This window comes from Xiphophorus hellerii, chromosome 16, assembly GCF_003331165.1.
Source record: "Xiphophorus hellerii strain 12219 chromosome 16, Xiphophorus_hellerii-4.1, whole genome shotgun sequence".
Lineage (NCBI taxonomy): Eukaryota > Metazoa > Chordata > Actinopteri > Cyprinodontiformes > Poeciliidae > Xiphophorus > Xiphophorus hellerii.
Window position 1 is genome coordinate 18,283,223 of NC_045687.1, and position 141,362 is coordinate 18,424,584.

General features: G+C 40.3%; 1 protein-coding gene across 1 annotated transcript; it reads right to left on the minus strand.

Annotated features, from left to right (window-relative positions):
• Nucleotides 1-15,780: 15,780 nt before the first annotated feature.
• On the minus strand, nucleotides 15,781-115,435 carry LOC116735615 (protein shisa-8). The gene is made up of 5 exons (XM_032587609.1): nucleotides 108,099-115,435; nucleotides 105,902-106,538; nucleotides 68,984-69,099; nucleotides 27,649-27,765; nucleotides 15,781-20,517 (listed from the first exon to the last, which is right to left on the minus strand). The coding sequence occupies exons 2-5, from the start codon at nucleotides 106,465-106,467 to the stop codon at nucleotides 20,012-20,014; spliced, it is 1,305 nt and encodes a 434-aa protein (XP_032443500.1). The 5' UTR covers nucleotides 106,468-106,538; nucleotides 108,099-115,435; the 3' UTR covers nucleotides 15,781-20,011.
• Between the last annotated feature and the right edge of the window lie 25,927 nt (nucleotides 115,436-141,362).

The following is a 141,362-nucleotide window of genomic DNA, read 5'->3' on the forward strand; positions in this document are numbered from 1 at the left end:
ATGTTAATTGATCTGTGGAAAGAACTTAAATAGTAGTGTAAAGTTTATGCTTTGCAAATGCATTTTCTGTATTGCTCTGCTTAAGCTTGAAAAACTTTGTGTGTTTTCATTTTACTGAAGTATCTGTACTTCACCTTAAGTATTATTAGATCGTACAGCATAGAGATCATTTGATCATATAAGTACACAGTCAATCAGTCAGTCACTTTGCTCTTTATGTTGGAGCTGTTTGATTAAATCACTGCAGGGAGCAGGTAAGTTATTGTGAATAAGCAACATAAAAGCATTAGATGAGTCAGATAAATGGTGGTAATTGAGCGTAAAAATTGCTGCTCCAGCTACGAAGAGAGATTTTAATGGTGGTATATTAATTCAAAGTGACTCTGAGCAAGCAGAGATGAAGAGTGGCAGAGTTTAATCATGATTAATATGAGTTTGCGCAATAATGATTTGCGCTGTGCCGTAAAATACATAATACTGGCTAACTTTGTCACAGAAAAGTGAAACTTTTAAAAAATAAAACACAAATAAAATAGTCAATTGGTTCTAACACCCCTAATTTAATACTGTAGAAATAATGATTACAGAAAACTATTATCCCCAATGCTAATAGGGGGCTTATATTTTATATAACACCCATAACAGACTGATTTGGACACCCAACTCTATCAGTTTTGGGTGTCTACTAATACTGACAGACGTATTGATTACAGAGTATTGGTTACAGGAGAAGCCAAAAGGTCAACAATAAATACGGAGGAGCTGCTGACATCCAGAGCTTAGATGGTGGAGTCTGTTGACAGGAGGACTACTGTTAATCCCCATTTCTACGACCGAAAACAACTCAAAAATATATTATTACTGGTGCCAAAGATGACGTATCGGACACATATCTATACAGCCTCCACATAATGTAAGTGGTAAAGACAACTACAAAACAAAAAGTTGTGGTTCAACAAAACATTAGTTTTACAAGATGTTAAAAAGTGTTTCCCGCTCAGGTTTTTTTTTTTTTTTTAACACAAACATTATCTGCAAAAGTAGAGATGTTTTTAAAAGGAAATCCCCATTTTAAAAATGCTCAACACAAAATATGTCACATAAAAAAACCCAGCAAACAGTAAATTAAGCTTGCACACACCTAATGATCTGGAACTTTGATCATTTTCAGTGTTTTTAGTTTTAGCTTCGACTTATTTATTGAATTGTTTACGCGTTAGCGAACGTGACTACTTACAGCTAGCTAGCTTGTTCCAGCCTCATATCGTTGCGCCTCCAGGCAACCGGATGCTGACAAAACGGTCAGCATCCGGTTGCTGACCGTTGAACAAATGCCATTCCACCTGTTGCATGTTGCTCGATGGTTCAGGGACTTTCATTAAGCTTCGAGTTATTTAGTTTTTGGGGGGGAAGACGTTGGTGTTTCAGAAAGTTTTTTCGCTGGGTTTGATCGGTTCGTTCTTTCTGTGTTCAAAGTGGCGCGAGCTGAACTCCGTGTAACCAGGTAACTGGCGGGTACGGAAGCCGCAGGAGCCAAAACACTACAGAAGCTACTGTATATCTTTACCTTGTCGCAGATAGCAGCTAATCTGTGAAATTCCGTCCAGTCCAGACCATAAACCAGTTGACCAACTGCTTCTTTGTTTTTATGACGTTCAGCCATGTTTGCCTCCCTTTTTTACAACTTGAATATCGCTGCATGCGTGATGGCGGGGTGACGTATTTATGCCATGAAATTAGCATATAAAGATAACATTTATTTTCTCCAAGCAAGTTTTTTTTTCTTTTCTCTTTTACCGGTATTATAGTGATACCGGTGCCGCCCATATGAGCGAGTAAGGGTGAAATTTTCTGTCTTAATCCAATTTGAATATGTGGTAAGACATTAAAATGTATGTTGAAATATGCTCTCCATCCAACTTTATTGAACTAGAGCCACTTTACAGAGAAAAACAATTAAACACAGCAGGTTCTAGATATATAAAGAGATAGTAAAAACATAAATCAAAAGACTTTCAGATATAATTGCAGTAAAAGTTATGAACTTACGGGGGCAGAATAAAACTGCAAACCACACTTTGTAGATTTTTAATCGTAAATGATCAAGGGCTGCGAATAGTTTTCAAAGACATTGTTTGAGTCTAACAACATCACAACAGTCAAGAACTGGCGCTCAATGACAAAAAAATTACATCGTGACCTAAATTTAATTTGACTGAATTTGTTCAAACCATTATGATTCATTACATTGAATAAATAACGGCCTTTGTCAGTGGATGCTTGTTGAAATATCTGTGGAAAATAATTGGCTGTATAGGAGCAACGGGAAACAAAGCATAGCAGAGAAAGACATAAAAATAAAAAATAATTAATGGCGTATATGTGGAGAGCCTCTACCGAGCTCTAGCATGTAAACAGCAGACTCCCAGTAGGTCACCTCAGACTGAATGTGAAGAAAACACACTCAGGGAAGCTCAAAGGAAATACAGTTAAAAGGTAACGTATGAGAGAAGGGGGGGAAAAAAATGCTTCAGACACTCAAGGATTGTGATTTATCTTCAGCCGACAGAGAGAATGGCCTGCTTCGGTTCACAATGAACGGTTCACTGCCTCAGTGAGACATTGGAAATCAAGCATGTTACGTTCAAAGAGTTGATTTAAAAGAGCACAAAACAGAAGCACATAAATCCACTCTACGTTTGATTCTCAGCTGATTTTAGTATGTTGCTTCCACACACAGAATCATTATGAATACACCTTATCCCCATAATGCTTCTTATGTCTAATTCATTTTATGCTGGATGACCGGACAATCCATCTATCAGCATTTATGTGCAGTGGCCGCCTACCTCCCCTTCTTCTATCCATTCCCTTTTTAAGAGGATGCATTGATTAACTCACGTCAACATTTAATTAAGTAGTAATCAGTTTAGATTTTTTTTTTTTGCTCGTACTGAAACTTAGCTGACATTTGAAAAAAAAAAAAAAAAGGAAATCTGTATTTTTTTATGGCATAAAGTACAGGTGCAAATGCAAAGAAAGCTGAGTTACACAAACTTCTGATAAACGAGGTTGACGGAGGACGCCGGGCCAATGATAGATGAGTGGCATTGATGTTTTCTAATTTCCTTTTGTTGTATTGCCTGGGACTACTGAGGCAGGGTCCACCCACTGAAGAGGCAACCAGCAGAAAACTAGTGGCGCCAGGCAGTAGATTTCCTGCCAGATAAGAGCGGAAGCGATGGAGAATGAGATTTAGATGGATAGATGGAGCATGGGAGTGTTCCTCCTCGGGAGGCTTCCGCTTTAATTGCGTTTATGAAGCAGTGGACGCTGCAGATTGATTGAGGACATCCATCTCGAAGTGCTGTGATCTCCATGGGACACCGCCTTCGTTCTCCTTCTCAATCTTTCACCTGATCTCGCTCCTCTACCTTTATTCCTCGTCTATCCATCTCACTTACCATGTCGGATTTCTCCAGACTCTTGCCTTCGTTCTGCCTATTTCTCTTCATTCTAAAGATCCCTCTATCTCCCTCTGCCTCTTTCCAACTTCCTCCCCTCCAAAAACAAAAGAAAAAGAAAGAAAATTAGCAAAATCTAACTAAGTCCAACGCAGTGCTGGAGATTGGTTTACTTTGGCTGGAGGGGGAGAGTCAGTGTGTTATATTGGTTCAGACAGCAGCACCAGTTGAGTCTGATCAGAGCGACTAAATCAAATTGCTGAACTTCCTGTTAGACATGACATCAGAGGTGGAGATAGAAGACAGCTCTAGTCGGATGGCGCAGAGTCAGATAAGACGGCATTTTCTGGGAGAAGTTTAAACTCCAGCATCCAAACTCCGACTCACTAGTTTTAAAGTTATAGTCACACAAAATGAAGCACCAGCTTCTCAAATAATCCCACTTGTTCAGGCACGTTTCACACTGCATTTAGGCCAGGTTTGAACAGGAGGTTTCAGCGCCTCCAACAGCAGTTTCGGCCTCAGTTCTCTTGGAGGATTCGGCCTAAAGAAGTCAGAAATTGCTTTAAAATTGTTAACTTGAAGTCTTTTTTTTATGTCGACTTTTAAAGAATTATTATACTAATATTATATTCTCTTTCCTTCTCTTCCTCTTTGCTCTCCTCCCTCATTATCATAAACACACGACACTTTCAAAGCATCTATTTGAAAGTACGATTAATCAATTTTGCATTTGAACTGCAGCCTGAACATTCCTGGGTCTTCTTTTGACGCAGATTGTTGTGTATGTCCAACCTGGAGGTGTGCGCGCATCCACAACCGATTCCAAGCTCAGTGCACCCACATTTAACCACCGCTGTATGCCAATCGAGGTCCATAAGCACGGCCTGTTTTAGTTTGTTTGTTTATTTGCTGAAATATCTGGGCGCGGTGCCACCTGACGCGCTGTTGGCTGGCATTTGGACGGCAGCGCCTTTATTCGATTTTTGTATTTTGACAGTTGCACATCGGCGAGAAGAAAAACATGCTGTCGTGACACTGCAAGAAATGATTAGTTTTCTAGCATTTCATTAATCTATTATCGTTTTTGATTCGCCAGCTGCTACATGTTAATTGTGCAACAGATTTACAGTTATACGCACCTCCGCCCACACACACCTAAACCTATTTTGCCAGCTTGTTACCCTCTAGACTGCGTGCTGACAGCTGGTTGCAGACATGACCAGATTGATGGAGCTGTTGATGGCCAGGCCTGCAGAGCTGCAGATGGATCTACGTGTGGGGGTGCGCTTGTGTGTGTGTGTGTGTGTGTAGGCGTGGATGGGCAGTGTGGAAAGAGCTGTTTTGATTGCAGAGCAAGAGGAAGAGAGATATTCGAATTACTTTTATCAGTTCCCGTTTGAGCTGCTTATTTCTACGCTAGGTCCTGCTATAACTCGCATAATAGGCATCTCAGGAAGATAATTCAGGAAAGAAAAAAATCACACCTGGTCAAACAAAACCATGAAATCCAAAATCCAAATAAAGTAGTTAAAATAAGCTGAAATTGTGCAGTTTCTGCATAAAGATAATACAAAGTTTATTGGAGAGCTGTGTGGGTTTTTATCTGAACAGCTCGTGAAGGAAATGGAGAAAAACCTGCTTTGCTGTGATTTTAGACCATTTTATTACCACTGAGAGAAAAAATATCTCGATAATAGAGAGTGAGAAAAGATTTATGCTCATAGGAAAGTAACTGCTTCGTCACTTTGTGCCAGTTAACAGAATGGATAGTTTGGCACATGTTTATGTCTACTTGTACATGACAGGATAAATGGGAGTAGTTTCACTATAAAAAATACATTCAATAAAAAAGTATTTCAATATTTTTCAGTTGGAGAAGAATCTGAACTTAGACACCAACATAAGGCCACGTAGTTTGTTGTTTCAACCACAAACGTCAAAGTATTTTATGGAAGTTTGTGTGATAAACCACCTTTCTTTGGAAATGGGACTAAACCTCCTTTTCGGTATATGCTGATCATAAATGCATGTCAAACTTTTTAGATTTTCATTTTTATTTCCAAAATGCTTTTTTCTTCATCTTCAGTCATGTTGTGTCGATTTATGAAATAACGTCCAGAATCGCAGTGAATATGTTATAAAGTGATAACATGAAGGTAGGTTAAAGTTACGGTGTTTCAGATCCTCATGTCTGGAAATAAATCCACTCATATTTGGCGAGCCGTTTGCCTGCTGAACCATCCGACTCAGCACTTTCCCTGCTCTCCACAGCTTCCTGCTGCGAGCTCCCCAGTGGACCGCTGCATTAGCTGGCTCTACCTCCGCCACGCTCTCTCAGTTCACGCTTTGTGCCTGGCCGTCTTCTGCAGCACCAGACTTCCTGCCATCCTCCCACCCCCCCTTTTTTTTCCTTTAACACATCCTCTTATTTCCTCTTCCCACATCTAATGTTGTATTCTAATTGGTCTGCAGCTTGAAATGTCATCTCCCTTTTCTGTCAGACGTCTATTGTCCCCCCCTCATTGTTCTCTGGGTATTATCTGGCACAGCTTCATTCTTCTTTTGACAGTATTTCTTCAGAGAGGGAGTGTTTCCAGCCCTTTTCCCTCCTTCTCTCGCCTCCTCTGCTTCTGTTTTTGCCTTTTGGTGGTGTTTTCTTTTTGCTTTTTTCACTTCCGCTTCACACAGTCTGTGATTATCTTCTGCAATGAGTGGCAGCTGTCGTCTTATCAGGCTTTGTCAGGTGTTGGTTGAAATCCCTTTTCTGGGTGGGAGGCATAAAGGTGGGCTGGTAAAATGCAAGCGCTCCATCCACATTGTGATGGGAGGAGTGATGGATGGATTGAGGACATTTCACCGGACACACCGTCTGGAACAGAATTAGCCTCAGATCCGCCTTCTGCTCAGTGTATCTTTATAGGGCCATCTATGTAAGTACCTATCGACAGAGGGGAAATAAATAAATAGGGGTAATCTACTCTTTCTAGTCAGCAGGCACTTTGTGACTGCATTAACTAATAGCTTTTTCAGAAAACAAGATGGAAGCGCAGTTTTGTTCCTGACTCTATTTGGATTCCAAACTACAAAAAAAGATGGGTTTACAGAACTGCGATAATAGGTGAGCTAAATTTCAATAGACAACTAACACATTGATTTATGTCCAAAGAATTTGTTTATATTTTCACAGCATTTAAAGGAATGCTATGTCAGAACTGGAAATCGAAACTCACAAGCAACAAAATGGACCTTAAAGGTTGGAACAGTTTGAGAGCTGTTTAAGGGGGACAACCTCGCAAATTTCTAGAAGTAACTTCAAAATGTACTTTTTTTTTTTGTTTACTTATTTTGCTGTGAAGTTTCAAATGGCTATTTTATAATTTGCTATCTGCCAAGTTCTGCATACTTACAATAAGGCAACATAGCTAGGAGAAAAACCAGAGATGTCATTGAAAGAAATATTTTTTTCCCCCATGAAAACGTGTCTAATCTCAAACAAATTCACAATTTGTTTTTGGCAATTTGGCAGTTAAGTTTGACTTCATTACCACTTAAAAATCATATCTAATTCACCATCTATTCAAGTATTTCATGTTTTCCATGCAATAGTTTCACATGAAGTAAATCGTGGCAAATTGACTGTAACATGTGATTGTTTAACCTGTACAGCAACTCAACTGCAGATCTGTCATCTGAACTCACTTTGAAGGATAAGATAAATAAATTTATGATACGCAGCAAAACCACTGAAGCAAAGGGGGCCACAATTCAAATCACTCATCATTTTTCAAAATATGAAAAAAGTGAATAAGAACGCATGCAAGGAAAATTGGCTGTTTTATTTTTGTTTTATATCATAAATTTGTTTTCAGTGCTCATCAACAGCTGAGTTGCTGTTCTGCTACCACTACTACTTTATTTAAAACAACAGCAGCTGTGACAAAGTGCTGTACAGATCATCAATAAACATTCAAATTGCACAGTTACAAAGTCGGCCTTCTATCACCTGAAGAACATTTCCAGGATTAAAGGACTAATGTCTCAGCCAGATCTAGAGAAACTCATCCATGCGTTTATCTTCAGTCGTATTGATTATTGCAACAGCGTCTTCACAGGTCTGTCCAACAAATCAATCAAACAGCTGCAGCTGATCCAGAATGCTGCTGCTGGCGTTCTCACTAAAACCAGGAAGATAGAGCACATAACACCAGTTTTAAAGTCCCTACACTGGCTCCCTGTAGCTCAAAGAATAGACTTTAAAATACTGTTGTTAGTTTATAAATCACTGAACGGCTTAGCACCACAATACATTAAAGATCTGCTGTTGTTGTATCAACCTTCCAGACCTCTCAGGTCTTCCGGTTCTGGTCTGCTCTGCATCCCCAGAACCAGAACCAAACGAGGAGAAGCAGCTTTCAGCATCTATGCACCACAAATTCGAAACAAACTTCCAGAAAACTGTAAAACAGCTGAAACACTGACTTCTTTTAAATCTCAACTAAAAACCCCCCTGTTTAGGATTGTATTTGAAATGTAATCAATTACACATTTATTGATGGAACTTGACTTAATGTCATGTTTTGATTGTTGATTCTATGTTGCATTGTGTTTCTGTGTTTGATATGATGTAAAGCACTTTGAAATGCCTTGCTGCTGAAATGTGCTATACAAATAAAATTTGATTTGATTGATGTAAACCAATCAGAGGCTAGAGTCTGTCTGACAAGCCACAGACAAGCCAAGAAAAATGAAATGATTAAACATTTAAAAATAACTTCAATATATGAAAAATGTAATGTTCTATTAGACACTGACACAAAAACTGACACAATATATTAGATTGTGTCAGTTTTGGTTCACTGTTGAGGTCTGGAAATCTTTTTCTCCAGATGTTTAATCCCCCAACGTGCCTGTCTCGTCTTTTTTCTTCTTTCCGGTGTTTGATGCGCAGTGTGGGCTTTGCTGTGCGAGGGAATGAATCTGATGAAAGGACAAAGCATCAATACGAGCTATAAGGTCATGCACTTTGCCAAAACAATATACTGACAGACAATGCAATACTCTGTAGAGCAGATGGGGACTGTGGAGATCATAAATCTGCTCATATTATTCAGAAGATGTCTTATGTGATGAATGATTAATCCCTAACCTTTAAAACAAGATATAGCAAATTTGGATTTTTTTAGGGCTGAAATATTCCTCGAATGATTCGAGTACCTCGATTATTAAAATTCCTCGAGAAAAATTTACCTGCCTCTAAGCTTTGTTAATTTATGTTTTATTATTTAGCGCACCGTCTTCCAGACGGGACACTACTTGCGTTGCACGGAGCTCCGACTTCCGCCTCCGAGTTGTTGACGAAAGCCAAGTGGCCGATGTGTTGGGGAGGAACAGCGATGGAGTGATGGAGAGAGAATTATTGTGGACATGGTTTGTGGCATTTGGCTTTTTGCTCTCCGTGATGGATTTGGTCCAAACCCTGGAGACACACAGATTAACTGTGACATCTGTGGCAGCTGGAGATGATGCCCACAGACCTGCCAGGACACACAGAAAAGCCCAGTACAGTTCATCTTTGGAGAGCTGTATATGGCCTATAGGGGATTTGTGTCTACATCATGAGGTGAAACGTATCGTACATGTCGCCATATTGTGCAGAGAGCACACCACTAGTCCATTTCATCATAACCTTAATCTCCCGACTGGTTTCACGCCTGGGACCTGTTACATGATAACCAGTGCAATCAGATAAACTATAAAGTTTAGAAAGAAAATCACCTGCTTTGACACTGAAGGAAAATATACACGCAGCTAAGCTCTAGCAGCTTAGCTGGATAGTTCAGGCAGTCCTCCGGTCTCTGGTAAAAGAAGATGATCAAACTTGACTACCTCAAAGGCGTAAAATTTCCTGCCAGAGGTCTTCCTTGCATGATTGACGGAGGACATCATTACATTGTGGGAAGTCCTGTAACCCAAACATTACAGGACTTCCCACAATGCACCTCTCTTTGTCAAAGGATGGATCTTCCTTATGACTTTCATTAATGACAGTCACTCATGCTCGTAATGTGTTAATCTAAAAAATAAAAAAATGTAAAAAAGAAATGGTCCTCAGCGAGATTAGTTTTCATTAAGCCATGTAATGGAGACATTTTTATTTGACTTCAGCATTCAATTAAAGAAGAGACTCGTTCGAATTCTGATGTCTGAGAAGAGTCCTGATAACTGCCAATTAACTTTTTCCACAGGCCAAGAATATTTATGTTTACTGGTGGAGATGCTCCAATCTGATCATGAAAGAAATTAAATCTGAATTGAAATATCTGCTGATACCGATATGTTCAGATCTAAAGCTTCTACTCAATCACTACACTGCACAATATGTATAAACCATGTTGGCACTCGGGTATACCGCTAAAATGTGTGCCTTTATCTTCCACTGTTTAAATTAACAAGGTTAGAAGTTATTTAATAGATCTCAGAATGATCCTATATTCATGTCCTTGCCAGCTTTAGAGCTACTAAATCTGAATATAGACTGCTGAGGGAAAAGGCGGGGGACACAGCTTCAGCTGTTAACTCTATGGCTTTACTAGGCTGTGAAATGGTGGTAAAATAGGCTAAAAAAAACTACCCCCTCCAGCGATGATAGTGCAATTTAAAAAGCCTACGTCTGCATTGCTCTTCTGCAAAACCTCAGAGTTCTTGCCTCACTCATTAATGCAACAGTCAGACACAACTTCTTCCACTTTAGAGGTTTGTGCAAAACATACCAGATGGTTGTATTGTATCTTCTCCTTTTCAATACTAAAATTCTCACTAAAGAAGTTGGTACGAACAAATAGCATTCACTCTGCAGCCAGAAGACTGTCGACATATCCATCTGTTGATATTTCTAAAAGTTTTCTATAGGATATATGGGATTACTAAATAGTATTTTTTTTATTTACGTGTACAACACATTGATGCTTGTAAACCTAAACCTTTAGAGTAAAATCAGTCAAAGAGAGGAACATGAGTCAAGAGCCTCAGACTCTTATCTAATCCCAGAACATAGCCGACATCAGGACCACTGATGAGCGTTTAGGCACCGCTGAATGGTTGCCCTGAGAGACTCAAGGATTTCTCAAACATGCACGAAAGAATCAAAGCAACACTCCAGGTATATTTCGATGAGGCAATAACATTGTAAGATGATGTAAAGTTAAAAAAAGTGTGATTTTACATAATAACCCCCCTTTAAAACAGTATCCACTTGGTTTATTTTTCACACAAGCCAAAAGTTTCATGGTTCAAAATAAGCAGCCGCAGCACTCCACGCAAGTACGATCGATACGGTGTTTCTTGTACGATTTATTCAAACATGACACATGGGCAAATATAACATGAGTACCTACAAACACCTCAGTAAGTCAGTTGAAAATTTTATTTATACAGCATTTTTGTATGCATGAAAATTTTTGTTCATATATCCCCTCATTTCTAAAAACAAACAAAACAAAAAACAAAACGTCCAGAGAATATTTTGAGTTACAGAGAGTGATGCCCGTCTGGTTTTAAATCTATAAAAAGCCCTTATATAAGCTGAGTAGTCAACAACTTTCACAGCAGACAAATGGTACGGCATTCATATATATATACACAAGTAGTACATAGCAGTCCAAAGCAGCCTATTGCCGCCCAGTACAAATGATCATGAAACAAAGCATGACTTTTTTTTTTTTCTTCAATTTTCCAGAGGTGCAAAATCTGTACAAGAAATAATTCAGTCTTCCCTTTTTTTCAGCTAACGTGTTGGCAAAGCACTTAGATACAATGCAATATCTTTAACAATAAATACACAAGTGCATGTTTATACCAAACAATGTAACTCACAAAGATCACGAGCTTCGTACCGTATACATGACATAGAATGAAATTCAAAAGATCATCTGTGACCTTTGGAGTTATATTGTGTGACGTAAGACGGGTGGGGTGCCTAGATCTAGAAGGGTGTGCAGCCATGAGTCTAAAATCTGGAAGCGCTTCGTCAATTCTATATAGGTCAAATTAACGTGTTAATGCTTCGAACAGGAGCTCAGTCCTGGAAAAAACACCGTACGAAAACTGACAGAGGACAAGGAAACAACTGAACCGTACACAATAGTCTACATATTGCTAAGGATCATGGATACCCAAGTATGTCTACCAGGTTGCATTCACATAACCTTCGGTAGGATACTTGCATTGTGTATTTTTTGGAGAGGAACGTTCAGAAACAACAGTCAGTTTGCTCGCGGGTGAGCGAGCGGCGCCATAGTCTGTCATTCATCAGGAGAGATTGAGTAAACTCACTCTAAGCTGACGATCCAAAACAGTCTTCAGCATTCCCACTGTTTTGGATGTTAAAGCATCAGTTAGGTGTACTCAGTTTCCCCTGATTCAAGGCTTTTGGTCCTGTTTCATTCCACAAAACTGTGGTCTTTGTATGTAGATGTGAGTCCTTTGTCTGTACGTGCATGTGTGCTTGTGCGCGAATGTTGTACATTGTTCACATCAGAGGCAAAACTGTGGCTCAGCAGAGGCTTTTTCCAGTCCAATTAACTTAGCTTCACCAGCTGTTTTTTAATTTAGTCTTTGCCTGAAGGTAGTCAAAGATGTCCAGCCTGAATTGAAGACACACACACACACACGCACGCACGCGCACAAAATAATTATAAAAAAAAATCAAATCAAATCCAGAGCTTTTGAACCACAGGGAAATCAACACTAAAATGTGTCCGTTTCTGTCCAGTATGTCAGAATGATTGTTTCTTGGGATTCTGGCACCTTGGAAGCAACATTTCCCAAAGTGCAGGAAGAAGTTAAAGTCAGCCGGCGCTCGCACGGTCGGCTAATCCGTGCGACAAACGCGCACCAGGAAAAATGTAGAAAAGTTGTCTTTGACTTTGCTGGTAGCTTGTCCTCAGGCTCTGTTTGTCCTGAAGGACTTGTTTCTCTCCTCAAACTGCGAATCCTGGAGCCGGTGTCGCACATCCAGCGCCGTTTGTTTGTTCTAAGATTGCAGCGCTTGAGGTCTGTCAGAGTATGAAGAGAATAACAAGGGGGTCCAGATCCCGCTGTGAACATTTGCAGATCAGAGTACATACCCGCTATTCTTTGCAGCTGCGGCGGCAGAATCCTTTTTATAAAGCTGACTGCTCGACTGCATCAAAGAGATGAATGCTTCAGGACTCTGCAGACAAATCTGGATCAAAAAAACAACCAATGCCGTATCTGCTGTGTCCATGCAAGCCTCATCATCGTTTTCACTCCGGTCTCTGTCCTCTCAGGTCCTCTGTAGAGTCTCCTCTTCTGCTCAGTGCTCCCCTCTGTTTAAGCTCCACACACTCGTTGGCATAAGCCCCTAAACTCTAAGAAGGAATCTAAATGGGCAAAAAGTTGAGGAGAGGGTGAAGTGTGGTGATTGCTTGTTATTGCTTTACCGATTTGTATTGCTTGTTTACTTGCTGTCCTTATGCATTTTTTTTTTTGTTTGTTTTGCAACTTCTAATGCCAAGGTTTTCAGACTTTGCTACAAATGCTGTGGGTGATACTTGGGTACCCTTTCTTTGGGAAATTTTGATTATTACCATTTCCATGCTGATTAAAACAATAAATAAACAGCTAAAATGATTTAATTTAAACAGAAAACACAACAAAGAGAAGGATAGTGAGAATATTTTAAAGACTGAACATGTAAAATCAGTGCAAATTCTGAGGGAAGGCAACAATCCATGTCTATGCATTTGGCAGACGGTTTTATCCAAAGCAACTTACAAACAATGGCAATCCAGTTAATATCAAAGCTACCAATAAGCTACTTAGAAGGAAGACTGCTTGTTAAATTCTGTCACAGAGAGGTGCAGAAAGAGGGTAGGGCAGGAAATGCTCTCTAAAGTCCCGAGTCTTCAGAAGTTTTTTGAACATAACCGCTGTTTTGCTTGCGTTTCGCGGATCAGACCACTATCATGAAACAACATGAAAAAATTCTGGATCGTCTTGAGCACGGTGCAGGTACCGCTAGCTGACAATCCCATGACGACCAGAGTGACGACACACAATGCTGTTGGGGTTGTAGAAAGCAAAACAACACTGTGGCTGTACTTTTGGCCTACTCTATGAAGGATGTCAGAGAAGTCCATGTGATATTTTAGGTTGGTCTATCTCTGTCACTTGTTTCGAATGCCAGTAAAAAAAATTAGAAAAGAGAAACTGTCCCTTTTTGTATTTTCAGAAAAAAAAATGTAAGGTTTTTTTGTTCAGCTTAGAATCATCTAGTATATTATCTATGGCACAGGTGTCAAACTCAAGGCCCGGGGGCCAAATCTGGCCCACCGTAGCTTTTTATGTGTCCCTCTGGACTCCAAATTACATCAATAAGCCCTTCCAGTTTTTCACAAATATGCAAAATTCACGCAAAATCAAAAAATCTCTAAAATTTTTTCTGATTTTACTGCAAATTTTCTAAAAAAAATGGTCAAAAACATTGAGTTTAAGTGACTGCTGCCTCAGCCTGACTTGATTTTATAGTCCGTAATTGATAGAATAAAAAGTTTACATTTTACATTGTACATTAGCGCGAATATCTTAAAAATTCCTTACACACATTTCTAGATTGGCGCCACAAAATCTGTAATTTTGATTGCAAAAAGTACACTAAAACAATCTCAAAATCTAGGGGAAACAGCTCTTTACTGATTTTATCAAAAATATTCCAGCACAACCGGCCCTTTAAGAACATTCAGATTTTTGATATGGCCCAAAATGAAAATGAGTTTGACGCCCCTGATCTAGGGGTAAGAATTTAAACTAGCGATGATGCAGTCCAGAGTATTTAAAAATGGTGAAGCATCCCCCTTTAGTTTAGCACAAATGTGATGTTACAAAAAGGATGCTAATGTTAGCATCACGGGTAGCTAACTAGTAGCCAGTCCAGAGCTTACAAATCATTCGTATCTCATCTGTTATTCATACACAGACTTGAATCCTTCAACCAAGCATACAGTAAATAAGATTAGTATATTTTCCTCTTGTTCTTAAACTCAAAATGTCAATTTCTGTTGCTGTTTTATGACGTCCGTCAGCATGGCAACGCTTCAGAACCTTAATACTGAGATGGTGCTCGTCATTAAAGGTTTGAGAGCCACTCCTCTAATGCATTAGCAGTGATTTGTGACAGCTCGGTCGGGGTTTTAAAGGCCAGAAAGCTTTTTCACATGAAGTGACCCACTAAAAGTGTTTGCACCTCCTGGGACTAAAAGTCAAAAGGAAAGAGGGATGCCACGGAGGAGAACCGGCACATTAAATGCGCCGCAGAGCCGGAGCGAGCACAAGCACAGATGCGTTTGATGCATATTCACACCCTGCATATCCCATTGGTGCTTTTGTATTCATGATCCCCCCATTCTTAGCTGATCCCTTATTACAAAGGCGTGCCAGCGGGCGCCGAGCGGCACTCCAGCAACTTGCCTAACAGGTTTTTCACATCTTGGAGAGGTAAAGTGGAGAAGTCACTGCAGCAGTCGGAGCGTGCGTTATATTGCTAATTAATTCTCACTTGTTAAAAGTTTTACTTCATTGCTTTCCCCCCCCCTTTTTTTCATCTGGATGTGTTCATTTGCATCTCAATTAAATTTTAAATGCAAACCGGCTCATTTGTCTGAGCGAAATTTCACCCAAGACAAATGTAAAGCTCACACTTTCATTTCAGTGGAATTTCCATATGTCCAGATGCAGAAAAACATGTGGCAAATTCATGTTGCAGTCTGCATTTGTGCAAGCTTAATCGTGCTTGTGTCTGACTGCTCAGCGGGGAGTGAATCTGGAGCCCGCTATGCTTTCCATGACACTGTCGTCTATCATGGCCGACTCCCAACACACAGGCACTCGCACACGAGGAGGACCCTGGGAGATTCTCATGGTTCGTAGCGGCTCAAAGCGGTGGGCACCAAACACCAGAGAAGCTCTTGGTACCCATCGCTCAGCCTTTCATGGATATGGATGCACAGAGGGAGGTTCTGGCGGCAGAAGAAAGTCTGCAGGGGGGGGGGGGGTGGCGTGGGAGAGAGAGGCAGACAGAATGACAAAAAGAGAGAAGAGAGGGAAAGATTAAAAAGAAAAGAGCTAAATAGTGTGTGACTATGGTAAGTGGTGCAGTTTGATGCCCGATGTGCTGAAGCATGTGCCAGACTTATCCACTGCGGCATATCTGCTGTCCTTATGATAACAACTGAAGGTGAATTCAATCAGTAACTGGGACTTAAGCTTTAAAAAAAAAAAAAAAAAAGGCTTTTTCTTTTTAGGAATATTGGTTTGAGGAGGAGTCATTGCTGGACAAGTTCTCTAAAAGATTCAAAAGGTACTTGTGTAGTTAGTCAGGCAGAAGGACATTCTTCAATATTTTTTTAAGCAGTGTTGAGTGAACGTACTTGTGAATAGCCAGTAACTACCTAAGAGCAATAAAAGCAATTCTAAGTAGCTAGGGTTTTTGGAAGGCGCACATAACATCGAGAACACTGTGTTTGAACATCATTAGACGAGTCCGGTTTTCACCTGTAGATAGTTTTTAATCAAAGGCGACATCCTGAATTAATCCTCCAAATCCTAAAAGGAGCGCCGACAGTCCAACCAAATTTGCAGCACCGTAATTCCGCCACACGCAATCTGAAAAATTCCAACGGTTTCTGAACGGGGAGACGTTGCGCTTTCCAGCCGACATCGGTAATTTCGCCCCCGCCGTAGCAGGAAGTGAAATTAATCTGAGGGGCGGCAATCTTTTAATAGACGGTAAATTGCGAAAATAAGTTGCTAGATATGGAAAGTTCTAGTTGTTATGGATAAATGGGCAAATATATATTTACTCACAGGACATTTAAAGAACTGCGTACAATTAAAATAAGCAAAAATATCCAGGCGGAGATTTTAAATTTAGGACATAAAAGGCTAAGGAGGTCCAAAAAGTACAAGAGGTTTGATGGAGCATTGAATTCAAGTCTAATTCTGCCAGTTTGGGTTTGTTCATGGAAATTAATTGCATGTCTGATGGTGGCAGTGTATATTGTCCCTCAGGAACATACACTGTAGAAATTTTAGATCTCATAATCATTGTGTTAGATTAATATGTATCCATAAGGCCAAATGTCACCAGAGATGTTCCCTAATATTAAACTGATGCTCTGGGAAAGTCTCTACTTAGAATGACTGCCAAATATTTGAGGTTTGCATTTGTACTAACGCATTTGCTCTTGAATGGGCAAAAGCGTTGAAATTTCATTCGCTGGCAGTCAGACGACCTTTAAATATGAAGAAAACATACAATGAGACGAGACGTCAGTGTTCTCAACAGAATGTGGCAACATACTGAATTCTGCATCCTTGATCCCAATAAACATGCGCTATCTGGAATGCTTACATCAAAGATATGGCAAGACTTTATGTTCCAAAAGTCTGCTTACTTGGCAAGATAGGAAACAACGGTGTGACACCAGCTTTAGTTTTGTCTGACAAAAACACCCGACTCCAGTTAAAGTCCCAAGAGAGTTTAGCTAACTTTAAAATGAGCAGTTAGCTTGTAGATGCCGCATCCAATGATGAACTGAATATGTATTTAGCTTTTTTTTCTTCTCAAACTGTCTTTGTGGCATGTTTGTACCTTTTGGAGCTTAAAAAATAGTAACGCATTCATTAGAGATGCTTTAATCACATACATGTTTGAAGAGATTTTTAGGGGCACTGTCGATTTTCTTCTTAACATATTTTTTCTTCGCTGAATAAATGTAGCCAGATTAAAGGGTTTTATACACTTTTCCACCTGAAATCATGCTGCTACAATAAAACATAAGATTTATTTTTTTTTTACCAGAGGCGCCGAGAAATGTGAGGGGCTCTGTATTTAAAATGGTTTCATTACAACCGACTGCAATGCTTGATAAGTCAAACGGAGAACAAGGTGAACAAGCATTGATTGGATAATTGATAGTACTAGATAGTCTTACTATCAAATCGTCTAACCAAAGAAGGGTCTCCTTGCTTTCTATTGCCTCTGCAGCATCCCCTGTTCTCATTCAGAGAGCTGCTGTTGTAAATCACTATACCCTGCGCACTGAAAAGCGGCCCTAGGGGATTTCTGGGGCCATCAAATGTTACACAGTAGGCCTGTGATCAAGAATCAGCATGCGACGTGTTGAGAATGCGAATGTGCTGCGTGCTCAACAAAAACGAAATGAAGGTTTTGGACTTACGAAGGATTTCAACCCAACAGAACATCGAGGCAAGTCATGCTCGACGTTGCATTCCTTAAATCCTGCTAGTAGGACGACTAGGGCACCAACACGAAAACAAAAGATTTTAGGTCACATTAGAAAACTGCAAATCCAAACATCTAAATTGCTGGTCGGGCATTAGAACAGGAGAGGAAAAAAAGTTCTCATTTTGTTTTTCCTCCATTTGGATGAAAGCATAGCCTCAGACCAAGTAAGCTCTCTTGATGTGTAAGCTGTGTGCATCCGAGGCATGAATTACATTAGTGATTTGTTTAAGTGCTAGCAGTCACTCACGTGTAGTGCTGAGACACTTCATTAAGAGGGAGTGAAGCAAACTGCAGCGCAAGCAGCAGCACTAAACACTGGCATCAAACGGCTCCATCCAGGAGAAGGTGTTCTTGTTCTCTAGTGCTTTCTCTCCTTTACACCCAGAAACACTCCATGTTGTTAAGAATCAGTAAGGAAGCCAGTATGCATGCAGAGCCTTGCAAAAAGTACTCGCACCGCTTGAGCTTTTTTACATTTTGTAATGCTCCAATCAGAAATCTTGATGTGTTCTTTCTGGAGCGGTGACTCTACCCCTCTGTATTTCTAGAAACTGAAATGTTTGACCGTTTGTTTGCTAAATAGCTCCAGCTGAGTCAAATTGGACAGAGAGCAACTTTAAAAATCAGTTTGGTGGTAAAGTCTGAATTGGATTTAGATCTTTATTTATTCTAACACACAAATGTCTTGGTTTATATCACCATTGTGTCTCTGGCTGTATAGTAAGAGTGTTAAAGCTGGAAGGTGAACTTTGAATCCCAGTCTTTTGCAGCATCTAACAGATTCTAAAGTCATTTAGGCGATCTGTTTCGCCTAAATAAATTTCAAATTTAAAGCTTTCTTTAAAGAATAACTTTCTATCTACAACTCCTCCTACAAATAGAGGCTGAATTTAGTATTCCTGTTTACATATTCTCTGGGTAACTCTGTATATCCCTCAGAATTACCCTGGACCTCTTTGTTCACTTCTCTCGATTAATGTTCTCCCTACTTAGTCTTTTAGTTTAGGTCGACAGCCGCATCCACCTACGCTAAAAACTTGGGATATTGTCCTCCTTGGTCTTAAATAGGCCTTTTCTTCTCTAGCAATTGTTGACACAATAACGTTTGTGCTTCTGACTGTAAGGGGTACAGATACTTTTTACAGGGCACTTTATATGTATGGAGCTGAAAATAGCAAGGGGAATCTTAGAGAATGTACTCAACCCAAATAGAAACACCAGATATGCAGTTGACGGATTCTCTGGTGCGTTTGTGAAGCTACTCTTCACAATGATCTGGCTGGACAAATTGGACTTTTCTGTCCCATTTTAAAGCATCAGTCGCTTCTTTTGCAGCTATAAACATCATCAAGCTCTAGCTTCCAATGAGACAGCTCACTGATTCATTTCACAAGTCTAGTAGAATTAGAGTTTTGAGAGAAAATTGTGTTTCTCTTTGTCTCCAGGGGAATAGATGCGGAGTCTGCAGGCTTTCTGACATTGCCAGAAACTCTCGGTAAAATTTGACGAGTGTGTGCACGTTTCGCATGTGTGGGTCTGCACGCGGTTTGGATCCCTTCTCATCGCGTTTGCCTCTGGATTGAGATGAATGCCTCCTCCATCCCCCCCATCATCCCCTGCCCTCCTCTCTGGTATGAATTGCAAGGCTGATATCTCTCTCTTAAAAAACACTGGGGGGCAATGAGAGCTGACAACCCAATGATATTGTTTCAGCTGATGAGAAGCCAAACTTTCAGGGGAAAAAAAAAAGAGAGAAAAACATCTCCCTGCTGGCTTCTCTCATAGCCTCGGAGTCTGGACTTTGGGTTTAAGGGTAAGAAAAGTCTCTGAGTGGAATCTGAACACTTGGACGTGGTGGAGAGGGGCTACAGAGTGGAGCAGAATGTGGCAAAGTTGCAAGAGGGAGACAATACAGAGAGGTGTGTCAACACACCAAGAGGCCACTCAATTATTTAGAAAAGCTGCCAGGCTCAAAAGGGTCACAGCTGACACCTGCTGCTACGTCACCTTCACGGCTCATCCGTTGGGGTTTCAATCCGGTGGTCTCAAAAACATACAAATGCCGCACACACGCTGTTATCTTTGTTCCAGTTAAAAATGTTGAGGAAAATGCAGTTCATAAAAATCCCAGATGTGATATTTGCTTGCTACACAACACGGTAGCTGTGGATATAAAGGATATCAGAGCGCTTCCCCTCGACGCCGTTTCTTTGTTCGCTCACACCGTCACCTCCGTCTTGCTGTTGGTGGCCAGTCCCTTGTGCTTGGGGTGCATGTGCGGCGAGTGGCCGTAGCCCAGCGGCTGCGAGAAGAGCTCGGGCAACGTCTCGATGCTGAACTGCCTCTTGTTGGAGTAGGCCTGGCGCCGACTGTTCTGCTGGTGCAGCGTCTGGTGGTGCTGCTGCTGGATGGGGTGGTGCTGCTGCTGCTGCTGCGCACTGATGCCCATGTGGGTTGCCGTCGGGTGCGGGACGTGGCTCTTGCTCGGGTCCCACGCTTTGAAGGCCGAGCTGGAGGTGAGCGGGTGCGTGTTGGTTTTGGAGATCTTGGGCTTGGGCATCTGGGAGGCGTTGATGGTGATGGCAAGAGGTGCGTGGACGTCGGGAGGCGGCAGGAAGGGCTTGTCCTTGGGGTGGAAGTTGATTGGCTGGAAGGTTGGAGGAGATTGGCGGTGGGTGTAATCTACCATTGGGTAGCTCTTGTAGTAGTCTCTTATACCTGTGTCTGCATGACGGAAAAATAGGGAAAAGAACAAAACAAAGACTTTGGTTACATTTAGTATGATTACTGATGCAGAATAATAAACGGATGAAAGTACAGAGACCCTTCTCTAGAGGGTCATCAACTAATCAATTGGTGATCCATTTTGTATCCACAAAGAACCCTTCATTAACCACGTTCTTAAGCCATTGTGTATTAGTTCAGAAAACAGATAAATGACTTGATAAATTGGTCAAGTCAATCGATTCATCCACCCATTGTCTATATTCATTTGTCTGCTCAGAGTCACGGAGGGGGCTGGTGCCTATTTCCAGCGGTCATTGGCAAAGAGTTGAGGTGTAACCTCAACAGTTTGCCATTATATCAATGGACAAATTGTCAAATCTTAGATATAGCTTGATTTATGACCATCTTAATACTTTACGTTACACCATATTTCTATCCTTTCATCTCAACCCCAATTTGGCCACTTAATTTTTTTGAAACATTACGGATTGTGACGCCATGATCAAACCAGAACTACTCTAAGCAACTGCTGAGAGGTATTATTTATTTGAGTCTTATAACCTCATTTCCTTAGAACAGATTAGTAGAATATAGATCACTTCAAATCATGTGGGCACAAAACATCGCCCTGGTGGTGACCAGATCATGTATGGGTAGAATGAAATGTCCTGTTGCAGATCGCTCTACTTTCTTCCTGAAAAAGACAAACGAGTGACAGTGTTTCCTGTAACTTCTGACTATAATAGATTTAAGTATTGAAACAGCACAGATGTTGTCGTAATTAAGTCAAGAATCAGAATTTTATCAAGCACACACCTCGTAGTCGCACTGAAAGTAGTCACAAATAAAAACATAATCTCAATAAGCAAATTCTCAATCAAAATTTGAGACTCATTTTTCTTTGTGGCAGTTGAAGCAGGATATACATATATATATATATATATATATATATATATATATATATATATATATATATATATATATAAAATCGTTGTAAACTAGGGAAGCCCTGATGAAAATAAAACTAAGTTACAATAAAGTTTCTACAAGAAAACTGAGCAGATTGCAAATAAGCTGCCAAAGGCTGGATGAGATCGGTCCTGCAGATTGGTGCACGGCTTCGTGTTTAGCTGGTGAAAAATGAATGATTTCACGTTTAATCTGTGTGAGCAGAGCTGCGAACTGCTGTGGTTCCTGTTGAAGGTGAACTGGCAGCGCGCTGCTGTTAGAAAATCTGGGACAGCACAACGATAATGAATTAAACAGACCTTCCCTTCAAACAACAACTGCTGTTGCTGTCCACTTAAGTGTTTCCACACATGTTGTCACCGGGCAGAGCCGACGGCACGATTCACTGTGACAGGATTACTCAACGTCCTCTTCAGTTCAGAGAATCTCCCATCTGGTCAACCTTTCTCCTGAATCTGTTTTGTTTTCGACGTCGTGTTTCACATATTTTCTGCTCTTCTTTAGCACCAGCTAGGGCTCTCTTTCCAGTGGTAGCCTAAAACAATGCCCCAGGGTTCAGTCTGAGCCACTGCATTATACATGCATTAGCTGGAGCCGCAGAAGGAATTTCAGAGGTTTACAACACGCTCTGCTTTGGACTAATTGCAATGCAGTACATTATGCTAAAGGAGCTATTCTAAGAGTGCCTCATCTGTAAAATGCTAATTAATAACACTGTGGTAACGTCATGCAGAGTAACTTCACTTTATGTTCAAATCATTTTCTGTATGCAGAATGTGATTATTACTCAGCAGATGTTTGTTTACAATGTCTGTTCTGCATACGTTCCCTGTTAATATATATTTTTAGAAGCCTATTATAAATTGTCAAAGTTTCCAAAACGTTTTTAAAAAGCTTGCTACAGTCGATTCACTCGTTCATTCACAAAGAAGTTTTAAAAAAACCAAAGGTAACCAAAGTGCTGCACAGGTCAAGAAGAAATGGAAAGTTGAAAAATAAACAATAAAAATCACTAATCAAAGATAAAAAAATTTTTGGAAAATTTCCCCCACCATTCTCAACAACACTGTGTTTAATGATTTCTGGTTCCTTTGGAAACCAAAGTTTCTCAGGACCCGAGGCAGAGAGAGAGAGAGAGAGAGAGAGAGAAAAAAAAACAATACTTCCTGCAGCAACTCAAGAGGCTTCAAACTGCAACCTGTTATTCAGTTGTTGGTGCTTTGGGTCAGCCACAAACAGGGCAGCACTACTAAAACAATCGCTTGTTTCCTTACAGAAGCTTGATCAATAACACACGTCGGCGTGTCTCAAACGTGTCTGCACATCTATAAAGTCAGGATGTTGATAAATAAAAACAAACATGTTGATCCCACAACTATGGCCTCTATACTCTACGTTGGTATTTGGATTCTTCATTCTACTTTCTCACTTCCTCTGCAACCAGTTATCCTGCATTTTCTGGCTGCCAGCACACCTGCTCTCGTCTTACTTCTTTAATTAACATAGGTATATTAAATTTGCTTGTGCCAAGGTCCCGTGGTTTTCTTCTGGCAAAGCTTCGTTGTCACATAACTTCCTGGTATGATTCCTAATCCCCCTATTTGCGGATATGCTTTAAATTTAGCTCTCAGCGCCTTCAGAGCTAAATTTAATTGTAATCTGGTTAATCAAAACTTATCAATAAGAACTGTAATGCGCCTGAGTGGTAAGTCACAGTTGAGAGAGTTTCGATTTTAAACAGACATCTTTATCGCCAAGACCTGAAAAGCATAATCACGCTTCTCATGAATACTTATGGGAAGGAGTCCACTGAGCTTTATGCTGCTGCCGAGTTTTCTCTCTGGCTGAAAGGTTCAGTGAGCTGTTCCACATTCAACCGTTAAGAGCTGATGGACCACTTTTGGAAGAAAAGTTTTTCTTTTGTTTCTTTTTGAAAGAGTTGCAGCTCTGCCACTGATGCGTTAACTTCTCAAGGACTTTTTCGAAGTAGCATTAAAGTGAGATTTGGCCAAGGCGCGATCAACCAAACAGCAGGCCAAAATCTCCTTATGTCTTTTATTCTCACAAATGCCTGACACCAAATTTATTTTGAGAGGCCTTCTGATTTACATCCAGATTATCGTCAACAGAGCTCTGCCTAAAATTAAATCTGGGTCGACATATCTTGAAGCCTGCTTTCTCTCAACTCTGATTAGGATTAATCTGCGTTGCCGCCGGCCAACCGTGTTATATTAAAAAAGATTTCAAAAGAGCTGAGTCCACAGGACCTGCTGTTTCACCTGGCAAACGGTCAGCTGTCCCATCCAGACTGTTTTGTGCCCTAGCCATGACTTTGTGTGCACAGTGAGGATCTCTGGACCCAGTGGCTTGTTTATTACCCAGTGAGGGAGCCGATAAGCAGGTGTGAAAAGATGAATGGGGAGAATTTGCTGCTTCTTATCGCTGTAATTTGCTGACAGTTTTTTGTTGGAGGAAAGAAACTGCAGCAACGGAAAATGCGGAGAAAATGCTGGTCAGTTTGGCTGTTTAAAAGATATTGAGCAAATTCCTTTATTTTCTATTGTGTTGAAAAACTGTTAAAAAAAAAAGAAGTTGTTTTAGGAATAAACAGTACAAAAAGCATATTTAAAGTTGATTTGTATCGACCAAAAGAAATATAAGTAAGCATATATATCTGGTTGGTCCTTAAGGCAGTTTTGGGTTTAAAATAATTTTCTTTAACAGAAGTAATATTTACGTTTCGGGGTCATGCCGCATGAATCTGATAAAGAATATGAATTAGGATGAATGAAAGGAGGCCAACAAAACCGTTTTCATTGATTATTGAGAAAGGTGCAAATTGTTGACCTGTAACTTCTAAATAAAATGTGTATATAATCATAAATTATGTTTTCTTTTCAAAGTTAATAAACTCAGTTATCTTAAAAAAAACCACCAACCTAATTTCAGAAACAAACTTCTTGACTGAATGTAAAAAAGATTGCTGGGGAACGAACACAATTAAATCTGGGATAAAACGGTGAATGTTTCAAGCTTTGCAACAGGAAGCTATGTCTGAGACTCTTATTTTGAAGTATTCAAGGAAGTAGTTCTTGGGAGTTTGTTATTAAGACAGAGATGGACTAATAAAGATTTCCTTTTGGTTAGGTTGACAAAAGTCCTGTCAGCTACTGTTCATAGCTAGTTAGCATTGTTAGCGTCACCTGCTAACAATGCTAATGTTGACAACTGTTTTATAACTCTCATTTGCACTGAAAAAAAAAGATCTATACTGGTTTTAAAACACACTTTTTGATTTGTGAAAACTTTATTTGTTAAAACAAAAACAGTTTAAAGTATAGTTTTCCTAAACATTTAGCTAAAATCTGGTTTAACATAAAACTTCTTTGGTAAAAATTATTCCATTTATTTCACACTTGAATTATTTGTGATGGAAATGTTTTTGTGGACAAGTAAAAATTAAATTAAAAAAGAAGACAAAGTCACCAAGTTGGCACTAACGTGAATATTTAGCTAAACTAATTTCTCCTGATGGATTTGCACCTTTTGTCAAAATTCAAAAGGCGTTCATCCATCCAGTTTGTGTTTTACAGGTTTCATATTTAAAACCTGACTAAAATCCTAATGAACTTTTGCTTTAAAAAAAAATAGAGTACACAAAGTATAATGAACTGTAGCTGTGACATGCAAGATAATCTCCACTGGAAAACATGACAAGAAAATGTAATGGATAGAAAATTATCCTAAATCCAACTCTAGACTCCTGCTTAATGAGAAGTACGAAATTATGAATGGTGTTAAAATGAATTAAAAATGCATAGACTTTTCATTTTGCTAAGCTTTAACATCACCTACTGCCATGGGTATGTTTCATTCTTCAAATATGTCTGTATTCTTGATAAGATGAATATTAAAACAAAATAAAAAATATACAAAGTAATGCATAAGGCTTATGAAACAATAAAAAAAACCCACTGTCTTGTCTGTCCTTATATTTGTAACATTGTTCTGCTAAGAGCAGGTAGCAAACAGAGGAGCATGCAAGTCCTCAAACTGAGACTGAGCTCAGTACTTAGAAATTGAGAGAGCGAGAACGGAGCATATTGCACCTCGGTGTGTGAGGGATTTGTTACTTTGAAGTGTTTTTGGGTGAAATGTGTTGGTTCTCTGCTGCAGCTGCAATCAGCCTTTGTTTTTCACTCACAGAGCAGAATAATGAGATGGGAACGTCTGTTTTCTCCTCAGCCGCCGCTCACAGTAGTCTTTCTTCCCCTTCCCTCCTTCCTACTTGCTGCTTTAATTGCACTTCTGTGTTATTCTTACTTCTGTTAATAAACAGAGTTATTAGTTTGCCCTTCCGAGCCGTGTTGTCCCCGACTTGCTGGGTTCTGCAGCTCATGTATTTCTCTCCTGCTCTTATGGGTGCTCTCATGTTGAGCAGCACACATACATGTGTCAGGCTGTCCTTCCCCATCTTTGTCGCAACGCCCTCCTCTGTCTGCAGTGATCAGATGAAGAGTGCTTTTTCTATCTGCACACATGAAATGCATGAAAAAGGTTTCATGTATCGAGTCGGTGTGAGCGGAGGTGTTTATGTTGATGCTGGGCAGAGTTGAGGTCTGATCCGGTGATCATAAAAAAAATGTAACTTTTACTGCAAAAGCATAATCTGGGTGAAGCTGAAGACGTGAAATTTTGGAAACTGATTTTACTTTTAAATGTTCCTATTTAGATTTTTAAAAAAACAGGTATTTTAACGTTGTGCTCTGTGTAGACAAATTAGGAGGCAAATTGTATTTTTGAGGATCAGTTTTATGTTTAATTTTACAACAACAGATCTCTCAGTCAAGCTAGGGGATAAATAAACCTAAATCTTAAATATTAAATAAAATACACATACATTTTAGTAGAATATGTACAGTTGAAACCAGAAGTTTACATACACCCAATAAAAATACACACCTCGCTGTGGGCAGGAAGGATACAACGAATCTGAAGAAGCCTCTAACTGGAGAGTCTTTGTTGTTGCATAACAGCCTCAAACACTAAATAAACCTTATATACGTCGATACGCACAGTCCCGAGTAAAAGCTAACGTCTACTCATCTCTGCTCTTTGGAGTGTAGCCAATTGGCAACAAGGAAAACGAATGTCGCTCCCGGATTGGCTGCTTTGCAAATGTCAGCCAATAGCGTCTCAAGTAGCATTGCGCCTGCGTAGTTCAGCCTCAACCAGCTAAAATAAAACAGCTAATAGGCAAATTTATAGCTACGTTCACCAGAAAAAGCTGAAAATAGGTGAATCCCTGAATACTGAAGAGCCAACAGGCGGGGCCAACTGTGATATTAGTCGTTTGATGATTGATGTCACCAATATATATTTTACCAGTAGTTTGTATCCTAAATGTCCTCGAGCTGTTGAAGACATTTTTGCTTGATTGTTGACTGTTACTTGCACTTGTTGACCAGCAGGTGGCAGTGTTTGGAGCGATGGACAAGCTTAAATTCAATTGAACAGCTCTCCACTGTTGTTCTGTAGCAAAGAGCTAGAGCAGCGTTTCCCAATTCCGGTACTCAGGCCTCCCTGCCCTGCATGTTTTAGGTGTTTCCTTTCTGCTACACACCTGGATTGAATATATGGGTGATCAACAGGTTTCTGCAGCACTTGATGGTCATGCAATCATTTGAATCAGCTGCTCTGGAATAGAGGCACATCTAAAACATGCAGAGCAGGGAGGCCTGAGGACCGGAATTGGGAAACGCTGAGCTAGAGCAAACTCCAGCAGGTGGAATTATTGTGTATTTAAAACCAGGCAGGTAATAAAACCAGGATGTTGGAATATTTTTTCTTGTGAACAGGTGAATTCAGTCACAATATTCACATCATGACTGCAATAATCCTTTGCAATATGAAATTCAGGCATCAGACTGAGCATTCAGAAATGAATGATGACCCACGATGACACCCGTTACTATAAAAGGAGGCTTTCTCCGATTTTCACTCCGTCCCACCTTTTCTGCATTCCTTGTTCTGTCTTACATCAGTAGCTGCATTCGTTAGCATCCACAAATGTATCCAAATGGTGCAGATGGAAAGATTTGCCGCTTTCAGTGCAGTCGGAGCGGATGCTTGTCGGTGTTTCTGTGTAGGTCAACTCACCTACGGCCTTGAGTGAGGTGTACTTATTGAAGCCAATTCCCAGGTTGTTGTGAGGGTGAGACAAGGCCATGGCCGGTCCCAGCGGGGATAGAGCTGCATTGTTCAAGTGGTTGTGATCTAAAAGAGAGACAGACAGACAGAGAGAGAGAAAATAGAGTGAGTCATTTTCTCACAAGGAAGCAAGAGCTTTGAGAAAAATAAAGAAAGAAGCTGGTACATCATGACCTCAAAGCACTGCTGAGGATTTTTTTTATTTTAAAAAAAAAGGAAAAATCAAGTTTGCACCAAACTTAATGCAAAGAAAAAACATAGAGTGCAGGTATAACATTTTTTTTTATTGTCCTCAGTTACATCAATTTGTCAACTAAGTGAAAGTAAATTCAGGTTGATGAAAATTGATGTGAAAGGTGATTAAAACAGGGAAAGAGTGAGACTGCAAACAAGAATTGGTGAAAAGAAAAGATACCCCTTGACAGGCGAGATTCTGAATGTATAGAAAATGAATAAAACAAATTCATTTGAACCTGAATATGATTTGTTTTATAATCCAGGTAATGAATTATTCTATATTTGGTTGCCTTAATAGTAGGGCTGTAACGATTCCTTGAATGATTTGAGTACCTCGATTATTAAAATTCCTTGAGGAAAATTTATCTGCCTCGAAGCTTCGATAAACTGTGTGTTATTATTTAGCGCACCGCGTTGCAGTCGGATCATCATTTGTGTTGGGCAGCGCTCTTACTTCTGCCTACGAGTTGTTGCTCAGCGCTAGCAGCATAACGGCAAAGAGAGACAGAGATCTGATTACTCCATTAATCGTAAAAATAATTGAGAGTACGAAAATATTCTTTTACAACAGCTCTACTTAATAGCATATATATAGGATACAGAGAGGATCGTCACAGCTGACCGTCCAGGACTGGTACAGGTCTTGGGTCAGGAAAAGAGCAACTAAGATCTCTGCAGACCCCACACATCCTGGACACAAACTGTTTTGACATGCATGCTAGTATTTGCTATTTACTAATGTTTGCAAAAACCAACCACCGCAGTGACACTTTTTTCTTTTTTGACCAAGTGTTTCTCTAATGAACACAAGTTAAAATCCTAATTCATTGGATTAAACTGAAACCCTAAACCAGTAGTGTTAAGTAGACCAAAGCCCAGATTGGTACATGTTTAACCGAGGACTGAGTAACCAAAAAAAAAAGGGTTTGAGTTTGCTTTTAAGCCAACAGATTCAAAAAGCTGGCAGATGTTGATCAGAAGAAGACAACCAAGTCTTTAACTTTAACCTTAAATTGGCTCCAGGCTTCTCTCTCATATCATCTCCACAACAATTACACGTAAATAAATCAGGTTATTTATTTACGGCAGGTTATGGCGTTGCAGACTCAGACTCTGGCGCACAAACAAGTGCTCCAAACCGAAACGCATCGGTGGAGAATCAGGCGAGTTGGGAAATGGGACGGAGAGGCAGGGAGAAAGCCAGAGAGCGAGGAATGTGACACCAGTGCTGACTGATTGAATTAGAAATAGATCTTCACTTCCCCGTGTAATTGGTATGCAGCAGCGACACGCTGTGTGTGGCGCGGCGTGCAGGGGAGGCCCGGCTGCGTGCGTTCCCGTGAGTCCGAGATGGCTTTTGTCTTCGGTGACAAGCACCTGCTCTCCTTACTCGGACAGAAATGTGAAGTCGAGCAACTTTCTCTGAGCTAAGGTAGTGTTGGTGGCGTTTTATGCTATTCTGTGGCGATTACGTAACATTTAAGTAGTAGTTTCAGCTCCTTGGGCCGTCCCGCACCACGTCTTCATACTAGAGAGGCAATAGTGGAAACAATTAAGTGGACGCAGAGAAAGAAATAGACAGAGGGAGTGAAAAACAGAGAAAACTAAAAGCACAGATAGACAGAGAGAGAGAAAGAAAAAAAAAAAAAACAGCAGTGAATTGATGGAAAGGTCCTTGGCCGGTCTCCAGTTTGACCAGAGGGCTGTTCCAGGCCACCAGAGAGAGGGAGTTTGTTTATTACAGCATAGATGTTGTAATGCGCAGACCAGCCTTATCTTTCTCCGCTAAATGGGATTTTCAGACTCTCATTCTGCAGGGCAATACAAAACAAATAAGTATTTAGCAGAACAGCGAATATGACATTTGTATGATACATCTTTTATTTCTTTTTAATTTAGAACGATGACTAGTTTTATAATGACTGATTAAAAAAATAGACTTGGGGAAGCTACGGGTATCAAGATATAAAGACCTACTGCAAAGGTAAAATTTTAAAACTAAAACTTTTACCTCCTACCATTTCTCTGGTTTACAGTCAGTTTAGAGAGATTTCTGCAGAAAGTCCCAGTGACCAGAGTGTTAAAGTAAAACAGGTTGACTCTATCTGGTTCTTTTTGTCACTCTGACATTTTTTATTCTCACTACCTCAAAAAAAGAAGAAAGAAAGTCAGTTTTGGGGGTGTTTTCAAAGTCACTTGTTAAAAACACAGTTTGACAAACTCCAAGCTGGTTGGAACCTTTTTAAATACAACCAACTAGATCATGTTATGTTGTTGTTTTAAATCTTTTTATGTGTTTAGTACCTCAACATGATCATAGTATGAAATCTCACTCTGGTCCATGTCTACAGAGATTAAGTTAGTTTATATCTTCAATTTTTTTATTTTTTTATTTTTACAAAAATCAAAATCTTGTGTTAACACTTGATTTAAATCCAAATTCAAAGTTTATTTTGTCCAGTGACTCAGATTAGGTCATTTCAGATCATATTTGGCAACAACAGCTGTAAAACGAGCAAACTATATGTATATATAAAACATATGAAATGTCATCACAGCATTTTTATATGTTCCTTTTCAATGGGACACAAAACTATTTTACGCATGAGCTCAAACACAGCTGCAACCAGAAGGTCAGAGGACGTATGAGGACGATGCAGTTTGCATCGTTTCATGTGGATTCTGCTCCAGACTTGATGACAGCCCTGGAGTTTGACACCATTATCATTCAGAGATATTTACTAATGTTCCTGCTTTTTACATAATTTATTTCAGTTAGTTTGTCTCTACAAGCTGGATATATTGCCACAGATTCATGATTGGATTTAGACTTTAATTAGGCCATTGCAACACAAATAATTCTTTTATCTACGCCTTTGTAATGCTAACCAGATGTCCTGCTTGAAGGTGAACCATTGCCCCAATCTCAAGGTTATTGTTTCCCAGGATTTCTTCCCATCAACTTCCATTTAGCTACTGAAGAAAAGCTTCTCCACACCATGAGGCTCATGGTTACATAACTGTATTTTCAGCGGTGCAGCTCCTCCAGAGTAACCATCAGCCTCTCGGTTGCTTCTTCGCCCGGCCTGTCAGTTTCGGTGAATGCCTTTGCAGGTTTTGCCATCGTAATTTTTCTCTTACTTCTGATCTATCGCATGATGTAACATCAAAATTAGTCAAAGCGTGTGGCTGCCATGTGATAAATGTGAAATGTGTTAAAAAATATTTGCCTCATTTTGCCTTTAAATAGGTTTTAATTTCTGTTTTGTGCTTTTTGCTAAGAGACTTTGACTGGGACTCCTTACAGAACATATCGCCGTCTTTTTACCTATTTACTCCAACTCTCCGGTAAATAGCGGAGGGCGACAGCCAGCAAAAATGGTGTTTTGTCCATTTCATACAGTATGACCTGCTGGTTCGGGAAGCTGTCCAAGGCGACCGATTCCCAAAAAGGGAACACATCCTCGCCTGTATTCCTGCGAGTCTGAATAAATTCTCTCTGATTGTCCTACATTTCGCCTGCATGCGCGTTCGGCGGTGTGCGCGTTGTTTCTTCGACGCGCCGTTGTGCAGAAGCCTCAGAGGGGAGGCACTCGTAAGGATTTACATTTATGTTTATTAAAGAGGCGCGTGCCGGAGAAGCGGGTGTGAAGCGTTGGTTGAGAGTGATGAAATGTTTGTGGACGTTGATTTCTGAGCGCATCATCCGAGGCTTTGCCGAGTGTGTGTGTCCACGGCTCCTGTGTGAACAGCGGCACAGGAACTTTTATTTTCCATGTGCGCGCTTTCCTGCCAGGATGCATTTGTTTTGGTTGGTGTGTGTGTACCTTGTTTGTGTGGGGGTGTGTTTGTGTGTGAGAGACGGTGTGTGGGTGCAGGCAGTCTGCAGAGCACCGCTGGGTGATGGCCTAATTCGGCAGGGCTCAACATCAAAGAGGCTGACTGCTGTAAGGGCTTCAGCCGGCCTTACTCTGACATGACTGCAGTCACACACTCACACACGCACCCCCCCCCCCCCACACACACACAAGTACACGCTGATAAAACGAGGAAGAAAGGAAAATAGATGCAAAGAGGTAGGAGTCACAGAGAAGGAAAAAAAATAGTGCGGTGTTGTTTAATGCATTGAGTATTCTGTGAAATCCTGAAAACAAAGGATGGAGTTCCCTTATAACTCTGTTTACTTTCTTTCTTTTGTTTCCTTTTTTACAAACTTGGATTATTTTGTCTCTTTACATGTAACAGCTTGATTTATAAACTGCACTCTGCTCGAAAGTAATTAAAGTTGTTTGCCGTGTACGTCGTATTTTTAGTCGAATCCAAGAACGAGAAGGTGCCAGATCAATTGTCGAGATGAACTTTTGGTGAACAAATCAAGCGTAATAGTTATGATTCACGACAATGTGGAAGCAAAGAGAAGAAGAAAAAATCTTTCTCAGAAAGACAAACCTCCATCTTTAGCGAACCAAACGTCTTCTGTTTCTCATGGGAAGCATTACGGGATCTGAACAGATAGTTTCTGAAACGAATAATAACTAAATCTCTATGAAATAATAATTACAACTCAAAATATTTATTTATATTTAATTATAATATCCCAAGTAATAAGACCTGAAAACCTGAGTGAAGTTCAAATTCAAATCAGACAAAATGTTTGTGCAGCAAAAATGTTCAATTTAAAGTTATTAAGAAATGTTTCCAGAGGTCATGAAAGGTCGACCCACAGCCCACCTGCTTCTTCAAACCAGACAAGATTGGTGTCAATCAACTCGACTACGTTTGAGCAGCAAACATTTTTGTTTGCGCCGCTTTGGCTTTGAAGATATTAATGAAAGTTTAAAGGTCAAAAGGTCAACCAGCCCCCACACTTTTACAAAATCAAAATGACCTTTGAAATTTTATTAAGATCTTCAAAGCCAAAGCAGCACAAACAAAAAAAAGAAATTGCTGCACAAACATAGTAAAGTTGATTGACACTAATTTTGTCTGATGTGAAGAAGGTGAGGGGGGGGGGTCTGGTTGACCTTTCATGACCTCTGGAAACATTTCTTAATATCTTTAAAATGATAGCAGCACAAACAAAACGTTTTGCTGCACAAACATTTGACACCAATTTTGTCTGATTTGAAGAAGGTGGGGGGGGTTAACTTCACTCATGTAGTAATAAGTCATTAACTATTAAAATCCAAAACTCAAGAGTGTAAGCTGTTAACTTTACGAGAAGTTAGAAGTGAAACTGCCTTAAAAATCATTATGATTAATAAAGTTTGAGTAAGGGGATGTGTTGGTTTGCTATTTCTGTTGCATCCTGGTGTTTTACACTGCAGACACCTGTAGGGTTGGACAATTTTAGATCAAGAAAGACTGTCATTCAATGACCATTTGGGAAACCTGACGCACTGTGATGTCATTCGTATGGCACGTTATCTTCGTCGCTTGTTAACACACTGACCTGTGTAGTTTTTTTTACCTTCTCACATACAATGTTGAGTAAAGTCAGTTCTCAGTTCGGAGTAATATGTTGAGATTTTTCAGTCAAATTCACTTTGGTTCTGGTTGCAGGCAGTGATCAGGCCTCAGTGTGGTGAAGGAAATGGATCTATAAAGTCACAAAAAAACATTAATTATGGGTGGCATAATTAATGTTTGCCCCCTTCTTCATGGGGCGAGGTTTTTTCCTTTAATAAATAAAATTGTGTACTGCATCTTGTGAACGATTGTACTTGTTGACCTTTGCAATTCTCTCCGAGGAATCCGGTTTTAGCCATCTTGGTTTTCATTTTATCCTAGTAATTGTTGATTTGCTATTAGTTGAGGTTTTTATCTCAAATGTGCATCAAATGAAGTTTGTAAGGAGAAAAAAAATGTATTTTATATGTGCCTTTTTCAGAGTGTTGCCAGAAAATCTTTCATAAATGCATAAATTGACTAATCTGAGCCTGTTTTCTATTGATAAAATGACCAGAAATAGAAACGTTGGTTCACAAAAACATTGTCCAAATCTTTCTTTGATTATTTATTGCATAAGGCAGCTTCTTCAGTGTGGGCGGCATGACTGAAACATATGGACCTGTTCCATTTTTTTTAATGTCTTTATGCATATTTCAAAGCACTACAAGTTTGAAGTTTGCCTAAAGAAAACGTCCTCCTTTTCCAAATCAAGCACAGACCCACAAAGAATGAGCAGATTTCTACATCGCCTCTTTTTATCTTTTCCTGCTCACCTATTTATTCCTGAAACTCATCTTATAATTCTCTTTGTGAATGAAAAAGGGGCCATCTGTTGCTGACTCGTGAAGCGAATTGTGTGTGAGGGCGTGTGTAGTATTTTTCTCAAACTACGACGTCTTTGAAGCACATGTTGGCGCTCCAGTGTTCCAACACTTCATTAAAAAACCCAAAGAAATCATTTTGGCAACTGACCTTAAAGGTTGGCCTGATTCAAACAGTGAGAAAAAAAAAAAAAGGTGTGTGTATCTTTTTGTTTGGTGTTTGACAACTTATGGATTGAACCGTAGCTGTTATTACTCATAACACAAACATTTTATATAACTTTATTCCCTCGGGGACGAGAATATGAATTTGTGTTCTAATTATTGAATTCTCCTTTGAAACATCGACTCCCGACCACTTTCTCCTTACAAATTCAAGCATTTACATGCCAATTGGTTATCTCTGTGTTTACCAAATTACACGAGAATTGGACAATTTGTTCTGGGTGCTTAACTTGGTCTGTAATTGTTTTTGTCAGCCGGTATAATTCGAAGCTCCGGTTATTTACATGCTCTAATGAATCGGCCTTACTGGTGCTAAATGGCATGTCAGAGCGTGGAGTTTTACACCGCAATCTCTTTTTCAGTACCGTCTCCATTCTTCTCCTCCTCCTCCTCCTCTCTCACTCACTCCATTTGCTGAGTAAATGAAGGCTAAGCCCCCAAATAGGCCATTATTTTCTGTCTCTATCCCACACATTTCAAACAGAGTCCTGCTAGTCAGCATTTCCGCACAATGCAGTAAACCGCCGTGCAGTCCCACTCGCGCATGCTCTCAGTCAGATAGCAGTAAAAACTGGGCAATGGTTTTTTCTTCCACTGGATAGATAGCTGAGAAGCTCACACTGAGCTCCAAATGAAGGAGAAACGGAATAATAAACGGCAGAATCATAGAGATGAAGGGAGGGATGTAAAACAGAGCGACACTAAAAGGGGGAGATTTTGCAACTCCTGTGCTCATACCAAAAAAAAAAAAAAAAGTTAGCAGAATGAAAGATATAGCACCTCTTAGGTTTATTATTAGAATAGCAGATGGCACTTGTTAAGTTTGCTGCTGCACTCCGTTTACTTCCTAGTAATTATTTGGTTTACTCTGCATTAAAAAGAGTTGCCTTTTTCTTTTACATAATGGTTACGTAAAGAAAACCCGACCAGATGAAAAACGGCAAGATTCTCCACAGGGGATAGCAGGGTTTGGATCATTATCTGCTACAGGAGCTAGCTTAGATTTCATGTGAATTACTCCTTTCTCAGAGTGCAAATTTTTTAGAAGTTTTAACTACAATGAGGAAGTTTTAACTAAGTTTAGTCCAAAGATAACAAGTTAGGATTCTTATTTGAATTTTTTATGAGCTTTTTTCTCCTCTAGAGTTGCTAAATGTTGCTAACTGATGTCTCATGCTAGTTAGCATTTCCACTGCACCACCACTTTAGCTTGCAGTGAATTCATCCCACCTGTTTACTCTTGATTCTCTTCTGTGGCTTTTGTTACAGTAACAGAGGTTTCAGGGCAGCAGGTCAAAGTTCACAGGAAGAACTAAATACAGACAATATTGGAAAAAAAATCTGTTAGCGCACATGTGTCAAACTCAAGGCCCGGGGGCCAAATCCAGCCCACCATAGCCTTTTATGTGGCCCTCTAAACCCTAAAGGGAGACATAAATGGAACCGTCAAGATAACAGTGTGCTTAAATATTATTTCATCAATCAATTCAAAGCAGTTTTAATCTGTTTAACTCCTAAATTGCATCAATTGGTCCCGCCAGTTTCTTGTAAATTATTGAGAAAATTCACAATAATTACACAAAATCAACAAATCGCTGATTATTACTACCACAGATATTTTTTTATTGCAAAAAATCACAAAAACAATCACGAAATCCTGAAAAGGTGTTCAATATTTTATTTATATTTTAACAGGTTTATCAACACATTCTGGGGCAACCGGCCCTTTAAGAACATTCATTACCTTGATTTGGCCCAAAAAGAAGATGAGTTTGGCAGCCCGGAGGACGAGAGAGACCAGAGACTGTGGCAAGGTTACAATACGAGGACAACATGAGGACAGAGGTATGGTGAAATGGTCTTGATTTAAGCATTAGAATGGCCCAGTCAAAGTCTGGACCTAAATCCAACTGAGAGTGTGTGGTGAAACTTGAAAACTAACATGTTACACACACACAGAGCAAACAATTTACTCTCAAGGAAGGCATTCTCAAACCATCACTGCATAAAAAAAATAAAACAAACGTTTTTCCTAAAACTCTTCAGTGCACATTCAGTGGAACCAGATGTTAGCATTCAGCTAACAGTTTGCAGCTTTAGATCTCATTTGTGCCCAGCACTAATTAGATAAAGAGTAACAAACCAGGCAAGCTGTGAGAATTTTACACATGGTTTCCATTTGTTTATATATTATGATTGAATAAATGCAGTTTTTTTTCCGTTTTCTATTTAGCTCTTGTTAATCCGGAGCTGTTTGGAGACCAGCCTTCATCATCAGGGTTTTGTGGGACAAATCTGACACGATGAAAGTGCTTAAAAACGGCCATATTGCACTGGATTTTAATGGATCTTTAGACTTGGCACTGTTTTTTTAAAACAGAAATGAAGTCACACTCCAGATAAATAATAACTTTGTGCCTGCTAAGTTTTGACATATTTTTAAAAGGCTTCCTCACTGTTCCATTTAAATGACCTACAATAATTTGTAGCTATTTAGATAATGGATGGAGAAAGCATAAGTAACCCAATTAAAACCGTGTAACACCTGCAGGAGTGTTACTATTATTCACTGTCACCTTTTAAATCTCAGCAAATTCCCACCAGACAAGCTTCTCATTTTCTTTAAACGATTCAGAGGAACCTGCCTGGCGCCAAGTGATTGTGCTGGTCTGTGTGAGTACATATACAGGTATACTCTTTCCTTCTAAACTTGGAGAACCAGTGAGTTACTAAACTCATCCGAGAGCCGAACATGCCCTTTCATCACAGCGGCTGAGCCAAGCAGCTCCCGGGCCTTCTTCTATTTGCATTTACTAATCTGCGAGCATCGGCTCGGCGCCCGCTACAGGAGCAGCCCACTACCAGTTACATCACATCTGGTATCTAATCTGAGAAGGTGAAACTCTTCACCATTTCTCTAAGTATTCTCCTTCACCTGAGTCATATCTAGCATCAGTCCTCTAGACAACCTAAAGTTTCTACATTGGCTTAAATATGAGCACAGGGGCTTCAAAAAGTATAAACTTACATGCTAACATGCATCAGAGATACTTTGTTAGTGGCAGCAAAAGACTTGGGACTGGGGTGGACATAGACCTAAATTCAACTGAAAATCTGTGGCTGATATTTTCATTGGTTCTTTATCTAGTTTGACAGAGTTTGAGCAATTTAGCAAGAATCAAACATTTCTGCCGACTGATTTACCCCCAGGGCAATTACACGTGTTGACTCACGGTCCAAATATTTAAATGATACACAGCAGGCGAATGCGACCCAAATCCGATTGTTTTTGCCCAGATTTGACACATTTCAAGGTAGTCTAAATGGCCCAATCCTGATTTTTTCAGCCCCCCCAAAAATCAGATTTGAGCCACTTCCATATGTGGAACTAAATCAGAAACGCATCCAATAGTTTTCCAAAGCGTCTGCAGCGTCTGAACAATGTCGCCAACCCAACCTTTACACCAGTGCCGTGAGGCGTGTCATAATTCTGCATTAGTTGTGCTTTCTTTATTGTCTTGTTATGATTTTGTCACATTCTTATCAGCTCCCAAGTTTCTGAATAAACATTAAAAATGATCCAAAGATGACGGCGTCCATTATTACTTCTGTAAACAGTACGCTGATGTGCATTCAGGTTGCTTTGAGGTCATAAACTGTCCACACAAAAGTCTGACTGCAGTCGCATCATTTAGCAGCATGAATGACCACACATACGCACACACACAAAAATGGATTTCAACAAAAAAAAAATGAATTGAGCATCAAGACCTGCAGTGTGATCGTAGCCCATAAAAACAGTCGTCCTGTTGCTCTTTTTTTATCACAAAGCATGATCTTTGCAAATGAGATCTCAGGCCTGTTTCATGTTTTGTTGCTCCAATTAAAAAGAGTAGGGAAAAAAAGTCTCTGTCAGCACAGCAACACTATCTCAGACTGATTTAAGCATCTTGGAAGGATCAACAAAAGTGGCTAATTTAATTATCTGCAGGCTGATTAAAGAGAGGGAAGCTTCATCTGTGGTTCATTAGTAGTTTATTAGTTTGCAGGAATGATAAATTCTTAATGAGCAGAGATCCATCATTTTAGAGAGATGAATCTTTTACCTGCACTTTTTCAAATTTCTTTAATAATGAAAGGAAGTCTGCGAAGGTTTGCGAAGCCAATCAACTTTTGAGTATTACTCGTAGGCGAAGGTTAAAAAGGGGGAATACACGCGTGGACAAGGACAGAGAAAAACACACACGCGTGCTTTGCCAGGTTGTGTGACGGAGGAGCGTCATGCATTAACTTAATTATTTATGTATGCATGCAGAGTAAAGGAAAGGGCAGGGGCTACGCATATTAGCCCCTCTGTGAAATATTATAGGAAAGACCTTTGATGCAATGCAATAAAGAAGGAGCGAGGGGAGCGGAAGAGAAGAAACGGAGGAGAAGAAAGCTTGGATGACTCAAAGGGAGGAAAAGGAAGGGAAGAGATGTGATGACCTAGTAAGTTTTAAGCCTGATGCAAAAGATTTTGGGAGAGAGAAGTTTGGAGTCTGAAGCTTGATATAAAAGCAATACAAAGCAGTCAAGTATTTGCTTAGTGTGTGGGCGTGTGTGTGTGTGTGTGTGTGTGTGTGTGGTATACATACTCAAGGACATTATTACACAAGCGTAATCCTCTGGTTGGTCTAATTTGATGTGCGATGTATAACGACAGCAGTAGTTCTACGTGTGGGGTTATGTTTACACTGAGCTGAGTTATCTATTTGTAATACTTCCCTCTAAATGGAAAAACAAAGCATTGCTAAATACATAAGCGCACAGATACACTCATCACACAAATGGATGCTTCTTTTATAATGAGCATGAGTCGCTGAGGGGAAAGAAAAATACACGCCAACCTGTCCGGGAACTAATAACCAGACATTTCTTTGTTGGTTTTAGACATATCTAAAAACCCACACGCATACTACACACACACACACACACGCATATACACAGTGTGATACCTGATGATACATTACTAACAGATAACGACTGCAACCGACCTCTTAAATGGACCCTGTCTCTACAGAAGAGTGTGAACGATACATCCAGGTCATTTAACAACATGGTTCTAATTTTGAGACGATACAAGGTTTAGGCAGCATTTTGTGGGAAAATAAACTAAATAGAATTGTGTTTTAAATAATTTAATCAGCGTAGAATATTCTAACCTGCCTACTGGATGTTTTCCGTACAGCATATTGAATTTTTTTCTAAAGAATAAGCAGTTTTGGAAGCTGAAACCAAAACTTTTGCAAAGTAGCAAAACCAAGAGCACTACTAGTTTTCCTTGATGCTGATTGGCTGTTCCCATCTGAGTAGAGACATGGGAGACTTTGGATGTTAGCTTCTTTGGTAGTGATAGTGCGTAGAAATGTACTTTACGGTATAATTTATGTTTGTTAGGCTTGCGTGTTTGTTTTGGTTGTATTGTAGACGGCTTCCTCCTTTTGGGCTGTCTCTGGTGCACTTTGCATTCACATATGCATTCAAACTGCACCAGAGTTCAGTTCAACTAGTCAATTTTAATGTTTGTAAGGCACACCACATCTGAGGAAGAAGGTCTGTGAAATTCTGTCACAGCTATTTCTCTAATCAAAATCAAGAGACGAAAAATGTCTGGATCCATTTTCCTGCGCTTCATCCGTGGTGATCCTCAAAATTCCAACCTGCTAAGCAAATAAAAATCCACATTCAAGAGGACGGCCACAGCAGGTTAAACACAATCCAGCAACTGGAACAGACACTGCAGCCGCATAGTTGCACTCACACCGAACGAAACTGAGAACAAGATTAAAGCTGTGCTCTTAAAATATTACACCAGCTTCGTTTTTAAGGCATTTACATGTGAGACTGAAAAAAGGCACTGAATCGGTGAAACTATCGTAAGACGGGATCATTCATAGCTGGTCCCAAATCCAGGAGCCGACTGGATGAGGTGGGAGCAGGATTACAGGAACAATGTCATTAGGAGTTGCTCTGTAGGAGAACATTAGCATTCAACACAGTTACATAAACCTAATATTATATAAGGGCTGCTAGCAAATGCATGAGCATCAAGTACTTGTGCTGCTCCTCCTTACATAGTGTTGGTGCTTTTTGCAGCAGGGCTGTCACTTCATTTCATTGGTTACATGTCATACAACGCTGCTGCACTAACGTCTCGGGGTGTGTGTGTGTGTGGGTGTGTGGGCGTGTGTGTTTGGGCTCTTTTACATACATCACCGCTTATACTAGGGCGTCCAAGGCCATTGCTTAAGTTTTCTTAGTGCAGAAGTGCGGCCTTGTGTCTGTGCCTGTGTGGGAATGACCTCATCCGTATTCTCCAGGCGACGGCAAAGGAATCACTCAGCTTGCTGACTTCATGTAGCATCATAAAACCTCTGCAGCCAGCATTGTCCTTCACTAAATGGCTCCCATTACAACACTTGGCAAGGGGCAACTGATCAAGAATATTAACTGTGAGGCTGTGGTTGAGGGGAGGGCGCGGTTTGGGGGCTGCAGCCTCTTGGGAATGTCGGCGCCATGAGGGGTAAAAACAGGGCATGACGTGTTCCTTGTTTCTAACCGCTAAATCACAAGAAGAGATTTTTATTTTTTTAAAAATCTAAAATCTTCCACAGACGAGGCTTTTAGATCAGGCACGTACTGTATGCTAAACATGAATCATTAGAAGCCTAGAGTATTTCATAATACTGCGGCTATTGTAGAAAATGAAAACAGCTGTAGTGATTTGCAAGTCGAACCAAAAACAACGTTTGAAATGTTTAGATGGTTAATAAAGTTCTTGAATTAACTCAACTCTTGATCTCTTTTAGACAGTCAGTGAGTCAAAAGAGCCTTGTTTTGTTTTGTTTTGTTTTATGTGACCAATTTGTGAAACTCACAGCCTTTTGTCACATGCAAAGCTGAATCATAAACTCAGTATTTTGCTGGTCTAAAGAATTTTAGTTTTTCAACAATGTAGGCTTTCTTCATGCTTAAAGATATTCAGTCAAAGAGAGACTGCATTGGTGATGCTGATCCCAGTGTGTTTATGTCAGCTGTCCTGGTTGATGAAAGTATATAAACTACAAACTTTTTTTTTTTTTTACAAGTTTATCCCACACGCAACAAGCATGATTAACAATGAAAGATGTTACAAGCCAAATTATTGACAAGTACTATCAAAACAGAGAGTATGCATGCTAGCATAAGCCTAGCACTTTGGTTAACTTTTCATCCAATGGCTTATCCAAGATTGTGTTGCTGGGACAACAGGTCCAGGTGGAAACCAGCAGCGTCTTCCGACTCATTTTGGGGGTCTGTGGGTTCTGGGTCCGACCCAGTGGGTTGTGCCCAAAAAACCTCAAAATGGAGGCACACATGAGATCTGATCAGATGCCAGAACCATGTCAACCAACTCCTTTCGATGCTTTGAGCTCCCAGCGGTTGAGGGAGTTCCTCACCGTATCTCTAAGGTAGAGTCTAGACACTCTCTGGAGGAAGCTGCTTTCAGTAACTTGTGTCAATTTAGTCGTGATCCCTGGCTCATGACCGTAGGTGAGAGTCGGGACATAAATGGTCTGGTAAATCGAGAACTTGACTTTTTAGCTCAACTATTTCTTCACCCCAAGAGACCAGAGCAGAGTCCAGATTACTGTAAGCGAGGCCTCAATCCGTTCCACCTTTCCTTCAACAGGGACAGAAAATCTGCAGAGAGTTGATGGAGAGATGGAAGAAAACTTGCTAGAAGTGATAAGAACATTAATCTTCTAGAATGGCCCAGTTAAAGTCCAAACAGCTAGCATGACCGAGCTTGAGTTATTTTTGTAAAAATATCAGTTTCAAGTAGGGTTGCACCGATTTATCAGCCAGTCGATTTATCGGTGCCGATTTTGTGATCAACCAATTTTTACATGTGAAGTCAATCTTATCCACCGATGTTATCAACCTGAGCAAAGGTCTAAAAATCAACCACTGCGCTTTTCTTTTCTCCCGTGAGAGAGATTTGACCGACAAACCGGCCGACCAGGTCATGTCCGCACATTTACAGTTAACAACAGCCACCCCATTACTGCCAATTCAGCAACTTTCTTGATATATTGAGCAACATTTCAGACAAAAAACTGGTATCGGCCAAATTCGGAATCAGTAAGTTAGGCTTTTTAAAAGATCGGTAATCTAGTTTCTAGATGTGTAAATCTTGAAAACCATGCATAATTTTTTTCACTCACACTCCCTTGGGTCCATCAGGTTGTATCCTAATAAACAAACATTGGCGTCTGTAGTCGCAACTTGACGATAGAAGGGCCACCCATACTTGTGCCCTGTACACTCACTCTCACAGCCTTTGACATTCATGCAGCTGCTGCTCCCAACCCTGTCTTCCTTCATCTCCTTAGTTTGACTCCTCTCTGTGCTTCATAAAGCATGGATCTCTTGTTGCTGTGCCCACCCACCATGTCTAACAGTGATTGATGCTACGCCACACACACCATCCAACAGACCGTGTGCAACTCCGCGACTCCAGGTGGATGAGAGCGCGCTGACCTTCAAATGCCCCCGTATAGTCCCAACCTGCACCACCACCTCCCACCCTTCTCCGTGCTTGAATGTTTCGACCAACATCCGATTAGCACGGGCCAGCACTTCTAAGGCCACCTGGGGAAGTGGGTGAGGGGCGACGACGGCGCATGCCCGCTGTTAATTGGCTGCTAAGGTGCTCTGCAGAAGGATAGGATGAGGGGGGAACAAAGTGTAGATTGATGTGGAGGTGGGCGGGGATTATATAAAGTAGTAAACAACACATGAAACAGAGCGACTTTGTCGGGTGCGATGGAGAGATGAAGAGATGGCGAGGAGCTCTGCACTGAGGAGGAAGCAGATGGCTTGGTAGGGGGAAAAAAATGGCTGACACGAGCGTGACAAAGGAACAGAAAACGACATCACTGCATCCAGCTGCTGTCTTCTCTTGCAGAGAAACAATCTGTTCTCTCTTTTTTATGTCTTTAAGTGGTTTCTTATTCTCATTTAATCCTCCTCCCGTCAGTTCAAAAAGCTGGACAGCACACTCTGTCGTACCTCTCCAAACGCTTTTGAGATGCCGCTAATTATTTTTCACTCCACACTGTCTTGTTATTTACTAATCTGCTCATGTTGCTCATCAGTTTCTCATCTCATCTCCTCTCCCTCCTCCTCCTCTTTCTCATCCTCCAGCAATATTTTTGTCTCGACCCCCTTCTTTGCTCCCCCAAGGCAGTGATTTGTGGATCTGTCATGCTCCTGCAGCTGGATCCCCTGTCTGTCTCCCTTAGAGAGGGAGGGGAGGAAGACAGAGATAGGCAAGGAGAGCAGGCATGAGAGCACGTAAAGGTCTGGCTCTGAATAATTACACATCCCCTCCGTCCATGCACTGTCATCTTTTAGGTAGTGTGAAATGTAGGGTGCCATACTAAAAATATTACCGACCACTGACACGGTTTGCTCTTATTTTATTTCCTTTTTTTTTGTATGACTTCCCCGTTTATTAAAATCTCCAAGTGCTTCTATGTTTGAAAGGACTGCTGTCATATTTTAGGATGTCGCTGTGCAAATATATCCGTCAGTGCATTGAGTAGAGGTAGGCGGATTGATCCAAAAACACTGATGATATCGATACCAAGTCAGTATCGGATCGATGCCAGCGATTCATACCTCAGTTTCAAGTTACCTCTTGAAATTTTTTTTTATTTTTGTATTCTTTTACAGTTTCTCTTCCTCAAAAAATTTTGATTTGCTCTCAAATGATTTTTTTTTTGTTGTTCAGGAAAAATGCACAGATATCATTATAATATGTTACTAAAATATTTTACAGACATCTATAAACTTTGTCCAAATTCTGTAATAGATTTGAACAGGATAATTCAAAGAAAACAAAAACATGCAAAAGTCAGAAGTTTGCTAATATATCAAACTTATATAAAAAGTATTGTATCAGTATCAGTATCGGTGATGTGGACCGTGTGTTTTCATGGTACTGAATCTGTACCTAAACATGCAGCACTGCACACCGATAGCATTGAGGGTTTGATGTCTTGCAAAGTGTTTATAATGCTAGAAATGTTCAGATTTTGTCATGTTACAATTAGAATGTATTTTATTGGAAGAATTGTGCTTAAATGTGAAGTAGAAGGAAAATAAAACATTTTTTGAAGGGTTTTTTTTCCCACAAAAATAAATCTCAACTTTGATTGAAAAGTGGCAAAAAGAATAAATTGCTAACAGGAAGCCGTAATCTGGTTTGCTGCGTCTCCACAAGCTATAGGAACGCAGAACGAAGAAGGTTCTCTGGTCAGATGGTGGGACTTGAAACGTGGTGGTGGCAGTATTATGCTGCGGGCATGCTGTATTTCAGGTAAGCCGATCGGATAGCAAGATGGATGGAGCTACATGAAGCTGGTGGAAGAAAATCTGTTGAAGAACAACCTTAAACTTACAGCTAAACAAAATGGAGCCACAGTTCTACAATAACTGTGGTGCAATAAACAAATGTGGTTCAGTCTCTTTGGTGCTCAAAAAAAAAAAAACTGTTCAAGGTAAACAAACAATCTGACCGGAGTATGCCAAGCCAAAAAAAAACAAAACACAAAAGAAAAAGACCAAACATTTCTTCCAACACATTGATCTTTGCTACATGCTGCACCTCTTCTATTTACCTCTGAACCTCTGGATCTGGAAATGATCCAAATCCCAGTTTAACCATGTTCAACTTACAGCAACTAGTTTTATCAAGGACCAGGCTGATTCCCCTTAGCAACAAGAGAGAACAATTTCACTGCATATTGGGTTTTCAAACAACACAAGAGGACGAATACTACTCTATATGTCTGTAAAAATAAACTTATTTATTTACTGTGCCTTAAAACTGAACTATGTAGCTTTTATGAAAATTCTGTTATTTTTTTTTTCATATTTGTTCAAACTGTCGCTATGTTGTGACAACATGAGATAGATAATCTGTGTAAAAACCAAGATGCTACACTCCCTCATTGAGATGCTATTGCTATCCGTAGAAATGCACCGCTCCCGGTCAGAAACAACCAATCAGACAGGAAGAAGGTCTTATAGCTCTATTGCATGGCTTCATGAACACTCTGATATAGAGCATTTTAAACTTTAACATTTTAAAGTTTATTGGTTTCTACCTGAAAACTGAGGGTGAGACATAGAGTTAAATCAAAACAGAAATGCTTCTCAGGACCCAAATCAAGAGTTTAAGAAGGTCCTCCAAGTCCTGAGACTTAAATCTCGTAGAAAACTTGTAGATAAAATATAAATGTGTGGTTTATCTGCTTCACATTCATTCACTTAAAGACATTTTGTGACTGCGGTAGAGGCTGGGCAATCCTCCAGCTCAGTGCCAAGGTGAAATATTTAATTAATGAGCAAAACCGTTAAAATTACAAACGAATGAACGGTCTCCGCCGACAATCATCGTTGAGACTGTTTAAGGCTTTCTTTGCTTTTCACCATCAAGATCTGCATACGTTTTGTTCAGCTGCTCTCAGTACAATGACTCCTCGGCGTTAAAGACAGTTTCTCAGCAAGGTTAAGTGATTGGAGTGTAAAAAAAAAAAATCAATGGCTATCTAGTCCTTTTATGTGAACACCATTAAGTTTCTTTATTTTCTCTTTTTTTGCTGAGACAAAGGAGCATCATTCACTACTTCCTAAATAGCTAGGTGTCCAACACAGCAGGGTCAAGCCTGAACAAACCAAGGTCATGTTTTTGATATTTTCAGCGTGTGATTCAGATGCTGATGGAGCGGGTGAAGCGAACCGCCTCAGGGTCTGCTATAAAACACACTCACACACTCTGAGCTGGGCTTAAACAAACACTAGCTGTTTCTAAAGATCAACATAGCGCAATAAATAAATAAAAAAAAGATTTGTCTTCCTGTTTGTCTTAGTTTAAGCTTTGGTAATTCACACACCAGTGTGTGCTCAAACAGAGTTAGTTTAGGTTATTAGTAAAAGCTGCGTCACGCTTTAGCTCCGATAGTGAGCGCTGGACCGGCTCCAACACGCCGTCTCACCGCCGTCACACAAGACAGATGAGCAGCGAAAGGTGAACCTGCTCTGGAGCTGCGAGACGGGAACTCTGACGCCGAAACGATTCGCGCAGTCGTTCAACTCAGTTACAAAGAAATCCCCAAAGCAAACGCTGCGAACTGATGATTTATTCAGCTCACACGACCCGAACGCTGTTGAGCCTTCACGGACATTCGCTGGTGCAGTCCAGCATGTTGCTCAGATTCAGATTGACTTTGTTTTGGTAAATTAGAAATATCACAAAAAGACAAAACAAAGCGCTACTTTACAGACCAATAATTTACACACACAAAAAAGAATAAGCTGAAGCCAAAGCCAATTCCTATTTATAGACTCAGCAGCCTACAGTACTGAAATATATTATGTTTATATACATAATTACACAAACACACATCTATATTTAAATATGCATGTAAATACATACAAACTACATAACTGTATAAACTTTTATAATTTTACATTTTAAAGCTCTTTCAAAGCTCGCCAAAAAAAGCCACAAACCTCCGAAACCTTTTACTCTCTCTTGACTTAAATATTTTCTGAATTCCAGACGGAGGAGTGTTGTTAAAATGCTCTATGAGTTATTTCTAGGATTTTTAAATATATACAATATCTTTAGATTTTAAAGTATTACTTTGAATACATAGTAGTTGGTTTAAGTTTAATAGAGGAAGACAAAAGAGAGTAGAAAATGAGAAAAAGACCAAGATGTCATAAACTTGGTTCATAAGCAGTCATATGGAACCCTATCGCAAAAACTATAAAACAATATTATTACCGCGTTCTACAATATTCCACATGTCCCTGAGTCCATCTTCAGGATTTGATTGTTTTTCTGCATGACAAAAACTAATAGAGCCCCAAAAGTAAGATGTGGTCAGCTGCCCCCTTGAGCAATTAAACTGAGAAAAATGAAATTCTGGGTCAGGATGAAACACACCGCAGCCCCACACGGCGTGCGTAAAAAAGTCTCATATTCTGATCTGGAAGCAGGTGATGCCAACTCCCCATTGACTGCCTGTGCATAAACGCCATAGAAAACCTTTTCAAAGTACAACTGAAAGATAAGTTATATATATATCTATACAGTATATACTGTATAGATATATATATATATATATATAGTACAGACCAAAAGTTTGGACACGACTGTGTGTCCAAACTTTTGGTCTGTATTCAGTACAGACCAAAAGTTTGGACACACCTTCTAATTCAATGGGTTTTCTTTATTTTCATGACTATTTATAAGGCAAGAAATCCCACTTATTAACCTGACAGGGCACACCTATGAAGTGAAAACCATTTCAGGTGACTACCTCTTGAAGCTCATCAAGAAAATGCAGAGTGTGTGCAAAGCAGTAATCACAGCAAAAGGTTGCTACTTTGAAGAAACTAGAATATAAGGGGTATTTTCAGTTGTTTTACACTTTTTTGTTTAGTGCATATTTCCACATGTGTTATTCATAGTTTGATGCCTTCAGTGTGAATCTACAATGTCAATAGTCATGAAAATAAAGGAAACTCATTGAATTAAAAGGTGTGTCCAAACCTTTGGTCTGTACTGTATATATATAGATATATATACTGTATATATACTTTTGTCAGATGCTCATGAGTCCCCCTTTGTACTGCCACCCTGGGAAACTGCCCACATGGATCAAAGACAGAGAACACCAGCTGTTATACACATATGTGGGATTATTCGACCAACTGTGGGATTATTTGAAAGACCACTTCATTATAGGTGCAGCAAAATATGGGCTTATGTGAGATTTTCACAGTACTACACACCAGTTTCACATTAATGCGGTATAAAATGTTTACAAACATCTAATCACATTTACTTTACCAGCAAAACCAATAAAACCTATTGATTACATTTCTAGATTATGTCTAGTTATTAAAATGATTTTATCTCTCACAAAGCAACACTTGCTAAATGTAGCATTTTATACCTGACCTACATAGTCGCACATAAGCAGATGTACAAACTGGTTAATTAGTCAGGCTGTCTGCTTCGGTAGCCACCTGCTGAAGGCTGATGCGTCGCGTTTGGCCTTGCGAGAGGAAATATCTCCCAGCAGCCAACTTTACTTCTGATCAATGTGAAAAAAGAAAAGACGTTTTGCAGCCTTCTCCCAGATTACTTTTAGACTGACAGACTCCGCTCAGCAACAAGCAGGGGAGGGGCAACGAAGCGTGACAAGATGCTCCGTGTAGCCAGAGTTTTAGACAATTCATTAAAATGATAGTTAACGGGTTTAAAAGCGTGGCACGACGGCGCCTGTTCATGGTAGAGATGATTTCAGACTCGTTTTACTAACACAATCTAAATCTGAGTTTAAACCCAAAATTTGGACCTTTGACCTCTTCTGCTTTTTAGTAACCTTATGCTGCTTCTCCATAGGTTTGCTGATTCAGCAGATAAAGGTATTATGGCGTTCTAATTATGCTACAGTTTCACGCATGCAATATATATACATGGTGCCATTCCTTGAGCGCTGCCACTGTGCGTCTTCTGCACCGACAAACACAAGCTGCTTAATATAGCACACACGCGTAGTTAAGTACGTCAGCGCTTTTACCATGGTTGACATTTCTCTTAGTCTGCAGCCGGCCGGCACATGCAAGCTGTCCAGTGACATTTGACACACTGACAAAACAAAACGCAGCACACACCAGGCGAGGACGGGGAGCTTCCTATTGGGGCGCGGGGACAAGTGCAGACGTCCTAATCCTCGTTGGATCCCTCTCCTCGCCTCTTCACTCTTTCTGTGGAGTCTCTTTCTCTCCTCTGAATCCTGTCTTGTTTCTCACCTCATCGCCGCCCTATTGCCTCCATCTGTCACACACATATGCCTTGTGCACTCACAGACACTCATTTGAAATATTTTGGCTCGTCCCCCCCTGCTCCAATTTTCCTCTCGTGTTTCCCCCACCACACCTCCACCTGTCCGACGACGCTTTGAGTCGGCGAGTGACTGAGAACGACAGCCTGCAACTGGACATTTTTGGTTAAGTGGAGAGCGTTTGCCCCTCCTCTTCCTCAGTTTTCTCCCTCGGGCATCGGCTCATGCACGGAGGCCAACGCTGGCCTGTGTTTGATCCCCCACCATGATGCTTTGTGACGGTTGCGTCAACGCTCAGTCTGATCTCAGAGGAGATCTCTCCACGCAACGAGCCGGGATGCAGGTCCATTCCCCCGTCTGATTGGCTCATTCTCTTCCTGTATATTATTATGCTTTTTCTCTCTCTCTCTTTTTGTGACCTCTGACACCTTGTAGCAACATTTTAACCCCTTTTGAAGGGTTTTTTTGGCTCCAGTGGCCTTTATTTGAAAGTGCTAAGACAGGAAAGTAGGTAACGAGATGGGCCAAAGGAATCAAACCTGTGACCGCCGCATCAAGGACCAAAGTCTCTTACGTAGCTTGTGCTTAACCCCTGCGCCACCACAGCGTCCTCATTTGTTTGCACTTTTAACGTGGCTTTTTTTTTATCTTTATAATTTATGGAACTCGCGTTACACATGATTAGAAATGCATTAATTGTGATTTTGCTATAAGAAGCTAGTATTTAATTTCTGATCTCAGTGTTATCCAAATTAAGTCAAATTTAGTTGCGTAGCACATTTCAGCAGCAAGGCAGCTCAAAGTGCTTTACACCGTGAAAACATCATGTTCACCAGTTAAAAAAGAGCCAATAAATATTACATTTTGTCAATTGTTGAATTATGTTCTCCTTGCTGCTAATCAAAGGTAATTCTAAAAAGGTGGTGTGTTTTTTTTAAGCCTTAATTTAAAAGAACTCTGTGTTTCAGCATCTTTGCAGTTTTCTGTAAGTTTGTTCCAGATTTATGGTGCATACAAGCTGAATGTTGCTTCTCCATGTTTGGTTTCAGACCAGAACCAGAACCTTTCATGTTGGCAGGTGTACAATAGCATGAATAATAATAATAATGTCATAATAATAATAAAATTGATTCCCGCATCTACAGCAAGCCGGGCTTCGACTGCAGACTTTCTCCCACCACACACACAGTGATTAGCGATTCACTTTCAGGTCTACTAGACAGTTAAATTATACATATTCTTTGTCCCTGAATAGGTGTCCAAATGCAACCCGAGGGATTTTGAGCTTTTTAAGAGAGTTTTTAGAGATGCGAGGCCTTCCAGAAAAGACGCAAACTCCTTCTTGAAATGTCAAATCTTCATAAATTCACAGAGATTAGGTAAAAACCGAGCTCTACCTAATCTGGCTGAATGGACGGCGTGGTTAATGCCTGAACGTGTGTCTGTGACACTGACAGGAAGCAGCGGGGTGGGAATATCTGCACTCCTGCAGGTGGTGGATGAGAAATATCTGTCACGGCAGCCTGGCGACGCTTCATGGCTTCACTTTGTCACACGTGTGTCACCTTGTCTGGCTCGCGCAGATATACACGTGTGCTGTGAAGCTCCGTTTCTGCTGGTTTCACTGACTGATGGAACGGCCGCCGCACGGCCGACACGGCCGAACCCGGAGAGTCGATCCTGCTGGACGGAGACGAACGGCGCGGCGTACAGTCCTGTCCTGCTAAAACGCTCGCCGTGAAGAAAACATCCCCACGGCACGATACAGCCGACAACTTGTTCCACCACGGGGAACACCTCCTCATGCATCCCAACTGATTCTTCTACCTGTGCTGTTGACGTCTGCACATCCTTCAGAGTTGCCATGGCAATCTTGGCTGCTTCCCTGACTAATGCTGTTCTTGCCCAGCCTTGTTTTTGTAGGTTTAGGTCTTAAGTTAGAGGTAGCTAATTAAATAAAATGTAAAACATTGCAAGGAGTGTGGATGTTAGTAGGGATGCCCCATAACATCGGCCAATATTAGTAAATTTTGAACGTATGGTATCGGCCGACAAATACAAATGGGACATTATAAACAACTGATACTTAAATCCACCCTGTTGCCGTTTGCTTCTGAACATCACTGGTCATGTGACAGTGATCCAGCGCAGGGTTGTGGGGAGCTAAGGCAGAGAAGCGGTGGTGAAGTTAGCACTGTGGTCATTTTTTCAAGGTAGTGAAATATTTATAATATACATAATATCAGTAAATATTGGTAATAGGCCAAAAAAGCAACATTAGTATCAGATATCGATAGACAGCAGTTCTTTTGGCCATTGTTCGTTTATTAATACGATGGCTCATATGTCCAATTTTTGTGAAAAACTCATTTTTGATTAATAAAAAAGAGGGTAAAAGGAGTTAGTCTGAAGTCCTTCCTGTGTTCAGCTCCTCCGTTTCCACGCCGCCAGCTGCGGGTTTGTTTTCCCGCTGTATTATTTTTGTAGGAAGGCTGAATAATCAAAATGAGTCAGTGTTCGTGTTCGATTCCAGATGTTTTTTGTTGTTGTTACTGTGGGAATCTGTCCTGTAGCATTATTAGCCGAGGCCTCACGCAGACTCATTCAGACAGCCATCATACTACTGTTACCTCCCCGCAGGTAAACAATGAATCACAAAGCAGTTCCCTGAGACTTTTCACATGGTGCGGATCGGATCCGACAGAACCGCCGCTGCCTCTTTGTGCCCCGTCTCCCCAGCTGGACCAGCGATACCGAAACGAATCGCACAATTAGTCACTTGTTGGGTTTGACTGCGGGTCGGCTTTCTCCCTGGCCGTCCGTCAGTCCCCACATGTCCGTCTCTCGGCCGTCATGCGGTTGTGTGTGTCTGCGCGCTCCCGGGAAGCAGCCTGCTGGTCGGTGCTCTCTGAACCCCCCTCGGCCGTCACACAGCGCATCGGTTGTCATAACAGACCTGACTCCCCCCCTCTGAGGATCACGCATGGCTGAGTGTGATTAGGTTAAACACGCTCTCTAACTTTGACTTGATGTGCCGTGGCACCGTGCGAGCGTGGGTGTGGGTGTGTGTGTGTGTGTGTGTGTGTGTTGCACCTAAAGGAGAGGCTATGAGTCATTCAAGTGAGTTGTCATTTTTACGTGCACGATGAAGACTTTTTTTGTTCTCTGGAAGGTGTGTGCTCGTGCTCTCTCCTCTTCCTCATTTCTCTATGTGTGTGTGTGTGTGGGGGTGTGTGTGTGTGTGTGTGTCCCAGACCTCCCCTGCTGCTTTCTAAGAGCTCCGGCTTTTTGTTGTGAGGAGGATTTTAATCAGATGCATTACAGCATTGTTTTTCTTTGCGTGGACACACACACACCCCTTCACACAGAGCGGGCTCAGCCACTGTGTCTTTAGTGATAACCGCGTCAATTTAAGCTCTCTGTGGGAGCAACTTTCAGAGACATTACTTTGTTTTTTTTTCAATCAAAGCTTATTCTCCCCTATTACGTGTTATTTGCATAGTCCTGCTAACATGAATCAGTCAAATTAAAACATATCTCAATCTTAATACTCCACGGACCTTGTTTTTTGTTTTTTTTTTTTCCTTCCTTGAAAGGCTCTGCAGCTATGAAACCGAGTCAAATTATGTGACGGTACTCAAATTGTTTCACAAATAAAAACCAGAAAACTTCATGTTTGCATTTAGCTGTCGAGTCAATACTTTGCAGAGTCCTGTACTTCCAGCTTTACTTGCACAAACTAAACATTTTCTGCTCAGTCTCCTCTGTGGACAGTGGCTGTGAGAATCTCATCTCAGTTGGGTTTCATTTGACAGACGAAGACAGCTTGACTTAAATCTAGGTTTTTGATGAACCTCCATCACTAGTCACAACCCTTACTTGTTTCCCTTTATTTTATGTTCGGTCTTTATTAATGCATTGGCATTTTGCGTGATGTAGATATGACTCTTCTAAGCTACGATGCTCACGACACTTAATTTTTTTTTTTTACATTTCTAGAACAATTTGCAGACAGAGATCACTGTGGATTCTCATCATCAGTCAGATGGTCTGTAAAAACCCCTCAACGAGGGCACTTGTTGAAGTCATTCAAAGATTTTAATGTCTTACTAAGTTATTTTCTGTCTATCTAACTGTTCCCATGCTGGCATTTAGCCCCAGTGCTACCTTTGACCTATTGCATTAATCAGGAAACAGTCGATTCCTCCCTGAAAGGGGTCACACTTGATTATAACAGAATAGCTGAAATCCAGCCGGATCCCTGTTAGTCGATCTATAACAGTAACACCATCACCAGGCCTGCAGCAGTCGAGCTCTGTTATTATTTAATGTACAACCACAAGCTGCGCCTATCAGAGCTCCAGCAGTGGCTCAAACAGGTTGACACATAATAAAATCCACATTTTCTCCTTGATGTGGCTCACTCCTCGTAGCTTTTCATAAAATAAGTTCTCTTTTTGTGAAAAGAGAACCTTCTGTATCTGATGTGCCACTTGTTCCCGTATTGAAACAGTTAGGAAGGCTGATCTTGCATGTTTCAGATGCAAAAGGAAATTATTTTGCACATTAACGTTTAGAATCGGTCAGCCCTCATGCCTCAGCTCACCCACTGAAATACATTTTAAAGTCAAATGCGTAAAAATGTGTCAATCTATAACAGCTGACCCCTCCGGATGCCTGCAGGCGGAAGGTGACAGACATAACAAAAGCCTCCACTTAACATCTCTTGACATTTTAATGCACAACAAACAGTTATCTGGCCAGTGAGGAGCAGACCGACGCTTACTCCCATTTGTCTCCATTGTGCTGGAGTTTATGAATCATCTGCTCTCACAGTACAGAGCGTGAATGATGCTGCTGCTGCAGCTTTTTGTGCACGTTTGTGTAGCTGGGGAGTCACGACTGCTTGGCTGGTGAAGCCACAAAGTGGGCTCCGGTGTCCTTCAAATGACTGGGAGAAAACCTGCCGTACGGCGCCGGATCGATGGACAAACCCGCACACACTCCGACACGCCCTTACGAAAAATAGATATATAAAATCTTACTTGAGCATAACTGAAGCCAGACTAATCATCAGTGTACTTCAGGTTTGTTCAGGATTATTTAACTTGATGTGTCCTATTTTGGCACAACTAATTTTGTGCTTAATGTATTTTAAAAGTAATTGTAGAAAATCACAATTTAAAGTGTACTAAATGCAGTACTAGCTTTTTTGAACAACTAAAGGTATACTTTGCATACTTTAAGTATAATGCTTTTCATGTAATATGGATTAGTATATCTTAAGTACCATGTTTGTGATCAAATTACATTTAAAATATATTTAGAATGTCGTGTAACAAAGTACTTACAAATATTATTGAAATGTATTTATGTTGAGATTTATTAAGGTTTACTAAAATATACACAGAACCTATTCAAAATATTACCCAAAGTACAACTTCAGAAAAGTACTGTTTGTATATATTTGTACTATATTTTCAAAATGTACATTCAAAATACACATTTATACAAATACTGTACATGCAAAGACTATTTTTTAAAAGGATTATCCAAAGTATCATTTTGGTAAGTTATTAATATAATTTTTACAAGTATATCCACTTGATGACATATTTAAAATGTATTTCAGAAGAATACAGGCTATTTTTTTTTAAAAAAATACTTATATTTATAATTTTTTCACCAGGGCGAACAAGTGTCTTTGCTCTTCATGTGTAAATATGGACGTGCCTGGACATGCTCTGAGGTCCTCTATGTGTTACATAGATGTCCTCTGGCGGGCCCCCGAGTGAATTAGCTTCACTTTATAAACAGCAGAGGACAGAGATTTGCGCACTTCACAGCACCTACAAAATTGTATCGACAGCGATACAATGCCCCAGAGTGCCACAGAGCTGCCGTCCTTCTGACTCTGTTGCTGTAGCGCCACCAGAGAGCCGCCAGGATGCGAGTGCTTTATATGCATGAGTTGCCGGCAGGATGGTTGAAAAGGTTCTCAAACCACCACTTGTGCAATTTCAAGGCGTTTTTTTTTGCATCCGATGAGCCGACATTCACACCCTGATTGGTTGGAGATGGATTTCTCTCTTGCTTTCCCCCCCCAGTTATGATATAGCTTCATGCCACATTAAAAATGGCAACAAGTATAGATGACGGGGAGGGTGTTCGCAAAACGTCCATCCTCGAGTTTGTCAACCATTTCTAACTTTGGCTAAGTGTGACTTTCAACAGTTTTAGATTTCTTCTTTGCCTTCTCCTGTTGTGCAACTGGAACAGAATCGTACCAAAGAGTCAATTATCAAACTGAGGTGAGCATAATCTTCGAGGCTTAAAGCACGTCTGAATATGACAATAAAAGAGGCAAAGTGTTCTGTGCTGAAATAGGCTAAAACGCCAGTCAGAAAGGAAGAAGTCATTTCTACAATAACAGCGTAAAAAGTCAGAGCATAGTTTGGAAATCCAATTAGAAACAAAGATCTTAAGTTTTGGACACATGTCCTGTGGGCTGATTAAATTAAAAGTGAATCTAAATTACGACAAAAACGTGGAAAACTTGCAACCCTGACAACATGAGCCTGACTGTGTAACATGGAGGTGGCAGCGTCAAGCCCGGAGGGTGTTTTGCTGAATGAGGAACTGATAAAAAAAAAAAAAATCAAGTCAAAGAGCATTTTGTGGAAACACTGAAGTAACATCTTCAGCCAGAAGTTAAAGAATGGATGCCAATCGGTGTTCAAAGTGGATAAGACCTTTCAATACTCTTCTTAATTCTGTTTGGCCTTCTGATACTTCATGGAGAAAACTTTAAGAAGCTTCAACACACCATTATCCAAAACGAGTTCTGAAGAAATGTTAGTTTTTATTTAAAAATAGCCCAGCCACTGCCTATCTAAGATCCACCGAGCAGGAAGTGTGTCACAGGAATGGTGCGCAGCACATCAACCATATGCAGACTTTCACCGTTTCTTAAATCTGATTGGACCATTTTCGTTTTGTTTTGGCAAGGACAAGAATTTGAGAAAAGCTGTGTTTGCTCCTTGTGTTTAGACGTCAGCAGATATTTGGATTTCATCTTAGCGAGTTTAAAGAGTTATTGATTATTTGAAATATGTTAAACATGAGCAGGAAATCTCTCCTGAGATCATTTGATGTGAAAGAGTCTGTATAAAGGGAAACCTCAGGCAATCCCAACAATGACATCCGTCTGCCAACGTGTTGTTTACATTTTGATATGAACAAACATTTCCAGTCAAACAATCCCAGCTTTGCTGTCCAACTCAGTTTTTTTTGTTCTTCGCTCTCATTTTAATTATATCGGATGTCCGTTGTTGCTGTAATCTACCACGGTCCTGACTTATCAGTGAGATTATTTTGGATGTTTTCCCTCGGTGACTCGGTTGACTTTCAGAAGATCAGAGCAAGAGAACAGAGTGCTGAAATTAAAGCATCAGAGTTTTGGTTCGTTGAATGAACTTACGATCGACATCGACATTTCCGCAACTACAGACGTTTTTGTCTTTAAAGAAAAAAAACAGTGAGGAAACTGAACAGAAACATGAGCCAAGATCAGAGAAGAATTGCAGCTAATGAGAGAAAACAGAGGAGGACGGAGCTAAGATGAGGATTACTGATCGATCAGTGAAGTTTCTGGAGAACTGAATGACCAGCCAGATTTATACTGAGCATGTTGCCCAGCAGTAGAAGAGAGTTTTCTAATCCACTTGATGTTTGGTATGGGAAACACAATATCTGATACAAAGCTCTGAAATAAAAAAATAACGTTGTAGGATATTCATGAACTCAAAAGCCAGTGTTGCCATAATAAGCAACGCTGGCCTCAGGTCAGTAAGGCTTCAAATAATTATCTACTAAATGCTAGAGTAAAGAAAGAGAGAGAGCCTGAGCTGTTTTTCTATCACTTCTAAAAAGCTAAGCAGTGATATGAAAAAACCTGCATCAGATGTTTGATTTACCTCAAATTCAAGCTTAGGAGCTGCTGATGCGTTTTCCAACTTACTGTATTTTATCTGCGTCTCACAGCTCAGTGCACTTCAGTGTGAGAAAAAGAAACAACACACCGAAGCGTTATATTACACATAAATAAAACAAATACTGACTGAGGCTCTTAAAAAGAAAAAAGTGTCTTTGTAGATTTTTAATTTACAGAAACTGAACATCCTCTCAAAGTGATTTTTTTTTTCTTTCTAGCATTATTTTTGAAGCAGAGGGAAAACAAAACATGGTTTCCTAACTTTTTTTTGTGTGTAATATTTGAATGGGCCCACACTTAAAATAACTTCTGGAACACGTTTTCTATTGCTTTAATATAAACTGTATGTATAAGCAGTATAAGCCTGCTGCTGAGTGTAGGGAGACCATTTTGTATTCTTTTCTTTGTTCGGAGCTGTTTTTAATGCTGCCTCAGTATTTAGATGATTTCCCAAATTCCTCTTCGCATCCCTCCCCTCTTCCTGCCTGGGATGTGGGCAGTTGCCCAGGGCGACATGAGTCTATATGAAATACAACTTATCTGCCGGGTTGTGTTTTGAAGGTTTTTTTTAATCATTTTCATGCATGTGGAGTGAGAGTGACGTTGTCACTCTGGAGTTTTGAGCGGGCGTCCCTCACTTGTTGCCGTACGTTAGGTTATGTGTTTTTGGCAAGACCTGACATCGTTTAATGTGTTATAATTGGTTGGTGGGGTGGCAGAAGAGCTACTCGCCAAGGGATCCGTTCGTGCGAACACCGACTCGACTTTGTTTTTATTGTGATATTAATAAAGACACCCACATTAATATATCCCTAGCCATCTATTTCCTGTTTCTACTCCGTCTGTCTCTGGCGCGTGACTGACGAGCTCAGTATGGATATAATTGGCACTGGCCCCATGTGGCACTGTGATAACAATCCACGGAAATCAGGGATGCAGAGATGTAAACAAATGGTCTCTCTGACACAGATACTTGTACACACCCACACACACGCACACAACCCCACACACACACACACACACCCACGCTCACACACACACACACACACACACACGTGCACGCTGTCTTCCAGCTTTTAGCACGTCCTTTCCCTTTACACTCGTTCTGCAGGCTCCCATGGCGCTCGTTCTCTTGTTTGGATTCTGCCGCTGTTCATCCTTTCTGCACCTTTCCCTTTGCCCCCGTTTATTTCTAACCCTTTCCCCTCTGCTCCCTTTTGCTTCCACTTATGCTTTCTCGCAGATTTAGCCGCACAAAACCCCGCCCCACAAACGCAAATCCTTCCGTTTGTTCAGAAGAAGACCTCCAGTAGGAGAGGAAGCAGATACTCAGTGGAAAAGTCGTCCTCCCTTTTCGCTCAGATCGGTCGCTTCTTTGAGGGTTAACCGTTTGGGACAACTGACGCGTTACAGAGCTGGAGATGCATTAATGTAATGAGAATGTTTTATGAATAGAATACAGCCTGAACACAATGCACTGATTCATTTATGTTTGTTGCTTCACCCCGTTTAGCTCGCCATTTTTACTAGCATGCTGGGGTTTGCATATTCAGACGGGGATTAAAATATGCGCACATATCTAAAGCAAATAATGAATCTGGTGCATGAAATCTAACGTCCATGTCACCGTTAAAACTGTTTTGTTTTATGCATATGGAAAAGACACATTCTGAGTAACAATCACTTTCACCTCTTTAGCCTCAAGCATCACAATGGAGCATCTTAGCAGACTGAAAATATTTTCAAATATAAGCAGATCTTATGGTCAGATGTGCTCAATAGGAGGTCACAAGAAATGATTAATTTAACAAAATGAAAGGAAATTTCATTCAATTTAAACATTTGTGTGTTTCTTTTTTTTTTCATTTACTGGAGCAAAGTAAGTTCTGTGTGTCAAATCCTGGCCTGGGGTCTTTCTGCATGGAGTTTGCATGTTCTCCCTGTGCATGAGTGGGTTCTCGCCTTCAGTGAAGTTATTTGGTGTCTCTAAATTTTTTTTTAGGTGCGAGTGTGTGTGTGCATGACTGTGTGTCCTGATTGTCTCTGTGTGTCCCTGTGGTGGACTGGTAGCCTGTCCAGGCTTGTCCAATGACCGCTGGCGGTAGGCATCAGCCCCGCCACGACCCTGCAAGGTGCAGACGATGGATGGAGCTGCCTGTGATCTCAAGGTCACACAGAGCCAGTGTTCACCGACATCGTTGTAAATCGGGACACATCAATGGTATCCATTACAATAACGAAAACAAAAAGCATAGGTGCGCATCGGTTTAAATCAAAGTTATTGGATCCAGTTTTCAGGAGAAATTAAATATTCTTTTACCGATGTGTAGATGACCAACGCCTTGTTCTGCATCTTTCAGTGGGACTTGGTGGACCTCCCTGTTCTCCGTCTTTATTCCCAGTTTTATTCCTGTTCTCCGTCCTGCCATCTGTTTTTTTTAAAATTCCTGTACAGTTTACACATGTGGTCATTTCTGTTGTCTCTCCAGTTAACTTTTATTCATTTCCAAACAACCTCCTCTACTGTGGAAAGAGAAACCTACATGGATAGTCAGGAATGTGCATAAGCATAAGAGTAAGCCATTGGAAGAAAGCAATCTACTCACTTAAGTATCATTCAAACAATGGGCTCAACAACTCCAGGCGTTTTAATATGTTGCTATAAATGCAGTGTGTGTGTGTGTGTGTATAGTAAGGTAGCTGTCCTCAGGGCAGCGCTCCACACTGTAGGAGTGGAGAAAACGCAGCTGACCAGCTGTCCCCTAGCTGCATGTCGTCTCTTCTCTTTGGATCAGTCCTGTCTTCCTCTGTGTCTCTTGCAGCGATGTAACAATGCTTCCAGACATGAGATGAGAGTTTAGCAATATTTTGTGGGAAAACAAAAAAGGCTTAGTTCTCTTTTTAATTATTATTCACAATTAAGACTTTTCACCAATCTCAATCTTTGTTTAAACAATCTGTAATCAGTTTAGAATAATCCAACCCGAGGCTAACTAGTCATCACGAGTTGTTACCAAAATCATGATGACAGTCAGTGAGTCGGTGCTGGAAGTCTAAAATCCTACAATCTAGCACATATGCTGCCAGATTAAACATCAAAAATACAAAAGTAGAAGCACTAAAACGAAAAAATGATCACGAATTTCAACAATAGGATGTAAAAGGTAAAGGTAATTTTATTTATATAGCACATTGTCAGCAACAAGGCAATACAAAGTGCTTTAAAAGGAAATACAAACAAAATAACAAACCAAAGGAAAGAGCAAAAGAAGAAAAAAAGCTAATAATGCTGATCTAAAGTAAATAAACTAGATCCTCCTATTCAGGGTTGGTAGATAAGTATAAGTAAATATCTAATTTCTTTTCTGGGTTGGGAGAATAGGAGTCTAAAAAGTAGTTGCTAAGGTATTTTTTCTGGATTTTATCACATCAGCCGAAGACAAAAACAGGATCAAATAGTAAATATGCCTGGAAGATTTGTTGGTGCTAAATCACTTGATCTAACAGAAACCATTTTTAAGGAAAGTCAAATCTAAAAGGCAGCTATGATGCACAATCTGCCCTTAAACAGCCCAAATGTGCTGCTTTCATAAATGACGGATTGGATTATTCTAATGGAGTCCCTCTTGCAACCAATAACTCTATCCCCCTAGCCAATCGGGGATCAATAATCTTTTGACATGACATTTTCAACCTGACTCTACCCACTTGAAACCCCAGAAAAGTAGGTTTTAGAAAAAGGGCCTGACAGTACGTAACTGTTACTAGTGAAAAACGGTTATAAAAACCGCAAAAGCCAAACTGAGCCACTCTGAGTTGGTGTTGGGAGCAAACGGCCATTTGATCACCAAACACTGTCACACAAGCAACCAGGCAAACTTGTTTTTGGTGAGAAATGTGGTATTAGAATATCACATCTTGTGCCACAAGGTGTCACAATCTTTCCTTCTTTTACATTTTGATTTAGGTCTTTCTCTTCCAGATTTCACAAAAGTTGCTCGATTTCAGATTCGGGCCGAGTTCTGCGAGAACAGAATAACGTAAATCTGTTCTGAGAGAAGAAACCCCTCCAAAAGTCTCGCTGTAGGTTTTCCTTTCTCCAGGAAAACCTACAGCGACCTCTGCACCACTCCCTGTTTTTCTCAGGCTCGTTCATTAAAAGTTCCTGCCTTCTCCCGTCTTTGTTCAGCCGCTTAGAAACCACAAAGATTTTGTTAACCCTCGATTAAAATCTGTTTATGAGAAATCAGAGCGAGCGGAATATGTTGGATAAGGATTATTTTTCTTAATACAGGTCCCGTTTAAACATACGTTCCATCGAGAGAGAGAAAAAAAGACAGTTTGCAATATCTGTGGTCTGATTTGGAAAACAAATCTCATCCCACTTTGGTTTTAAGTGACTTCCACAAAGACAGCTGAGCCCCAAAATACCCGCTGCTCCTATTGCAGTGTCAGAGAATTAGATAAATCAGAGAAAAATGTGTGATTTGAAGCAGCGCTTACCTCGGCAATATAACGCTTTAGAGTTGTTTCACACAAAAATATGTTGTTGTTAAAGTATTTTACAGCAATTTACCTCAGCAAGAGCAGAAAAAAGAAAAAAAAAACATATCATCTGTGGAAATACGGTCTCTATGAACACATGCAGATTTGGTTTGGTGATGTTATGAAGAAAAGGAAGTTTGCACGTTTGGACTTGTCTGGATATTAGCATAACTGCGTTTGCTCACATATTTTAATGCGCATTTCGGCAAAACGATCAGTTTTTGAAAGGATTGCGCTCGTTTCAGAGCTATAATCGTTCTTAGTCTCGAGTACCAGCTGATTACAATTGCGGATTTGCTGCGTGGAGTGAAATATGTATGCAATTTAGAGAAAAAAAATTAATAAACTCTATATAGTTATGAGAATAGCTGCCAAGTTGTGAAGAACATGGCAAAAAAACAACAAAAAAACACTGCCAATGCGTCAGCGCTCGGCTTATTCGGACAAATTTAAATGCTAATTTGTTACTTGTTCTCGCTCTTCGATTTTCCTGAGCGTGATTTCTATCTGTTCCTCAATCTTCTCCTCAGGTTCTTTGTCCTCGATCCACACAAAGACTTTTCCATTTCACCAAACTAATCGTCGGATCAGACCTCGCCAACCCCCCCTCGTCCTCCCGGCCAGTCTGACTCATTTCTGTCTCTTAGTCCACCTTTTCTGCGCCACTGAAATGCACCTGCATTAAAAATGAAACTTATTGTCATCAGAGGAATGTGTGCAGGCTACATAAGGAGGAATATTTTTAGGGAGGAAATGCAAGAAGACAAAAAAAAACCTAACAACTTGTTCGTTTATTGCATCAACTCCTATATCAAATATACAAACTGATATTGTAAGGATAACACTGTGAATACATTAGAACTTAGATTTCAGATTTGGGTTTTTGTTCGATCTGATTTGCTTTGTCCATTATTCAGCTAAATCCCAGTTGGAGTAGATGCTTCTGTGAACAGAAGAGCTCAACCGGACTTTGACTGAGCCATTCTGACACATGCCCTGATCTAGAATATGTATGTTTAGCGTTCCCATTCTGTTGGAAGGTGATTTTTCTGCCCCTGATTTAAGTCTTCTACCACGTACAGCGCACTAGATTTTATTCAGTGATATTAGAGCAAAGGGGACTGAAAGCAAGCACACGCCACACTTCTCAGATCAAATCAAGGCACCATTTTGCATAGGAGAAGTGAAATGCAACAAAAAACTAAAGTTTGTGGTTGTAAGGTTACCAAATGTGAAGAAGCGTGCATCTTTTAAATCTTCAAAAGTATGTATTCAGAAAAAATATACAACATGACTGAGTTTGCCGTCTAGGCCCTTCGGTCTCATCACTCCGTGTTGCTCAACACGTCATGCAGTGATGAGTGCGTCTTTCAGGATGTTGGGAAATGTTGGGTTTCGGCTTACAAAGACCACCGTTACGGTTAAAACGGGGTTTTCCTTTCCACTGTCGCCACATGCATCTTGAGGATAAGCGATTGCTTCAACGCCAACCCAACAGATGAAACTGTTAAACTGACTAGATATATCTTGATATGAACTAGATCTGTTTGTCTTGAGAGTTTTTTTTCAGAAATTGCTGCCGCATAAATAAACCGAACTGAATCGGAAGCTCTGCTCTCGTCGAGTGACTGAACTTGCCTCGTTCTTAGCAAAGAAGAAGTAAAACAAGAAGCATCTAAAATAAATCTTGATTCTGGCCATTCAGTTCATGTAAGGCACAATTTTCAGACATTCTTCACACTTTTGTATCTCCCTTTTTCCGTCTAGCGGTATCACACAGAATCTTAAGCATGGACGGACTAATAAGTGGATTTTCCGCTGATGATCTTTTCCATGTGTAATCCATCTTACATAAAATGCTCAGTTTTGCTTTATTTCTTTTCTTTTTTTACAACTTTTGTTAAATTGCTTCTGGCAGTAGACTGTGCTTTCTTAACCTGTGGTATTAAAATCAAACAATGTGTAATTTATTCAGAAGCATTCTTTTTTTTTATCACTATAATTTAAGTCTAACTTGTAAACATGGATCCCCACGCCCCAAAGCTTCCTCGACTCTCTCTCAATAAGTGACCTAAGTGGCCTGGCAGATTAAATGTGTTTAATTAAGAGGTGATTATATGACGGCTGACACAGCAGGATGAGGACATCTTCATCTGATCCTAGCGGTTGTCACACGTGGATAAACAGTCCCCTCCATATGTCTGCCCTGTTTATCCTTAATTTCACAGCTTCTCTTCATTATTTAGTATTCTTATTGTTCATTAGAATATGCTCAAATGACCTGCAGGTGTCCTCCAAACACACTCAGGCACCATAAAAGTGGCTTAAAATCCAAATTAAACATAAGTGCATCCATTAGAAAATCATTAAAAAAGTAAATTTATCGCAATATTTCAACTTGAAGTGAAAAACTCATATAGAACATTTTATGCATTTTAAGGATTTCTGTTTATTTAGCTGATTATGGCTAACAGTTAATAATACGTTCAGTTCTTCAGAAGATTACATTACAGCAACAAAAATGTTTTTCAATACGGAAAGTCAATTTATGCACATGAACAGCAAAGAATATGCACTACATACTCGGTCGGCGCTCCTTTTCCATGAATAGCAGCGTTAAAGCAGCTTTCCGAAGCAACATCACGGCCTGTCGGGTCAGACTGTAACCACATGTTCTGGTTCAGCTTCACAAAGACGCTGAACCAGGACTCAACGAATAGCATAAAAAAACAACATAAAATCTAAAAGAACAAAGAGCAGATCAGTAAAGAGACGGATGGGAATGTACGGGAAAACGTTTAAAGCAATACTAATTAACGGAGTATGGCAAGCTCTGTTGAGCAAAACTCAAACACCCAAGCAACATGCAAGTGCTGACCTGGGTAACTGAACTGCAGACTCTTCTGTGCCGCCAAAATAAAGAAATATTTCACTGTTTCAAAAATTCTAAATTTAAAACGCTTAGACCGGGCAAACCTGTACTCTGTTTTTTCTCTGCACAGAAAAGAGAAGCTTTAAAACGCACTATGGGATTTATGAGACGTTGATTTATATTTTGTTTCTGCAGAGGAAAAATGGAAAAACAATTGAGCATTTTGAACAAAGCTTGACAGATTCAAACGAGAAAGCTCAATCAAACCTGGACACAAATATTCTTCCTGACCAACAAGTCAAGAGCATCTTAAAGTCAATCACTTTTTAATTACGGTACTCATGCAACTCTTACAGAGCACAAAAGAAAATATTATGATTCTGTAGCCCAAAAATAGTTTTGCAAATTTCTGAATATATTTTTGTGCAGCCGACTCCGTTTAGTAGCGAGGCTGTAACGGTCGGCAATGTGTCTCAGTCGTCCTGTTTTGACTGCTTGCACGCATTATCTCGAGCTGCAGAGGGTTTGGCTCTCAGGGCAACTTGTGCTTAAATTCCAAGAATGCAGAACATAAAAGAACAAAACCGATGTTCTTTAATGTGCGACAGGAGAGGTAAGAAGAGCCAAAAGGAAGAATTCAAGAGAAAGAAAGAAACAGAGGAAAGGAAAAGGCACAACAGAAGAACGAGCGGTGTTAATGAGCAGAGAGAGAGAGGTGAAAATGAGGCCAAATTCTTGTTTTAATCATGTGTGGGAGGATGAAAGTGGAAGTCTTTCCTTTTTTATTTGGTCTTATCTTTGCTCCCTCCCCTCCTCAGCGAAGATAAACATTGTATGCGCAAACGCATGAGTTTGCTAAGATGGGAAATAAAGGCTTGGATCATTTACATCTGAACCTGAGCAGAGCGAATAAAACATCACTTTCAGTACCGTGTGTTTGTGTCTTAAAGCGACAAAAAAAAAAGAAAAGAAAAAAGGCAGCAGGTTTTTTAGCATCCACCAGCTTGTCTGCTGGCTCAGATGGAAAAACTCTCAAGTGTGGAGGCATTTATGTATCTATCACATATTGATACAAGCCAAACTTATGAAGTGCACAACTGTGAGACAGCGGGGTGTTTGTCCTCTGAACACGCCATCGGGTTTGTTACATATGAGCCGTCGGAAAATAAAGCCCACTAATTTAAGCCTCAATTCGCAGAAGAATCAGGGGGTTATATTGGGCGTGTGTGTGTGTGTGCGTGCGGGGGTGTGTGTGTGTGTGTGTGTGTCTGGTGGTCAAAGCATCAACAGGAAGATGGAGACAGATGGGTCACACAGTTATCCCTCTGTGGGTCTGGAGCCGGAGCCGCTAATTACATCTTAATTAAATATGACCTGTGTGTCCGCCGCTCTTCCTCAGCCGCAGAAGACGCATCTCTCTGTGTGTGTGTGTTTTTGTTTGTTTGTTTGTTTGTGTGTGAGTGGACAAGGGGTCAGGAAGAAGTGATGATTGAGTGCAACGTGAGTCGGTGTCAAGGGGAGCGTTTCCTAGAATTGTAAACACTTTCGTGCATTCATGGGGTCAGTGGTGATCAATCATGTAAATAAAGGGCGTCAGAGGGAATAAGTGTCTGTCCTGTCAGCGAGTTTCCCCGTTGCGACTCTGAGATTATTTAAAGAGCATGCAGTGTCATGCGGCGCCGCCAGACGCCAACAAATTATCAGATTAGTTACTTTTTTAAAATTATTGCAGATCTTCTGCTGTCCACGAAGTTGTTCCTACGCTATATGTCCTCCATCAGGTTGAATCATGAACCTTTACCAGCTCAGAAAGCCATTTTGTAAGAAATACACCGAAGCCATGAGTTGTGAAGATGGGAAAAAAATAGATCATTGTTCTTTCTCTCTCACACAAACCACCTCGTGAAGGTATTTTTCTTGAAATCTTTCCCATTACGTCACATTGGAACCACGCATTTCTGTGTTTTTGATATCTTAGGTACCAGACCAACACAAAGTAGTGCAAAACTATGGAACAGAAGGAAAATGAAATGCAGTTTTAATTTCATTTCAATTCAGCTTTTCTTACTCTTTGTTAGAGAACATGAGTGAATGCAACTGTTGAAAAAAGCCAGTAGTTTGGCACAAAACTGCTGTGTGAAAATGTGCTTTATTTGTTATCAAGGTCCAGTCAAAACCCATTTGAGAATCTAACTGCTGCTCAGACAAAGTCCAAATGAAACTGAAGTTGAACTATGCTGCTAAAATTCTGAGCTAAATTTACACTGCTATGTGCTGGTTTGTTGCTGAAAATCCTGATAAAAGTCCCCAAATTTTGTGGTTCCAAGGTGACAAAATGTTTTCAAATCACTTGGGCAAATGAGAGGCACAACCAGGCCTTAAGAAAAACACAGTCTGACTTAATATTGTAGCTGCAGAGCTAATTTTGTAGCTTCAGATGTCAAAAAGATATTATTGTTGTCTTTGTTTCAGATTTTGTGATTCCTTTTGAGAAGGATTTAAACTTTTGATTATCATTGCAACCTCACTCATAATTATGTGTATTAAAGTAAAAAGATTCACAACAATTTAATGATGCCATTTTGATTATGTGCAACTGCCACAAGCGGCATATTTGTGTATCTATATATTCCACACAAAGGCGCTCCTCTATGGCCAAATTTTTCTGCCATATTTTGAGAGCACACATTTTCAGTCTGAGTTGAATTTCAAGTCTTTTGGTCTCAAAACCTTTAATACTTTTGCTTACGTTTTTATTTTGAAAGCAGAACTTCATGTCTTTCTTCTCAAAACTTGCAATGATTGTACTCAAAACTTCTCCTCGCGCTCAGACACAGTCTCTGCTCAGACGCTTAGCTCTCCTACCAAACGTTTTCTGCTTGCTTCTGGAACAAAAATTGCACTATCGCCTGGCAACCTCTTATCCAATAGAATGAAAGTGTTGTACTGGGTGCATTAATTTCCTTTTAGAGGGTGTGCCTGTGTGGCTACTATCGATTGTAGCAACCTGCGCCACCCACTGGATATAGGACGAAACAACAGCCTCAGTTTTCTGCTCCATATGTTACACTAACCATCCGCCAGCAGTGTGCTACTGATCGCTAACAGCTACTGATCGCTAACAGCTACTGATCTTTGGCAGGAGTTTGTTCACTCAACCAACTCCCTACATCCAGTGGGTGGCGCAGGTTGCTACAATCGATAGTAACCACACAGGCACACCCACTAGAAAGAAACAAACGCACCCAGTACAACACTTTCATTCTATTGGCTGAGAGGTTGCCAGGCGACGGTGCCAAAAGGCGGTTCCAAAAGCAAGCAGAGAATGTTTCGTAAGCGAGCAGAGAGTTCTGCAAGAGCGCGAGGAGAGAGGTTTGAGTAAACATTACAGGTTTTGAGAACAAAAGACATATAATCCTGCTTTCAGACTGAAAATGTGTGCTCTCGAATTATGGCAGAAAAATTCCCCCATAGTCCACTAGATGTACCACAGCAGTGTGGGCTTTCATCTCCATGACAACCATGTCACAAAGTCACGCGGACAGTACCGCTGCAACACATTTTTTAGAGAGACGCTTGCTATTTGTTACTTCCTCATCTAAAGGAGGCCTGATTGGAATTTTTTTTTTTAAATGACACATTCAAAATTTGCTGTGAAAGGAAAAGTAGACGGTGAAAATTGACAATTCAAAGACTAATGGACGGAGCAATGGCATTCATTCTCCCTCCAACCAGCCCGAGATCGATGTGCCTAATCTGCCGGGAGGCCGTAGCCATGATGGAGGTTTCCAATTTGAAATGGCATAAAGAGACTCAGCAAAGGCATTTCGAAGAAACATTTCCTCAACGACACAACAGAGAGTGGCATAAAATGTAAAATAGTTCTTCGTTCCTGAGGTGTTGATGTATTTGTTGAACTGAAAAGGACTTTTTGTGTTATTAGAGCGCCTGCTTATATTTAATGACAGGGTTGAGTTATTTTCATTGCAACTCTTTTATGGTATGTAGCATGACAGACTCTGATAGAAGGACTTTGATTCATTTAAAATTTAAGGTTTGTGAAACAGATTTAACACAGACCAGCGCTCTTGGTATGAGTTTCCAATTCAGACTGATGCATATGGATGCTGTTTAATTGCCTTTATCACTTCAGTTATTGTCCATAAATACAAAAAACCCCCCCTACCATTGTTGGTGCGCATGGTTCTGGCCGTGATGCCGTTCGTCCCGATGGGATGATGAATTCCAGCTCCATCCACAGCTCCTGCCTCCCCCGGCTGCTTCAGAAGCTCCGTCAGAGTCCTGAAAGAAGGAAGAAAAACATTTCAGATAAATTGTCTTGGGAACGTCTTTGGATTCTTTCCCATTTGAGTGAATTTACACCAAAACAAACAAAAACAAAAACAAAGCACCACAGGAAGAGAAAAGGAAGTAAGTGCTGAAATGAACTAGGATTGCTTCAACAACAGAACGGGTTGCGATAGGACATGGCAAATTTATGAAAAAAAGGGGAAAAGAGGGAAAAACAGCAACGTTTTGATGTTGACACATTATGAAACGGTACGTTTCAAAAGGATTATTCACATTAATAAAAGAGAGAGAAACTGCTCGGAACGGAGGATGAAAAAGACTAGTCTTTGGTTGCTTGCCAGCAGGGAGTGCCAATCATTTACAGAAAATAAATATATATGTAGGACAACGTCTCCTCTTATCATCTTTTCGGGTGTTTTTTTTTTTTTTGAAGCCTTTGAACAAGTTCTGATGGCATCGCAAAACTGGAGCGCAGGCAGGAAGAGGCCTGCCGATTTAACTCTTTGGGAGCAAAGAAGAACAACAAATCGAAGTCGACAGAAGTCGCCGGGTTGACTTCGCTCTAACTGGGCAGAATAAATGTTACTTTAGAATCCAATGAACTTTTTACAATTCCTGCATATGGATTCTCAAAAAATGTTGAAGACATGATGAATATACCAGAAAATAATCTGTCTTGCCTTACAGTGATTTAATTTTTATCATATATATTTACTTCTATGCTCGTTTTTGTGTATATCTCTTGGACTAAAAGCAAACAACGGAGCAGAGCAAAGAGATTGGTAATTTTTCCTCACGGCTAAATAAAAAAAACAACAAACAAACACAGCTTTATTCAGTTGTTTTTTTGTTAAAAAACAAACAAAACGAAAGAAAAAATAAGAAACCGCCGTCAATCTGTCGACAAGGAAATTATAGCGACATGCCCAGGAAAACAGCTGTGACCCGAGCGCTGCCATCAAGAGGAGCCATGAATATTTCCTCGCCGTTAATCTCACAGTTGAAATCGTCAGCAGGCTTTCTAACATGCATTAGAGCAATTCTCTTTTGATTAGCATGCTGTGAAATAGTGGTGTGTGCGCTTATTGGAGCGGTGAGGATAAAGACATTAGCACAGCGCTGTGTTGGAATCCAACCCTGCGGACGGTAAGAAGCGGCATTACGAGAAAGTGTGGCGTGTGTTGCAGCTGAAACTACATATTTACATAAACTGCATAAAAGAGAAAAAAATTCTCTCTCTCTGTTTCACATGTCAGACTAAAGTTTTCCAAGTTTAGGTCAGTTAAAAATATTCAGTTTTGCTAAATGCCAGGATAAGGACCAAAATATTTACTGAGCCACTAATACACATGTGTCAAACTCAAGGCCCGGGGGCCAAATTCAGCCCACCATTGCTTTCTATGTGGCCCTCTAAATTTATTTATATTTTAACAGTTTAACGGATTTAATCATCACATTCTGGCGCAACCGGCCCTTTAAGAACATTCATGACCTTGACTTGGCCCAAAAGGAAGATTTAACCACTGCTCTAATACGTTAATCCACAACACAACATTATTAACTTTTGAACATGTTTTTGTGGTCTGACAAACTTAAAAAAGGAAGCTGTGAAGTACGAGGGTGGCAGTGTCATGATGTGTCGCAGGAGTGACTGGTATATTTCATAAAACAGATGGTTTTATGGAAGGAGATCATTGAAAAACATTAAAGCAACATCTCAACATCTCTGCCAGAGAGTTCAACTTTGGTTCTTCTAAATGGAAAATGACACAAGCAAAAAAGGAAAGAAAACAAAGTCAGTATTTTGTAGAGGTCATTATATAGCTGTGATCTGAATTCCATAAATGTCTTGTTGGCCGAGGTAAAAGGTTTGTGTGAGCAAGACTGCTTAAAAACCTGAATTAGTTAAACCGGTTGTGTGAGGAAGAATGGACCAAAATTTCAGTAAACTATTGTCTACTGAATGCAAACCAAAAATGTTTGACCCAAGGCATAAATCTTAAAAATGCTCCAGCTAATTATTACATCTTTTAAGTTATGTACTTGCAATTCAAATGCTAGTAGGCATGAGTGGGCAAAGAGTTTGTGTTTATAGTGGTATTGACAGATTTGTGATTTTAATACCTCCCCTTGTTTGAAAGAGTCAAACAAGTTTCAGACCTACCCAACAAAAAGAATAAATTCACGGAGGTCTGTCAAGTCTAAATAAAATCCTCCATCTTCCTTCCCAGATTCCTCTCGTCGATTGTCTTCACTCTCGCTGCTGTATTTTTCTCGCGGCTCTCTGCAGGCATTTTTCAGTCCAAAACAAAAAAAAAAGAAAGAAACTGACGTCAGTCAGAGTGATGTTTTGTTTTTGTTTTTTTTGTGCAGCATTAGAAAGGTTGGAATAGACGTGCTCCTGAAACGGATTACGGTAACGCAAGGAAACACGAGGAGATTAAAAGAATGCCCTGACTAAACCTGGGAACTGATGTAGGTCTGGATACGACTTCACTTTTGGTCTTTCTGGATGTTTGGGAGAGACAAGCACGTGTTGTTTGCTAGGGGCGGCAACTTAGAGATCATAGAGAAGATTATCCAAAAACTAACAAAATAAAACCCGCAAAAATAAAAATATGGAAATTAAAAAATCTCCACACAGAAACAGAGAAGTAAATGGAGTGGGAATCAACACTGCAAGATTCCCACCTCTCATGTTGGAAGTCGTTTTGTGCTCAATATCAAATATTCTGTCACCTCTGATATATTTGTTATTGTGTAACTATAAATATGCATTAGGTAAAATGTATATTTAAAGACAAAAGATTCAAAGGTGACCTATTATTCTTTCTTGGACAGGTTAGGATAGGTTTATGGCCTACACAAAACATGTTAGTTAGATTTTGTTGCAGGAAATCATTCTCAGATGATGACATTTTAGTCTGGTGTTCTGCCTATTTTGAGCTCTTGTCACTTTAAATCCAAAGTTGCAAAGTTGCTGCTGGCCATGCCCCCTAACTGAATGTTTACACTCGCACATGAAAATGACTGCAGACAGAAATGGATTTCTGCAACCGTACATCTTTGAAAAGCAGAAGTGGAGCCTGCTGCACAACTGACAAGAATGCAGCAAGTGGTTTCTGAATGGTAAGTCTTTTCCAGCAGCCATTGTACAGCACATACAGTGATAAAACCAGCGGAACAAATATGCTCCAACTCTGCTTGGGTTGCCAGGTAACGGCACAGTGCCCGTCAATTGGGAGGTTTTTAAAACGGCTCGTTTTCCAGACACCAAAAACCAGACTTAATGCCATCGGAGTGTTTTTGGGTTTATTTTTTAGTAGTTTGGTTGTTTTTAGAAGCAGATGACCCCAAATGGAAGCATAAACACACACAAAGTGTACATTTAGCCCAACAGTTCCCCTCCTAGAACCATTTTTACTCTCTGGCTCCTCTACAGTTTTGTGACGGTACATACATTTTGTCCACACTGCAAGCAAGAGTTAACATATTTTGCAGGTAGTCATTGACTGACATTGTGAAAGTGCTATTTTGACTCTGCAAACATTCCCTGTGGTACTGTTTGTCCAAAGTGTCCCCACTGGAGTACTGCCAGCACCGACTCAAATCCATATTTTATAGCCGAAAAACAAACATAACAGGTTTGGAAAATCTAATTTAAAAGGTATTTCTTTTCCCTCCCTTGACATTCTGCTCACAGTTTAAGAGCCATTAAAGCAGCCCTGAGCTGCTCCAGTCGAGGTGCACAACCACCGGCGGGACTCAGCTTTTCGCTGGGAATAAAAATGGGAACACTGCTGGAAAACACAGAACTCAGCAGAACGTCTCTCGCGCGAATTAACATTTGGGAGAACATTTATTAGAAATCAAAGCTCCACTGGGGAAGACAAGCAAAGCTGAGTAACAAGAACAGATCTGAAAAAAATATACATATATAAGATACATTAGGTAACTTTGGCAGCAGGTGAAATCAGCAAGAGAAAATTGCTACTACAAGGATTTTCCAATTGTAGAGGAATTAGGGTATTGACGCGCCGTACAGTAGGAATGCCCCTCAAATATCTATATAAACTGCCGCAGTTTATGCCACATGTACCATGCCATACATTGTTCTCCTTCTCAGTTAATGCTAACTTACTTGCTAATGCTTGCAAGTTGACTTCATTAGCTAATGGCAATTTAAATGCTAATGTATATTGGATAAAATTAACATTAGGGGAAAGCAATTATTTTAAAAAATCAAAGTACTAAATGGAGGAACTGCAACACGGCCTTCTAAGGACAACATAGAGCAACAATTTCCTTAAGCCAGGGGTACCCAAAGTCAGTCCTCGAGGGCCGACATCCTGCATGTTTTAGTCTCTCCATGGTTTAACGCACCTGGATCAAATGATGGTTCGTTAGAAGGCCTAAGACGAACATTGACAAGCTGAAAAGGCTGTTGGTACAACCAGGGAGAGAACTAAAACATGCAGGATGCCGACCCTCGTGGACCGACTTTGGGCACCCCTGCCTTAAGCTAATATGTTAATATTTGTATATTAGCTGACCATACTGTGAATACCCATACAATGCATCCACACAACCCAGATAATGTCTGCAAAACAATTTCCTATTTCCAGACTTTGACCAGTCCATTTTCTCATTTATTAGCATAAAGTAATATGCTAATATTAACATGCTAGCTGCCATTAGCTAGTAGTAGCGTGTACGTTAATAGCAAAATGTCTGTTGGGTAATGAGAATCAGGGAAAACAAGCAGGCTAAGTTACTACCCTTTCAAAATCCATGACGCATATAAAAACTCTACATAAAATACAGAGAAATAAATAAAAAGCCCCAACAACTTTAGAAATATGAATGCTGCAATTTCAGGCAAAACACAAATGCTACAACTTTTACTATGCAACGCCTGAAAAAGCTGGTTGCTACAAGAAATACTCATGATATTTTCACTTTTATCTTTCATCCAATTTCTCCTTTTTTTTCCAACCAGTCCTGTTTTTAAATAACTACAGCACCTTGTGCCTTCAACTCCAACTTTCTAGTCTTTGTCCTCCATGTTTAAAAGTACCGTATTATTCAGCAAATGTTGTTCTCTATCCTTTGCATCTCCTTGAAATCATCTTCTACGCTTTTCTTATCCGTTTCAATCTCTGCAACTTTGCAAGTCTGACTCATTGCCACGCTCTCGTTATCTCCTCCGTTTTTGATCTTATCGTCACGAAGCCTTTATCTTTGTTGGTTTCCTAAATCTGTGTCACACTCGTGTTGATTTTCTCTTGTTACGTTGGGTGAAAGCGCAGGTTTTATAACTTACGTTAAATCTATACAGAGGTTTTTTTTCTCTCTCAAACATTAACGTCTCTGAGAACCTCGTCACTGTTTCTGGTCTGCAAGTCCTTCGGCCCACTTTCGATTTCTTCTCCATCTTTCTGCTTTTTCCTCTCCCTCATTGAGGATGCTCTGAAATACACGACTCTAACCTGAGAAATTAGCAGCCTTCAATGTGATGAAGTGGATTCTGAGGAGATCAGAGCCCTATACACCTGCCTTAAGAGTTCAGACAGTACAATCATATCTGCCGTATCTGCAGGTATTTCTTCGGGGATTTATTTATTTATTTTCATTTCAAAAAGTTTCTACCTTCTGCTTCCATAGACAATCACACTTTTTTATACCTTTACACAATTGTTGCGTTGAGTTGTATGAGAACTAATGTATAACTGAAATGCAGAAAAGTGATGCAAAGCAAAAGCAGATATTAAGAAGAGAACTTGCCCAGCCTCTGTGGTGAGGAGAATCTGGCTATGAATTGCTAAAATGCAGCATTTCAAATAACAAAAACGTGCAGCACAGCTATCAATATGTCCATATGACACACTCGCACACTTTTCTTTTTCTGAATCTAGGTTTTTTTTAATTTTGCCCCACAAAATGTTTGGTTAGCCTTTGCACCTTGTAACAAAGATACATTTGTGAATAAAATGGATTTGGGACGAGTCTGTTTAAAATAAACACATGAATGAACAACAGATTTTTGCTCTTCTAGTGCGTTTTCTGTAAGCAGTGATCCTCGATTACAGAATGTATAATACGTACCTGGTGGTTTAGACTTCTTTCAAAGATGCAGGTAGACAGTAAACAGTACCAAATAAAAGTGTGCACATGAGCTAGTGCTCTGAAATATAAAACATTTAGGGCTTTGCTGTTCAAACAACTAAACTAAACAAAAAATGTTTTATTTTTGTCTTTTATTTTTCATATCTTAACATTTTTCCAACCTTTCTCAAGGCAGAGCAAAAAGCGACAGTGGCTGATGGGTGGGAAATAATCTGTACTTATGTCTTCCATCTTTTTTTTGACAGATGTACAATGACTTTATCACTGATGATCATCGCTAATTCCAAATGACTCTACTCTCTACTTTGACTAATCCCAAAGTGGTTAAAATCATATTGTATGTTTGATTTTTTTTTCTTCTTCCATTTAATGCAGCAAACACATTTACAACATAAACTCAGGTCCAAAGTTAGGCTCATAGTTTTACATTTGTACTGCAAGCCTCAGCGTAACTCTATTCCTGATTTCATTTGCTGATTAAATTGCCAAGTGCCTTAACAGATTTCGCTACGTGGTTTGACAAAAGGGAATCCATCCCGCTGCAGTAACTTTCAATCATACATTACTACAGTCTTCTGTATTTAGAAAGAAAAATGAGATTTTCTCAACTTTTAATTAAACCTAAAACCTTAAAAAAAAAGAAAAAGAAATAAAAACTCCCCTGGGACAAGATGACATTATTAAACCATCATATGACAAAATTTCCCAGTGAAATTTGCTATTTGCATCATAATAACAAAATATGTTATACTAACAGATGTTAATGAGATTTCCCCGACTAATATGTTTAATCAAATTGCAAATAAATAAATAAATAAATAAAGAGAGTTGTTGTGTATTTAATAAGAGACATAAAAAGGCTTGTGGAGCCCACCGACTGTGAACAAGCGGTGAAGCAGATTAATATCTGTGGAAATTGCTTCAGACAGAGGCAATCGTTTAGCAGCAAGAAATCTTTTCAGTCAAGCACAATTAGTGATCATTCAGTCGTTTACAGGAGGGGGACGGATTAGCTGCTGAAGTACATTAATATTCACGCTGCATAAAACTTCTCTGAGGTGAAACATGTTCGGCTAGACGGTGAAGGTGTTTGGCTGGAGGTTCTTTGTCTGGGGTTTTTCCACCAGCAGCAACAGTGAAGACAGATGAGATAACTTATTTTAGACGGGGATCAATCCTCGAATCTCCCACGGCAACTGATCGGGTGCTGCCTAAACGCTTGCTAGTACAATGTGCTGCCTATTCACCCAAAGCTCATGAAGAACCTCGTCTTCCACCACGCAGCTCCCTGTAGACTAGCGGCAGCAGCAATTAGTAAACACCTAGCAGAACCGGGAGTGTGCGACAAACTACTTCTCAGTCCATCACACGGAGAAGCATGGTGAAGAGCTGAAGAGCGAGTGTCAGAAAACGTAGGAGGTTCTTAAAGAGACCGAGGTCAATTTCAAGTCATCAGACGAGACAACATCGTCTGATGACTCTTTTCAAAAGAATTTGTGAAAAACTGTTTTTTGTTGAAATGTCAGTTGCAGACATTTCTCTGCTCACTTGATCTGCCTGGAAAGTGGATGTACAATTAACTCGGATATTTTGCAGTAACCCTAATTCTTTGGACAAAGTTACACAACCCTTGCTTCGGGAAAACGTCGTTCTTCCTGAGTGAAGAAGCTAACAGGGCTACAAAGTCCAACTCGCAGATTCTTAGTCTTGGTTGCATAATTGAATTCGCTCCATTGCTTCCAATTGTCAGAGAGCTTCTGATGCTAAAAAATAAAAACAAGATGTTCTGGATTGTTCTACAGAGACCCACTCATACACACAAACAGATCCCGGGTCTGTCTTGCAGCAGCTTGTAGCTGAATCACTCCTCACTGTCACAGCAGGTTAGTTTACACTACAAGGCCCCCCGCGGACGATTCCAGGGGCCCATGAAGCCTTGCAAGGCGATGAAACCCCGCTGTCTGAGCTGCTGATGCTGGATAATTGCATCGCGACACTACATTGCCACCTACAGCTGTTCTCGCCAAATCAGCCTCCACAAAACCTAAAGGCATATATGGACGGGCATTCACACACACACACACAGATCCATTGCCGTGCCTGGAGGGAGATAAGCAACGCCACAATGGGGTGACTCACCCGATAATTCTCTCGGGTGGGATTTACATAGTAGGTGTGTGTGTGGGTGTGTGTGTGTGGGTCCCAGCGGTTTTACAAATGAAACCCCCTGCGGGGCTCGGAAAGTGGAATCTGAAGAGAGAGCTTGTAACTTCCTCACCATGTGGCAGCAGCTTTCCCTCCGTTTCTATTGATCAAATATTAATTAGACCACAAAAAACAGAAAGCATCACCATGATCAGAATGTATGTATATATCCACTTTTTTCTTTCTCTTGAATTTTACATAACGTGCTTTTTCTTTAAATGCTTTATGTGAAATATGATTACAGTCTATAGGATTTCCATACCCCTTTTATGTTGGCTGCTGTGAGCTGCATTTTCTGTCCTCAAAAGCTGCTTGTTATGTAAATTAAGTTAAAGTTCATTGTTATTTCAAAGCTGCTGCAACTTAGGCAGCAGTTCAAACTTTAATGCAAAAAAGAAAAAGCTTGGGCACTTATCGGAGAAGGCAGAAACAGGGTTTGCTCGGCGTGTGTGCGTGTGTGTGTGTGTGTGTGCGTTTTCCATCCCTGCTTCATGTAGTCATTGAGTTTTATCTAAAGTCTACACTTGACGTGTCTTTTTGTTAAACAGGATTGCTAAAAATGTTTAAAAAATTTTTTAAAAGTGCAAAAATAGTTTTTTTTTACATTTTTGTTGTCAAATCAAATAATCTCAAAAAATGGTTAATTAAAAACAAGACAATTAATACAAGCTTCACACAAATGACGAGCATAAGTAAACATCTACTTGACACTACACACACACATTGCACACAGACAGAGAAAACACACAATGCTAAACGGGTGGTGTGATAAAACAAGTGATCTGGTAAGGCAGTCCCTGACTCACAATCGTCTCTGGCGTCTTGATAGTGCGTGCGCACAGACACACCCACCGCTAACGCTGCCAGATAGTGCACCCATGCAGGCTTGGTGGAGGGCCTGAAACCGTCTCCCACCCTGCTATTCCCCTATTAGAGCTGACAGCTGCCAAATAATGTCCCTTGGCATCGCTGAGTGCCTGCAATGCCAAGTCCTGTTTGTGCTCGTTGCAATCTCTCATCAGCTCATACGAGTGTGTGGGTGTGTAGATGTGTACAACCTCGCATTGCACTCATTCCAATGTTCATCGCAAGAATGGACGAAAAATTTCTCTTATTAGTAATTGTTGCGAGATTTTTTTTAACTATAATTTGTTAAAAATCGAGTAAGTTAAACTAAAGTTATACGCAGCCTGTTGGAGGGGAGATGAATAAACCATGCACTGCAAAAACACAAAATCTTACCAAGTATTTTTTATATAGTTTCTAGTACAAATATCTACCTTCACTTGAAACAAGGTGAAACTAGTTTACAAGTAACTTTTCAGTAAAATATATGAGCTTTTTTTTAAAAGTAAATATAGTCCCTTAATATTGATTTAAAGAAAAATGTACTGGTTCCATTGGCTGGTTATTTCACTTGTAATATGGACAAAATGTCTTGTTGTATGTAAAATGATCTGCCAATGGAACCAGTACATTTTCATCAATATTAAGGAACTATTCACTAACGTTGTAGTTTTTTGTCCCATATGTCTTTGCGTTGTCAAGTGATGGACTGGTGACCTATCTAGGATGCACCACGAATCACCCAATGACAATCAGGTATAGACAATAGATGTACTTCTCTCTTTCTTTCTGGAATATTGTCCATTATCAACCAATACAGGTTAACAACAAAAAGGCTGAGGGCATGCGTGTCAAACTGAAGGCTCACGGGCCAATTCAAACTGGCCAAAGCTATTTATGTGGACTATGGAGGCCCACATAAACACAACTTCAAGTTAACAGCTGTGTGCTTAAATATTATTTTTATTTTATCAGTCAAATTAAATCAAAAGTAATGCCAAAAGTAATGGTGTCTCTATATGGCTGTGAGATCTTTTGTGTATCCATCTCCTTACTGATACCTTTGTACAAAGAGATCCTTTTCATCCGAGCCCCACTACAATATAAGCCTTTTTGAATGCTGAGATGTTGAAAGTAAATCAAAAGGTGCTTCAACAAAGGGTATACAACCAGATTGCTCGGGCCCTTCGGTTTTTCCTCTAATGAGTTTGTTTCACACTTACATTGAACACAGTATACATCGTATTTATTTGGACAGAAATATCTAAAATTATTTCATTTTGTCTTTTATATCACTTATATCACTGGCATCTCATTTTTTCCACCAATGTACGTTGAAAGGACATAATGCAAAATTTACTTCTTTTTTTTAACTTTATATGATGTTCTGATGTGATTACTTTAATATCAAAGAACCAGATATGATCAAATTTCCAGTTGATTTATATATTCCGCATTTTTATGATAACTGAAGGTGACAGTTACCTGATTATGCTATAAAATGGCACCATGTCCCTGGAAAACACATAATACTCCCCTTTAAATACGTAAATCAGTGATCAATAAATATTTCCAAGATAGTTCCAACATTTTCACATTTTCGTCTTTCTTTTAACAGCACATTTTATCTTTACGTATTGCCTTCGTTTAAAAATAAGTTGGGCTTTTGAGATGTTTCATTGAAAGTAAAAATTTTAAGGGCAACTCCGGATGTGCTGAGTAATTTGGTTTCATATTCAAAGCATGGGCGTGGATGAAATACAGAAGACCTAAAAAAAAAAGATATTTGCAGCCTTCATCCTGGAAGCTGCATGAACCAGTCGCTGGCAGGATCTCAGTGCTGTAGTGCTGCAAAAGATGATGTCACAGAAAATACCATATGTCACAGTCTGAGTCACTGCTTGCTCTCATTATTTTGGGTTATATTTTCCATTTTCTTTTTTTGGGTTTTCTTCTTTTCTTTTCTTTTTTTTTTTATACACACACAGATGCAGATTCACACTCCTCAAGGGATTTGTTCTTAAACATTCACCGACGTGACGCACACATAACCCACGCATGAATACACTGACGCGCGCAGGCGTGTGTGTTCGCACACACTCGTCAGCGGGACATCAGTCGTCGTGGCGCGATGCTTTTGACAAAGCTTCTTCGGGAGCTCGGCATGCAGAGGTCTCGGCTTTCATCCATCATGACGTTGGATTTAGACGCGGCGATATGGATCGGCTCTGTCAGATTTCTGATACCGCTGAAATAACTTGGACCACTCATGGGAGTTTGTGGCACGTATTTAATACAGCCTCCTGTCAAACTGAACACAACGCAGTTATTTGTGGGGTTATGGGATTATTAATGTTTTTTTCTGTTTGGGTCCATAATGTTTGGGTTGTAATATTTGAGAAGGCCTGCATGTGTCAAAAACTTCCCCCTTAAAGCTGGCTGAAGATTTTCTCTACTGCTCTTTGAGTTATGACATAAATTAAAGCTGCAGTATGTCACTTGTATAAAAAAATGCTTTGTATTGTTAAAACTGTCAACATGATGTGACAGCATAATATGAGACAAATAATCTGTGAAAAGCTCAATCTCCACCACCTCCTCCCTCGAGCTACTATTGCTGTCTGAAGAAATGCACCGCTATGGACCAAAAATAACCAATCAGAGCCAGGAGGCGGGGCTTAGTGCTGTCAGTCAATCTCATGTACTCACTCCTCAATGTGCTAATGGTGGATTAACAACTTATGGTTACAGGAAAACCGTTTATCCTCCGTCATAGGTGGCTATGCTAACCAACGTTAGCATTCACAACTTGACAGCATTAAGACCCGCCTCCTGACTCTGATTGGTTGTTTCTAGTTAGCACTGGGAGAAGATTATCTGTCTCATACCATACTGTCAGCACAGTGACAGTTTCAACAAACATGTTAAAACTATATATGTATTTTATAAAAGTTACACACTGCAGCTTTAGTGCTACTTTTATACAGTATTCTGCATTACTGCTGTTTTCATTTCACTCTGGCGGCTCCACGTCGCCACCATTCATCACTTCAACATAAAACAAAGAACCCCACGGTGCCTTTTTGTACATGCATCCCCTTGACACCACTGCGGCATCTCCACTTCTCGAGCACTGTAAATATGTCACGCTGTGGGCAGCTCTGATGAATTGGAAGCGCCGCAGCTCGCCCCAATGTGTGCACAGTGACAGGCTGGAACAGATGTTGTGTAGTGGGGTATGCTTTTGTGCAGTTGGTGACCTTGCATCTCCACCTCTGGCGCTGACACATGGCAGCGACAATGCCAGTTTGCTCAGGGTGATGAGACACACAGCCTGGCGAGCACAGCTTGGATGGGTAGGCGAATCTGAGCGTGGCTTGTTCCTGATGCTAGATGGGCGAGCGCTGGGACGTGGCCGGTGATTTGTCCGTGATGGGAAGCGCCACGCGCCTTTTAAGGCGATGCGGGTGGTCGGTTGGCGACATGAAAAACCCGTTCACATGGAAATAGCTTCATTAGAAAGCAGATTAACGCGTTTGACGCCTGAACGCGGTGTGCAGATGCTTAGTTTCGCTTCGTAGGATGCATATTTTCTATGGTTCAATAATCATATGAGGCTAAGTTTATTGTTAAAGGGATTTTGGTAACACTTTATTTGAAGGGGTGTGCGTAAGATTGACGTGACGCTGTCATAAACATGACTTAAGGCGTCTTCATAAATGTTTGACTGTTACCATGAAGAGTTATTTAATAAATAATGACACTTTTAATTAATAAAAGGGCATTAAAAAGTGTCAAAATTGCATTACTTGGTATATAAAGACACTTTCAATGCAAAGTTGCATTAAAACCTGCATTAAAAGTCCATTAAAAGTGTAAATTATGCATTGAAAATGCCATTATTTACTGAATGACACTTCATGACAACAGTAATAAACATTCATGAGGACTCCTTCATTTTCATGGCAGTGTCATGTCTGCCTCATCCTCAACCCTTCAAATAAAATATTACCAGTATTCTACAGCTGCAGTGGTAGTGATAGTTTGCTATTACATCCTAATTTTAAACCCGTTCTCAGTATTTGGTTTGTCTGGGCTACTGTAGGAACATCCATCACTTGCAGAGGGAGCGAAGGCCATAGTGGATAAATCTGTATCTCAAGCTGTCATTGGGTGAAAGGTCACAGCCAGTTCGACAGTCCATCACGGGGAAACATAGAGGCACAAACAACAACTCACACACACCTAATAGCTAACTAAACCTGGATCAACAGGTTTGAGAAATGGACCACAACTTTAGAGACTGAGGGACTGAGTCTCTAACCAGGTGGTCATCAGAACAGGAGCACCACAGGGCACTGTACTCTCATCATTCCTTTTCACTTTGTACACTTCCCTTTCCCTGTTCTGTTTCCATCAAGGGAGAAGAAATGGAGGTGGTCGAGGGATAGAAATACCTCGGTGTTCACCTGGACTACAGGTGAGCATATCTTCTAGAAGTAGGTTGTTGAGAGTGTGATCTTTTCTGCTACCATCTGTTTAGATCAGAGCCTGAACTGAAGGTCATAAAGAAGGTTGAAGCTACTGAGGAACATCTTATTGTGCAAAGAAGGATTCTTGATAAAAACCTTTTAGAAAATTACAAACTTCACAAGACTGTTATGCAACAAATGTCTTCAGTCAGAGGACTCCTTATAAGTGCAGTATTACTGACCTCTACAGGAGATCCATCCTGCCCACAGCCATCAGCATCTCCAACAACCCTCTGAAGAAACTTGGATAGTTTGAATTACTACAACAATCTGATTTTGTTTTGGGTTTATAAAGTATTTTCAGTTGAATTTGATTTGGATTATTTTGAGAAATGTAAAATCCATCTGCGCCTCTCAATTCCCTTTCGATTGAATTCATACATAAGTTTAATGTAGAGAAAAAGTTACTGTTCCCCTACCTTTGGTACATTATGCATTAGCGTTCCATCTGAGGACTGACGCTGTGGGATTTTTAGACAAGCTCATCACAGTGAAAACCTCATGCTGGCCTTTGTCAGTTTGTATTTTTCATTTCGTCTTTCATTTAATACAGAATTGACCGTAACTATTAAAAGTGTTTGGCTCACTCGCCGTAACAAAACAACTCAGAGCTTTATTTGACACAGCCTAATTAATTTGATGCAATACCAAAGTACAGACAGCAGTCAGCCAGTCAACCTGCGTTCAACATGCGTTCACAAATTCCTCCTTCACTCTGCATTCAGCTCAAACTTTTACAGTCTGCATAAACATCACAGCTTCTCACGGCATGTCATTTATCACAGGAGTTACACACAAAACCAGGCGCCCACACACACACACACCCCCCAATACACACCACCACAGTACAGTCAATGCAAGGACACTCTGACAACGTGCTGTAATACGCTAATGGATACAAAACTCTCACTGCCAGTTCTTGTTCCTCATTTGTCATAAAGTTAGAAACACAATTACACATGCACAGGCATTTGAGTACAGTAAAAGTAATCTCGGCTTGGCTATTTTTTACGTTTTTTTAAAGGAAGTGCGTGAGAAGCAGCTGGATGGGTCAAGGTTGTCAATATATCCCGAATCCGATCAACTTTCACCTGCCTTTCATCGTGCTCGTGTCCCAAGTTTTTGTCGTCTTCACATATTGTTTTAGGGGAAAAGTTTTTTTTTTTAGTCTTCCATTATCACTCCTTTTGTTAAAATGACCTCAAGAAGAACCTCAAGTAAGTTTCCTTCAATTTTCTGGTGAATCCTTTAAATTGTGGTACTTCAATCACCCAAGACACCAAGCAAGGGTTAAAACTGGTCCTTAAAGGAATTACCTGAGGGTGCACACACATTAACCAGTACTTTGATAAAGCACCTTTTGATTTAATTTCATCATGTGGTCTTCTTTGATAGGACTCTGTTATTATCCCATGTCTTAACTTTGTAATCTCTCAGGTTCTGAGGATCTCGTCTCAAGCTCTCAGGTGATTCCAGAGATTTCCTGTCGGATTTTCTGGCTAGGTCATCCCAAAACTTTTGCCTTTCAGAAAGTCGTTCTTTTGTTCATTTTAAGACGCATAAAAAAATATGCTTAATTAGTGTTTTATGGCCAAAGCTGACCTCTGAAGCTTCCACCTGAAAACGGGTAACCCCAGAGGTCAAGGCTGCCATTGCCACATTACTCGTGGATATAAAGTTTGTTTGGTGATGCACAATGTCGTTTTTCTGTAAATGTAGCTTAAAAGTAAGTATTCATAAAATAATCTCACACAAGGTTTAGGGAGATTTCTGTCATACTTGAATATTTTCTTTTAAAAAAAACAACCTTACAACTCTATTACCTAGATCTGTGGCTGCCAAACTTTGCAGCTTTTGACTTGCAACATAAAAAGGTAAAAGGGGTCGTGACCTTGACTCCTGGTTGAGCACACACATTTCAACCGAGTCAGTTAAAAGAGTCAATACAATCAGCATCAGAGTACATTGGTCAATAAATTGCTGATGAGTAATCATATTCATATCACACTATACATGGCTTAATTTGTAAAAGTCTTGTTCTTTTACGTCGCATAGCATTTCGACAGCCGCAGTGGTCAGTTTGTGTTGACAGGCCGAAGATATGCGTGAAGAATCTATGCTGAAAATCTGAGTCCATGGCTGTGAACCGTACAAAGGGGGCCTGTCTCTCTGGGTCGGGGTTGAGTTCAACTTTCCTTGTTGTATTATTCATCATCGATGACAGGATGGAGCAGCAGATGGATCGAGGGATTGAGGTTTTGTCTGCAGTCTTTCTCCTCCGGTCCTTTATACCGAAGAAAGAGCCGAGCTGAATGGCAAAGCTCTCGGGTTACTAGAACGGCAATGTTCCGACCCGAATGTAAGGTCATCAGGTCGGATCGTGACGAAAAATGCAAATTCACTTGTTTAGATGTAGAATAGAAAAGCAACAAGTTGGCATCTGATGGTTGTCATGGAGACGTGGTAACCATAAGATACCAACAGTGTGCTAAAAAGTTGCTAAAAAAAACAAACAAAAAAAAGACAGTGGTCTTACTTTACAGGGGAAACTGACCTAAATAACCAGGGCCAGTTTTGTTTTCCTGGGGAAGATTCATTAGGTGCTAATTAACAAGCTTTACCAAAAATGGTCAAACTCTGCACAATTTCTGCGCATTAAGTTAAATGTTTTTTTGTTTTTTTTAAATGAACAGATTTTAACACTGCTGTTCAAAGTAAGTCATTTTTTAAGCAGGGCAGATGCTGAACATGGCGTTGTTGCTCACGTGTGTGTACTGTTTTTGTATTTAGCATTTGCCATGTTTCTTCCTAGGAGTTTAGTGTTGCTTCAGTAGTGAATGACTGCATTTAAAATGAAGCTTTGCAATAGCAGTAAAGTGATTTTAGGGTCCTGCAGCAGGTCCTTGAGCAGCGTCAAGTAGAGGGAGAGAAGGACAGGATAAGAGAGAAAGTGGAGCTGTTTTCAGAGAGCACTTTTTTTAAGAGATGAGAAATTCGCCCCAATGAGAAATGTCTTAAACAGAGAAATAACATCCAATCAGAAGCACAGACAAAGTCTAAAACATTCAGATGAATCAATCAGAAATGAGTTCTCTTCTGATAAAGTCTGCTAGTCCAAAGCGGGTCGTGTACTCAAGTTTGATCGTTTACAAACTTCAAATTACTTTCAGCTGCCTGAGCTCTGAAAACATGGTTTTGAACAAGCCTCCAATTTCATTATTTGTGTCACAGCAGTGGTGTTTCAGAGAAATGTGGAGAATCCAGAGAACCTCCAGTCGTAACGTAAGCCCTGACCTGAAGGTTGCTGACAGCAGATGCAGAGCTGTTGTCTCTACGAGGCAGAGCGGGAGTACTGGACCTGGGCCCGATGGGATCACAGCAGCAGAACTGACTGACAGCTGTCGTCTGTTTCAGGTCATTCTCAGCAGCAACGTCTATGAACGCAACTCCACTGACCAACGCCCAACGTTCCCAGTTTTATGGCAGCGGTGGGCTTCAACCAAGCCAAGTGTTGCGATTCAGAATCACTGTGATGTAGGCATCAGATTATCTTGATCAATGTTTCCTATCAAACAAACAGCAAAAAATCTGTTTGCTTGAGCCCAAGCGTTGTTGAATTTTTATCATCCTATGCTAGTTGCGTCATTTCTTCGTACCGTAAAGCAATGTGGACTTGCCAATAACAAAAGAGCTGATTGGCTGCGTCCGGTTTTTGGTTGTAGTTGTGATAAATGGGCAAATAAATTTAAGATACATTTTAAATACTTTAAGACTAACAAATAACTCACTAAGTTTAAGACTTTTTAAGGTCTAAAATTGGGATTTTCAAATTTTAGACTTTATAAATGTAATGAATGGACTGTAATGACTTCACATTGCGTTGTAACAGTGTGGTGTTCATCTTGATGTCCATATCATGTCAAGATAAACAACATATTCATATATTCATATTCCGATCAAATATTCATAACAATCTTCTTTGCAATCTGCGCAGCAATCAACATCCTCAGCCCACACCGTGCGGGAGGAGCAGCTCCCATTAGGGCGTAAAATGGAAACCTCGATATAAACTGCAGCTTGATGGGTTTGAGGAGGCAGGCGATCCTGAGGATATTATAAAAATTTTACTGTGGAGAGATTTGATCTCACCTCCTTTTCGATTAATTTGATTTCAGCACCCACGCCTTGCTTTTGCTCATCGCTCTGTGTTGTTGTCCCTACTTCTCTCTCTTTAACTCGAGAGGCAACAATTTGGTTTGACAGAAGCACTTTCGTCCGATATTAAAGTGCACTTTTCACTAAGAATAGACCAGAAAAAAACCCCAACAAAACCATGTTTGTTTGTGGGGAGATGTTTTGCATGTTTTTATTTATAATGCTGGATAAGTTCTCTTTCTTTCTCCATCAGTAGTTTGTTTTTTTGTCAATTAAAAAAAAATATATATATATATATATTTCCTCCAATCATGCACTATTTTACTGGTCTGCCAAACTGAATAAAACCCAGTAAAGCCTGCGGTTGTTAAATGACAAAATGAGTGTTTTAAAAGGCACTGCTTTTCTCTTCCTGTCTGAAAAGAAAAATCTGTAGCAAAATTCCCACGGAGGAAACAAGTCAGAAAAGGGCAAAAGACTTTACAAAGATGGGAGTCGAGACGTTTGTAGATTAATGGCGCAATGGTATGAAAAATTAACTCGCCCAGTTCTCTCTTTTGATAAAATGTCAATTAACCAGTCTCTTTCAGCAGCTAATCCAGCTTCCCGCCATTCCCAGGCTTTTTTTTTTTGCTGCTACTGTTAAAATGCTTTCTCTCTCTCTTTCCATCATGCCTTCTTGTTTTCCTCTCTCCTCTGCGTGTTTCTCTTTTTAATGGCTCTCTAACTCTGACAGCTATTACCCTATCCCTCTATTTCTCACACTGACTTTTTGTTCATCCCTCATTTCTCATCTCCCTTTCTCTGTTTCCCATCCTTTATGTTTTCCCTCCCTTATTCTGACTCCCCTTATCTCCACAGCCTCCTGCCTGCCTCCGCCTCTCTCATCCTCTCTGTTATGTGTGCTGTTTAGCTGCGCTTAGCTTCACCTGTCAGCTCGGATCAGGGCTGTGGAGCAGCAACATGACAAACTGCCCTCTGATTCACTTACAGTCACACACACGCAAGCGTGCGCACACTTGTAGCGTCCCTGCAACCATCTCCTTTATTTTCTTTTTTATGTAACTCTTTGATTTCTCACTGCGGTGTGTTGGTAAGTGTTAAAGTGATGTGGCACTGTAGTCAAACTTACAGTGAGCACAACATCCTGTGATATTCCATCATGTTTTAAGTCCATTTTGAAGGCTCAACTTTTTTTTTTTTGTTTCCGCTTTTCTAAAAAACAGTCTGTGTCGAGAAGAAGACTTTTAGCTATTTGAATTATGATGAAAATTGTAATTAATTGTGGTTTATGTTAATATCATGTCAAATTATTTCAAGGTAAATGGGCTCTTTGCACCTGGCGCTCTGACGTCACAACTGCATGCGCAAATGCGGCTCTCTTTTTTCCGCTTTGAGTTACCATGACAGCTAGAAAAGACAAAGTTGTATTTCAGACGCAAATAAAACAATACTATGAACATTGCTGTCTTCCTAATATAATGGGCTTTTAAGTTTTCATGGATTTCCAAGCGGTCCTGAATTAAGAAGACGGTGGCTTGTAAATATTCGTCGCTACCAGTTAAAGCTAACGCCGCACAGCAAAGTTTACAGCCTTCACTCCGGATCATCTTCTTCAGCCTAAAGAAGAAGGTAAAGGAGCCTCCTGTGTTATTTCCATGGAATCACTTCTGTATTCAGCTGAAAGAGAGTTTATGGGAACCAGAGAGCAGACCAGAGCCAGACAGCCAAGCAACTGATCCGCCTGTACACACTGCTGTAAACACCGTCCTGCTTCACAAGAAGCATGCAAAACTAATAAAGCGAAATAACACGGAGACCTTAAGGAACACGGTTATATTTTTTCTAAAAGCAACAACTTTGAACCTGAACAGTCAGCTGAACTAGAACTCTGACACCAGAGCTGCTCTACTGTTAAGCTATGGGCTTGTTGTTCCTCAGGCTTCAGAAGCAAAAAGCCCGAACTGTAAAATCTCCCGTTACTTGGTCTCTGACACTAACGACAATAAACGCATGTAATATACTTGAAAACAAGGTAAAAACATTGTTTGTTAATGAATGATGAAAGATGTTTAGATACTTAAATAGCACATTTTTACAAGAAAAATGTCTAGCATAAGCTAAAGCTAATGTTAGCCACAAAGTTTAAAGAAAGTAAAACTCACCTTCGTATCTGTGTATAACAAGGCGAACATGTTAAAACCTTTATCCAGCTTACTTGTCGGGGCTTCGGATCGATGTACATCATTAATTGTTACCTTGGACAAGCCCTGCAAACACCCAGTGTAAAGAGCCTTTTTCAATAGATCGGAAAAGATTGAGCCGCTTTTCCCCGAACGTGGAAGCTGAGGTGCAAAGAACCCATTAAAGTATTTCATATTTCCGGGGCTAGAGTTTATCACGAAGTAGCAGTTAGCATTGCGTGTCAATCAGCCAAATTCTGATTAGCTAACCTCCACAAACCAAACATTTTGTCAATATTACAGCATTAGCTTCCACCGTTTACTTCAGTAGGTGTGGTTGACAGAGCAAATTCATTTTAAAAAGTTCTCAATACACTGTTGTTTTAATACTAAAACTATGTGGAACGTTTCTGTGCGTCCGAGTTCCACTCCACCCGTTTAAAACGCGACACTAACTGAAAGCAGAGAGAACGCTACACACTCGTGTACAGTAGGTGGCGGTATGCACCTTAAAGTTGCTTGCGAGCCGCCACAATAGAAAAGAAAAAGAAGCAGCAGCGATGACTTGCAGCTATCGGTAAAGTTGGCTATTTAGGAAGATTAAAAGTTATCAATCAGCAACAGTGACAATGAGGCGATAAAAGAGGGTCCAAAAACGAAGCTGTATGGGTGTTTTTCACCAGGAACAAGGTGCTTAACGCACTCTATTGAACTTTATCACTCACCTGAGGCAACGCTGTGCCAAACGTGGAGTAAAAATAGGCGAAAGTGCAAATCCAGCTGCTTGTAAAATTTAACCAGCCCCAAATGCCTCGAGACCAATTCATCTGACAAGAGCTGTGTTTCTGTGGTGCATTCAAGCGCAATTGGAATATGTATCAAAATTTATTACCACACAATATAAACTTTTTTCGCTTACAGTTGAAAAAAATAAAATAAAAATTCTGACTTATTCTTTCGATTCAAGCGGACTAGAAATCTATCAAACTGTATCTTGGTTGCTGCCCTGTTTATAAAAACTGGGGAAATTTTAAGCCATGATTTCGAGTTTAAAATTTTGTAGTTTATATTTACAAAAATCTCTCATAAGGGTTGATGTATTTATTTGTTTATGTAAGTACTTCCGGTTGTATCTAAATCATTCACCCCTATATAAATAGTTAATGGCATAAGTGGTACTGAAAATAGTACCACTTATGTCTTTTTTAACATAAAATGAAATAGACCTACTTTGTAAAATAAAACTCTTCAGACATCAACTTAAAATTCACATTTTATGCATCGCCAATTGTGTTCTTACTATTTCATATTTCCCACTATTTTCATATATATATATATATCTTTTTTCTATTTTTTTTTATTACAAAAACTGATATTTTGTCCCCCTGGAGAGTTCTGGGAAATCTTTGGCTTCAAAAACTTTAAACACGCAGTTTTATCATTTTTTTCTGAAAGACTAGCTGATTCAGCACATTCAGACACAGGGGATTTTCTGGCGTTAGCTTTATTCCGCTCACTGTTGACATGCTCAGCTTGTGGTTGGTTAACATGGCTCATAATGAGTTCTCATTGCAATTAAAATGATTACTAAGTGGATAGAAATTAACACACTAACCCTGCTTCATAAAACAATTTGACATTTTTTTAGTGATTAATGTCACACTGCACTGCGATCGCGTCTCTTTGCCGTCGGTCTGAGGGAGAGTTGGGCCTCATCACAGCCAGGATGACAGAAAAAAAAAAGCAGAAAAGACGCATTATATTTACATCTCTGCCACTGTGAACGGTACACATATGTAATATTAAATGCACAAATTGTCAGATTTTATGATATTTCTTGGATTTATACTTCCATTAGTCAACAATAGGTCTAAAAGAGGAACAACAAACCCAGAAAAACAGAACCTCTAAACTACCTGACATGATCTTGTAGATGTAAAAAAAACCCAAAAGAGCAAGTATTATCAGGACTTATTGTTTTTGGTGCAAACATTCACTAAAACCATAGACAACAACAACAGTTGTTAACAGTCAACAACAGTGACAATAGTAAAAGTTTGGTTCAAAAAAGGGAGGGGGTTTGACAATATTTCTGAGCATTTCTAGCCTATTAGAGGAACATATTAAGATCGTACCAACATACCAACATTTCCTGAATGTACAAAACAGGCAATGAAATGTAAAAAGCTTTTTTCTGATGCAGTAGCAGATAACAACAAACAAACACGAGCGGGGAACTTTAAGAAGAAAGAAGGCGAGACGATGAAAATAGAACTTGGTATGCTCTACATTCCACCAAACAGAAACACACCATTGCAGTGCGGAAGAAAATCCCATTTTTCTGTCATTCTGATCCTTAACAGTGTGTTACGGCGCAGCGTTCAAAGTGTGGTGCAACCTGCTGGCTGCTCAGCCCCTTTTTTTCCAACTGAGCTCTTAGATGTTTTGGAGGACTGACAACAGGGGGGGGAACTGCTAAAAAAAAAAAAAAAAACATTTTCTACTGCCAGAGATGGAAGAAAAACAGTGTTGAGCTGAAGACAAGTTCAGCAGGCAAAACAAAGGCAGTAAGGTAAAAGATGGATGGATTTGTGTACTAAAGTATGGCAGGAAAAGTCTATTCATATTTCACTGGATTGTTCATGAACAATTTCATGTTCAGCAAGATATTGATCCAAAGGTTTTGGATCAATCAAACATCTTCCACAACTAGGAAAGGTTTTAAAAATGCACTGAAAATGGATGCATGGATGTGCCTCTTTGCACAGCCGCCAACAGGGGGGAGATACTAGACAATTGTCACCAGAATTTGGTCCTCCAGCCATTATCATGAATAAAACCTTGAATATAGGTAAAGTTTGGAGGCTGTTGGATGTCGCCTAAATTGTTCTAGGGCTATTTGTGATTAGGGAAGCACAATTAAAGAAAAATAGACTTCGGTTGCTTTAACAGAAACAAAAAAATCCTTTTCTGCACAATTTAATATAAAAAAAATTGATGTTAACCTGGAAGCAGAGCATCGTTCATTATCAAGTGAAGGACACACTAGCGACTTCTACTGCAGTCGCAGCTAAGTTATAGCTGCTGCTACACTCAGCAGCTATAACTTAGCTTCCTCTGATTATAAGTAGTCCTGGAGTTGTTTTCTTTCCACCAGTATCTGCAGTTTTTCTTTTGAGTGACCCGGGTGTAAGCCAGTTTTCCATTATTACTTTTAACACAATCCTTTGGTAAGCTAGCTGTAGTGTCGCACTTTGAGCTGACGTCACGGTAAGCAAACTGTCGTTTACATGCAGTACCCCGCGGACCCCATTAGGGGGCGCCCGCGGAGGATTTGTGACTGGAGGTGAGCCGCTGTGGACGAAATGAAGATACTGTTGTAGAATCACAACTACTAAAGAAAGGTTTGGTTCATGACATTTGGAGCTCAAATCTAAACATGTAACATAAACAATAGCCTATAATATGAAAAGCTTCCACACCAGTCAGCTGTACGGAAAGCCATTGATGACATAATTCAATCACATAACAAAGCCCTAAATTGCTATTTACAAATGTGAAAATTGTTATGCAACTGGAGATGCAATCAATCTACCTTTATCTTGAAGAAATAAAGGTAGAAAATACTTCTTTAATTTACTTGTTTATTATAATTTTTTGAAATTACAAAACAAAATCATTAGACAGGTGATTGGTCTTCTGCTGAGTTGCAGTGCAGGTTAACCAATCGGATGTTAGGGTGTGTTAAATGAGACGCAGCAGCATAGCATTATGTATTTTCTCACAGGAAGAAAAAACTATAAAAAAAATTTTCAGGTTTTAATATATTTAATTCAACTAATAGAATTCCCAGTCAAATTACCTAATGAATTCAAACCTTTAAAATATATTGAAAAAACATTTATTTTATAGATAGATACAGATTGCCAATTTAATTCAAGATACAGATTGCCAATTTAATTCAAATATAGCAATTTATCAATGACTACCCTTTTTTAGAAATAATCTGTTCTGAAGAGGAAAATTAAGATGATGACCACTTCCTGTTTCAATATGTCTGCGCCTCAGTGAAACAAAGGCAGGTGAATAAAGACATTGACGAATGAAGGTGGCGAGGAAAAACACACATAACCAACATCTGGATTATTAACGTAACATTATTTACACGTGTAGCGTCAGATGAGCGATTACTTTCAGTAATATATTGTTAATGTATCAAGCACCGTTAAGCAAACAGCCTTTCTGCTCACTAGCTCTTGAAACATGCCTTAACATAACCGCTACAAAATTATCTCTCGTCTTTTACTGCAATTACTCCCCTCCATCTGTTCTCTGTGTTTTCGGGTGTTATTGGTTCATATAGCGGAAATGGCATTTAAACGTCTGTTTCGCTCTTCGGCACAGCTTGCCTTGGAGCCCGCAGTGCCGAGCGTGCGTCTGTGAGCTGAGAGGTGGCGCCTCCGATCGTCGTCGGGGGTAATCGGTTTGATCAACCGGACAAGTCGGGATCAAGTGGAAGGAGTGTCGACATTTGAGGCAAGTCTGGGCGTTTAGGAAAACCACAACTTTGGAGACACTGGATGTCATTATCCGCTCCGGTGATTTGAAATGTTACATTTCACCAACTTTAGGTCAAACGGCAGAGGTGGCAGACATGTTGAAGAGTTTATGAGGGATACGGAGGAGGAGGAAACGGAAGGAGTGTGAAGCAGGGATGGAGGTGATGAATTAAAAATGAGATGACAGGAGAGAGGGAGGACTGGATGATAAGGCGTATCGCATTTTGACCATCACGGCTGCCATGTAGAAATGAGAAATCTCACTTCTCCTGTCATTTACAATTGGCTCCGTGTTACTTCACTGCCTCCCTCGGGGAATGTTATATTGTTTTCACTCCAGCTCAAGGGCACGCCGTCAAAGTCTTCTCCCCTCTCATCGTTCTTATGCTTACTCCTTCATCAACTTTCCTTTATTTCCTCCCCTCCTTCGTTCTCTCTTCCTTTCTTTCCTTCCTCACAGTGGCTGGCTTCCTCTTGGCAGGCATTCGTGTTGCGTCACGCTGACATTGAAATGTTGATACAGCATCAGTATAATTGGAACGATATCGATTGGGTGACAGCTGCCAAATATGACTGTGCATATGTGCGTTTTGGCGTGTCCACAGCAAAATTCACACTAATGGAGGCTTTGACTGGTTCGGACGCAAACGGCGTGTTTCTCGGATCTCGTTACCATTCGCCAGGCTGAACAACAACAGGTCCCTCATTGGATCATCACCCTTTCTGTGTTTGTGAGATGCATGCGAATATGTTTGGCCACAAATTTAAGACTGAGAAGAAAAAGTCTTCATTTACCTTATTTCAGTGCTTCATAGATTTAGTTCTCAATTGTTGTTGTTGAGTACGGCACATCCGTGCTTCAGATTGTGATTTATAGGAGTTTGAAGTCTGAAATGCCAGAGGCGAAAAGCGATGTTTGGGCAGCCAGAGTTTAGCAGATGAGAAAATGATACAGTTGTGATGTCGATGATGTAAGCCTGGCGCTTTCCGCAGCCGCGTTGCATAACCAGCATGCAGAGGAAGCCGTCATGGTCTGGGAGTTTAGTCTAGCTTTACATTTTGGTTCTTTTCTTTTCAAACTCTCTCTGTCCACAGAGAGCACCATAAACCTAGAAGTATATAAGTCTAGGTTTAGGATATATCTCATGATGTACGATTAGATGCTGTCTTTATTCCAGTATGTTTTGAAAACCTGAGCTGCCGTCAACATGAGAAGGTTTTAAAATTTGGTACCACGAGTTTTTCTTACACCTCTACACAACTGGTACAACAATCTCAACACACTGTCAGTGTTCCTACACATTGCCAATACCTCAGCAACATATTTGGTCAAATTACATTTTCCTTTGAGCGGTTTAACAAATAAATGACAATTTAATGTGTCTTTCAAATCCCGGACGAAGCAGAATAAGGATGATTTGGAACTAAATGACAATAAATATTGTTATAATTAGGTATTTCACAAAAATGGCTTGCTTTATTGTTCCTTTGATCTGTTGGTATGGCAATGTCAACATTAGGGCCAAAAACTCGCTGTCTAGAATAGTGAAAACATGCAGTAATGTTACAGGTGGTAAACAAAGCTCATTATCTGAACTCTTTAGCAGTGAAATCTAAGTAACTGGATTGCATGTTTGATTTTAAGTGCTTTTGAATATCGTCTTTTTGTTTGTTTTTTATATTGCTTTGTATACTATAACTGCACTCTTGGTTTTATTTCCTCATCTTATTTGTGTATTGTTTACTTGCTGCAAAACCAGCTGCCTTTTAGGAACGTCTGAAAAAAGTCGAGTCCTGTTTTCACCTCAAGTTCCTGATCAAAGGTTTTTTGAAGGATTATGGAACGATTCGTCCAATCTCTGATTAAGCTCCTTCCTTGTTTCAATACAAAAACCTTAGAAATTATATAATTATCTTATGCATTATATAATTGATTATACAAATATACAATTAACTGATTCGATAAAAAAAAAAAATAGACTGAGGCAAGCCATTCAGCAGGTTTAGTTTTTCACTCCAGGTCACTTCAACGATAGCAAACTCCTCTTTTTCCCATTGCTGCAAAAAAAAAAAAGATTAATATTTAATCATTCTAATTCTCATCGTATTTGCAGAGAAAGTTTTTTTTTTGTTGCAAAAGCACATTCTGTTTTGCTTAAAATACAGAATGACAATGAGGCTCTCCTGGAAACATGTAGAAAATATCCTTGTTTTTCCTTAATGCACCATGTTTTCTCCTCTGTCTGACTCTGAACTGTTAGGAGAAAAAGATTAATCACCGTACTTTCCAAATAAAGGCAAAGGAATTATTTAAATGCCGGCCTCGGACTTCGTGGGTTGTCACGACGTTTAAGTGTTTTATTGTGCTTAAGTGCTTTGGGCTAATAAATAATAGGGTCAGCGGGACTTCCTTTGATTTAAGGTTTCGTTTTTCAGAAGGTTTTTATTCATAAAGTACAGCGAGATCAGAAATCGGGCCGAGTGGAAGAACAAAGGAGAAATCCAGGTGGGGAAAAGGAATGAGATCAACACAACGGGAGGCCAACAGGGAGTGCAACAAGCGCAGGCGTGGGAATATGAAAAGCAAACCGAACACGAAAAAGACGACGGGTGGAAGATGAAAGAGACAACCAAACTAAAATGAATTCCTCTCCGCTGCATCATCATCCCGTTCCTCTTGGTTTCCCCTCGTCTCTGCTCATCTGGCTCCTCTTTGTCTCGTCTCTCTTCGGAGACAACGCCAGAGCTTAAACGCATTGGCTCGGGAGTGGTTATTAGCATCTGCACCAATTGAAAAGAGCAAATATGATCTGGGCCGAAGTTGAAATGTTCTCGTTTGGAAATAACAGCTGGGAGGTGATTACTACGAAGCTTTCTCTCAGACGGGAGATGCAGCAGATGCAGATTTACAAAAAAAAAAGAAATAAATCAAGAATAAAACATGATGTACATTAAAAACGTAGAATGAGAACAGACAGACAGACAGATAGAATGCTTGCTATTGTGCGCTTCAGCCAACAGCTATGAAAGCAGTTGATTTCCTGTCAGAAAGACTTGGAACAAGCATCAGTCTGCGCTGGGACAAGACCATTAGCAGGATCAGTGGAGTGAAAATGGAGCCCGTGTTTTGGACGGCATGTTCCCGGAGTTTATGTTCACGTAAACGGCCAAATATACCAACCCGTAAAGAGGCTCTGAAACTGGCATGGTCAATAAAGTGAGCGCACTCTAAAAACAAGTTAGAGTACATTGAGCATAATAAATGGGAATGTATTCTCTTTGTTTCAGAATGCCTCCCTCCCAGAAAGGAAACTCCTTTGGAGTCTCCAAGTTAAAGGCAAAAATGACAAGTTTGCTCTCAGCAGCTCAGAATTAAACCCACTGTTACTCAGTAATAGCAATTTATTCAACTGTGTGATGTCAATAATCTGAGAGCATAACAGGAAGTGTAGTGGGTTTTTTTGTTTCTTTTTTACATATGTTAACCCCTTAACCTTCACCTCCAGAAAATAGAATTGAAAAACAGCACACAGGCGTTCCGTTTTAAACAGCATTTTTTTGACCTTTTTTTTTAAAGAAAAATTTAAATATTGGAAAAAGAAGGCTGAAAACACAATTTTTTCTTTTTTTGATGATGATGATAATGATTTTATAGCTTTTTTAGCTAGAATGAGAGAAAGGCTTGTAAATTGAATTATAAGAGGCTGAAGATGAAAGTATGTGCAGTGCTTCCAGTGGTAAAATAACACAGAATAGTACAGTGAGCAATAATCATGCTAAAATGACATATTTTACACAGCACATTATATTTTATATGTTTCAGAAGAAAGTTTCTTTTTGCAAAGCAACAAAGATTTTTGTCATGCAAGGAATGGGCAAGTTTTCAAATTTAGATGAAGTAATAATGTAAAGCATACAATATAAATTATTGACATTGCTCTCCTGAAGGTTCATTGTATTCTTATCTCCCTAAAGCAGATTTCCTTATTTGTGTTACTTGCTATATGAATTTATACAATGTATTTTTTTTAAAACCTGTTGCCCTTTTCCACACAGTTCAACTCTTTCAATGTCCTCAATACTTCCAGCATTTCTGTGAAAAGTTGTGTAATTTATACACAACTTATATATATACTGTATATATATATATATATATATATATATATATATATATATATATATATATATATATATATATATATATATATATATATATATATATATATATAAGTCCGGCTGTTTATTGTGGATTTGTTCAGCTTGATTTTTGCCATGTTTAATTCATGAGACTCTGTTAGGAGTGGACAGAAAGGACCTGCCAAGAAATGAAAAGGGAAATAATTGGCAATCTGAAATGGTTGTTCTGAATGTGGAGAAGGAAAGAGGGGGCAGCCGTAGCTCATTTGATGGCGTATTCATCCTGCAATCAAAAGGTTGAGAGTTTGACTCCAGCTGCCTGCTTTGGGCACCCCATGTTTTCTACCGATCAGTATGTGAATGCATTAGCACTGGGAGTGTGTAGCTACACGAATGTACTCTAAGAAAGTACTCTTAGTGGTCAATCTCTAAATTCTGCCCAACCAATAACTGGCTACAAATGAATGCCTTAAAGGTTCTGAGCTCAAGCCGTCTCTTCTGACTGGGATACTGGCAAAAAAACAAAAAAAAAAGCCTGTTTGACCAGTTCAACTTGTACTAAGTTGCACCATGTACTTGCACCATTTTTCAGTATGAAATTATTTCTTTTGTTGGTCTGATGTAATATTATCTTAAATGTCATGTTTTCCTTAGCCGTTTGCTGGAAGTCATCATAGTGAACAATAAAGGCTTGAAAACATCAGGCTGTGTGTAGTTGTTAATCTCTGTGACGTGTCTAACTTTGTGCATTCATTTACTGAAATGAATCACCTTTTAAATAATATTCGAGATGATTGAATATGATTGCAAATGCAACATTAATAAATTGACAAGACAAATATAACAGGAATCACTCAATTATAACATTATTCATTCTCCCTGGATTGGAGTTACAATCACAACTCAACATATGAATAAAAATGTCTGGAATAAGATTTTGAACCTTGGTTTAAAACCTACATGAGAATATTCCAGTTCTTCACAGAAATTTAACATTGGCAGCAGTTTTAAGTTGTTCAAACTTTATCACTTTGTCATTGCTATGCTAATTCAAGTATTTTGTAAAAATTATTTCAGATGCTTGCTATCCAGCTAATAAAAAATAAACACATTTTCAGCTTAGTCTTCCAATTCAGAAGAACTTCTAACTCTTTTTAAGGAGTTTCTGGTATTGTAATATTTTATCTAAAGCAGATTATGTGTGGTAGCTAATGTTTTTCATGCATGTTGGTATATTAACAAAACACATTTTGTATATTATGCACACAATGTGGTCGTAAAAAAAGAAGACTTGCCACATCTAAAGAATATGGACTAAAATTTTGAGTCGGCACAGAACTGACATATTTTGCCTTTATGTTGTCTCTTTTTACGTTTTTTTTTTTCTTCATGTCTAAAATCTGGGGATGAAAGTTTAATGGTCTATATAGAGTCTTTGAGCGCCCTCACGTGGTCATAAAAAGGGGAAACAATTTCCCTGTTTCCTGGCTTGCCCTGATAAGGTCAACTTCACTGGTGTAGACAAAGTGTCTGAGTAGCACGGCATGAGATTAACATGAATCATGCCAGAATGCTGCCTAGACTTTTCGTAGTCTTAAACATTGACAAGAAGCAGGAAATATTTCAAAGAATTTTTAGGCATGTTACAAAAAAAACTGAGCAATTCCAGATTTAGCTGGAGCTTAAGTTATTTGTGGTAACGTTCATGTATAAACACCCAATGCTAGAGCATTAAATCAACTCTTCTTTTGTCTCTATTGAAACATTAGGCAGATATGCAACAGTGTATGGATGGCATGATAGTAACAAGGTTGTGTAGTTGGAAAGAATCAAACACATGAAAATACTTTTTTAAATGCAAGTGGACTTTTACAACATTGATTAGAAATTTTAAAGTAAAAATTCTCAAACCCTTCAAAAAAGATAACATCTATTTATCACAATGCATCTTTAATTATTTACTCCTGTTCTAAGTGATAGTGAGGTTGTTGACAACATTATCGTCAAGTGTCACAGCGTAACGTGTAACCTCCATCCACCCACACATATGTAATAATAAAACAAAGCTCACTCTAAAACGCTAATTCCGCCAGGCCGCCGTTCAAAGAGCATCACGAGAAAGCCGAGCTCTCTGCGCTTGTTTATCTCTCTGCTCCAAACGTCTGCCACAGGTGATGATGAAAACTACCTCCGCATCTGAACAATAAAGCAAGTAGAAAGCACTGCTGATGAAACACAGTGCACTAAAGAAATAAAACGGCTGACGGAAACGGTTGTTTAGGTCCCAGGTGGGACATTTAATCACGTGTGCCCTTGAACACATCGCTCCTTAGTGAAATTATTTATGATAAGTGGTATTTGGCTTGTAAAGTGAATGCGCGCTGCTGAAGATGCTGTCTGAAGGTGTGTGTGTAGGTGTGTGTAAGAGCACATTTCAATTTATTACATTCATTTAGGGCTTAAGTGGTTACCTGATCTGCCAATATAAAAATAAAAAACAGATCCTTGCTCTACCTAAGATGGTTGCCTTGAAAGAAAAACATGAAAAACAACACCCATAAATTTTTGTGTCCTTTATGGGATAATTAAACATCTTGGTGAAATTAATTTATTCACATTTGTTTGCTTTGTAGGTGCAAACACATTTAAAGTTCAATTAGTTTTAAATTTAAAGGGGTTTTGTGGCTTGCAGAGCAAAACCAGAGTAAAAGGGAAGAAAAATGAAACAAATCGATACCAAAGTGTGTCATAACAGAGATGCAGAACTCAAGAATTAAAGCATAACACATTGGTCATCCAAGAAGAAGATAACGATCCCAAAAGTCTTCAGCATAAAAGTGAGCTCAAATTATATGTCAGCTTAGACTTCGGTAGAAAGTTTGTCAGAGAGGCAGTGGCTTGAAGACCTGAGAGACCGGAACCTGACCCAGGGATTTAAAAGCCCTCTGGGGTGGTATTAAAATGTCTATAGTTCTCCACAGCAAAAAAGGACAGCTGTGATGACACATGAATTTAAAAAAGAAGAAAAAAAAAAAACGTTAGATGGATCAGACTTCTAATCCGGTTCTTATCAGTATTCTGACTTTTAAAGTGAATGTGTGGAACAAATGTGTCTCTAAGACACTTTATGCTTAAAAACTGTGACTTAGTTGTGTTCAGGGTGGAATTGACTTATAACATGAGGAAGATCTGTAATGCTGGTTTTACGCTGACAGGGGTGCAAGCTATCAGAACCCAGCATAAACCACAACATTTTCTCTCCCTAGAAACGGTGGAGTTTGATGGTCGCGCTGCTGACTTGCGGCTCAAGGTTATTTGTTTTGGCTGTGGCGTGAACCAACGGGCGGCCTGCGCCCCGTCCCTCGGCCTTGTGTTGTTTCTTCCCCTAAAGCCAAGATTCTGTTAAAGGGCTTGTTTCATAATCCTGTCGCCAAAAATTCCCAAAGAGTGGCTACACATCTGTTCGGCATAATTTTATCAACAGCACAATCTGGTTTTTGTAATTCCACCCTGAAGTAGCTGTGTGCCTGTAGTGGGCCCGGTGGTACATGATCACTCCATATGTCGTAGTCGCCCCAGTGCAGCGCCACAAAAGGGTCTTAACTCAGTCAGAAAAGAAATTCTGACCCCCCTCAAATGTCCATTTGTGATTTTATATTACGACTATTATGATTTGCAAGTTGTGGGCTGCGCAGTGGCGCAGTTGGTAGCACTGTTGCCTTGCAGCAAGAAAGTCCTGGGTTCGATTCCTGGCCCAGGGTCTTTCTGCACGGAGTTTGCATGTTCTCCCTGTGCATGGTGGGTTCTCTCCAGGTTCTCCGGCTTCCTCCCACAGCCCAGAAACATGACTGTCAGGTAAATTGGTCTCTCCAAATTCAACCATGTGTGTATGGTTGTTTGTCCTGTCTGTCTCTGTGTTGCCCTGCGACAGACTGGCGACCTGTCCAGGGTGAACCCCGCCTCTCACCCGGAACGTTAGCTGGAGATAGACACCAGCACCCCTCCTGACCCCTCTAAGGGACAAGGGTGTTAGAAAATGGATGATTTGCAAGCTATTCATCACCAGAAGATTTTTTTCTCTCTTAGGGCCTCTGGAATGTTCCCGTACATAAATAAATATGCGCAAAACTATAATTCAGTGAGAAGATGCATTATATTTTTGTTGCTGAAAGAGTTATTATTCTATCACGTGCCTAGAGCTTGAGAGAGAAAGAAAAGCAAAGCAGTAAACAAAAGAAATAATGCTTCACTGAAGTGTTAAGTGTACATAATGTGCATGCTTAGGTGACTGCCCACCCAAAACATTCATTGGTGCTACCACCTTTTTATGTGTTGGGGTTAGATGTGCATACAGGAACACACATTTCAGCCTAAACTCACCGATATCATGATCCTGACAGAAGTCAAAACGTTTAGAGGTATTCTACGGTCAAAGAAAATAAATGGCACTCCTTGATTGGCTACTTTGCGAATCCCAGCCAATCGACAGTCATGTAGCATTGTCCCAAAGTTCGACTTCCTAATCAGTAAATACTGTACGTGCATCTGGTATTGATAATCCACTTATTTGCTGACAAATAAGTCCCTGACACATTTATGGAGAGTTGGTAGCGCTAAAGAAGTGACATGGCATGATCCATGTCTGTTGGTCTAATGATTCTTACACAATAAACTGTCTGATTTGGCAACTGCCTGCAAGACACTAGAGTCCAGATGTCTTTCTTAGTGTCCTCTGGAACTCAGTCCTAGCTCGTTTTGCCACGTTTGCCAAATTGCACACTGTTTTTGTTTGGGGAAAACTTGCCCTGTGTGAAAGGAAACATTGACACACTTCACTGAACTTGAATTACATTCAGAAAAAAATTGCCAGGAAGTGAATAAATAATAATTACCCTGTTTGTAGCACACCTGTTCCACTGCCACCCTGAGGGCTACAAAGACCAGTGGATTACTAACCACCTGTTTGGAGGCAGTCTCTTGGATTTAAGACAAATTTTTCACAATTTTCAAGGCACGCAAAGGTAGACTTTGTTAGGGAAAGAGTAAAATGCCACCCATGATTCCCCTCAGCGGAAAATTGACTGAATGACACAAGCCGAGCCCATGTTCACCAAAACCTTCAACCATCTTGGATGACTTTCTCCTTTTGTCCTTCTGTCACTTCTTTACGCTCCAACAGAGCCTCCACATCGTTAAAGTGGTTAGCACTCGTGTCATTGTCTCCATCTCCTCTATGTCTCACACACACACACACCCCCGCGCGCAAACACCCCCCCACACACCCTCACGCACGCCAACACACACACACACACACACCCCCACACACATTTTGGCAGATATAAAATAAACAGTTGTGGTTGTCTACTGGGTTGTAAAATGAGCTTGTCTCATGTGTCACTTCCTTTCAGCCCTTTGTTCTCTCTGCCTTACTCTTTCTAATAATGTGTTTATTTTTCTCATCTCTCCCCTTTTGTGCCTATTACTCCCTCAGCAACCCTTGTCCTATTTTAGAGTAAAAATATTAAAATAAAAATAGGAGCGTATTCACTACAGTTTAGCCTATGTCACTTCAAACCTGTATTTACACAATAATGACCAAAAGGCATATTGTGTGTAAGAAAGAGACCCAAAGTGTGTACATTTTTTTGTTTAAGTTCTTGTTTAAAATATATGCTAATTCTGGTTTGTGTTTATAAGACATACACCACAGTAAAATCCAGATATAGGAATTATTTTTAACAAAATAAAGTACCTTTTTTAGTCCCTCTGCTGGAATACCTCTAAATAAAATCCACTGCAAAAGTCACACCAAGTTATTCAAAGAAGAAGCCAAGAGGTAGGAGAATCTGTCAACAAATATTTGTTGGACACTCCCTCTATGAAGAGCAAGAATGACAAAGATGGGGATATGAGTTGCACTAATAGCATGACAGTGCAGGAAGAAAACCAGTTGGAGGCTGCAAATGTGCAGAATGCAAATGAGAGTTGGTTGGTTGGAGGTTTATCTTCCAGCAGGACAACAACACTCAACATACAGCCAGAGCTACAACAGCAACAAAAAGGATTAGAAAGAAGCATATTCCTTTGCTAGGGAGGTCCAGTTAAAGTTCAGAACTAAATCCAACTATTCAGCGGAGAGACTTGAAGATTGATGTTCAGATACTCTCTGTCCAGCCGCATGAACTTGAGACATTTTTCAAAGAATTTACTGAAGTTTCAGTCTCTAGATGTGCAATGCTGGTGCAGCCATAACCCAAAGGATTGGCAGACATGGTTGCAGCAAAACTCGCGTGGATGTACAGTACAGACTCAATACAGACCAAAAGTTTGGACACACTTTCTAATTGAATTCAATGAGAAGGTGTGTCCAAACTTTTGGTCTGTACTGTATACTTTTTCTTTATTTTACTTATGTACAACTTTGAGTTGATCTATCACATAAAATCCAAATACCTTATATGTCACATTGTAGTTGCAATGTGAAAAATGTCCCGGGTAGGAACACATTCGCACTCTCTTTCACCATCCCCTATGGGATAGTTTCACAAAAATATAAATAAATAAATGAGGCATTAAAATAAGGCCAAGAGAGGTCAGTTTTCATCATGTTGATGGTGACTCAGAGTAGTTTTGACCGGAAAAACATCTATCTCCGTCTAGCTGGCTTGGTCAACTTACAGGTCACACCCAGTCACACCTAGAGTGCCTTACTTTTACTCTCCTTTTTCCGTTTTCTGTTTTCCTCTTTCAGGCTTTTGTCTCACTCTCACACAAACAAACACGCTCTGCCCTGCTCTCTGTACTAGCCACTGGCTGCTTTCCAGTCAGATCAGCTCAATATTCCACCCTTCCTAAAAACTACCCTCACTTTGCTCATTGCTCTCTGGAGCCCACGCGTTGCCACAGTCATAGTTGTGTCACAGCAATCAATCAGCCGTCAATGTGAAACTGCACCACCAGAACAGACGTATCGCAGCAAGCCTTGTGCAGCAAATTCCCGAAGCTCCTCCCCTCACCATTAGTTCACTTCTGTGCTGAAATCATCGTTTTGCCAAACTGAACTGAATGTCTCTCTGTGCGCTTCTGCGATTGTATCCGGTTGGTATACCAATCGTCTGGCAGAAATTTACCAGTCTCAGTCTTCAAACTTTGTGTTTGATGGTATCATATTAAAGTTCTGACAATCAGTACTTGTGTCACATTTTTAATTTCGGTAGAGCCCATATGCTTTTGGCATTTTGACACCTAATAAAAGAAATGCAGAGCATGAAATAACATTGGCTTCTGAGCCACTTCTCATTATTCCCTCAATAGCACCACTGCTTTGAAATAGCTCACTCATCCGGTATGAATTGAATCTCGTCATTGGTGATGTTTGGAATTTGGATTCATATGTGATTAGGAATGTATTCACACCAGCCTTGTTTAGTCCGCTTTAATCAGACTCTTAATTCGTTTGTCAAGAAAGTCCGATTGATTTGGGCAGTGTGAATGCAAATTTGAATTCCAAAACGGACTAAAAAAGCGAACTCTTATCCGGCTAAAAACCTCTGTCTTGGTCCGGCTGAAGTGAACTCTGAAACAGGTGGAATGGGTTTTTAAGTTAGTTTGGATCGTTTGACACATTTCAGTGTGAATGCGAACCACAGCAGCTGAAAATGTAACAAATGTTGCAATTTTGGTCCCAAATTGGACCGAGTCTACTGGACTCTCGGGTGTGAAAACACCCCAAGACTTAAATCCATTAGGTTGTCTGGTGTTTTAAAAACTTTTCTTTTCACTTTTATTCGACTCATTGCAATTTTTTATTCCAGTCATTTTGTTAGCCAAATATTCACTCCAATGAAGAGACAAAATATAGAGACTGGTAATACATCAGCTAAAGAAACGTTCCTAGTATTTTTGCCAATGATGTTCTAAAGAAACTGAACCAGAGGACTCTCATCAATTGCCTTTGCAGGCTAGGATAGCAATAACTTGCTGTTTGAACATATTTCTGCCGAATATTATTCCTAAATTCAATCATCCACCCTTCGTTTTCCGGTCTTACCTTGAGTTTGTCATGTCTGTTTGACCTCCCTGACTCTTCTCCAGTCCGAGTTTTGTGAAAATCCCCACCAGCACCATGATGGCCACCACCCCACAGATAATGTAAACGATCATGTGGGTCCGATCTCGATCCGGTTCCTGGTGGACCTCCGTGACTGGCAGCCCCGGTTTCCCGGTGTTTGCCCACACGGGTGTGTCGTAGTTGGAACAGGAGGTCTGGTCCAGACTGTGGACTCTGAACTGGCAGCAGAAGCGGTAGAAGCAGGAACCGCAACAGAACAGGTAGATGCCTGCGTTGCAGTTAAATGGCGGGTCCCACTGGCCCATGACGTCATAGTACCCCCAGCAGCGGTTCCCACTGGTTGAATCCGTCTGTAGCTCCGGGTCCGGCGTCGGTGTTGCCAGTGCCGCCTCTGGTAACACAGACGAATCTGTGCTCTGGTTGTTGGAAGAGACCTGCGCTGAAACTTGTCCTGACGGGCATGAGCTCAGTCCACTCAGGGTGGTCAGGCCCAGTAACATGGCCAGTGAAAAGTTCAACATGAGCAAACACATTGGAGCGGTCATGATGGACTTACTCCAGAGTCTTGCAGCGTCTCAGTTCGGACAGGGACCGGTAATAGAAGACCAAAAAGCTCCTGCAGTTGAACAAACAACAAAAGACAATTAAATATCTCTTTTTAAACAGAAGACAGATCAGTAGGTTGACAATTAATGAGATTTGCATTGTACATAATCAGAACAGAGTATTACATGAACGAGCAAATGATTACATTGATTTAAGTCAGTCTTCAAGTTCTTTACACCACTTTATATGACATTTATTAACTAAAACAAATGATGGGATAGTGACTGGATAAAAATAACCCAATGCATTTGATCTTCTTCCAACCAACCTGTGAGTGCGCCAAATCTAAACCCTACTAGGTTGTGCTAAGCTCAACACTCTTTGGTGTGGAAGTCGGTGTTGAGGAAAGAAAATTCAACCATCGTCCACATAATATGTAACCTCTTGTAAACGGTTGTTGAGAAATTGTTTCAAATCAATTGAGGTCTGATATTATTATAATTATTATTATGATATTATTATTATTATTAATACCAATTAGTGCATATTCTAAGCATACAATGATTACACTGGAAGTACTTTGCTAGGAGCTAGCAGTCTGAGTTATGCCTAACTATGGCTCTTTGCTCAAAGTTTCACATTAAATACCTACAGTTACATAGTTACCTATAGTTACATAACTATTGAAGGTGCTATGTATGTAATTTGGTGTAATCTTTACAGCACAAACATTTGTCTCCATTTGTATTTTTAAAGAACCCATGACGACTACTTATGTTTAGGATAGCAGTTAATGCTATTAAACAGGAAGCAGTGCTGGGTTTTTTTTGGAGGGGGGGAGCAGGGGGGGTTTCCATTTCGCCATTTTGTACTTTTGCAATTGTGGTTGTCATGTCTTCCAGATGTGAAAATTCTTTGTTTTCCACAGCACTTTATCACATTGAACAAGTGTATTACAGCAAACGTGCTACGTTTCATCCTTTTGAACATCTGGCTGTTATGAAGTTAAATATGAGTCAAAATAGTTTTAGAAATATACTCAGAAACAGTTGTTCCCATTTGTGATTTCTGTGTTTAATTGTCTCAATTGCAAGTGTAAGGTGAAAAAAAAACTGCCTAAAATATGAACTCTATCCTGTGTTTTAAAATAGCGACTTTGTCCTTTTGCACACAGTGTGACGTCGCCTCTGCTCTTGAAGTAAATAATTAACGCCCGTCCACTAAAGGCTGAACAAAATCACTCCTAGTGTTTCGGAAATCAGAATCGGAATCAGATGGGTGTTTGCAGGTGAAACGGCATCAGAAATCAGCCACAAATTTCAAATGGATGCGGATCTAAAATCAAGTGTATTGCGTTTGAGTTAGTCGGAACGGATTGAGACGAACTAAAGTTGAAGTTATGTCATTTCTTGATGAATTTGATATCACCAAACATTGGAGCTATAAAGACGAACTGAACTGAATTTAGTTTGTTAAAGTTGTGTTTTATTTATGTTTTGGCACTTATCAATACCCCCGTAGACACTGATTTACATTGACTGGCCAACAGTGAATCCGGGACATTTCATTGAGCTTGTCAGCATGTTTATTTACCAAAGTTAATAAAAAAGAAAAACACCACAGAAATTACCTTTTACAAAGCCATCGAAGTCTCCGGCAGACAGCAGAGGCGGTTGTAGACAAATCCAAACCCTCGGGGAGGAGGATCCAATTTAGGAGGATGGATTACATACGAATGAACTTTCCCCCAGCATTTTCAGCAATGAACTCCCACAGAGTGGATGAATAATCCGTGAAACGTGAGAACTGTAGGTTCCTAACGGTGCTGGCGGGCAAAGCAAATTCAAACTTGCAGCTAGTGAAGGTTTCCACATGGAAGGGCTTTCACTCCAAACATAGACTCATATCCCTGAGTGGATGTCACCTCAGCACTGAAGTCAAATCGGTTCAGGCGTCCAGAAAGGAAGAAAAAAATTTTTAATATCTCCGTCACAGGTCTTAACTTGCATCCATCATCCTGCTTCTCTCAATGTCACAGTTGAAAAGGAGCTTTTTTATTTTCGTGGTGGCCATGTTTTTGGCACCAATGTAGTCCACTTTGGTAGATGTTACTCCCTCACCCCCTCCCCCCCTCCGCTCTCTCGGCCGCTGACGTCTTTATTAACTGATCTGCTGCTTTTCTATTTTCAGCCACAGAGCCCAACAGGTATCAGCAGCTGTGAAGTATCTTTGGCGGATCGGTCCAGGCTCGATTCCTGTGGTGATCGCCGTCCAGAAGTGCACCTGAGGCTTGTTATCTCTCACTCGTGCACATCCATGCTTCCACACGCACGCATCCACAAAAAGAGCTCAACTCCCTGATGACAGGACACTGACAGTATCAGTCTGGAGCTTTTTAAGTGGTACACACACAGGAGTCCAATGGCTTTTGGCGCCGGCCGCGCGCAGAGCTGCTGCTGCTCCCCTGAAATCCCTCCTCTCCTCGGAACCAGGGGCCTCTGACAGACCCAGGACTCCACTCTTGGCTTTCAGCCGACTCAGCTCTGCCCTGCAAGTGCACAGGTGATGAGAGAGGGGGAAGAGAGTAAGAAGGGCTCTTGTACTGAAGCTATTATTTTGTCGTGTTGGATCTGCTCCATGAACGGAAGAAAAGATTAACGGGTTAAAATTATTCGTCCATTTCGCGGTGGATCATGGCTTCCTCTTCTTCTTCAGTAGTTTTGTTTTTCCTCCCCTTTCACTATTTATTTTCATTACATGCTCTTATCCTAATCTTCCCTCCATCACATCCTTCCTTTGATGTTTCCACCTCTTTCCGTCTCTCACCCTTTCCTCTTAAGACCTGGGAAGACTTGTTTTGTTTTGGTTTGTTTTGTGCCGCTGCTGGAGGAAATATCACCGTGGGGTCATGGATCCCGCGGACTGCCCTCTGCACTTTCAGCAGAGCCCTCTCAGGAGCCTTCCTGGAACAAAGCTAGCCCAGCCCAAGCGGACGACAGAGACAAGTGGAGACGCGACAGCCGACGGCAGCGTGGCACCAAGGGCAGAGAAAGAAACAATAATATCACGTTTTCAAAAAAAGCCCAAATGGAAATGCAGGACACGGCACAGCAAAAGCGCTTTTGAGACAATCTCACATCGACTACTCAGTTTCCAGTTATAAAATTGTTCTATTTTTGCCTCCATTTTCACTCCCCCTATTGAAAAAAAAAAAAAAAAAAAAACAGGAAAAAAAAATAACAACAAAGGTTTAATATGCAACAGTTTTTAAGCAAAACGCTGCATATTATCTCCCAATTTTTTTGAAGCTTTTTGATGTCAATTCAGTCGTTGTCCGGCTGCAGCTTCTTTGAAAACAGGCATAATTTGATATATATGTATAGGAATTTTATATATATATCATATGTATGTGTTTTCACTGGTGCTCTGCTTGTGGGATGCTCCAAACAGAAGTGTGAGGCGCTCACAGAAGCAATTTTTTTGCTTGTTTTTTTTTTGTTTTGCTTTATTCCATCCTCTCCCTTTTGTCGTCGCTTCCTCGTCGGCGTGTTTTCCCCTTAAATCCTCGGTCCGCTCGGAGCGTGTGTGTCCCGTTCGCTGGCGATGCTCGCTCTCCTGCCGCTGCTGCTGCTGCTGCCGTTCCGTGGCAGGACTGGCTGTCAGTATCTCACGCAATCGCTCCGTTTCTCTCCCTCCTCCCTGTTTCCGAGTCTCTCCTCCCTCTCTGGCTCACTCCAGCCCTCCCTCATGGTGTCTCTCTCTTGCACTCACACACATTCACGCATTCAAGCAAGTGCCTTTTGTGCATAAATGGGCACGTCCTTGGCTTGTTGACTCTCCCTTTTCACTCTCTTCCTCTCTCGTTCATTATATGTCACAGGCACCTTCTTTTCTCAGATTTTTTTTCTTTTGCTACTTAGTTACATTAGGGGTGGAAAGAGATCTCCAAATTTTTAAATATTGACATTTTTCCATCAAAATGGAAGAATTAAAATAAAAATGGAACCCTATCTAGTTGCCATGTAGTTTAAGCCTGACATTCTGTTTGAAGTAGAAGAGGAAATGACTACATTGACGAAGCCTCCACCGCTTTCAGTTTTATCTGGCAGCATTTGGGGAAACCAAGTGGGGGGAAAAAGATGTAGCAGCAAACTGACTGCTATATCTGTCCATTTACAGTGAAGTAACTTTTCCGATTTGATCTGCTTGTGTCAGACTTTGTGGAGTACAAAATAACATAAAATGTCTCCCACAGAAAATGTTAGTGGCTACGCATCAAATCACACCCAATTTTCAGACAGTTCATAGTTAGTTGACTCTTTACAATATCTTCAAAAAGTTAAATACTAGCTCTTCTGTCTATGACGGCGGTGGCCCTGGGTCCATCTGATTGTTTCTGGAGACAACAAGGGCACACATATTCTTATAAACTACCTTTGTTTGTTCCATTTTTACTAGATTTTTTTTTATCTCAATGTCTAACCAAAAGGGACAACTAAGAGAAACAGAAATTTAGTAAACATGTTAAATATGTTGGAAAGTAAGAAAAGCCAAGAAGGTTCTCTCTGTGGGCATGAAATAGCTACAGGGTGACCCAGAACCGAGACAAGATACAAGAGTTAAGCACTTTGAGAAGACTTTGACAGGCTAACGGTTAGCCGCTACCAATACAGTGTATCATCTGCCCCTATTGGTTAAATTTTGTCCTCTCTTGTTCAAAATCAAACCTTTTTATTGGTCAAGCCCTAACCTTAAAATTCCACAACTGACACTGAATCTTGAGGACAAAACTTCAAGATGCTAGTTTTTGGTCTTCAGAGCCAATTCTTGTAGTAATAAAATGAAAATCAAAAAAACAAGAAAGATTTAATACATACACTTGATTTAGAAAGGAAGAAGTCCTGGAGTTCCCTTGTTTTGCTGCTGCGAAATAAAAGCTGCTCAGTATGTCGATCGATGCTACAAGCTAGCCGCTAGCCGCTAGTAACGCTTCTTCTTCTTCTTCTTTTTGTTTTTAATGGCGGTTGGCAAGCAACTTAATGGTGTGCATTACCGCCACCTACTGGTAAGAAGCGCTAGTAACGCTGAAGTTAGCATCTGCTTTAGAGCTTCCTGTCAGCGCTAAACTAAACGGGTAAAATAATAATAATAATAATAATAATAATAATAATAATAATAAACAAACACAATAAAAAAAATAGTAAAAAAAACCCTGCAAAAATTCATCAGATTCTTAGTTTATCAAAAAAATATTAGTAAAATGTTTCCTTTCATTCCAGAGAACACAGAATTGAGTATTTTTAGAAGTACACAAACACATTTTTTGAAAAAAAACAAAAAACCCTATTAATTACATATTCTTTTGAACTCTGATGTGTGAAACATTTATATTTTGTGGGGGGGAAAACACAAACTCAGCATTGCGTATCGTCTTGTTAGCTTGCTGTTCTGCCCCTGCTGTTCAGTGTTTGATTATAGATTCAATCCATGAACCTTTTTTTTTCCTCACAGTATCTCGTTCGTCTCCATTTACTTTTCGCTCATCCCACATTGCAGTCCGTTTGTTGCACTGCGTCTCCATTTTCTCCCCTTTTCTCCCTTTAATTTTACATCTCTCCCGCATGCGACTGTCAGTTTGACATATAAGAACATCGGTGCTGACTGAGCGTCAGGTCAGCTCGAGCGAGCTAGCGTGTGCGCGTGCCCCTGCATCCACGTGCGATGCGTGTTTGTGCCTCTGCGTAATGAATGTGCCAGTACCTCTGCAAGCACGTCTGGAGCATGTGCGGCACTGCGGGCTATTAGGACTGATTTAGAAGGGGGGAAAAAAAACAAAAAAACGAGTGAAAGATGGATGGATGGATGGAAAGGAGGCGATGGGGAAAGCAGAGAGGAGAAGAGAGGAAGGTAGGGAGCGAAGTGAGAGGAGGGGAGGAGAGAAGAGGACAGAGTCTGCCAAAGAGAGGGAGGGAACGAGAGAGATTTTGACAGAAAGAAGCAAAGAGGGAAACGGGAGAGGAATTATGGCAGGGAAGGGAGGAGGATTAAGGAGCAGGGGAATAACTACGGGGAAAAGGAGATGGTGGAGGGCTGGCAGAAGGGAAGTGGATAGGAAAGAGTTCAGACAGGTAGAGAGGAAGTCATCTCAAGGGAGAGCGACATAAGAATACAGGAAGGGAGTCATTATGAGAAAACCGCAGCAGACGGTAGATAATAGCCTTCAGAAGATATGCAGAATTACAGTGCAAGGTTCTTGTTTAAAGAACAAGAAGACCTTGGAATTTTTCCATTTTAATTTAGCATAGTTTAGCAAAAAGCATTCCTTTTATCTCTCCCGTTTCCATTGTTTGTTTGCCCAGTTTCCTTCGACTTCCTCTAGAGAGTCCTTCTAAATTTATTTATTTTTGTTTTTCTTTCCCCGTAAGCCCACAGCTCATATCCCCTTGGTGTATTTTACTCAGTCCAAACCTCTCAGCCTTGATTTACTTAAAATCCTTGGCAAAGCGCATCAGGAGTTATGTCAAGGATACATCCACCAGCACTCTTAAGATGGCACGCAAACATGCGACGCCGTGACTTCGCGGCAGACTTAATGTACGAGCCGCGAATCGGCTAATCCTCACCCTCCTTCCCGACTTGCTTTTAAGTGTCTTTTGCACATCGTGCCTAATTAATCGAAGGTCAAAGGTTTATATATAAAAAAAAATAAAACCAGACGAGTTCTGAATGAAAGTCTGCCGTTTCCGAGAAGTGGGGCGTATAAGTTTAGAGCGTGTCGTCCAGAACGGAAGATGGGGGAGGAGAGAACGACGAGGCGACGCCGGGGAAACGATGGATGGTGGAGAAAACAGGTGGAAATAGAAATCTCTATTTCCTCTAAACTGATTTGATAGCACACATTCTCCCTCCTCAAGTGCCTTAGCATTTCGGTCAGAAACATGTATGCTGAACAATAATATAAAAGCCTTTTGTCAAATATTGTTGCCATGTGGCGCTAACAACTGTAAATGTGCATTTGCTGACATTTTACTGTACAAAGGCAATATTTCTCTTGATTTGTGTATAATTTTTGACCCATCTTGCTGTCAGTGAGCATTACTGGGTGAGTAGTTTTTTTACTCAGTGCATGGGTGGGGCATGTTCAATGGCCAATCAGACAAAATGAGCAGCAACTGGACAATCCTTGGACTGGGAAACAATAAAAGGCCACCCCAAAATGTAAAATGTTGTCATAATGCCAGGTGTTTCAATATGCGGGAGTGTGTCATTGGCATGTTGGATGCAGGGACGTCCACCAGAGCCGTAGCTGCGCGGCTCAATGTCCGTTATCGGACCATCGGCTGTTCAAGAGTTTGTTTCCAACAAATTGGCACTACTGCAAATCGACCTCATCCCCGTCGGCCACGTGTGACCAGTCCAGCACAAGATCGCCACATCCGGCTCGTCCATCTGTGGGATCGGCTAAGACCGGCGACACACACAGCTGATGAGACTGTTGCTCTGCACAACAGACGCACCACGCCACACCTACGCCTACGAGAAGCCAACTTGGTCAAGATCATATTCCTCAACCTGACCCCTATCATGTTCAAAGGACTGTCAATCCGCTACAAATGGCCGCACCACGATGTTCTAAATGCCGATACGGAGATCAGTAATTACTGTAAATATAGTTTGAGTTTCTCTATAAATTGGGTAACACAAATGTTCATAAAACTCTTATATTTGACATGGGGCGTTTATATTTTTGTTCAGCGTATTTGCTAGGTACTGCTATTGAGATATCTCAAGGTTTTAAAAAGTTTAGGTTTCAGACCTGCAAAGACTTTTCCATTGTGCCGTCCATCTGATTTGAAGTCAGAGAAAGCACTTGTTTCCTCTGGCTGTGTGGAGCCTAGCCTAATGTAGCACTAGTTAAATTTGCCTGAAAATATTTCTGTTCCCGAAGAAAGCTAAAACAAATGCACCTATGCAATATTCAGTCAGATATAACATGTCTTCTGGTGAGAATAAGAAGCACCTTTTGAAAATAAAGTATTAAACACTCTTTTTATAAAGCCAAATCTTGTGTTTCTGTTATGTAAGATTTTAGGTTGAATAAAGCGCACAGAGTTATCTACCTGAATAATCTGTGTTCATTAGTTCGTGACATTCCAGTCTTTCAGGAGAAAACTGCCACCTAAAACCAGTCAAATAAGTTAATGATGCCTCACTGGTATAACATCATAAAAATTGACAGATTATCATCAGATTACATTTGTTTAACACATAGCGTAAGTAACACAAGTAACTCAAATGGGGCTCATTTATTACATGCTTGTGCTCAAATAAAAAAAAATGTTAAAGAGATTCTACCTCCTTTTTTGTTATATTAACGTTGAATTCTTAATTGTGACAAATAATTCACATGAACATACAACCCTTTAACTAATTTGGGAATGTTTTTTAGAGTATATGTCACGGTTGTGAATCTGTTTCTGTGTTTGTTGCAATACATCTGGTAAGAACCGAGCCAAAATCATGCAGCGCAAGAACAAGAATAAAGAAAGCACATATACAACGAAGAGAAAAACAAAAAATATTTCACTATCCCTAATGTAGGAGTCAACGGACAACAAAGAGCAGACGTGATGTTTAGGAACCAATAACCCAACAGCGTGCCAGAGAGAGCAAGAAGCACGTCTTACAAATACTCGAAAGCAAAGAAAGCAATCAAAACCATAAACAAGAATATAGATTCGATAAACTAAATCAATAAAGAGTAAAACCATGAAAAGTCATCGCCGTCATCTTCCGTCTTCACTTCTACCTCAAACCATTTCTGTTATCATATTGCATTTTCATCTCTGACTTCACCCACACTTGTCGCTCCAACTCTGAGTTGCTTATTTTCCAGGCTGTGTGGTTCTCCTTCGTTTCCATACTGTAGATGCTGTCAGTGACACATTTCTTCAGCTTGAACACAAGCGGGCACACACCTTCACAAATGAAGGTGTGTGCGTAAAAAATAAAAATCAGTTTTGATTGAAATTGAGTTTTGTAAAAAGAAGAAATCCAGCTGCAGAGGAAGAATCTTATACGTTTGTCAACTAAATAAAAATGTTATCCACTCAATATGACAATCTGTACATGATTTCTATAAATTGACACGTTTCTTCTTCTCTGCACGTTATTATTTCCTCGTGTTACAGTGTCAGTTCTCTCCACAGCTATCCACTGTGTGTGTGTGTGAGTGTCAGGCATGGTGAGGTGACTCACTGGGTCACTGATGAGATCTGCCCTCACTTGTGGCTCACAAACCAAACCACAGTGAAAAAGAACCCAGACTGTGAGCAGAAGTGAGCGATACATAAAGATAGGCAGGAAAACTACTCACCCGACCCAGATTCAAAACTCTGCTCTTAATACCTGTTGTTGTGTCTTTGATTTTTGTGTTAGTCCAAAGTAGACGATGCAGCAAATGTGAGCATGCCACATTTGCTGCATGTTTCATTTAAACTCTGTGCGCTTTAAATGAAACTGGTCTCATTTATTTGGAAAAACTCTATTACAAATTTTACGGCGAGCTATGCTATACGGAAGGAAGGACATTATATTAAAAGAAATCCCTTGTTTTTATTTTATCAATCAAATTAATGCATTTTCTATCTGTTTACTAAGAAATTATATCAATCAGTCCCTTAAGATTCTTGAGAATTATTGTGAAAATTCACACAAAATCAACAAATCCCCGCACTTTTTTTGCGCCAATACATATTTGGGAGTTTATAGCAGATTTTTCTCAAAAATTGTCAAAAGTTTTCTTTCTTGTACCAAACAGCTGCCTCAGCCTTAATTGATGTCAGATTATAGTTCTTGATCTATTCAGCGAGTAATAAAAAGTCACATTTATCGTCATAAATAAGTGCAAATATTTCCAAATTAGTGCCACAAACACTTTGAATTTTATTGCAGAAAATCGCAAAAAGAATCACAAAATCCTGGAGGGTCTGAAAAGGTGTTCAATATTATTATATAATTTTAAGAATTCAATGATATTTTAACAGTTTAACAAGTTTTATCAATACATTCTGGCACAACTGGCCCTTTAAGAGCATTCGCGATCTTGACGTGGCCCAAAACAAAAATGAGTTTGACCTAAATCAAACTCATTTTTTCTAAATCATTTAATCTCCCATAGCAACCATTGGGAGAGCAGCGCAGAAAGCAGCTGAAACCATAGTCATTCAATTTTATAACGTTCAAACAAAAAGCTCTTTTATCCCACTGACACTATTGCATATCTGTCTTTTCTTTCGATTACAAAGACAGATAGTATGTCAAGGACAACTGCTAGAGTTAATTAATCAAATTAACTCAAGGAAGTAATAAGCTAGTTAATTATGTAAACGTATTTAAAATCATAGTCTCACAAAAAAAATGCATACTTAATTTAATCAAAGGGTGAAGGTGTGCGTGTAGAAATAAGACAATCAGTTTTGATTGAAACTGAGTTTTGTAAAATGAAAAAAAATCCAGCTGCAGAGGAAGACTCTTACATTTTTGTCAACTGAATAAAACTGAATAAAAAAGAATGCCACTCAATTATGGCATTCTTTACATGATTGTATCTGTCTGTGGGCCAGACCTCTTTTGACAGAGGGTCTAAATTGCACACTTTATACAACACTATAGGAAGAACATATCATTTATAGGTAAAATTTGAAAAAGAAAAAAACAGAAATTAATTGTAAATGAGCCACCTTTGGCGTCTCGGCGATGGGCACGTCGAACCGCTGCTGAGAGGAACTCTGCGGTCCGACATCTGAATGGAGTCTGGGCCTCAGCGGGTCGTTGACTGGGGCATCCCCAGCTAAGAGAGGGAGAGAGAGAACGAGGAAACAAAAATTAAATCCCTGGTCGACGCAGACACCAACTTGCTCTCAGTTGCTCTTTTGCTCACTTTCCTCTGCAAAACTTTAGTGACACAAAGCGGATTTGTGAAATCCAGTCGACTGCCGCTCCGGGACGCGCGCGCGGATGTTAAGCCTTCAATTTAACATGCTTAATAAGCCGCGCAGTGTAAGGTCAGGGCCGCAGCTCACATGCGTTTCAGCACGTATGGTCCCTTTTAATTAATCTCTTCCTCTGTTTCAGCGATCTGCGCACGCAGCTCTCTGCCTTTCTTGAGCTCGCGCGACGTGGGCACCGCTCAATTAGAATCACTTGGGTTTAGTGGATTAGCCTAGTTTAGGACTGATGTTTTCATCTCAGAGGCTCCGAAACATGCGGATGACTCATATCTCATCCAGGGCTGCCGATGACATCGGGATAGGTTTCCTCTCTCTCTCTCTCTCTATCCACCCCAAGCTGTTTATCCAAATCTATATTTATCACCTTATCTCACTCCGAGAAGCCAAATCTAACCTGTGCAGTCAATTTCCTGCGTCACAACACGCCCCTGGGACACCTTTAATCTTTTGTGAGGACGACAAACCAGCGGAAATCTGATGTTTCACGGCAGGTAAAATGTCTGACGCAAACAGGACGGCGGCCTGGTTGGAGGGAAATGATCCTCGTCCAAATCGTTAATGGCGATGCTGAGATAGCGGCGCAGCAATCAGAGCTTCGCCCCGTCTTCAAAGCGAACGCCGCGGAAGCTGCTGGCGACGCCCGAGTTGTACCAGCTCCTTTTCACTTTTAGGAATGCTTAATGCACTCTAAAATATTCAAAAATGAAGGCAAAATAATTCATGGATTCCGTCAAATGTTTATTCGGAGGGTTTTGATATTCATAATTCAATGAAGGAGTCCTGAGTTTCTGTGTAATTAGGAGATCAGGGCTACATATTTTTGCATTTATCTGAAGTCAGTGAGCGGCGTTATTAGATGAGACGTGTCTTTCTTCTCGTTATTGTCCAGCAATTACGGGTAGCGAGTCCGTCCAAAAGACAGCTTCGGTTATTCGAGCGTGAGAAATTCAACCTCTCGACAAGTTTTCTCTAAGCTTTGTTTCCTCAAAAGGAAAAAAAAAGCATTGAGGAGAACAATTGTTCCCACTAATATGCCCGTTTCGTGCATAAACTTGGGCCGCAGGTAATGGTTCCCTTTGCACAAGTCGTGACCAAAACTTTTTCCTGTCTCCAACAATCTGAACCGAACCAAAATGAGATCTTATTATTTAGAGTAGAAGGCAAGTGATTTTTTTCCAGGAAAATCAATTTTTCACTTTGTAAGGCTTAATGTTGATTATATAGGTTGCTGCATCTTGATCATGAAAATGTAACTTTTTTAGTAATTCAAATAAAAGAAAAAGTGTATTAAAAAGTTTGGTAACACTTTGACGGGTTTTGCATAAGACTCAAACACGACACAACAACCTGTCATGAGCATAAAGGAGTCTTTATGAATGTTTATGACTGTTATCATGAAGTGTCATTAGGTAAATAATAACACTTTTAATGCAAAGTTTCTTTAAAAATTGCATTGAAAGTGCCAACGTTGAATTAAAGTGACACTATTTACTAAATAATGCAAAGTTGGCACTTCTAATGCAATTTTTAAAGAAACTTAGCATTAAAAGTGCCATTATTTACCGAATGACACTTCATGATAATAGTCATAAACATTCATAAAGACTGTTCAAAACAGATGTTAAGTCATATTTATAACGGTGTCTTATGCACACCATTTCAAATAGTGTTACAAAAACCTTCATTACACACAGTGGCATATTTCAAACATTTATTTTTATACACATATTTGATAATTATGGCTTACAGTTCATGAGTAACAATTTTTTTTAATTAGAATATCATTTCTGGAGAAGTATTGTGGTCTAGTCTATGTGATTATGAGGATTTATTTTTAAGATTAAATCCATTTTACAATGAACAGACTTAAAATTACACACCACTATACCTGCCAAATATATTATACAGACAGGTATACAGAAGTATTACCTGTCTGTATAATCGCACGATAATGCTACGCTGTAAAACTGACTTCCACTACAAGAATCCCACACTTAGACATTTCGGTTTCGCCCTGCGTGGCTTTTACCTCAAGGCTAACTAAGATGCTCTTTGAACAAACACATATCAGGGTCCATTAATCTAACAGAAAAGGGGGCATTTGACCGTTTCTGCGCGTCATCCAGAATGGATCAAAAGAGGCTGGACGCAGCAGGCAGAAACCATGGAGACAGACACAGACGTTAGCGTTAGCTGCACTAAATTAAAGCTTTGCTCTTTGTAAATGTAAATACCCCACGTTTATAGGCACATCTGGTTATTATGACTAGAAAATATTATGTCTTTCATTGCAGTCACATAACATTTTCTGCAGTCTTGAGCTTTGAATATTCTTTTTAGCCACCATCGGTGTTATAGCAGCCCTACGTTTGGCCCTAATACCGCACCGTAGGCGTTACCATGTTTAACTGTGGGGATGGTGCGTCCAGTTTTACTGCCACTCCACGTTGACCTAAAGCGCCTTCTCCTCAGCTTCCCTACGTCTCCTCAACTTTGCTCCTGACCTGTTCCTTGTCCTTCATGATGTTTCTTTAGCTGCTGGAAATTAGACTAAATTCAATTAATGGTAAATAGATTATTTACTTCTGCAGCGACCTCTAAAGATACAACATACTCTTACTCTGAAGCAGTTGTTCTTTATTTTGTAGTATGCGTCACTTCACAATTGGTCAGTTTTTTTTTAAAATCTCTCTACAATAACAATAAAGAAAAATAAGGTTGTCAAAATTTCTTTTGTGTTGTTTTGTTGATCGATTCAGGTTTTTCTCCAAATCCCTTGAAAGCAAAGTTAAATAAATCAATTATTTGATGAACTCAGCAAAGACCACCCCAAAAGTTGCATCATATTTAACAGCTCTTGCATGCAGAAGTAATCGCAGCATCAGGGAAGCACTTGACACAATCTTTTGTTTGTCTCTTTATGACTAATAGCTAAATGTTCCACCGTCACCATAAATATTTATCTGAACTGCAATCAGCGGTGCTGTGCGACTCTTTACTTTGTCTTTTCTCCAATCACATTATCGCTCGAGGAGACTCTTTAGCTCAATCCTTCATTATCACCTTCATCTTCATAATTGTTATTGACGTAAGTAGATGGATGTTTAACGCACATCAAAGTACTTCTTACGCTCAAGAAGTTCGTTTACTATGAGAATCTATCGCAGTGATTACAACAAGTCTGCTGAATGATGACTAAACAAACTCACTGTGGGTGGTTCCTTGCTGATTAAAACTTTCAATGGCATAAAATGCATTTATTTTTTTCATTGTGATATTTTGGTGTTATATTCCCATTGTATACTCAATACATTACTGTTTTTTTATGTTCCAAGTGTGTTAGGTTGATTTTTTTCCCCTCCCCAAAATGTTCCAAATGCTGGCTGTAGTACTAACATGTCTGCTTGTTATGGTTCAGTCCAGCAGGAAAAGCATTGTCAGGTAATGTGCAGAAGTAAGCAACACGGTGAATCTCATTACCTGGAGCAGGAGCCGGATATGGGGCTACATTAATGTCCAACCAGCATTTAATGTCAAAGTGATCTGCTCCCACAAATGGGGTTTTCGTTTTTTTTAATGTGATCATTTCTGTCTAAATGTCAGCCTACAGCTCAGGATAGACATGGAAAGAGCGATTTTCTGCTGAATGATGATTTTTTTTTTTTTTTTTCGTTTTGCCCCAAATGATTTACTGCCTGAAAAAAAAGCAGTCACAATAATGATGCCAGCACTTTTCTGAAAAGTTCACTCCGTCCCTCCTCCCCCTACAAGTAACACTCAACACCGGTCCTCAAAAAGTAAGGAACACCCTAAAGATATTTTAGGTGCATATTTCGTCAAAAGCACTAAGCGGGGACAGACCCCAAAGGAAAATACACAAGGAGGTAAATTCGGGTTAGAAGATACTGACTTAACTCTGGAGCACAAGATTTTGTGTTTACTCTAGATCAAAGATTCACAAGGTCTGGATTTAATTACCATTAAATCATTTTACCAGCTTCTTGCATGAGTTTTGAAGATAGCTACGCATTTCAGAGAGCACCATAAATAATCTAAACAACTAAATGGATTAAAATCTGTTTGACAACAGTCTTCAGACCCCAACACCAGCAGCCTGCTGGTGGCAAATGCTGAGTTACTTTATAATTTATATGACCGGAGATGAAAGTCAGACGCGTTTTAAACTATGAATCTACAAGCCACCCGCTATCTGCAGGCTGCTGCGTCGAACCCCCTGTGACAGCAACGTCATGTGTTTGTTTTACAGCCGGACATCAAAAATATGGGTTGATGTTCAGTATTTGAGAGTATTCTCCATTCTGTCATTTTTTTTATTAAACAAATATGTAGCCAAAATAGAAAAGTTGTGTGTAAAAAATCTCGGCCAATCCTTGTTGTTTCCCTGACATTAATAAGACCAAGTAGCACTTCATGCTAACCGGTCATTAGAAAGTGTCACCATGTCCTTAAAAGAATAAGATTCAGCAGTTTTTTAAAGATTTGGAGCACACGGTTGAGTAAACGCCAACGTGGGGATTCACTTAGAACTGTTCAGTATTTCCAGCAAATTCACCTGAATATAATTATACAAAGCAACCTCAGAGATACAGTAAGACGACTCTGCAAACCGCTGTTAGCAAATTAAATGTCAACAGGTGACAATTAAGTCCAAGACACGCCGCCTGCGTCTGATTCTTCATGTACCGGAGATCCTGCTGGCGTAAACACAAGCCGGTCCGGCAGCGAACTCAAAACTGTGGTTTTTGCTAACAAAGTGAAAGAAAGTCTCATGTTGCTGAGCTCATTCCATGGCTAACTACGCTGATTTATTTTGCAAGTAAAAGATTTTACTTTGTATTATCAGAAGAACATTTTTCAACAAATACAGCTGCATGGCGTAAGGGTTTCACATTTCAAAGGACATTGTTCTGCATTTACATCCTTCCTTGAGACTAAATTACAGACAACAATGCGCAGTGCTAGTTCTGATGGATTTGTTTTGTCCCACAAGCTGTCGAGGCACAGTGGTGGAAGGATGATGATCATTTGGGCTTACTTTGCAGACTTCGGATTATATGTGTGCCAAATTATTTTAAAGTCAAAGATCCAGTTTAAACGTGGGTCGTTCTACAATGACAGGAGAACCAAGCAGGCGAGGACTCCAGCAGTGCTATGTTAACCAGCAAACACAGTTGTTGTTTTTTTTTAACACGACTCATTTGGCTTTCAGTGTTTTTCACACTTTCTTTTGTTTCTGTTTAATCTGCGGCAGAAAGGTAGAATATGTTTTTGTTCAATTTCCTTCCCTACATATCCCGATGCATAAAAACATGCATGCACTTGAAAGAGGCAAAAAAAAATTTCTCCCATAATTGACATTTATTGCCATTACCTGTGCAGTGTTGCTTTGGGATTTACCGAGCGTGATTACATCTGACATCATGTTAATAACATCCTGTTGGAGGAATCATTTAAAGGTATAAATAGCCGTTAAGATATTGCACATGATCCTGAGGGCACCAAAACACAGTCAAGGTATCAGCTGGCCGCCGTGAAGATGCTGCAGGGAACATGTGCCGCTACAGCTCGTTGGAGGAGCTCCTGGATAAAAAGCGTCCGAAGCGGAAAGACCGAGGAGCAGCAAAAAGAAGAAACGCCAAGGGACGGAGAGGGCTGTGTGGGAAGAAGGTGCCTTCTGGCTTAATTAGGGGTGGAAAATTAATTAGCGACAGAATGTGAATTAATCAGACCTCCAAAGGCAGTTTCAAGACAATGCCAAAGCGGCGTGCACAGAGGTCCCCCAAGACTTGGCAGTTTGTTACAGTCCAAACGTTATCCTGTTAATTGACAATGAGGTACTGTTTGAGCCCGTTTCTCGAATCACCCAACAGTAGGAGGTGTCTTGAATCCGTGTTGTGTTTTCATTCCACACCTTGGATAAGGCTGAAATAGTTTTCCTTGACTAAACCTGTCACAGTAATCAATAAATCAATTATTTGCATGATAATTTAAAACAAACTAAAAAAAAAAACCCAAAAACTTCCATTGGCATGATTTATCACTTCTCTTTTTTTCTCTCTTTATGCCAAAAACTTAATGATAAATAAAATGCATGTTGAAGTCATTGTACATAAAATTGTCCAAACTGAAGACTTTTGTTTATTTATTTGGGGTATTTAAAATGTCTTCCAGCTCCAGTGTTAAAAGTTCATTAGAATTTTAGGTTTGCCTATCTTTTAGAACGTGCATTATTATGTTTGCCATTACCATTATATCACTTAACAAATATAACAAATAATTGACAAATTTCTGCTTCTGAGTTGCTGCTGCTATCGTTTCTGATTCCTCAAGATCCACATCTTGTGTAACCCAGTGACTGATCACGTGTAAGCTTTCTGACGTTTTTGTCCTTTAAGGCCCCGCTTGGCTGAAGCATCCCCCATGTCGGGGTCAGGGAGCTGAGACTGTTGTCTGTTTTCATCTTCTTTAGGAAGCAGTGAACCGTCTGCCCTTCATGCCACAACAGGATCAGTGGCACTCAATTACTATGGAAACTAAAGGAAAAAACAACAACAACAACAACATGGTGTCCAACCGTCTGAGACGAGAAAAAAAAGGAACCAACTACATTACTTACATAAGTATTTATCATATTTAGCTTGCAGTATGTGCAAACATGCTATAAATAGGAGACCAGACGCAGGCCTCATTCACTTCATTTGTTAGGATAATTGTTTCAAAAGAAAGCAACAACATACTGTGCAGCTCACTTTTGCCTCAGGCTACAGTTCTTCTCCTTGTAGATGGATCATCAACGCGAGCAGTAAGTGTCGGGGTGAGAACCAGAAAAAAAACAACCCGAGTGTTAGAACCAGCAGTGTATTTCCTGCCTTCAGGCTCAGACGTGTGTTGTTTTATATCTCTTAATTTCTATTCTGGCTGGCTCTTCAGTGCGATTCAATTTATGTAGCACCGAATCCCATCGAAAGTCCTCCCACGGCACTTTGAGAGCAAAACAGGGCCAGATCACATCCAGTTACATTAATTTCATTGTCACGGTCAGAGTTTCATTCCACCTCCAACTGCATGATTTTTGATCTTTACTTTCCCGGACACTTAATACTGACAATTAAGGGTTTATCTTTTTAGTGGGTGTGGATTATCATTATCAATGCCCCTTATTGTCTTCTTTGTAGAAAGTGTGGACTTTCTACGCCTGAAGACTATTGTTGCTAATTCGCATCAAACCCCTTCCACTCTTAATTTCCACCAATCCATTTTATTTCAAATTCTAAATTTAACAACTTTTTTGTTACATTGTTTGTGACCAATCGTCCCCATCATATTTCTGACCAATTGTGCCCAATTTTTCTTTTTTTAAACTTTTAAACACCAACATTTTGATCTGTTGCATGACTTAGGTATTCAAATTAAGTCTTAACTTTGCAAGCGCTTTACAGCAAAAACACTCAGGATGCAAAATACACGAGCATCAGCCTCGGCCGATGGGTAAACCTGGACCTGTTTATTTTTCTATCTTTGTTGTTTGTTTCCATATTTTTGCCATGTTTGTGTTCTAAGAAGAGAGTGTTGGGCATTTTTACAGTCATGTTACAGTGACAGAGATGCAGCGCAGGATTATGTGGCGATTAACTGAAGCAGAAATGCAATGCGAGGTCGCTTCCATGCAGTCTAAAATGTAGGGAAATATTTAAAATATGTGTAATTTGGGTAAATGTTGGTTATTGGCTGTAATATCAGTATTACTATTATTATTGGCAATTGATGGTGGCCCAGATTTTCACATCAGTGCATCCCAAAACAACATCTTTTCACCAGACATATGAAGTTTTATACACACTTCTAGGGAGTTTAAATTCAGGGTTGGACTTCCAATATTTTTGGATACTTTGACAACAATCTGCAGCTTTAAAAAAAAAAAGTATGAATATGAAGTTTGCAGGCCTGAAAAGTAGAAAACAGAACCTGTTGGGAATGTTTGTGTTATGACCCGCCTTCTCCTGCAATATTGCAAACAGAGACTCTAATGACAAAGTGATTCTAATTTGATACAGAGATACCGCGGCCCAGCTCGACGAGGCTGGAAGGGATGATGATAATAATACTGCAGGGTAGTCAGCAATAAATCACCAGCTGATAAGGTCAATGTCTGAATAATGATCACATTAATGTAATGAGTCCTAGTCATGAGACGGAGCTGGCGGACGCTCTCCTGGGCATCAAGTGGTAGGAATTTGATCTGTTCTGTGCTAACTGTGGCGTATCATAAAGGGTTTTTCTTTTCTTAAGGAAGTCTCAACAGATCCTCCACCTTCTGCAAGTTTCCAAACAGAAGCTCCTCGGCTAAATATAGAGTCTCACCTATTTTCTCACTTTATTCTTCCTCGGCCTAACACCCTCTTATCTCTCCGGCAGATTACACAACTCTTAGTTCTCATCCATTTGTCTTGGCAATCTCCCATCGTCTCCATCTCGCTCCAGGCCGCTATCCCGGATCCAACGCGCTTAAAGTGACTGGATTGCTGAGAAATTTGGGTCAGTCTTTGCGATCTCAAGAGAATTCATCCCTAACTTTTCAGCTTACAGTCTCAAACGTGAAAAAGCTAAGCTGTGAAAACTCCTGCACCATTAGAGCATCAGAACAGAATCTGAGGACATTTGTTGTCTGCTGAAAGCAGATTCTTTTAGATCTTGTGTGACATGAGATGAAACTTTTAAATAAGTCGTTTCGTCCAAAGGCATTTCTACCACGCCAAGATCTGGAGATTTTAGAGCCGTCAGGTTCTTTATGATGCTTCTCATGCTGTCAGTGAGTAGTTTTCCCTGTTGAGTTGAGCTGTAATATCTTGTCTACATAAATGTCAGTTACCCAAGGTTTCCCATCTTAACGTTGCTCTGTGCAATACTCTTAAATGTTTCTGTTTCTACAACAGGATAAACAAAGATGCACCAAGTCAAACTGAAACTTAAATGTTGCTGAAGTCAGCACGAGGAATCAGTTGCTGCGTTGACGGCAATGTGTGCGGCAACGCCTCGCCGATGCAGCTACACCCAAAGGCAGACTTCACCAGTTCCTAAAAATCCAAAAGCCAGGTTGCAAAGCTTGGTGTTCTGTCAACCAAAGCTATGCAAAATTTCTACTCTAAAAATTATACGTGCTAAGATAAATAATAATACTTTTGTTTGTTAAAAAACAACTAAACAACATTGGTTGCACGTCAAGACTTTGGTAAACCATCAAGGCTTTAGATCTTGATGATCGTGTCTTGTGTGGGGTTCCGCAGGGCTCTGCGTTAGGAACCCTTCTCCCTGATTTGTATCCTACTGAAGAAGTCAAGGGTTCCATTCTAGTTATCCAAATTAGATTTAGGTTTTTTGTTAAACCAGTTGCCACAAAACGCGTAGTTAAATTTACTTCGATTTTAGATCAAGCTTGTTTTCAAGTAAGGCCAAAATATGCCTGGTCTTTCCAGCTTTCCATGTATTTAATTGGCAACACTTTATTTGAATGGGTGTTTGTAAGACTGACATGATGCTGTCATAAATATGATATAATACCTGTCATTGTTGCACACTTAATAATTAATCAGTGGGATTTTCGCAGGTTCTTATATTGTTGAAAACTCAGACAAGACCGACAGTGAGCGCTGATCGGCTCGCTGAGTCAGGAGTGCGCCCACTGGTGGCGAGCTGCTGCAACTACAGTTTAATGCTTCAGTCCGAATAGAAGTGCAACTAAAAAATAATTTCTATAGTCAAACAGATGTCTTAAATAAAGTAAGAAAGGGGAGGCGGTGTAATTATTTCTAATGTTCATTCTGCCACATCATGAACACGAAGAAGTCTTTATGAACGTTTATGACTTCTACCCCGAAGTGTCATTCGGTAAATAATAACACTTGTAATGAAAGGTTGCTTTAAAAGTTGCATTAAAAGTCCATTAAAAGTGCCAACTTTGCATTATTTTGTAAATTTGTACACTTTAATGCATAGCTGGCACTTTTAATGGACTTTTAATGCAACTTTACATGAAAAGTGTCATGATTTACCAAATGACACTTCATGACAACAGTCATAAAGATTCATAAAGACTCTTTCATGTTCATAACAGGGGTTATGTCATGTTTATGACAGAGTCCTGTCAGTCTTGTGCAAACCCCTTCAAATAAAGTGCTGCTGTTACCCTGCAACCTCGGATGGCTGAGGGTAATGTAGCAGATGATCTTCCCTCAACGTGTGATGCTGCGATATAGAAAAGACGAGGCACACACGTTGAGCTCCTTTTACCTTCAACAGGAAGATTTATTCTTCTCATGATGACCGTACTCCATATACAACACTACATATGCAATACTTCATATCAAATACTTCAGGTATCACTGTATAACTTCAACAAATAACCCTTCGATTCAGTACATTACAAATGACTGCAATATCCCTTGAAACCGAACGAGAATTATTTTTAACATGCTCCATCATGAATTTTATTGAATGGCAAAATATTTTAGATAGCTTTTAATTATAAAAACCAATTAGTTTTGTTTTAACTCAAATATCTTGTCCCTTTTCCTCAGACCTTTTGTATTTTCAACTGTCAAAAATATATGGATTTGCTTTTAACTATTTTAATAGCTTTTACAATTTTTATCCTGCACAACATATACTTTAATATTTAAGCAATGTAGCTTTTAACTCTATCCACTGTTTTAACAACATTACAGTATTTTATCTCTTACACAAAAAAACTACAAACTGCTCCGTTAATACTTTCTCTTCATTCAACCATTTACTCATTGAGTTTGACAACATTGTTTCTGTTATTGAAATAACCCATAAAGAAAAGACACCAGAAAAATGTCTTTTACCATTTCAAAAGTGAAAAATACAATAAGTTCAAAATGAACTCAATCTCTAGTCCTTCAACTGTTTCTCAGCGCAACACATATGTACAATGTTCGCTAGCATTAGCATTAGTTAGCCTCCAGAAATACATCCCGTTTTCTACACAATGTCCATCCAAAGCTGTACCAAGTGACCCACCAGTTGACTCTCGAGTCTATAACCTCTTAACTCTTAAAGGACAAAACATTTATGCATCAAAATACATTTTTACTTACCTGCGACATAGAAAAGACGAGACACACGTTGAGCTCCTTTTACCGTCAACAGGAAGATTTATTCTTCTGGTGTGCTGCTCAATCTTTTCTTGGTCACTAACGCGTCAGCGCTCCTAGCGGCCATGTGTAGAATTGCACGGACTAACTAAAATAACACTACAGAACTTATTACGATGAGAAATTAAAGATACAAAATGAAAAATTATGTTGGGGTGCCTATTTTCTTACTTCTTGGGTTTGTTTACTAACAACTTGTTTTTCACCCCTCTACACTGCCATTTACTTTTTGTCTTGTTTTGATCATTTATATAGAGCAGTTTTGCACTCATAAATGCCACATTCTTTTTCTTCTTCTACAGCTTGGTTGAATCAGGAAAGGTGCCAATAGGGTGGTGGCAAAAGCTGGGAGTGGATTCCTTACAAGCTTCAAACAGTGACATGTGCTCTACACTTTCTGAATCAGAAGCTTTGTGTGCTTTTTAACGTCTTTTAATCTGTCTGGATTTTCGATGGTTTGTTTGTGGAAGAGCAGATTTTTTGCTGTGTCATGTTAGGATTTGCAGTGAATTAGCGAGATAAACTGAGGGGCTTGTTGTTGTATTCCCTCTCGCAATGCTTTCACGTTGTCTTGGTTTGTCTTCTCTCACGTTTCCTGCAGCCTCTGATCCGTGGTGGGGTACCTGAGTGCAACTTCACTCAGGTACCCGAACTGCGTCAGCGGTTTCTCAGCCTCCGTCCGGGCACAGGTGGGGAAGGGAAGGGAAAAAAAATAATAATAAATGCAAACACCGACAGGAACATGTTCGCTTTTCTTGCTTGTCGATTCGCATCCAATAAACCGGTTGTCGTTTTGTGCGTTGTTCTGTCTGCATCTCAGTGCCGGCGCTGGTTCTGGAAAGCCCTGGCATAAGCAGAAATGAAACGGGTAGCTAATTACACACAGTTGGAGAACATTCTCCTCAATCTGTGGTTTTGAAGGTGACGCGTGGAAAATCTGCTGATGGGACAAAATCGCCGTTTTACTGATCTTCGGTTCCTGAACGGGTAAAATACAACGCGAACCATTCTTCGCTTTGAAATAAGAGCAGTAATAATCTTAGATAAGCATATATCCCATTAGATTTAATCACATTTATCTTTACGGCAGCAGGAATTAATGCCCCTTCTTTGCCGCGCATTTAAAGGAAAGCGAGTACAGTTTACAGCTTGCTGGTCTAATCTGTATTTGTTTTGTTTTTTTCAGTGCGTCTTTAGGTGATATTCGGGTTTGTATCTCATCTTCTTTTTGTTCCAGATGAAACGACAAAAGCGGATTCCTCGAGGCTTTTTACAAACAATACCTCGAAGTAAAATGTCAGCTTTCTCTCCCCTCGGCGTGCCGCTACCTTCCTTTGCTATTCCCCGTCTCTCGCGCCACAGCACGCGTGACCTTTTCCGGCTGATTGCAGAGAGAACACCGTGTCCGCGGCCCAGCTGGACGTTTCTTCTCTGCGGTTTATGGCTCACCCTCGTCTGTTCTCGACTCAGATATGTCGTTGGTTGTCCCAAATTTCACCTGCGTCGACGTCATTTATGTATTTATTTTTATTTATTTTGGGAGAAAGACGCGGGAAAACGCTCAAAGGTGTATAGGAGAAAAGCAGCTGATTACAGTTGAAGAACAAAAGGTACTTTATCCAAAACGCCAACAGTCCTACAGGACATCACGAAAGAGATGAACGAATGCTTTGCTGCCGCCACAGTAGACTAAATATTTCAAATATACACAACGCGCCTCCTGATTGGACTAAATGCATTTTCCATACACACTTTATCGCGTTCAGCATTACACAGAGGCAGGTGTTTTCCCACTAGAGGCCGAGTGATGCCTGGATGGGTTTTTTCCAGTCCGTCATAAAACCCGTCACCGAGACATTTGGCCAACACCTCACTGTAAGTTTGCAAACCAAAATGATCGGTCTGTTCATGTTCTTCGCTGCGACGTCAATGTGCCAAGATAAGGTTACAAAAAAAAAACATGAATGCATCACTGGGAATTGAGAACAGGAAAGTATTGCAGCGGGAAAACACTCGCTAGTTATACCGCCTGAAAATAAGCTAACGTCAGTCATTGTTCAGTAGGGGATTCTTTGGAGGGTGAAAGACGTCACAGAGACACACTGATAAATGGGATTGAAGGTTGTTTTTTTTATTTGTCTTTTTGTTTACTCTAGTGTCCCTTATTTGTTTGGAAGTAGGCTGACAGGAAAAGGGAAGACATGCGGCAAATGTCGCCAGGTCCGGGAGTCGAACCCGTGACCTGGCCAGGACTCAAGGCCTCCAAACATGTGTCTATCCCCTGCGCCATCACGGCACGCCCCAGTTTTCTTTTCTTTTCTTTTTTATTTTTTTATTTTATGTCAGTAAGGCCAAAATAAAACCTATAAGTAGGAAAACGGCCTTAGCCTTTAGCTAGCAAGTAGGAAAGCTAACGTTTACAGGCATTCCCCTCGTATTGCTCCGGCGGCTCTAAACAACGCAGCGTTTTGTGGTGACGCAACAATCCTGCACACTAATCGAAGCGAAAACGCCGCTGCGTGTCGATTTGTTGCGTCACACCGATGCTGCACATTCGCATGCCACACTGCAAGCGCCGCTTCTGTGCTTCGTCTCTGGCTCTCTGCTTTAACAGTCTGCTGCTGCTGCTGCTGCTGCGTGGCACAAATCCCTGCGTCTGCTGACACATGTATCGGGAATCAATGTGGTCCATGCTGGAAAACTATAAAGGCAGCGAGCGTGGAAAGCTTTTTCGATGACCCTGTTTGCCTCATGTGCTGCAGAGGTAAATACTGCTCCGATACCGGACAGTGTTCTTGTCGCAGTCATTAGAGAAGCGTTTCGGCGCTGCTGTGGGAGGATCAAAAACATTTTATGCAGGAAAACAAAACCTTTTAGTGAGCTCCCTGCACGCAAAACTCCACATGAAATCCCCACCTATTATAACTCCAGTGAGATTTATTTTTTAGGTTGATTGTGAGTTTTCATACTTTCCAAATTCACAAGAGAGTTCAAGAGAGAGTTAACCAAGCCAGGAACAACTTAAATAATAATAAAAAAGTATCGCATTGGAGTTAAGAAAATAAATCTATCTAATGGAAACCACTCCAATTTTGAAAAAAAAAGTTTTTTTGTTTATTTTATAAGACGTTTTTGCGCTAGGATGTATCAAAATGAGAGTGCTTCGCAAAACTTTAACAGAAACACATTTTTTTCAAACGCACAGTCCTGTGGTCAACAACAGGATGTTACCACTGGCGGAAACTATGGAGAAGACAAGAGGAAGTGGACGGAGGATGATGGCGCTGCATGGTTTTAAATGACAAAATTATTCACGTGTGATTTTAATCATGTTTGTTATTTAATGAAAGCACTGCAATTACAATTTTTTTTTTTTTTTTTTTTTTTTTTACATTAGCGTAATTTCGACAAAGTTTTGTACGCACTGGTAATGGAAACTCAACTTCTGTAAGACACTTCTCTGGAACTTATTGTTGGAATTTCCCAAGTACTTTTATAACTTAGCATAAGCGTCGCTGCGACTTCCGTGAACTTACCCGGCACTTTCAAAGAACTCACCGGATCGTTTACTTTCCAGGAACTTACCAGGCAACAAATTCTGGGGGAAAAAAAACAAAAACCTAAGACCTTCTGAAAAATAACCTCTGAGATTGTAAAAAGTAACTCCTTCATCCTAGGAAAGTGCAGGCTGTGTTAGGCAGAGCTGCCACCACATCTTAGTAAGTCTGTTTGACTTAGAGCAGCAGACTCTTAGAGCCGGGGGAAGCGGTTGCTTCTCTTGCTCAGCTGCTTGGCCAACTATCCACGCACCAAGCGAACACATCCCACCTCTGGCAGGAAGAATGTGGACAAATCAGGTGACGAAAACACAAGCAGATTGGGTGCACTCTTTTTTTGTTCCTTCTAACAAATGTCACGTTTAGTGAGAACGTGTCTTGCACACTTTGTCAAATTTGCCTTTATAAAAAAAAAAAAGCAAATGTTTGAACATCCACACACTCAAAAGCCCGTAAAAGCTCTGTAGGTAGGACTTAAAAGTTTTGGCAGCACAAAAAGAGAGAGAGAGAGAAAAGCAGAGATAAGAGGGAAAATAATTTTGAGCTCCACCTTGAATCTGTTGTCATGGGGGAAATATGCATTTGCTGAACAGGAGGAGGATAAGCTCCCTACCTTGATCTTTACTCTTAGCGAGTATCGCAGCTACCGCCCAACATGCTCGACAGAGAGGGGGTGAAAGGACAGCAGCCCTCCCATTGATCAGGCCAGAGGAACGCGGACGGTGCGGGCATGCAGAGCGCGTAACGGACACTCTTATCATTCTGTGGTTGCAGTCCTGACTTAACTTGCGGCGGGCTACCCTGAAAGCACAAAAGGTTGTGTGTCTCCAAAGGGGCTTTGCTGGAAATGTGGACAGCATGATAAGACGAGAGCCGTGAAACAAACTGCGACAAGGGTAGAAGCGAACGCCGCGTTTATCTCGCTAATAAGACTGCGTGTCGCTTTAACCTTTGCGCTAATTCTGATTATTTAAGCAATTGCCGAATGTGAAAGTAGACGTGAGGTTTGTGTTTGAATTAATAAAGCAGAGCAGATTATAGGCCAGCAGAAGCCTCGTGCAGAAATCCACCTTGTACCCTGACGATGAGACAAACCGTTTTCTTTTTTTTTTTAGCACGCTGACTTTGTCCAACTTAATTTCCAGAAGCCATTTAACTTTCATGCATGGTTTTTATTTTATTTTTTTTAATTATTTTTTGCAGGAAAACCGAGTAACCTGTCAAAAACAAACATATGCATCTGAAAGATCCATGCAGATGCACCTTGGTAAGGATTTGAACCAACAATGGTCCTGCACTGTAAAAAAAAAACATCTCTAATTTATGGTAAACTATTGACAGCTGTGGTTACCAGAATTTTACCATATAAGTACGGGGGGATGGGGAAAGGAGTAAAATTGTGGCAACCTCAGCTGCTGGTGTATTACTGTAAATTAGAGACGTCTCTAATATACTGTAAATCAGAGTATTTATGGGCAAAATACTATTTTTAAAACAATTTTATCCTGGCAACCCCAAAACTTTATCGTATAAATTTTAATATATAAAATTGACTGTATAAATGTTACTGTGTAAATACGGATTTTACCGTGTTTATAAGGTAACATCCGTATGGTAAAATTCTGGTAGCCACAGGCTGCTGGTATTTTACCGTAAATTAGAGATTTTTTAAATTTTTTTACAGTGTGAACAAATTTTGCTTTGCAGGTTGCAACTCAGTCACACAGTTCTTGTTGCTGCCAGAATGAATAGATTTTATTTAATTTGTTTTAGTTTTAGGCATAGTTTGTTTGAAAGTTGTGTGGAAAGCAGTACTTTTTGCCTATTTTTTTCATTTAATTTGTGTTTAAGTTTCAGTCATTCAGCTGCAGATGTAACCCTGTTTCTTAACTAATCTGCTTTACTTGTCCGAAGAACCGCCGGGCCTCAGCACTATGCTCCCTCTGCCGTGCTGAACAGCCGTGTTCGTCGGTCTGGCTTTTCCCAGCAGGGAATCTGAACATTTTCGATGAACTGTGCGTCGTTGGACCAGGTGAAATGCTTTTCCTCGGCCTCGCTCCAGGCCAAGTGGGAAGTGACATTGTTGTCCTATACTTTCCTTGTCATGGCAGGTTGGAGCCTTGATGGTTCCTGGGTGAGTCCTAACAAGCTTCATTTCAAGAAGAGGAAAAGTGGAAAAGGTCAGACGCTTGAAAATCCTCTGCGCAGACATAAAATTGTCTGGATTGAATGATATGGCTGAGTGTTTCAAAGTGGTTCCAGACGAGCTTAATAAAATCTACAGCTCTTCTGTCTTCACTGAGTTCCTGAACTATTTGTTGCTTCCAAATGTTGGAGCAACATAAAACCCTTTTTTTTCCGGCTGATGAAGAGAGAAGCATCCAATCAATGCCTGGGAAATAAATTGGCCTTGTTTTTGTCAAGTAGAGAATATCCTAGAAGCGTAAGCAGCGTTGGGAAAGGACTGAGGTCGACCATTTTAAAACCAGGAATACACAAACTATCTGATTTTATTTTATTCATTTTTTTTGTTTGTTTAATGGGATCCTCTTTCATTTTTACAATGATTCATTGGAAAAAAAAAAACCTCCAGTGATTTTATTTTATTTTTAAAAAATATTGACAACTATCTCTGTAATCACAACAATAAGCTGCTCATGACCAATACTTCTACGTTTTGCTTCCAGTAAAATACTTTTTTCCATTCTTAAGGACGACATCAACCTCCTCAGGTTTCTGTTTTCCTAAACGTTGCTGATCGTAGGAGTTTGGTTGAATTCCTTGGTTGCTCCCCTCTGTGTTGTTGTATTTTAGGGCACCTTGTGCTCCAGTTAGCAGACGGCAGGTCAGGCAACACCTGCATCGCAGTCGTGGATCTTACAGCCCGCCAACTGTTGTCACGTGAAACGTGGGGGCGGAGGGAGTGAACTGGAAAAATACCAGTTTGATGTGTCCAGGGGTTTACCTGATGTGAGCTCGGATGTAAATACGTGTTTCCTGCTGTTACATACAGGTAATTATTAAATTTTAAAAAAATCATTATTATTCTTAGTAATAACTAAAATGTCCATTTCACATTTGCCAGGGAAAGACTTTGATAAAAATATTCAGTGGTTTGATGAAACCCAGAAGTGTAAGTTTTTCAAAAATATGCACACCATTACATCTGGCATAAAACAAACACAGGATTTCAGAAAAAAAAACAGAATATCACATCAACAATCAAACACGGCGGTGGCAGTGTGATGATCTGGGGCTCATTTGATGCTTTGGGATAATCTGAATCTGATGAGTTCTGCTCTCTGACGGGGAAATGACTTCATCTGGCATTCAGGTTGTCATTTTAAACTCAATCACACTTGAACTACGCATGCAGAAAATGTTGAATGGCTAAAAAAAAATCAAAAAAAAAATCTACCTTTTAAGACGGACACAAAGCCTTATGACATCAAACGTAAACCTGACAAAGACCCGGACGAGATGAAGTGCTCAGAGCCGTAAACAGATGGTGAACCCCGGACGCGGAGGCGCCGCTCGCCGTCTCTCTCCGCTCTTTGGCGGCGGTTCAGCAGTTTTGTTGAGCAGAGGCACAAAGTATGGAAGCTGTCAGGCGCCATATGATGCTGCCTCTGCAGTTTACACACGGAGCCCCGACTCGGAGATTGATGACAAGGTTGCGGGAACATAAAAGATTTCCAGCGGAGGGGACACGGAGGTCGAGGGAGGACAGAGCGGGTCCTCATTTTCTTCCTCACTCTGTGTGTTTCACATCACACCCGCTGCCAATTTGTTTAGTACATGCTTATCTCAGGAAATTAGAATGTAATCAAACAGTTCTTTGTTTTTTAGTGCAGAGTGAAGCGTGGGCCTGATATAAATAAGATAGGCACACATTTAAAGTTTTTCTTTTAATTAATGTCTATGACGATAGCTTACGGTTTACAAAAAGCCAAGATTCACTTTCAAATTGAAGGAAAAAACGATTTTTAATACAGACACGTCAGCCTACTGACTAGTTTATTCATGTATTCCAGGCACTTAACACCAGTAGCGCCTGCTGCTGTACGGCTGTACGCGTTGTGTGCGTACCTTGAGATTTTCCTTTAAAAGAAAAATTATTACTCATTGGATTTTTTTATTATCTAACCCTCTTTAAAATCGTGGTGAAAAAAAGACGTATTGTGTCCAAACATCTTGTACGTAGCGCACATCTGTGTGAGTCTGTGGGGGATGAGCACGTCGAAGCCTGAATGTTATTGGTCTGTTTACTTTTGCTTATTTGGCAGCTTGGTGCTTTTTTTTTGTAAGCTAAAAATGAATGAGCAGAGTTTGAATGCTCCCGTAGCTCTAAGAGGGTTCGAGTGAACCCCAACTGAACTTCGTACTGTATGTGCGGTTCTGGCTGGGTCGCCGGTACATGAGCTTTTTTTTGTGGTTTCGCGAACTGAAGAGCTGACGGGTCACCCGGTTGGCCGACCGTGACATCTGCTGTGCTGTTCCTGAGCTTCCCGCTGAGACTGCAGGAGGGTTAAACAGTAACATCTAAGTCCAAACGTCTCACAGAAGAGTAGAAATTAAGCAAATGTTGATTCTCCTGCTCCTCCTCTGGAAATCTGACGCACCCACCTGAACCTGGGACTCTCCATCCTCCACCTCCTACAGATCACAGGGTAGGCGTTGTTTTCCTGTTTTTATTACTTAGCATAATTTGTAAAAAGAAATAAAAAACACCTGGAGGTAATTAGTCCATGGTTTTGCTGAGATGTTGCTCTGACAGCTGCCTTCTTGACAATCCTCCTTATCTATTTTGTGAATTTCCCCCTCCTGCAACTAATCATGATGCTGCCACCCCTATGCTTCACAGTTGCTATGGTGTTCCCAGGCTTCTCAAATTATAAATATGATCAATATAACCAAACATCCAGTTTTGGTTAGACATGTGTGGACATGAAAAAAAAAGAAGTTTTTTTCATCTCAGAAAATATCGGCAAACTACAGTTTGGCTTTTTACGTTTCGTTTGGAGTAATGACTTCTTCCAACTCGTGGTTGGAACTGGACTTTTGTCGCCAGTGTAGATAAAGACTCAGTCTTACTAGCAACTAGCAAGGTTAGTTGTAAGTTTGTTTCTATTGTGTTGCCTGTTTTATACCAAAATGATGTTCATGTCTGGGACACAGAACCCTGATCCGTATGACGGCCGGGCATTGGTGTCAAAATTTGTAGAAAAGATTATTTGTCTATTTTCTTATACAACATATGTAAATATCTAGCTTTTCCTCAATAAAACACACAACTTTCTTTCTTTCCCCCCAATTGAATATGTGAAATAATGCTACTTGTCTGTGATATTCTAATTTATGAAGACATACCTGTTCGCGGCAAAAGGTCAGCAATGTTTCCACTTCGTAAATGACCCAGATTCAAATGCTCTACCTGTGTGTGTGTGGGTGTGTGCGTGTGTGTGTGTGTGTGTGTGTGAGACAGCGTGCATCCCCTTGCCTGGAGTCGTGCGTGTGTGCGTGTTGGGATGAGGGGGTGGGCCGACACTGTGCCGCTGCATCACAACTCTGGTCGCATCTGGTTTGAAGCTTAAGTCGGAGAACTTTGCAGTTCTCCTGACCTACATCAGCGACGCGCCGTTCTTCCACAAACTCATTGTATCCTTCTGCAAAACATCTGTGGTCAAGATTGTGCTTGCGTACCTTCCCCCGGAGTCTGACTTTACCACGCAAACACACACACGCCCACACACACACAAGCTCAGAGAAGGAAATTCAACAGTTTAGTAGTGATAGTGGTCCCACGGAAATGTTGCTGTCACATTACAGGAAGGATTTGATTTATCTTAAGCTTCTCTCAGCAGGCTGCCTCCTGCTGCTAGGTGGTTAACAGGAAAGCTATAATCTCCACACACACACACAGAGAGAAAGAGAGATAAACAAAAAGTATGAGCAACGAAATACAGTGACTCAACATGCAACCTTTACAAGGAAAAAAAAGAAGCAACTCTGATCCACACAAAGGCAAACTTCTGCACTCACACACATGCACGTTCACATTGCATGCTATTCGCAGCGGTAATTAGAGGTGTGACAGCCAGACAGGTGGAGGTGACGATAATGGGCCTCAGCTATTTCTGTTCCCCCCTCTCGCTTCGTCTTTACAGCTCTGACATTCCCCCCTCTCACATTCCACCCCTCCCAACTTTCTCAGATCCGAGCGCCAGTGGTGAGAAGGAGTTCAACGCGCTCTCGCCGTTCGCGTTGTTTTCTTCCTACACACGTTCTTCTGTTTGTTCCCGCGCTCTCCCACGCCGCGGGGCTGACTTGATTATCAAAACAGCTTCCTCTATTCCGACAAACAAACATTCATGCAACTTCTTCATATTTACCTTGCTACAAATTGGCAACAATTTCAAGTGACAGGCACCCCAGAAACTTTGTGCAAAAACGGGGACAGGTTAACTTTATTGTCTTACTTTTGATGGGACGTCGACACATCGATTTTCGACGTAAGGTTTGTGGTGCGACGCGTTGCGGGTGCTTCAAGCTCCAGTGTGCGGTCGGATTTCGAAAAATGATTTTCTATGAATATTTCATGCTAGAATCCCTAACTGGAACTGATTGCTATATGTTATTTGGAAATCAGTGCATTTGGGAAGTTGTCATGTTGCGACCAGCTGATTGGATGATACTAGATGAGACTTTCTTACTGTACATAACGTGTTTTATTTGTTATCTCCTTTATTCACCTCTACACCCACATTAGCTGCCATTTTTGTCATCCCAGGTGATAATTAATTAGGCTTCACGTTCAAGGACTCATAGATGTGTCAGTATAGAGGTTTCAAGGTGAGACATTTTCCATCCCAGTGGACAGACTGCAATATATCACCCTAACGCGTTGTTCTTGAGCTTCACGGAGACGTTCACCTGAAGGGTTACCTAAACACTCTTCAACCCATGATATATGCAGCTTTTCTCTGATTCAGGGCTCCAGGGTTCTGCTCCAGTTGACCAGGGCAAGAGGGACTGTAACACCTGGACGGGTTCCCAGCGTGTCGAAGAGCAAACTCAGAGAAATCCAGGAGCTTCACTCATACTAGTGTTACACAAAAATGAACAGTGATTTGCAAACAAATAAAGAGTCATAACCTGAAAGAAAAAAGGTATTTAAAGTCAGACAAAAAAAGTCCCTTTCTATAACTGACCTTGTAATTTAGCGCCTTGTAATTGGGTCTCTGTCGCTTTAAGAAAGTCCTCCTCTTTCCAAACCTCTGTCATCACAACACGACTCCTCTACTAACCCTTTAGCGAGGTTTTTACCAGCGTTTCACTGAGAAGTGGCTCGCATAACGAGCTCTTCAGAGGCGTAGCTAGCTCCACCAGGTGTTTGCTAATTGCTGCTGGCTAGTCTGAAGGAGCTGAGTGGGAGAGTCAAGAGTGAGGGCTGCTCTGTAAGGTGGAAAGTGCAACTCTGAGACGGAGCTTCGTCCCCCCCAATTGTTTTCCAAAGCTGAATGGTTTGCCACGGGACATTTAGGCAATCTTTCATTAATTTCACAAACATGAACGAGTCAGAGCAACACTCCAGGTGATGTTTTTGATGATGGAATAATATAACACGACGTAAAACTCAAAAAAAGTCAATTTTACACAATTTCGCCCCTTTAAAGTCTGCCCTGCTGCAGCTCACTTCCACCCAGCAGTTAACACATGAAAGAAGTCCTGTGTTCCTGTTTTGTTTTTCTCTTGCTGCTCGCCTGCGTGTCGCTGCACACGACATGTTTCCCCACTCGTCGCCTGCATCTGACAGGCAGCCGCTGCGATTTTGTTCGCACATGCAGCTGGAGCTGAAATCCGCCGCTTCGCTCCCGCGAGCACGTGAGCCCTGCCGCGCGGCGGTACGCGCGTGCCGCCGCGCGACAGGGCTCCTGGTTTAGCGCGTCATCCGTCCTCAGCAGCAGGGACCGCCTCGCCCTTCAGGACGTTACGGAGAGCGCGCGCGTCCCGTGGCTCCTCTTCCTTTCATCCCTTTTATTTCTCCGCCGTTAATTTTTCCCGCGTCTTTTCTTCAGAGCAGAGACTCTTACCCTGAATTCATTTCAGCCTCTTTGTAGACTGTAGACTGAGACTTTCACACTATATATATATATATATATATATATATATATATATATATATATATATATATATATATATATAAAGATGAACAATCTTAATTGCACTGGTTGTTAATATTAGCCAAACTATTATAAGTCCTGGAACATGTGACTCATCTCACCAAGTCTGAGGCAGGTTATAAAACAAAAATGAAATCATTCACTGCTTATGATGCAACAGTGGGACATATTTTTTACTATCATTGAGTTACCGACGGGGTTCGGTTTTCTTAAAAGGCTTACAGCTGTGACCCTGGGGGCATTTTGTGGGATGTGATGTGGGATTGTGGGTCAGCCAGATTGCTTTAAGGACTTTCAAATATATATATTTTTTTACACCCAAATGGAGAACCGTGTCAAAATTCTCGGCACAAGATCAAGCCTGTCCCCAGGGCGAGTGCGATAGGGCGAGTGCAATTGCTCGAGTGCCGCCCCGTCTTACGGCGATGTTTGAGGAGTTCGTGGACGAGATCGTTTCATGTTGGATCTCAGACAAGAACAGGAGACGATGGACGGAAGATTTTCTGAGCATCGAGGGTCAAAGGGCAGTAAACAATGACGTGGGATTGAGAGAAGACTCTAATAAAGCTGAAAAAGCTTCTTCACAAACCCGCATGCAATGGTAATTTTCCCTTTGCGGTGTTTGATGGGGATTTTTATATTTTTTTTTACATCCTTGCAGTCTTTCGTGGTGTTGTCCATTTCACGAATGGACAACACCATTCGTGAAATGGTGTTGTCCATTTCACGAATGGACAACACCATTGTCCATTGGTGTTGTCCAGAGAGTCTTAACTCTCTTGCTCTGCGAGTTATGATGAGTTTTGGATTGAGATTGGGGCAAGTTAGTGATTAAATGACAGAGGACGATATTCTGTAGAAGAAACCAATGTAAGGTGTGTTTTCAGTGAGCAAAGAATAAGCAGCTGAACACACCTTGAGAAGCGCAGAAAATATCTCCACAAGAC

Excerpts from the sequence above, each read along its gene's own strand:
- LOC116735615 (XM_032587609.1), bottom strand. The coding sequence starts at position 106,467 with ATGACCGCTCCAATGTGTTTGCTCATGTTGAACTTTTCACTGGCCATG. Across the intron at positions 27,766-68,983 it reads AACCATGCGCACCAACAATG|ATCACAACCACTTGAACAAT; the intron begins GTAGGGGGGGTT and ends TCTCTCTTTTAG. Across the intron at positions 20,518-27,648 it reads CACCTCACTCAAGGCCGTAG|ACACAGGTATAAGAGACTAC; the intron begins GTGAGTTGACCT and ends TCCGTCATGCAG.